The following is a 144,179-nucleotide window of genomic DNA, read 5'->3' on the forward strand; positions in this document are numbered from 1 at the left end:
ATGTAAATATAACATATAAATACCCAGCTGATGAGAACTCCCAAGCTGTCAGCTGAAGACTTCCTTTGCAGTTGGCCGGGGGTCTCTTTTGCCAAGCTTGGCGGGCAGCAGTAGCGTCCCTGAGTCACAGATGCTGGCACCTCAGTGGCTCATGGATGTTGCCAGCGACTGCTGTGCTTGGTGGAGAGGAGTTCTGGCCGTCTCTAGAGGAGGTCCTCTGCTGGTGGCGCTAGGGGATCCCCACCAGTCACAGCAAGGGTCAGGAAGTACTTCAATATGTAGAAATAAAACCAGAAATGCATTTCCTTTTCTTTTGAACACAATACAAAGACATCTGCTATATACATTTCCCAAAGCTAACATATTTTAGTCAATAAATTCCGTTTTTTATCTTTGTTGTCTGGAGATTTATTTTTCCATAAAGTTGGTCCCAGTTTCTTTTTTCCGCTTTCCCATCTTCTGTAAATTCTTCTGTTGCTGTCCATTGGTTCCTCCTACCATGGTCCAGCATTTATCCCTTTCTCATCTTTTGTGCCGGCCCACCAGCCCCATGCCCAACATTTCTCCTTCTATCACCCTTCTCCAGCACCATGCCACATCTCTCCCTCCATTCCCTTCACCACTATATCCAACATTCCTCCCTCCTGCATCCATTTCAATCTGTCCCACTGTTCTCTTTCCACCACAATATTTCTCCCTCTCATCTGTACCTCACTCCCTCCCTATGACCAAAAATTTTCCTTTCTTCCATTCCCGTGTACACAACCATCTCTTTCCCTCCCTTCCTCTCGCCCAAGTCCATGCCTTCTGTGTCCAAAAATGCATTCCTTCCCCCACTTCAGCATCTCTTTCCCTCCCTTCCTCTCTCCCAAGTTCATGCCTTCTGTGTCCAAAAACGCAGTCCCTTCCCCACCTCAACATCTCTTTCCCTCCCTTCCTCCATCCTCTTTCCCAAGTTCATGCCTTGTGTCCAAAACTAACTCCCTCCCCCACCTCTTTCCCTCCCATCCTCCATCCTCTCTCCCAAGTTCATACCTTGTGTCCAAAAACACACTCCCTCCCCCCTTTTGTGTTCCGCCTCCTAGCCCTCATCTTCAATCAAATTACCAGCAAAATGGAGCTCGAGCCGCGAGGCTCGTCTTCTATTTCCTGCCTACACTGCCCCAGCACACATAGCCGACCGGAAGTCTTCCCCGACGTCAGCGCTGACATCAGGGAAGACTTCCGGTCGGCTGTGTGCTGCGGCAGAGCAGGTAGGAAAAAGAAGACGAGCCTCGCGGCTCGACTTGCATCGAACCCCGCAGGATCCCCACGACCCTAGGGGGCATCCACACGGGATCCCCGTGACCCGAAGGGGAATCCGCGGGATTCCCGTCGTCCCTGTTCCTGTGCAGCTCTCTAGTCTATAATGACTTAAAAGCACCTAAGTGCCATTATAGAATTGGTGCCTAAAGTGAGGTGCCAATTTATAAGATTGCCCCTTCTGGTTTTTCCCCTGATGCTTCATTCGGTTTAGATTTTACAGTATTTAAAAAAAAAAAAAACTAAACACAGTCAGTTTGGCTGTTTGATTTACATAAAATATTGATCCAATTTGCAAAACACTACTATATACAGAATAAATTCCTGCATTTTAAAACATACTGAATGCTGAGGTCAGCATTATTCACTTATACGAGTATGTTGCCATTTATATAAAGAAAAGTTTGATTTCCCCATATCAAAAGTTTAATAACTAGTTGAATACTTCTTGTAACATATTTTTATAGGTATCTCCTCCTAAGAACATCCCTTGAAAATAAAGGAGCAGGTCCTCTGGACAGCACTGAAACCAAATGGTCAAAGCTGAGAGTGCTCTTGGAGAAAATGGGTAAGAGTTGGTAGACGTAGCCAGACCTTGTGTTTTAGGGGTCATGAGCACAAAATGAGGGGGGCACTAAATTTTGCTCCCTCCTGCCACTCTTCACCCCTACACAGTTGAGCTGGTGGAAGTCCCAAACCTCACCAGATATAGTGCTTCTCCACTCATAGCCTACATTTTTTCTGGGCCACTACCATCACGCTGGACCTTCCACCCCCCGCTCATGCTCAGTTTTGTGAAAACTGTGCATGCAGAGAGAGGCCCAGCATAGTAGCGGTTGCCCAGAAAAAGTGTAGACCATGAATGGAAGAGCTTAGGACTCTCGCCAGCCAGGGGCCTGAACCTAAATTGGAAAGGGGTGTTCTAGTCTCTCAAACCACCCTCACCTCTCCCCCAGTGGCTATATACCTGGGTACAACCTAGTGATTAGAGCAGCAGCCTCTGAACCCAGTAGCGTAGTAAGGGGGGGCGAGGGGGGAGGTCTATCCTGGGTGCCATGTTGGTGGGAGCGCCAGCACCCCTCCTCCTCTCCGCCTCTTCCCACTCCTCTCCTCACCACGCTCGCACCCCCTTCCCATCCCCCGTACCTCTAGTTGTTCACTGCCGCGAGTAACAACTTCAACGTGTTCCGCGTGACCACATCAGCTCTCCTGCTGACGTCTCCTCCTCCTCCGCCGTGCATAGGAAGTGACATCAGAGGGAGAGCAGCCGGGGTCGTGAGGAGCACGTTGAAGTTGTTACTCATGGCGGTGAATAACTAGAGTTATGAGGGAAGGGAAGGGGTCACACACGCAGCAGGGAGGAGTGGGGAAGGAGCAGGGGTGAAAATGAGGGCAGGGGAGTGTCGCCTCGCACCCTCACTACACCACTGTCTGAACCAGAAACGTTTGGTTTCAGATCCCAATGATGCCACTAGTCACTTCACCCTCTACTGCCTCTATTGCAAATAAAGGGGCCTACTTACTATGGGAGCAACTCTATACCATGGTGACTCAATCAGTGACATATTAAGGGAGGCGGAGGGTGGTCCGCCCCAGACGCCATTTTGGTGGAGACGCCAGCACCCCTCCTCCTCTCTGCCCCTATCTCTTCCCACTCCCTCCCTCACCATGCGTGCACCTCCATTCCCTTCCCCCGTTGCCAGAAGTTGTGGTAAGAGTGGTTAATGTAGCTGGTTTTAAAAAAGGTTTGGACAAGTTCCTGGAGGAAAAGTCCAGTAAATTGCTGTTGAGACAGATATGGGAGAAGCCACTGCTTACCCTGGATTGGTTGCATGGAATGCTGCTACTATTTGGGGGGGTTTCCAGATACTTGTGACTTGGACTGGCTTCTGTGAAGACAAGATACTGGGCTAGATGGACCATTGGTCTGACCCAGTAAAGCTATTCTTATGTTCTTATACTGGCAAATTACTGGTGCCACGACACACATATGTGACATTTAAGACTAGGTGCTATTTTCTCATATTGCTCTTCCCCCCCCACACACACACACACACACTCATTTATGTGTTTATATAAATGGGGACCCTGGATGAGAAGCTCAGGACAGGAAAATGCCTACTGCACTTAAAATATAACTCACCTTGAGCTCAAGTTTGGAAAGATGAGTAATCAAACCCAAATCTAAAGCACCTTGAACCGCAAGGTAATGGCGGAATAGAAATCCCTAATGTAATGTAATGTAATGTAATTTCTTACAGCGACAGATAGCAGCTGAACTTAAAGCAGCATCGAAAGTGACATTCCAAAAGAGATGCAACCTGTTGTCCATGCCACAAGAGGTAATCTGCAAAACTACTCGAAGTCACACATGAAAGGACCACAGTGAGAACTAAATGAAATCACAAGGAAGAATTCAAATCTTACTACTGTTGAGCTTGTTATATTACTGTATATACACTCTCACATAAGACCACTGCATTCACTTATCCAACATAAAGAGCTTTCTGTAAAGGTATTATCAGATTGTAATAACTGCAGGAACCTTTACCAGAGAAATTCTGTGAACCCTATCTTTACAGCTGTCAGTAAAGATCGTAGGCTTTGAAAATTAGCAGTGAGGCTAAATACTTTACAATGCCTCTACAGAGCTGATTACTCTTGCAGTAAAATAATTTCAGCATATAAATGAACCCTTTGAAAATGTGTTTACACCAAATAAAGAAAATGGAGATTATATAAGGAAGAGTTGGAACCACAGGGTGAAATTTAATTCAGTGTTTCATTGCTGGGGAGCCTGAAGTAAATTGGGAAAGAATGAAGTCATTATCAGGCGACATCCTGAGTCTAAGATATCCAGTTATAAAAGAGAAGTCCATAGGCCGTTATTGAGATGGCTTGGGGAAATCCAGTGCTTATTCCTAGGATAAGCAGTATGAAGTCAGTTTTATTACTTGGGACCTGGATTGGCCACTGTTGGAAACAGGATACTGGGTTTGATGGACCTTCGGTGTATCCCAGTATGGCAATTATGGGACTTAACCAGGACAGGATTAAGGTACAGGCAGACTCTGTCTTGTACCTAGTGCCTTTCATATGTGCTGACTCAACAGCTCAAAAAGGCATATTACCAAACAGAAAGAAGAGTAGGGGAGGTGAGACAGAGCCCCCACCCCCACCCCCACTGACCTCAGAGGTCTGTCTGTCCTCCCCAGCCTATGCATGGACTTATAGTCAACAGGAGGAGTTGGAGTAGCATTTCTTACTGCCAGTTTCCCTCTGTGTTCAAATTCTTGTTTGAGGATGTTTGAAGATATTTTTTCTATTATTATGGGGGGTCCAGTGCACTTGTTTGTCTAGGGGCCCACCGAAGGGTTAATTCTACTCTGTGCTTAACTAAAGGAAACATTATATAAAATTTGCACCTATCATGTTTAACCTACTAAATCTCATGCAGCCTCTGCACCACATTCCCCTGCTTATTTGCCTCTTTCCAATAGCCCATAGGATGCACTAATCCACAGGCTTTCCTACAGATCCATGGTCTCATGCATATGCAACTTTGTCACCTACGCAAAAGAGCTAGCTAGCAAACTTGTGCATATAGATTTGCTCTGAGATACTACAAAAACATAACTACACCTCACTGAGGGGTCCTTTAATTAAGCTGCAGTAAGCGCCTCTGCAGCTTAAAATAGTGCTCCACAGGCCACACTCAGGCATCTTATGGTAATTTTCAAATCTGCATGTGCTAATTGTGTGCAAAAAAAAAAAAATTGAGTGGTCATTTCTACACTAATCAGTTTGTACATCTACATTGTCACATACTAACTGATTAGCATAGATTATGTGCGAGCCCTTACCATCTACAAAATAAGTGGCAGTAAGTGCTCAAGTGGTAATATTTATTTTACTGGCCATGCACTAATGGCAACATTAGCACATGGCCATGAATTTAAAAAAAAATTTAAAATCAGCCTTTTATTTCTGCTGTTAAAAATGGCCCTAAGACCACTTTTTACCATAGCTTAGTAAAAGAACCCCTGAATTTGAAGACAATTTTGCATGTCGCTTTTTATGAAATGCAAAATGAATGAGCTACTTTTTGCATCATGGCAGCTTAATTTTTAGTTTAAACAAACTCTTACAGCAGCAAACCATGCTCAGAAGTTTACTAAAGCAAAGGAGCAAAATGTTTAAAATTGAACCTGCATCAAGTTTCACGTTTTATTAAAATTTGATATTCCACTTATCAAACTTCTAAGCGGTGTACATTTTAAAAATATAAAATCAGGTTACGTAAACTATGACACACCGATGTACTGTTACGAAAGGGATGAAGGGGGAGAACTACATGTCAAAATAGGACAGAGAACCATTGAAGGGTAGTACAAAACGGGGGGGGGGTTGGCATTTGGTGGATAAGGTATTGAAAGAGATTAGATTAGATGTCAAAAGACGCCTTTGAATAAACATGTTTTTAGTTTTATTTTAAAGCGCTCTAATATTGTTTCTTCTCATAGTTCTGTGGGCATTGAGTTCCAAAGCGTGGGGGCTTTGACTGAGAAGATCGTTGCTCAGGTCATGCTAATGAGACGTATCAATGGGATGGATGGAAGGTGTTGGGTGTTTGATCTTAGGGTTCTTAAAAGGGCATATGGGATTAAGAGTCTATCCAGAAATTCCATCAGATATGTGATGCATGTGTTGAATGTTAGAAGCAGAATTTTTTATGTGATTCTATAAGATACTGGGAACCAGTGGGCCTTTATTAAGAGTGGTGTAACATGGTTGAATTTTTTTATATTTTCTATAAACTTTATTGTGGTGTTTTGTATAATTTGCAGGCGCTTAAGCTCTTTTTGAGTAATTCCTTTGTAGAGAGGGTTGCAATATTCTAAACAGGAGATAAAAAAATGAACCAGAATATTCAATGAGGGAGGGTCAAGAACTTTGGAGAGGGAACGTATCATTCAGAGTCGGTAAAAGCACTTTTGTACAACGGAACTTATTTGTTACTAATATGTTAACTTGCTGTCCAATATGACACCTAGGAGCTTCATGGATGATGTTATCTGAAACGGTGAGGAGTTGAGAAAGATGGGGGGTTTTAGATGGATTTCGCTTTCACATGGAAATTACATTGTTGAGGATTTTGCGATGTTTAGTGCCAACATGTTATCTTGAAGCTATTTACCTATTTTTTCCATTTTTTGGTTGATGTTGTTAATCTCCCTTGGGTTGTTGGGGTCTAAAGGCTGAAGGAGCTGGATGTCATCGGCATACATGTATGGTGTGATGCCGATTGATTGTCCAAGTGTTAGCAGTGGAGCCAGAAAGATGTTGAATAAAAGTGGAGATAAGATAGAACCTTGAGGTATTCCATATTTAATAGTAAATCGATCTGACTTAGTGTTATTGCTAGTTTCCTCGAAAGAACAGTCAGTGAAATAAGATATGAATCTTTTGAGAACCTGATCAGAGACTCTGATGGATCAGAGTCTTTGGAGTACCAAGTTGTGATCAATTGTGTCAAATGCTTCCAAAAGATCCAGGGTTATGAGTAGGATAGATTTGGAATGATCTATATAGTAATGGATATTAGTGATTTTGCCTAAAACCTGTTTGGATGTAAAACCTTTGTTTTTTCCACGAATTTGGAGAGTCGATTTAAAAATATTTTTATGGCTATTTTTGCTAAGAATGGGATGTTTGCATTGGGCGGTAATTAGATGGCTCGGACGTTTTAGCCTTTTGGTATTTAATGATCGGATGAATTATGGATTCCTTCCAATGTTTAGGGAGTGTTCCTGAAGATAGACTGGTTGTAATTAGTTTATGAATATGTTTTTTGAGGAAAGGAGGAATTACATCTGAGCTGTTGCCTTTTATGTTTAAGGTGTAACAATTTTTTATTGAACAAGCCAGAAAAGGAACAATGAAGACAATTGCAGATAAAGTGGTACAAGAAACCATACAACAGAGATCCCTCGGTCCCAAGAACCCACCCTCACCCATTACCTAACCCCCCTCCCCCAAACTCCCGCCCCACATACCAAAAGACCAAAGCATACAAATACAGCAATGGCTGCCAGAAAAAGTCAACAAGAAAAAGGGGGCGTATCAAGCCCATTGCAGACACAAGAAGAGAAACCAGCAGCATATTATCATTGAAAGAGCAAGCATCCCAACTCACCGAACTGAGGTCTGACCGTGACCAAAGCGAAGCAAAACATTCAGGGCCCTGGACTCAGATGAGCCCCAAAAGACAATGCATAGGACCTCCCCCCAAACACTCCCACCCCCAAAACCAAAAACACTAAAGAAAGCACAAACCAAAAGAAACAAACAAAAAAAAAATTATCAAGCAGGGGAAAGGCCACCCTGAGGTTGCCACTCAAGACAAACTAAACCGGTAAGGTATTAAGAATCATGCTACAGGCTCTGTGTGACAAGGAGTATATATAAGGACCCCAGACCTGCAAAAAAAATTTAGATTGGCACAAGGAATGATCACCTGACCCCTCTCAAGCAACATCAAAGCATGCAAGGGGTTATGCCAAGCCCAATAAGAAGGGGCACGATCCGAAACCCACTTCCCCAAAAAGATTTTCTTAGCTACCAACCCAGCCTTGCATAAGAACAACTGGCTAACACCCAAGGGAAAGCGAAAAACTTAATATTTATCCAAGAGAAACTCCACCGGAATAAGAGGGATAGAATGAACCAGCAGAAGTTCCAAATAGCGAACCACTTGTCTCCAGAATGCCCGGACTGCCGTTAATGTGTAAAGATTGTATGACGCGATGGATTTCAGGTAATTTTGGGAGGATGAAATGAAAGCATTTGGAGATCAGCACCTCTGACTGGCTATTTGAGAAGAGCATATTGTTTGTGTACTGTATTGGCTGGTAATTGTAATCTGATTTTTTATATATATATTTTATCCACAAAGTAACTGTCTACTAACCTAAGGCCTGGAATGGTTAATTTTCAGCAGAGGCCCTTCTTACCTGCACGTGGTGACTGGCAATCGCTGCGGGGAGATTGCTGCTGGAAGCGGGACCAGTGGAGGCATGGTTGATTGCTGCTGGTTGTTGCCTAGGATGGGGCGGCATCTGCTCTCTCATTGGGGAGGGGCTGGTGGTGTCTCTGGATCCATGGAGTGGGGCCGTGCTGTGGACTCCTCATCCCGGTTGTCCGCTGATGGAGGCAGAGTGCTGTATTCTTTGGGAGCTGCCCAAGAGCATCCGCCGCCCACCGAGAGCAATGCGGCCTGGCGCTGGATTGTTCTATCTCTGTGCATCTTCTGCCTGGAAGCGATGAGTCAGGGCTGCAGCAGCTGGAAAGCCCGAGCTGATATCTGTCCCGTCTGGACTTTTGCTGTTGGGATTATTTAAAATATGCTGAGGCAACAGAACCGCTTCAGGAAATTGGACTTCTGTCAGACTTATTTGATTTTTATTTTTTTTTATTTTATTCCATTGATTTTACCCCTATTGTTTTTATTTTATTAATTGAATTTCCTTGAATTCTGTTGTTTAACAGTTCTTCCTTTCTATTCCTTTTTACATATTACTTTAATTTATTTAGATATCATTTACATAGATGCTGCTCCTATCTGTAAAGTTAGAAATTTCTATGAAATATTCTACACGCTTCTCTCCTCTCCACTCCTTCCTGCCCTCCATAGTCCTCCCTACCCTCTTCTAACCCCTTCCTCTGTAATGTTGCCTAGAGCTTGTATAGGTATGTGCGACACACAAATGGAAGAAATAGAAATAAATAAAAAATAAAAGTAGGTGGCAAGAGCTTGGGCAGAGGGCTGGTTATCTGTACCTTTTTTGTGTTTGTTGAAGTTGGTTAGTGATCTAACAATGGAATACAGTGTTGATGAGTTTTTGGTTTTGGTGATTCAATCAGAATAGTATTTTTTTTTTTTTTGTTAGGTTAATATTAACTTTGTATAGGTTTGCTTGCTCCTTGCATTTATTAAGTAAAGATGGGACAGATAGGGAAAATGCTTGAGTACCTGATTGTAAAACCGCTTAGATAACCTTGATAGGCGGTATATAAAATCCTAATAATAATAAACTTAAAAACTTAAACTTAAAACTTTTTATTGTTTCTCTATCTCCTTTCCAATGATCTTAGTTGCTTTTTAAGTAGGGAGAGTTCAGCTGTATACCAAGGATTGATGACATGAGTGGTGAGTGGTGCTAATTTATCGAGAAGCGTCTGGAGTGATCAGTTCCATGTCTCAATTTGGGTGTCCATGGAACAGTCGGTTTTATCCCTTTTATTGGTTAGAAAAATAGAGGAGATGGATGCAGCGTCTAATTTCCTATAATTGAGATATGTTATTGTTTTGGGTGTATGTTTCTAAAGGAGGGAGTAGGTGATCAAAGAGTGATCTGACCAGGGAACAAATGTATTTGCTGTAAGTGAGAAGTAGGTATAAGGAGATATGTTATTGTTTTCGGTGTATGTTTCTAAAGGAGGGAGTAGGTGATCAAAGAGTGATCTGACCAGGGAACAAATGTATTTGCTGTAAGTGAGAAGTAGGAGGCGTGGGAGTCAGGTGTAAGGACCTTATCCAGAGTGTGCCCTGATGGTTAACAAGACCAAGGGCCTCTTCTATTAAACTGCACTAGCAGTTTCTAGCACAAGGAGCCGTGCTGAATGGCCCGCGCTTCTCCCAACGCTCATAGAGTTCTTATGAGCGTCGGGAGCAGCGCAGGCCATTCAGCGTGGCTCTCTTTGCTACAAATTGCTAGCGCAGTTTAATAGATGAGGGGGTAAGAATGTTATAATGCCTCTGTATTTCTCCATGGTGCAACCTCACCTGGAGTATTGCGTTCAGTTCTGGTTTCTTTATCTTAAGAAAGATATAGCAGCACTAGAAAAGGTTCAAAGAAGAGCAAATAAGATGATAAAGGAAATGGAACTCCTCTCATATGAGGAAAGACTAAAAAGGTTAGGGTTCTTCTGCTTGGAAAAGAGACAGCTGAGGGGAGATATGATTGAAGACTACAAAATCCTGAGTGGAGTAGAACAGGTACTAGTGGATCGATTTTTCACTCCCTCAAAAATTACAAAGACTAGGGGGTACTCGATGAAGTTACAGGGAAATACTTTTAAAACCAATAGGAGAAAATATTTTTTTACTCAGAGAATAGTTAATCTCTAGAACGCGTTGCCAGATGTTGTAGTAAGAGCGGATGGCGTAGCTGGTTTTAAGAAAGGTTTGGACAATTTCCTGGAGGAAAAGTCCATAATCTATTATTGAGAAAGACATGAGGCAAGCCACTGCTTGCCCTGGATCGGTAGCATGGACTGTTGCTATTCTATGGGTTTTGGCCAGGTACTAGTGGCCTGGATTGGCCACCGTGAGAACAGACTTCTGGGCTTGATGGGCCATTGGTCTGACCCAGTAAGGTTATTCTTATTTTCTTATTTTTCAGGGCTCATAAATAGTATCATAGATAAAGTATTTTAATATAAACCGAGATAACACTAGCACTATTTATATGAATAGCCATCTAAGAGACAGAGCGGTGCACATATAGTACAAGTCCAAAAATCCAAATGCCAGAAATCCAGACTGCCTGAGAATCTGGCCTACAAATGCTGCACACCTTCTCATTCCCTCCTACCCTCCCCCTTCCCCCCAACACAGTCCGGCATCTATCCCTCCCCTCCCAGTCCTGTCTGAGACTCTTATGCCCTAGCCCAACCCCTGAAGTACCTTTTCAATAAGCAAGACTTCCAAGTGAGAGAATCAACAGCAAACGTATACACAGGCTGCCTCTGGCCTGCACCAGGCCTTTCCCTCTGACCTGTCCTTCCCCTTTTGAAAACAAGATGTTTCATTAGAAGAGGCAAGATGGGTCAGAGGGAAAGGTCCAACCAGCAGGTGTGACAGTGACAGAACTAAAACCATGAGCAAATGAAAGCATGGTTTGGATAAATGTGGAAGGTAGTGGTAAGGACAAAAAAGAGAAATGCAGTAGAGCCTGTGATTGGGACACATACACCACCTTTTTGCAGTTGTACAACCACAATCAAAGTGGTTTACATATATAGAGGTACTAATTTTGTACCCAGGGCAATGGAGGATTAAGTAACTTGCCCAGGACCACAAGGAACAGCCCTAGGATTTGATCCCACAACCTCTGGATGCAGAGGTAGCTGCTCTACCACTAGGCCACTCCTCACCTTTGCTTGTTAGATAAGTACAACTAGGTGGACTTCTCTAATCCCTCCTGGAACAAATGCACATACAGTACATTTTGCATTCTGCAACATAAAAGACATACCGTGTACCGTTTTAATAGGTGTTAAAGACAATTCTGAAGATTACTTGAAAGTGCTGGATTTCAAATGATAGAAGGTGGAAGATCTCTGGCAGAAGATCTGGTCAAAAGGAAAATAAGATCTGTTAGGCATGTACACTGATAACCTAATCTATTACTAGAGGACATGATAAAGGGAATAAGAGAGATGGGAACACAGACTACAATCCAAGCTGACTTTCAAAAATAAGAACATGAAAACAGCATACAGGGTCAGACAATTGGTCCATCTAGCCTAGTATTCTGTTTTCAAAAGTGGCCAATCCAGGTCACAAGTACCTGGCAGAAACCTAAATAGTAGCAACATTCCATGCTACTGAACCCAGGGCAAGCAATGGTTTCCCATAAGAACATAAGAATAACCTTAGAGAGTCAGACCAATGGTCAATCTAGCCCAGTATCCCATTTTCATGGTGGCCAATCCAGAACACAAGTACCTGGCAAAAACCCAAATAGTAGCAACATTCCAGGATACCGATCTAAGGTAAGAAGTGGTTTCATAAGAACATAAGAACATAAGAATTTGCCTCCACTGAGGCAGACCATAGGTCCATCCTGCCCAGCGGTCCGCTCCCGCGGCGGCCCATCAGGCCCATTGCCTGAGTAGTGGTCTATACCTTTCAATCCCTTTTTCTTCTAGGAATCTATCCAAACCTTCTTTGAAACCATTTAATGTTTTCTTGTCTACAACAGCCTCTGGAAGCGCGTTTCCCCCATGTCTATCTCAATAGCAGGCTATGGACTTTTCCTCCAGGAATTTGTCCAAATCTTTTTTTAAAACCAACTATGTTAACCACTCTTACCACATCCTCTAGCAATATGTTCCATAATTTAACCATTCTCTGAGTGAAAAAATATTTCCTCCTATTGGTTTTGAAAGTACAGTGGAACTTTGGTTTATGAGCATAATTTGTTCCAGAAGCATGCTCGTAAACCAAAGTACTTGTATATCAAAGTGAGTTTCCCCTTATGTTCCCACCCACCCCCACCCACCGAGGCTAGTGACACTGCTCCACATCCCCCCCCTGGGATCCGGCATCCCCCTGCGATCCGGCATTCCTGCTGCTCGCGTCCCCCGCCCACCCCGCCGCGATCTGGCATCCCCAATGCACCCACCTACCCACCCAAACACATCTGCTTACCCCCATCTGGCACCGGCACCGGCACCAACGCATAGGACATGCCGGTGCCCGAAGATCTGCTGTCTTCCTTTTGCTGGGCCTTGAACATCTGCGCATGCTCAAGGCCTTCTAGTTCTCGCTCTCTCCAAGCTGGGGGGGATGCCAGATCACAGTCGGGGGGGGGGGCGCTTGTAAATTGAGTCAAGCTTGGTTTCTGAGGCGACGATTTTGCGAATGTTTTGCTCGTCAGCAGAGAAATAAGCAGAGAGGGACAAAGATGCTAGATCTGGTGTTGGAGAGATAAAAATGAAGAGAGCAGTGAAGCTGGAATGAATCATGTAAGAAGGAGAGAGAGGGTGCAGGCTAGATGGAAAGGGGAGAGGGGCATAGAAAGAAGACAGATACCATATGGAAGGGGGAGAGGGCAGACAGTGGATGGAAGGGGCAGATACTGGAAGGAAGAGAATCAAAAGAAGATGAAAGCAGAAACCAGAGACAATAAAAGGTAGAAAAAAATAATTTTATTTCTATTTTTTGATTAGAATATATCAGATTTGAAATATGTATCCTGCTAGAGCTGGTGTTAGACATAACTGGGGACTGCAAAGCCCAGCCAGTGCTTCTTTAGCTTCTAGCTGGCTTAGGTTCTCTCTGACCAGGGGGCAGTTGCCCTAGTTGCACTCCTCTAACACTATTCCTGTCATGTGTGACTGCAGTATTCTGTTAGCATGATATTTCTGTGTAGCATTCTGTAATAATTTGGCTATTCAGTTTTCTTGATAGTAGAGGGGATATATGTGAAGGGGAGGGGAGACAGGGGTTTTGTTGATCCTTGCTCTGTATTACTTGTATTTATAAAATGACAATTGTACAGAATAGTGTTTCTTTTTATACTTTAATAAAATACGTTCAATATAAAATCATAACTGAGGCTTGTGTGGATGGGATCAGATGGTTTGCGGGGACCGGGTTTGCGGAGACAGGGTGGAAATGGGGTTTTTTAATTTCAGTCCTAGTAGTTTGCCGGTCCACAAAATAATTATTTTATTTCCGCCGGTCCATAGCTGTAAAAAGGTTGAAGAACACTGTACTATGCATTCCTATGCCGATGTTCTGGAGGCAGGTATGTATGTTTTTCTTCTGATTTTTATGTCAGTGGGGGGTGGGGTGGGTCTGTACCTTATGTCTGCAGGAGTCTCTCATGAGGAACTTTGCCAAAAGTTTTCTGAAAACCTAAATAAACTACATCAAATAGCTCACCTTTATCCACATGTTTATGTACGCTTTCAAAGAAATGAGGAGACTTCCCTTGGCTGAACCCATACTGATTCTGTCTCATTAAACCATGTTTGTCTACATGTTCTGTAATTTTATTCTTTATAATAGATTCCACTATTTTGCCTGGCACTGAACTCAGGCTTACCAGTCTGCGCCCCAGATTACCCCTGGAACCCTTTTAAAAAATTGGCATTACATTGTCTGCCCTCCAATCTTCAGGTACTATGGATGATTTTAGTGACAGGTTACAAGTCAAGATCTACAAATATGGGGAAAACACGGAGGAAAGTAGAGCACAGATAAAATGCATTCTAGCCGATGTCAGTGATGATGCTGTAAAGCTTTTTTCCATGTTTCTAGGATATCCTATGCATTTTGTGTCAGGCTCTTTCTGTAGTATGCACAACAATTTAGTTTGTTTCTGAGTACAGTGGTGCCTCACACAACGAACTTAATTCGTTCCAGGAGCAAGTTTGTTATGCGAAAAGTTCGTTATGTGAAACGCGTTTTCCCATAACAATACATGTTAAAAAAAATAATTCGTTCTGCAGCATAAAAAAAGATAAATTTGTCAAAATGGTGAAAATGGTGGTCTTGCTGAGGCCAAACTCTTTGACGAGGTCACACTGTTTTACCCCACATTCACTCCTTCTAATTATTTCCCGTTTCATTTCAACAGAAATCACCTTCCTGCTTTTTTTAGAAGCCATGATATATAAAAAATATTGAGTTTATCTTAAAAGGACGACTGTATACAGTGAGAGAGGGCAGTTAAGCGCAGTGACTAACGACTGCCTGCAGTGCCTGCGCGGAAGGATGCAATACATCGGCAGCTCGGGCGACTTCGTTGTGTGAAACGAAGTTCGTTGTGTGAAACGAAGTTCGTTGTGTGAAACGAAGTTCGTTGTGTGAAGTTCGTTGTGTGAAACGAAGTTCGTTGTGTGAATCAAGACATGAAGTTCGTTGTGCGAGGCGTTCGTTATGCGAGGCACCACTGTATATGCTTATTTCATGATTACGTATCTGAGTTATCACTGAATTAGCTCTTTCCTATAATAGAGAAGCCTTGGGCTCCTTTTACAAAGGCGTGCTAGCGGTTTAACGCGTGTAATACCACGTGCTAAACCGCCGGCCGTGCTAGCCGCTACCGCCTCCTCTTGAGCAGGCGGTAGTTTTTAGGCCAGCACGGGGGGGGGGGGGGGGGGGTTAGCGTGTGATGAAAAGTTACGCGCATTAACCCCGCTAGCGCGGCTTAATAAAAGGAGCCCCTAGTCGTTAGAGCTATGATGAGCTGAGAAGCAGGAAAGCTCAAGGTTCAACTTCCATTGCTGCTCCTTGTGATGTTGAGCAAACTAATTAACCCTCCACTGCATCAGGTACAAAAGATTGTAGGCTCTCTATAGACAGGGAAAACCTGTTACATCTGAATGTACTCGTAACTTTTCTTGAGCTACTACAGAAAAGTTAAGAGCCAAATCGTAACATGCCCCCCCCCCCACCCCCTCACACACACACACCATTTCGGGTCTTTGTTTACAGTACATCAGTATCTTTAAATTATAACCCTTGGCATGATGCAGATAGGATTAATCAATGTTATCAATGTTATCTCCAAAGGAAATTAAATGGTCAGTAAAAATAACAGCTATCTTCAAACTCACCTCATCCTTCTCCTGGCCAATAATTTTTATTGGGTGCCACTGAGTTGTGTATTTCTGTGAACATGCCTCTGGCTTGCAACCCTGCTACTGATGAAGAGTACATCTTTCTACTGACGGGTGAAAATACAGAAATGGGATAACACAAACAGAGAGACAGACTGAAAGGTAAACAGACTGCTGCAATAGAGTCTCCAGTAAGCCTGAGGTTTTGTTTTGAATTTAAATGTGGATCTAAGTTTTTAAACTATAACCATCCACGGACTACTCTCAAAGCACGTATAAAGTATAATCTGAAGAAATTTTGGGCCAGACTGTACTATTTATAATGTACATTTCCACTGTTTTTGACTTAAATGGGTGGAATCAGGAACAGGACATCTGGATTCAAATCCAGCTCCTGACACGTGTCAATGACCTTGTACAAATCACTATCTTGAAAGGCTTCAAGAGTCCACTTAAGTTGTAAGCCTCTTGTAAAGGGACCCGTGTCTGTATGTAATTTGTTATAAAATCTCCAGTATACATTGATGTAATAAATCAAAATCCATATTGAAAAATATATGTAGAAAGAGAACAGAATTTATTTCTTCCTCTATACTCTTTCCATCCACTTCTTTGTGTTGAGGCTAAGGCAATGACAAACCCACACCACTGTCTATATCCTTCTGTCCTGTAACCAGGGCTTAATTTCTAGACAAATAGGAAGTAGAATTGTGAAGTAGGGGAGGGGATGGCCAGAGGCAGAAGCAACAGGAAAGGGTCTGAATTAGGGAGTTCTCTAGTCCCAGCTTCCTCTTCCCTGCAAGCAACTGGGAGGGCGGGGCTAGAGAGAGTACTTCTGTGCTCTAGATTCTGAAAGAAGTAGCAGATCTATGTCCCCCGCTATTTCCTCAGAAATTAAGCCCTGGTTAAGCTTGCCATTAGTCTCCCAATGAAATACTAGCCAGGCCTGAACCTATTGAGAATCAGTGGCCTACAAAGGCAGATTATATAAGACCAGTGTCAGTAGGGAGGAATTGGGTAACTATATGAATGCAAAAAAGATGAAAACTATTTGATTCTTTCTTGGCATTAAACAAATATGGACAGTCTCCACAAGTTGCAGCTGGAATTTAATCAACCGCGATTCACCAGGCAGGTTCTCCAAGATTTATAACCAGCTGCTGTACAGTGGAAAACAAAGATGATAATGTTATAATACCTTTATATTGCTCAATGGTAGTGTTTCTCAACATGCGGTACATGTACCCTTAGGGGTACGTGGGCTGCTTGTTGGGGGTACACAGCCTGGCCACCACCATCCCTCCCTGCCCACCGCCCCCCTGCTGAAACCACTGCCGGGGATCCCTCCTAGCCTGCCTGTCTGCCCGTGTGCTGAATCCCCCACCCCCACCCCCGAAGCCAAACCTGTTACTTTGTTGGAGCCAGACTGGCTTCCTCCTCCCCCAGCTGCACTCCATGCTGGGATGCAGACAGTGACTAACACACGACGTAGCTGACCTGGAACCTTCTCTCCGACATCAGAATTGACATCAGAGGGAAGACTTTTGGGTCAGCCACATGCAGCGTGTGAATCGCTGCATGCGCCGTCCCTACATGGAGTTGCTGCTGAGGGAGGATGGAGCGAATCTGGCTCCAACAAAGTAACAAGGTCGGCTTCGGGGGTGATGTGGCAGGCAGGCAGGCAAGGAGGGATTCCTGGCAGTGGCTTCATCAGGGGGCGGGCAGGGATCCCCGGCATGCAACTTAATTTTGGGACAAAGCAGGAAGGCAGGGAGGGGCCACAAACTTGACACAGAAGGAAGGGAGTAGAAAGGGAGAATTGATGAGTATGTGAGTGAGAGATGATGCACTTGGGAAAAGGAAGAAAGGAAAATTGGACATAGAGAGAGAGGAGTGAGGTAGAGATGCATGGGGAATAGAAGGATGAGAGGGATAAATGGTAGTGGTGGAGAGGGCAGATTGAATGGGATGCAAGGGGGAGGAATGTTGGCCATAGTGATGGAGGGAAAAATGTGGCATTGTGCTAGAGAAGGGTGAAAAATGGGAATGGGGCTGGGGCTGGTGGGCAGTGGTTAAAAATGCTGCACATGTTCCGGGGGATGACAGAGGGAGAAATGTTGGATGTGGCAGTAGAGGGGGTGGAAGACATGCCTGGATCTCTCAAGACAGATGGACAGTTGAGAAAGAGAGAGGAAGACATATTGCCAATAGTGGTGGAGGAGAGAGGAAGAAAGTTGGACTCTTGGAGGGACAGAGAGAGAGATGTTGGTTGGGGAAGGGAATGGGGTCCGGAGGATAGGAAGCGTACAGGAGGCAGAAAGAAAAAATATTGGATGCACAGTCAGAAGGAAATGCAACCAGAGATTCATGAAATAACCAGACAGCAAAGGTAGGAAAAATAATTTTATTTTCAAATGTATCAGTTTTGTGAATTTATATCTGCTGTCTATATTTTGTTCTATATTTGTCTATTTTTCTATAGTTGTTACTGAATGCATATTTTAAAGTCATCTGCCTTGACCTCTTTGAAAACAAAACCGAATATAAATGATAATTAATATTTTCTCTGCGTACAGTGTGCTCACGGTATTGTATAGTATCGTATTGTATGTGGATCTATTGTTTTGTTTTGTATTGTTTTAAAACCTTTAATATTCGCTGAATGTCCAGCCTTCTTACTATGTAAACCGCCTAGAAGTCGTCTGACTGTGGCGGTATAGAAAAATAAAGTTATTATTATTATTATGCTTTGTGTTTTTTAATTTGGTGATTACCATCACGTATTAATAAGATTATATTGTATGTATATGAAAAATGGATAGAAGAAATTGCATTACAATTAGTACTATTATTATGGGGGTTGCCTTAGGCTTATTCTGATTGGCCCAGGCGCTTCAGGCCCCACCTGTGGGCAGGGTTTCTTCCGCCTGGGCCAATCCGACCCCATTCTGGACCCGGCTGGCATGCTGGATGGGTGGGCTTGGCACCCGTCCATCTGGCCAACTGAACAGGTACGGGGAAGGGGGGTGGTGGGGTCGGCCGGGGGGGTCACGGGTTGGTGGGGGGGGCAATCAGGGGTTCTGGGGGGGGCAGTCGTTGGGGGGAGGGGGGTTGTGTCAAGGGCAGGAAGGCCTGGGATCCCTCCTGCCCATATTGTAGTAAGGGGTGAGGGGTAGGGGGTCACCGGGGCCAGGAGGACTTGGGCTCCCTCCTGTCCTGCTCGTACTCGGCGGGGGGGCACGATCGCCGGGGCAAGAGGGTTTGAGTTCCCTCCTGCCCCGATGTTGTCGGGGGGAGGGGGCCGCGGTTCAACGGGGCAAGAGGGCTTGGGCTCCCTCTTGCCCCGATGTCGGGGGGCCGCGGTTTGACGGAGCAAGAGGGCTTGTGCTCCCTCTTGCTCCGATGTTGTCGGGGGGGGGTGATGTATTGCGGCAGGAGAGATTGGACATCTCTCCTGCAGCGATGGTAGTGGTGGGTAGGTTGCCGGGCCGCTGAACTGATCGTGCCAGCGGCCATCAGCTCAGCGGCCCCTTTTTCGACACTTAGACCTGGTTTGACTTCGTCTAAGTCAAAAAGGTCTAAGTGCTGACTAGGCAACGTGTGAAATGTTTTGGTTATACCTGTTGTACGCCTAGGTGTAGGTCGGCCCACCTCCCGCCCACTGCCCGCCCTTTCCCCTCCTCTAAACACACCTCTTTTCTCTCTGTGCATTTAGAGGCAGGGGAAAGGCCTAAGCTGTTTTTAGATACGTCTAAAAAACAGCTTTGGTTATGGGTACTTGGACGATCAGGCTTTTTGATCGTGCAAGTAGCCATTTAGGACACTTTTTAGACGTGTTTTTTTTATTATCAATTTATAGTCAATTTTGATCTTAAATTTCAATTTGGCACGTATCTTCTCAATATTTGAGAAGATATCTCCCCTGAGCCACCTCTTCTCTAAGCTGAAAAGCCTTAAACACTATGGGGTTCATACCCCATAGTGTTTAAGGCTTTTCAGCTTAGAGAAGAGGTGGCTCAGGGGAGATATCTTCTCAAATATTGAGAAGATACGTGCCAAATTGAAATTTAAGATCAAAATTGACTATGAAGTTGACTGAGGAAAGAAACCAGGATGTACATTACAAAAAAGCCAATATGGCACCTGTGTCTGAAGCAGGCCCAAGACTTTGGAATGCAATGAAAGGTACATTTAGACTATGTGCAGATTTTAAATCCTTCAAAAAAAATCATTAAAGACAAGCCTATTTGTGAGAGTTTTCTTTACCTGATTACTTTAAACTAATAGATGACAGAGTATTCCTATGTGAATTGGATATTAGATGATGAATTTTATGGTATGATTTTTTTGCTGATTTGTTAATTTTGTAGAGTTTGTTATCTTTTATGTATGTATCATTTGTTACCCACTTAAGATATAAGTGGGATAGAAATTTTTAAAATAAATAAATACATAAATGATAGAGGTCTATAAAATTCTGAGTGGGGTGGAAAGAGCAGACATAAATTACTTATTTATTCTTTTCAAAAATACTAGAACTAGGGGGCATGCAATGAAGCTACAAAACAGTAGATTTAAAACAAAGCAGAGAAACTATTTCATCACTCAACATGTAATTAAACTCTGGAATTTATTGCTGGAGAATGTAGTGAAAGCAGTTAGCTTAGCAGGGTTTAAAAAAAGTTTGGATAATTTAATAAAAGAAAAGTCTATAAGCCATTATTAAGATGGATATAGGTAAATCCACAACTTATTTCTTGGATAAGCAGCATAAAATCTGTTTTACTCCTTGGATTCTTACTTGTGACCTAGGTTGGTCACTATTGAAAACAGGATACTGGGCTTAATGGGCCTTTATTCTGTCTCGGTATGATAACTCTTTATGTTCACCAAAATATGGTATTTATTTATTTAGATTTTTATCCCGCCCTCCCAGTAGCTCAGAACGGTTTACAAGTAAACATTCACAATGGAGTGAATTGGACATACAAGATTATACAGTAGATTTAAATACTTGGACATACGAGACTGTGCAGCAGTGTAAATATAGGGACTAGACAGCAAATTAAGAACAGTAGTTTAAATATAAGTAGTTTAGTTTAGATACAAGTTATTTGAGTATAGGCTGAGAGTGGACTATTCAGAAATTTTTGGCAGAAGATTAGAATGGAGAAAGAAGGGTAGAGGCGGGGTTTAAGGGGTTGGGTGTAGACTAAGGGTGACCTTTAGTTAAAGAGGAGGGTCTCTACCATTTTCCGGAATGTCATTATGCATCAAATATGCATCAGTGCCTACAGGCCACACCTTCACCTTAAGGTTTTGATGATATGTCATCCCATTGCTATGAGCTGTTTAATATATATGCACTTGTACCCAGTGAAGCATTTCTGCTGTGTCCACCTACCAGCCTGGCAGGGCACAATGAGATGCCCATAATGCACTAAAACAGTCTTTGGGTGAAAATGGGGAAGCCTCTCATAAAATGGCATGGACTCAGAGGTCTAACTAGTGTTTTACATGCAGTTCTTGGCCTTGCATTTTCCATGCTCACCAAGGAAAAAAACTTTCATTTTATTTTCACTTTCTCCAGAAGATGATAGCATTATCTGTTATTATCATATGTCCTTCCCTCATACCACTCCAACCTTTCTAATGAATATCAAGGCATGGAAAGGGTTAATTAGAGAAGTTGTTCTAGCTGAATTCTCAGGCTTAGCACTGAATCTGGTGATTATGTCTACTGATTCCTGGATGGCCCTATTTAAATAAATTAGATAGATAGATAAGATAAGATAGATTTCAGGCCATGTCAAAAAAGGGCCATCCAAGAATCAGTAGAAGTAATCACCAGGCATGGGTGTCTCTGATGAGGATGGGGGGGTTCCCTTTCTCCAAGCTTTCCCCCACTAGTCAAGTACCACATGTGAGCAGCTCTTGTAAATAAGGTTTGTTTCCAAATAATACAATTCTTTATTATGAAACCAGGAGTCTCCTTCCGGGAATCTTAAGTATAGCTCAGTAAAAAAGGTCCCCCAATCAGGATTTCTGAAGGATTTAAATCTTATTAGTATTCCCAGGAACAAACGTAGTTTGAATTTAGGTGGTCCTATTCCCTCTGCACTCTTGCAGGCATCCTTAAATCTCTGTAAGGCATTGTTCGTTGTCCTCTTTCTCCCCAAGTAAACCCATCTTGAATCCCTTGGAAAAAGTGAAAGGTGTTTCCCCTTTTTCAGGCCCTTGTAAGGCAGGGGTTTGGAACACAAACACACACCCACACCCCAAGAGGGCCTTCAACTTCTCCTTTCTCTTTTATCCTTGAGTTCTATTTAACCAGTCTTTAACAACCTTGTTCTGTTAAAGTTCTTCTCAAACTCAACACATTTCAAAAACAAAAAGGAAACTACAACCTGGCTTCAGTCAATAGCAACAAAGGCAGGACAGCCGCCCCCTTGCAATGTTTTATTTTATCACACTAGCCCAATCATGGCTATCTCAGGCAAAATGAACTCTCAAGCCCAGATTCTGTATAGGACGCCCGTCCCGGGCGTCCTATACAGAATTGGGCCTACACACGATTCTGTAACCAGGTTACAGACGCCGGTTACAGAATTGAGTTTGTTTAGATGTGGTCAGTATACTTAATTGTGGCAAGGAATCTCCCTGCCGCGATTAATATAGCGGCCGCGGCTACGGCCGCCAGTCTCCCCTCTCCCCCCTGACGAACACGGCAGGAGGGTGCCCAACACCTCCTGCCCACAGAACCCATAATCACCAGCAGGAAGGTTCTCAACCCTTCCTGCCGGTAGCCCCCCCCACCCCACCCAATATAGCAGGAGGGGCCTTAGGCACCTGGGCCAATCTGGCCCTTGGATACTGTGGGTTGGGAAGGGGAGGGGCAAGCCTGCTGGCTGGACAATGCAAGGATCCATCCAGCCAACTTGCGGGTAAGCCCGAGGGGGGGGTTCCAGGGTGGGGGTTTTCATTGGGGGGGTCCGGGCAGGGGGGTTGGGGCATTTTGATGGGGAGTTGTAGGGGGGGGGGTCCGGCAGGAGGGGTTGGGCACCCTCCTGCCACGATCATCGGGAAGGGGAGAGAGGAGGGGAGAGAGGAGACTGGAGGCTGTAGCCGCGGCCACTATACTCTTTGTAAGATTCTATATACTGTATCTCGGACCTTTTGTAAGATTCTATGTGCTTTTTTGTAAGTTTTCTAAATACTGTATCCCGGATTTCTACATATTGTAACTCGCTGACTGTCCAGCTTTCTTCGGTGTGAAGTCTCACGACTATGGCAGCATAGAAGAATAAAGTTATTATTATTATCATGGCAGAGAGATCCCTTGCCGCAATTAAATATAGCGGCCGCGTCTACTTACCATGTAGGCCAGCATTTTGCTGGCCTACATGGTAAGCATCTCCCGCTCTACTAGGGAGACGCATAGGGCCACCTAGGTTTGCCTAAGGCTACCGCCTAGCATTAGGCGGGCTTGCGGGCCTCCCTAGGCTCCCGGAGGCACCTTCAATATAGGCGATCTGTCTGGGGAGCATTTTTTTTAGAAAACGTGCCTCCCGATTGGCTGATTGGCTGTAGGACGCCCATTGCAGAATCGGGGCCTCAATGCCTCCAGATCCTGGAAAGAAATGTAGTCAAAAGAAAATAATCAAAAACTTACATCCATATCTGAGTCTTCATCTGCTGCTTTGAGATTGTTCTCTGCCACACCTTCATCACGGGTTATGTTCATATTCTGAGGCTCTTTCTCAGCATTAGCGTTTTTAGTCTCTCTATCTCCAGGGTTGGGGCTCTTTCTCTAGCTCTGGGTTTCCTCTCCCTCCTCTCTAACTGCCGGTGTTTTAATCCCCGCCCTAAAGGCCAATCCTTCCAATCATTGACAGTTAAAGGCTTAGGAGATCTAGAAACCCCACCCCTCAGGTGTATTTCCAATAGTGTTACCATATGGCTCCAATGAAAATAAAACCCAGATGTTTCAATCTAACCTCCTTTTTCTGGAGCCTTAAGGTAACCCTAGTGATGGGGATACAGCCAGATACTGGAGTTGTGGAAAAAGAATAGAAACAGGATATAAGAGTAGGATTACCACATGACTCATAAAAAGAGGACAGATTGAGATGTCTGGGTTTTACTTCCACTGAAAGCAATAGAAGTAAAACCCGGGTGTCTCAATCCATCCTCCTTTTTCTGGAGCCATATGGTAACCCTAGTTTCCTGTTTCCTAGAGGGCTTATCCTTGACTTCCTCATTAGATAAATAGATTTGAGACTTCTTAACCACCTTTATGAAGAAATTCACCCAAGATAGTGTACAGCATGTGTAGCTTGATATAAAACTCACAATTTTAACCGCATAACAGTAGTAAATGACTCCCTACTGTACTTCTTTAAAACATTCCTCCCTCTTCCCTTCACAATTATGTCATATCTTTTTCTCAAAAATAGGAGAGGTGAGGATGATTGTACAAACAAAATTTTCAGGGCTGAGAAGTCAAAGCAAAATATATAACACAGAGAGAAGACTTCTCAGAAGAAAGTTTGAGATATCTTTTTCTCAAGCAAACACATCTAACTCTAAGGCCCTCTTTTACTAAGGTGTGCTAACTGATTAGCGCACGCTAAGTGCTAACACGTGCATGTTAATTTATGGATGCGTTAGCGTTTAGCACGTGCTATTCGGTTAGCGCATCTTAGTAAAAGGGGTGGTAAGTACAGGCAGTCTAGTATCAAAATACTAATTAAATGCATGAAAAACTCACCTTTAAACAACTAGTGATACAAATTTATTTCTGGGGTAAAAAAAAGTCTCAGATATGAAGCTAATACCCAACTGGGAGTCAAGTGTGGTAAACCACAAAATGCTCCTACTCATGTCATTGGCAAAAAAAAAACCAAACAACCCTCCCCATTTTCATATATCATTTGATTCTATATTTTTTCTTATTGTAATATGCTAGTGTCCTTTAATTCGCTCATTCTGTCTTTAAATTCTATATTCTCTCCAAAAACTGTGCAACATACCTCATCAAAATAGTTATTATATATTTTGTGCAGATTTCTCAGTTCATTATTATGAAGTGCCTCGTTATTATAATGTATGACATAGTCCTAGGGAGCCAGCAGTATATCAGATGATTATCACACTTTATATCACAATCCACTTATCTCATAGTTGATCCTTCTTCAGTCAGAATGCCAGGTGATTCCTTTTTCCAGTAGCACAGACTTATCTTTATGCCTTGCACTAAAGTTTCAACTCACATTGGCCCGCCTCATTCTCTGCTCAGTTGATCATGCCGCTACAATTCCACCGACGTGGCCAGCATTTCATGGTAGATATATTGATACCGCTGCTTCAGGCTGAATATCCAGCAACTCCATAATTTCTCATTCTGTTTGAATTTTAATTGTAAGCCGCCGCCTAGAAGGTTTCCCCAAATAGGCAGGATAGAAAATTCTAATAAACTTGGAAACATAAATACAATCTGTGAGATAAACATGGAAATGGGCTAATTTAATCCTAATAATAGGAATAATATGACACAGTGTCAGGAATATGTCCTTTAAAACAGCATAGCAGAATGATAATATAATTAACATTTGGAGCTGTGAGGTCCCCCGTCACCCACCCACCCCTTCCCCCCTCCCCCCGCTTTCATAAAATATTAGACACAATTTACTGGAAAATATAGGCCGCAGCCCTATTTATTGGAATAAACAACAATAACAATTAACAAAACATTATAACATACGAGCTACCATATTGACAGTCTTTTTACACTAAGGGCTCCTTTTACGAAGGTGCGTTGGGGCATTAACGCGCGGAATAGCATGCGCTAAAATGCCCCGCGCTATCCGCTACCACCTCCTCTTGAGCAGGCGGTAGTTTTTCAGCATGCGCTAATCCAGTGCATGCATTAAAAATACTAGCACATCTTCGTGAAAGGAGCCCTAAATTCCCAAATCCCCACCATTCTCAGCTAGGGCCTGGAGGTGGCATGACCTCCATGCCCCTTCAAATGCCAATCCCTGACACTCGCTCCCCCTGAGCTCATGTCCTCTTAGGGCTCATCACCGGATGAGCCCACCCCCCAAAACGCTTGGTAGCTTGGGACACCGCCGCTGCAACATCCCTAAACCCCAGCGCCAACCGAACTGCCCACGGAAGGGAGGGAGAGAGGGAAAAGCCGCCCTCCGGGAGCTTGGAACTTCCGGCCTTGGAAGCTCCCGACTTATATAACACCCCCCCTCCCCCCCCGCTCGAACCTTCCATGCCAGAAATTCCGACCGGTCAGGGCAGGAAGAAACCCCCCACCTCTATTTTCCTGCACTACCTGCCTAGTCCCGACGGGCGATGGACGGGCTCCACAGCCCCATATTAAATTCCACCTGTCGAGACAAGCTCTTGGGCTTACACATAAATACATATAATAAGTGTCAGCAGGGTACAAAAATACATCATAATAGGCAACATGGAAAAACATTCTTATAACACAGATATAATGCTTATGATGTCAGCATTTTATAAATGAAATCTCTTACTAGAAAGCATATTAGAACATTCATAGAAGTTATCCATTTGTGTTAAGGCCACATGCCCTGTTTTGAGCTGTTTGGTGTGGCATCCATTATGTGCAAGTCCCTGTAAGTGTTGGGGTCAGGGGAGAGAGCGTAGGAGCTTTCAAAAAATGTTTAATAGTACCTCAGGGTGAACTAAAACCTTGATTAAAGAAAGGGGGAAGATCTTAATAATCATGCCTGTTTTAGCTGCCAAATGAATTGTCTACAAAATATCTTTGCTGTTAAATACTCTTTTTGATTGGGCAGATTTGAGACTGAGGTTTTGCCTTCACATCCCTCAGCCATACCATTTTTTTATCTTTTCAGTATTAATAAACTGGTGTTCTATGTCTCAGGTATTTATTAATTATCTGCACCACCTACAGAAATAGGTTTCTATGTTTCTCTGACTCAATAAACAAAATCATGGAACTCCTTCTACCATAACCCCAATGCAAGAAGTGTCGCCCTAATCACTTTTGCTCTGAAATCACTTGATAACATTTGAACCTTTTCTCTCATCTTTAGTTCAGAAACTCTTCCCTTCTCTGTGTATTCTTTAAGGTAATGAGGTTTATTTGGTAAAGCTGCTGCTTGTGGGGTATATGGACAAGGTCGATGCATTTTATTTCAAAAGGCATGCATGATTGTTCACAAATGTATTTTGCAATATTGGTTACAGAAAGATCCTCCTAGTTTTGGGCATTGGAGGAACCAACTCCATCGTTTAATTTTATTTGAAGTTAGGGATGTTTGTAAGTTTCCAAAACGTACAAGTTTCTTTTTGAAAATTTGGGATCCATATATTCAAAATCTTTCCTCTAGAACAGGAAGTATGATTTACATTGAAGCTTTGGAAACATATATAACTTTGCAATACCTGGTAATATGTGTCATCTTCCATTCGGGGGGGGGGGGGGGTAGAATAGGGTGTATAGGATGAAATAGGTCATATAGAAATGTATATTGAAGGAATGATAAATTTCATATTTTATTATAATTTCATTAATTATTTCAATATAATGTGAATGCGAGGGGGAAGGGGGAAGGGGGAAGGGAGGTGGGGTAGTAAGGGAGTTGATATGGGTCTTATGGAAATATATTTTGGAGGAATGATAGAAATATGTATGAAAATATCATAATTGTGAATCTATTTGAAATGAAATCTATTTGTATAATATTATATTTAATTATTTCCTTCAATAAAATGTTATAAATTAAGGTAATGAGGTAAGGAATGGTCATGAGAGATGCACAAATGGGCAGTGGCCAGGGTTAAATGCTGATCACGCTGTTCAGGAAATCTCTAGATCAGCCAGCAGTTCACCCCTTAGAAATTCCCATGGATCCAGTTTTATCGTAGGGATTCCTGGCCCACAGCCATTACTTTCTGCTAAGCTTCATTTTGAAACATTTGGGAAACCGTACCACACCTATGATACAGCCCTGCTATGTGTGTGCCTTGCTGAAGTCACTGGTTCACTTATTCAATATTAGGTCGTGAAACAAGAACACAGCAAACTGTTGAAAACTAAGCCATTTCTCTCTTCTGCTGACCACTCTACCTTAGCATAAAAACAAATATCAGTCCTCTCGGTTCAAATCAAACGCAGAGATTTGATGGTTCAGACACGCAGGTGCTCTTGCTGTGTAATCTGTTACTTAGTTAAGCACCGATCTTTCTGATACTGCCTCATCAGAATTTATTTATAATGCATATAAAATGGAATTTACCAACCGATCTAAATTAACCGGGTCTGACTCGAGTTGTCGTAAATCCAGCCTTAAGTGTCAGGAGCTGAGCAGATGTTGCTACCGCTGCAGAAGGAGGGAAGAGTACTGTGTGCAGTTTTTTTCTGATTGCCCCCATTCCTTTCTGGAAGTTAGACAAGTCTTGCCTCTAACGTTTGTCCTCTAGGCTAAGGGCATCTATAACCGGGAGTGAGCCCTAAAGAAAACATTGCGATGGAAAATCTGCACGTACTTTTTTTTTTTTTTTACTTTAGTTTTTAATGCCAACAAAAAGTGCAATACAATTTATATACAAATAATGATAATCAACCAAGCATTTATAATCAATCAGTATCTATACAAAAGATAAAAATTCCTTCCCCCATCCATCATTACCATCAGGAATAATAACAAAAGATATACCCCCCTCCTGCTCCCACCCACCCCACCACCTTCCCCCCCACCCCCCACCCCAGATGTGTGGGTGAAAAATTAACAAGCATCGCTGATTTCAAGATGTTAAGATGCCTATATGCTGCAGGAAGGAAAAAATATATATGTGAGCTAGACATATGTATTTGTGACTTATCCAGCCCTAGAAAACTCTTCCTAACGAAAGAACTGCTCTGAAAGAAAAGACATTTCCTACTAGGGATTTTGGTACTGATACTGCTACCCTCCCCCCCCCCCTTTCAAATGAATTGCAAGTACATTTCAAATCCATTTTCACCAACGTTTCAGAAACTCAGATGCATTTCAGACACATTGGCGTGGAAAGTTACAGCAATGGGACCAGCCGCAATATTGTGGATAATTCGCTTGGTAGTTAAAACCAGTGCTTTACAAGTTCTAAACTGTATTGCTTTTCTGCGGGTACCCGTGCTTTTAAGTTCATCCTACTTAAGAGACAGTCCTGTCCCACTACAGCTCATAGTCTAGCCACAATAAACACATTGGACAAATAAGAGATTTTGCAAATTCATTCAGTATAGAAAGGCCATACCGATATGACAGCCAGGTGTTGTCAACAGGAATGCGGCACAAACAGCTGCAGTGCAGGCACTAAGGAGGAGGGACCTGGTTATATAAAAAGTAATAAACTGTATCTTTATGTGGATCAATTTTAAAAAGAAAATATATATTTGGAGAAAATATGTATGAAAAAGACTGAAAAACAACAGAATTTAAACACCCCCCCCCCCCACCAAAACTGGCAAGCTGATACTCTGAGACACCCGTCAGTACCACTGCTATAAATACGGACAGCCTGGATTCTCAATAACCACCCAGTGGGTAAGAAAGGAACCTGGAACCACTGAAAAGAAAATCAGCTAAAGCTCAGGAAATCATAGCATGCATACTAGAGACAAGAAGCTATCTATGTCCCTGTCGATTCTACCTTAAGTTTAGTTTGAAGCATAGGATGAGCCTTAAGTTTAGGTTGAAGTTTAGGATGACAATGTACCTGATACCTAGGCCTGGCTGCCACAGAAGACCTGAATGCATGGATCAGTACCAGAAAAACAGAGGCCACTGGCATTTCATCAGTTCTAATTAAATAGCCCCCATTTCATAGACCTCTTACACCCCAGCAGGTGAATCTTATGACATTTCAGGTTTTCTTCTACCAGTTAGGTCTTCATGGGGGGGTGGGGGGGGAGGGGAACGGGGGTAGAACAGTCACAAAATGTTCAACCCTTCAGTATTTCGAACTCAATCTGTGTTCTAAGAAATTTAAAATTAAAGACATACTGGGGGGGGGGAGAGAGAGAGACATATTCTGATATGTCTTCCAGCTCTGCAAAACGTATCAGAATATGTCACAGAGATGATGTCATTCTTGAACTTTCTTTTTAATTATTGATTCATCTAGTACTCTTAATAGTATCCAGAAGAAATGTCAATGAGTAATTCTTCACTGTGACTGAGGGGGGAGGGGTGCTCAGGGCTACTGTCAAAACGCAAAGCAGGGAGAAAAGTCACCAAGGCCCAGCCTAGGACAGAAAGATCCTCCTGCAATCAATGGAAGCTATTCGTTGGCAATCGGCTACTGAATCCGTCAAATCTCTAAAATTCAAAAGAACAAGGAACAGTGTGGATTTTGGGGCGGGGCGTGAGGGTAAATCCATTTAAAAAATCACTCTTCTGGAAAGCGGTCTCTCCTCTAGTGTCTGTGGACCTCTGGTGCTCTGAAAGGGCAGTCGCCTTCCTCTCGGGCCCAGGCTACTCCTGCTACTGGTTGAGGGAGCCCTAATGAGCTAAAGGTGTTGCGACTATGGATCCTCTCTGCACGCTGATTTGCAGAATTTCTGTTGTTGCTGTACCTGTACATAAATATACACACACACACACACACACACACACATACATAGGTACTGTGGCATACATCCATAGACACGCAGAGGGTTCAAGCAAGCAGTGGCAAATAGACACATTTATAGTACCCACATATTCAGCGCATACATAAAACACAAACATACCCATACACCAGGGGTGTCAAAGTCCCTCCTCGAGGGCCGCAATCCAGTGGGGTTTTCAGGATTTCCCCAATGAATATGCATGAGATCTTTTAGCGTACAACGAAAGCAGTGCATGCAAATAGATCTCATGCATTTCACTGGGGAAATCCTGAAAACCCCACTGGATTGCGGCCCTCGAGGAGGGACTTTGACACCCCTGCCATACAAGCACAAACATAAACACACACATTCATACAGAATGACACACGTACATACTCCGGAGGTGCAAGCATGTCACAGAGAGATGCACACAGAGCGAAAGAAAACACACACACACTTCTGCTTTTTTCCCTTGCCTTATCCATTCTTCTCTGACCTTTCTCCTCCCTCTGTCTTTTCTTCTCTTTTCTCTTGTCTTCTTCCCTTGCTCTCTGACTCGCTCACCTCAGCATCCACTTTCACCCATATAGGCAATATTATTTGTAAGTATTACCTTTGAAAGGAGACGAGTTTTAAAGTTTAAAACCGCCACTGCAGCTATTGGTCTTGCCTACACGATTAGCAAGATTTTTGCCTTTGCATTTATTTCATGCAGTTTTCTGGTGTGATTTATTTAGGTGACATATCACACAGATAGTTACATAACATTTTTTTAATTATTATTTATTCAATTTTCTATACCGTTCTCCCAGGAGAGCTCAGAACGGTTGACATTCAGGTACTCAAGCATTTTTTCCCTGTCTGTTCCAGTGGGCTCACAATCTATCTAATGTACCTGGGGCAATGGGGGGGGGGGATTAAGTGACTTGCCCAGGGTCACAAGGAGCAGTGTGGGTTTGAACCCACAACCTCAGGGTGCTGAGGCTGTAGCTTTAACCACTGCTAACATCATATATAGCCTACTATTTCATTAAAAAAAAAACACCTTGAACCCTTCCCACACGATACTTGTTCAGAGATCGATTTCGTTGCTCAAAGAACTTAGAAAAAAAAAAAGTCTGCACTTTCCCCTTAATGTTTTATAAGTATTTGTCCAGGCTCCGCACCAGATTGACTAAGAGAGGGTTTCTGAGGTAAAGAACACAAAAACATTCAGTGTTGGGGCGTGACCAGAAATGTTTTGTCTTCTATTTTGCTACCAGGACTCCAGGAGCGCAGCTAATTAAATAATAATAATAATATAATAATAAACCGCAACTCAAGAAGGATATCTATCGGTTTCCTTTCACTCTACTTTTTATACTCAGTTTTCATAATTTTGAGATACTTTAAGACAGCAAATATCTGCCAAGACACCTTATGGAGTGGATTGACAATTCATCTCAGGGTGCAGAGTTTTGAGCACTAAAGTGCTGGGTTTTTGGACCGGGGGGGGGGGGGAGGTATTTGTTTTAAGGCCTGTCATTTTTCTAAATAATAGACGATCCCGAAAAGACAAGCCCAGAAGTACCACCGATTTCTATCATCTATCTGATCCACATCAGATCCTTTCATAACTGGATGGAGGTGGGAAACGGAGGTCCTTTTTTTCCCCCCTGCTACCAAGAACCATTAAAAAAAAAAAAACCCAAAAACCTATAGGAATTGTCTAAGTACTAGTGCATAAAACTTACTGGTTCTCTTTCCCTTTTGCCCGTGCAAAAAGCACCGTTTGTTCAGTCCCTGCAGCATTAATGCAAGTCTAAGTAGCCCATTAAATATGACCAACATACCCGTTTGCATGGAAGGAAACCTTTCCCACTCCTGATTGCTCCAAAGGGGATTCACGTCTTACCTCCCACCATCCCCAATCTTCATTCTCCCAGTGTACACACTTGTAATTACTGGTGATTGTGCTAATGCAATCCCGAAGCTAAACCTTGCTGGCACGCTGAAGGGCGAGGCAGGAAACACCGTTAATTTAGCAAAATGCACAGAGGCATTATTCTCTCTTTCAGAGCCTTTTTGCCTTTGTCGGGGACATTAGGTTTAAACTGTTCTAATTTTTTTTTTTTTTTTTCTAACAGACAGTGATCTCATGTTCTGGCCCTGGAAACTTATGTTTTGAGTGGCTTAACCCACTGATCTTGAAAGAAATGACACGTCTCAAAAATAAATAATAATAATATAACATGAATGAATTCATTTAAGCCAGAGATTTCCGGCCGGGACTATCGGAACAGCAGGACCAGTCATGGGTCATTTGTGTTGTGTGCATTGCCCACCCTCACGGCCCACCCTCCCTCTTGCTCCCTAATGAGTGGTACAGGGCCTTCTGAAATCCTAACACCTATTCCTTCCAACCTGCATTTTGGGACATGATTCTAACTTTGATAAATCATTTCAATTTTTTTTTTTTAGAGAGAAAATTGTGTATTTTGTAGCCTAATATTTTTGTTTGTTGTTCAACTGGAAGCCTCCTCCCCTCCCCCCCCCCCCCAACACACACACAGTCTTTCTTTTCATCCTCAGCAAATAAAGATTAGGTGGGCAGATTATAGAAAGCGTTTTCAGTCCTCGGCTGATCTTTATTCCACAGCCTTTGTCATGATATCGATGATGATGACGGTCAAGCGGACAGTTTGATTTTTGTGTTTGGAGCTAGTTATAAAGAATCAATATTATATCAAGGGGTAAGTTTCGTGATAAAGGACTTTAACCACTCTGGCTATTCATCATAAGTCTGTAGCAAGCAGATAGGTCAAAAGAAATTATATTGCACTAAACAGTGTGTCTTCTTATCTCTCCTATACCAGGGGAATAAGGGACAAGCCGATCGATACAATAGCTGCTGTATACTTCTTGCAATTATCAATAGCTGATTTAGTCTTTTGAGGCCTGCATCTATTAATACAAGCTAATAATAATCTTCTGAGCTTCTGTAGCTAAAGGGGTAAAAATTTCTAGCCTGACAACATCATTTATGTATTCATAATTATAAATGTTATTTTGCTCTGAATATATATAAGGATGTATAGAATGTATGCAATCCTAGGTTATATATATATATCTACAAACACACACACATATATATTATATATGCATGCACATACATTGTCTTAGCCTGAGTCCTTCAAACAAAAGCAATTATTTATTTAAACCAATATTAAATATATACATAAAACTTCAACAAATCTTCAGCATTCTGGAGGCCAGTGCGATCAGGAAATTGCATGTAATGTACAGGAGGTTCAAGATGTACATAACAAGTACAAAAAAAACCGCACCTTAGAACTATAAAATAACATATTTGGGGGGAAAAAATGTACAGATTTCTCTGTGACCTGATTAGACCAGGGTTCTCTTCTTATCTGCATTTCCTTATGTGTGGCAGAAAGCCTGATTTAGCTGCCGAAAATCACAAAATGTATTAGTCATATTGAAAGTAGAAACTCATAGTATGCACTGACGTGCTTTTTTTCTTCTTCTAAGGATAGATATCCATCTATGGGCCATATCCTGAGGCTCACCTACTTCACATTCTGTCCCTAAAGTGAGACATTAAAGGGACAACTTTAAGAATTCCTGTAATCTAATATCAGTAATACAAATGAATTTGCTTTTTTTTTTTTTTTTACCCCGTGTGGATGAATAAATCTCTTTAATCCTGACTCCTACTACCGTCATGTGATGATTTTAATACAGTAACCTCCTGAAATAAAACCAAAGTACGAGACTCCTTTGCAATGAGCTGTTCCTTCTGCGCGCGTCACTTGCGTTTACCTTTAAGAGATCCTCGGCCATTGCGAAAGTTATTCCGCTGCCATTGGCTACTTCTTAACCAGATATGCAAATGACACCTTTCTATGAAAACTCCTACGACGCTGACCTGCTCCACAGAATACTGGTGGTGGAATGGTGAGGTTAACTCACACGTCCACATTTTTGCTCGTAGAGACACGACAGGTTTCTGAACATGCTCATTCGCTTTTGGACGTAGAGAGTAAAAAAATTATTACTATTCCACTGTTAGACTGAGGTGACCTTTAATTTATCGCATTCAAGTGTGTTTTGTTAAGATAGACAATATCTCTTGTCACTTAACTGGAAAGTAACTTGGGTTTTAAAACAGGGCGTTGAAGTCCAGTTATAGACCTGCACTATACATTTGAAGACTAGGTGCCTGCCACAAACAAAAAAAAAATACAATAATAAAAAAGAAACATCTTTATAATTGGTATTTTGACATGCAGTTTGGGTTAAGCTGTGGTGGACCGAGCACAGATTACCCTCTGATGGACACATTTATCATCGTCATTGCTGCAGAGTGGCAGGTGGTGTTATCAATTACCCCTTTCTTAACAATAATCATAACAGTATGGTAATATCTTCCCTCTTGTGAGAAAGAATTAGCAGTCAGTCGCATCGGCGCTAAATAGCCACTCAAGGGCTGGATCTAAGCCCAAGATGCCTAACCTACGAGGCTGGGGGGGGGGGGGGGGTCCCGATTTGGAGGAAAACCATGAAATAAAAATCACAATAATTCGACCTCGCTCTTCACCTACAAAGTTGCTGACGTTTGGAAAGATCAAGGCACGGATAGTGCGATTTCAAATTCTACTGTCACAAACCAAGTTGCTCTCGGGTTTCTAGGCAAACCTTACAATAACTATGTTATTTTTATTTATTTTATTATTATTATGTGCAGAGACAGAACTGTTAGTAACTTCCTGCTTCAATTTAACACAGCGGAGAAGTTTTCCTACGTATCTGAATAAATGGCACGAATTAATGAAAACGCTTAATTATACCCTCAATTACTGTAAAAAAAAATAAAAAAATACAGTAGCAAGACGGAATAATAACGTGTCGCTTCTGACAAGGCAAACATCATTGAGCGAGAAAGATAATTAACAAATTATATTTAATTACAGGGAAGAAAAATACAACTTTTGTTTTTCCTTCCGTATTTAAGTATTAAAATATTTTAACCGACTATTCACGTAATGTAACTAAGTATATAGGGAAGGCGTAGTGCACAGATTTACTGAGAACCCACTAATTCACCCGCATGTAGGCACGAATTTTTCTCCACGTCAGCTTCCACTCAGAAAATGCAAGATTTCTGCAAGCAAACACCAGACACTAAGCTAATTTAAATATGAAAGGGGGGGGGGGGGGGAAATAAGGCATACAAAGGCAAAGTTTCTATTTTGCACCTCCAATAGAGAAAGAAAGAATGAAAGCCACGTTTTGCTGACTAGACTTTTTCCCTTCTATTCCCCTTAATTTTTTTAGATTGATCTCCCTCATGTTAGTCAATTAAAAAACGTTCACCATATGACTTGCTTTAGCGATCCAAGCATTAATCTGTTTCTCTGCTGGGGAGGGGGGGGGGGAGTGGCTGGTAATTTAAACTTAGAGAAAGCAATTTAGTGCTATCAACGAAACCAAAAAGCAAAGGTATTTCAAGTTTAGCAAGCGCTGGAATCAGTTTTATTCCTTTAAACAATATAACATGTAAAATATATGACATGTAAAAAGCGAAGCTTCCCGATTGCTAACATTAGAATGTATAAAATAAATTTAAAAAGTGATCTAAATTGAGCAATTATGCCTTTCTGGGTGAGTGGTATCCTTTGCAACATTAGAAGATGGATACAGTTTATTTTCCACTATTTGAGAAACGAACCTATGTTATTCGGAAGATTTCTGTCTTTAATTGATTGGGGGGGATTCTAGATGGGATTTTTAAAAATATATAAATGGTCTCAAAAACGCTCCTATTATTTGGCAAAACATTGCAAAACACAGTAGGAATTGAAAGCGTGTCAGCACTTTGAAACTAGAAAGTAGAAGGGGAAAAAAAAAACCCCGGCAGATGGTTCAGACGCCGTTTGAAGGAAATAAAAGAGAAAAGTAGAGATGAAGTCCCGGCGCACTGCTTAACTTCAGGGGCTCAAACAATCGGGGCACATTTCTTTAAGTGGTGAAAGTGCAACCCCTGTGGTCTCCGCAAAATGTTTTCAAGGCAGACAAAGCCTTGCGGAATGGCCTCTTCTTCACCCAAAAGAAGGCTGGATAAATCTGCCTAAGTGCCACCCCAAAGAAAAGATGTTTCAAGAAAACGAGCCCACGCTTCCTGTTTGCAATTTCACACTTGAGAGTCACTTTCTCTCTCGGAGGAGATCACTTTTCACCTGTATTTTGACAGCGCAAAAACTCTGCTATAAAACCAGTGGTTTGGCAGTACTGGACCTTATTAATGCGAATTGAAATCGGCGATTTAGTACTCGATTTTCTTATGTGTTAGTGTATATATATATATATATATATATAATTACCGTGACTTTGGGCATAGGAAAAATTAAAAAAGTGATCCAGGTTAAAAAGCAACTAACTTAGATCTGACCCGAACGTGGGTAGAAACACAGCATTACTGCGATACATCGCATTTATTTTATAACTATGCATGTTCTCATTTGGTAAGCTTGGCAAAAGTTAAACATCTAATTTCCAAAACGCCATCTTTGACCCCCCCTCCCAAAATAATCAATTTGCTTATTCGAATTCAGTGAATAAATGGAGGAAATCACGTCGGAACATAATTCCGTGGGAAAATAAAAGGACTGAAAGAACAGCACCAAGATGACAGCAAAAATGCAAAAACTGCCTTGCGTTTTATTTATACGGGAACGAGAATAAATTTGTGTCCCCCCCCCCCCCTCCCAGTGTGAAGAAGAATTTGTAGGTTATCTGCACCAATGCTGACTCCTTCGTGCACATCCCCCAGAACTGGCAAAGGCCATCGCGCGCGGTAACGTGTACCTCCCGAGTAGATGTAGGAAAAGCTCAAAGGAGCCAAATGGCAGGGATACAAATGGTAACATCACGATTAAGAGAGAGAGAAAGAAAAGAACGAAAAAAAAGTGTGCATGCCGTTCATTTATTGGAGGGAATGAGAGAAAAGTGGCAACCGTCTGCAAGCAGTGCCGGAGAGGCAGGAACAGTTCAGTGGTACATCCTAGTGGTGGGTCCCTGCTATGTGTCTGTTTAAACTGTGTGGGTGTGAAGTTCCTCCCTCCTTGGCCAGCTGAGACTAAGCAAAAAAAAAAAAAAGGCAACTTGTAGCTGGAGTTCAGCACTCCTTCACTTCCACAGCGCTTTCTGCAGATAGAGAGGCAAGCGTGGAAAGCGCGAGGGGAGGGACCGTCCTGTAAACATCACAGCTCCAGCGCCTCTGCCAGAGGATTCAAACCCGCAGCGCACCGTCCACAAGTTAAAAAAAAAACAAAACCCAACACAAAAAGACCGGGGAGGAGGAAGTGGAAGCAGAGTCCAAAGGGCTGCCCTCGCTCCTCCCCCGCCTCCCGCACGCCCCGCCCCCTCCCCCCGCGCGCGCTGCCGAGGTTGGCCCAGGGGCAGGTTGCAGGGAGGGGAGCCTCGGCCCTAGCCCCGGAGCTCAGCCCGCCTGCAGACACCTTGCACTGGCCGCAGCTTTCCAGGGAGCATCCCGGCGCCTGCCCCTCCCTACACGAGCACCGGGGTTGGGAGAGGGAGAGCAAGAAATAGATGGGTGGGGGTGGGGGGGGGAAAGGAGGGAGGGGGCATATACATCAAACGCAACACGAGCAGCTTTTTCTTCCTGTTTGGAAAGCTGCGAGTTACATTCCGTGAAGCCGCTGCAAACAAATCCAATCCCCACTTGTTTGACTGTGTCATACATTTCAGGAAGGACGGGTGGGGTGGGGGGAATCGTAAATCACACCAAAAGCGCCCCCCCCCTCTCTTCCCTCCCCCCCCCAATAGTCCTAGTTGGATCGATTCACAGAGCTGAGAGATCAGGACTTATTCGTCACATGCAAAGCTATTATCAATAACCAACAGAGCACAGAGAGCTCTGCAGAAAGGAAGAAACAGCCTGACCAGTGTCACAAAAACTGATTACAACCTGCATTTAAAAAAAAAAGCAAGCAATTCTCTTCCTACCAAAGGAGAACAGGAAGTGACTACCAGCAGCCAGGAGAGCCTGCTAAGAAAGGAGCTGCAATAAGACAAAAGAGACAAGGGGGGGGGGGGGGAGAGGTGAAGGCAGACAAGTGCACAGGGTCGTGTGGTATTTCATAAGGAGGAAGAAGAAAATCCGTCGCAAGAAAGAGAAGAGCCGAAGGAAGTTGTCAAGCACACTACATGGAGATGAAAAGACATAAGGACAACTCGCAGACTGAACAGACCTAAAAAAAGACAAAAAAAAAAAAAAGTTTTTTTGTTGTTAACCGAAGCAAAAAAAAAAAAAGCCTGGAATGAGTGGGGAATATAAGAAAAAAAAAAACCGATCGGATGAGCTGCACCTTGAAATCCGGTAATGATACTAGGAAGAAGAAAACCAGGATTAAACATTAAAAAAACAAACAAACCCAAAACACCCCTAAAAAGATAACAGAAGCAAAGGAGAACATACAAGAAAGAGGAACATTTTATAAAAACCCCGAAGAGAAAAAGATAGCAGGTCAGAAAAAAAAGAAGAGAGGAGTGGGGGTGGGAGTGTGTGATCAGCGCACAGAAAACAAAAACATGACCTTTCCCAAAAAAAAGTGAAGCTGCCATCTGTTAAGAGAAGCCGTGTGTGCAGAGCGCGGTGTGTTTTGCAGCGGTGGCTCGGAGGGGAGACAGATAATTTGGCAGAGCGAAGCGGCTAATTGCTCGAGCCCGTCCCTGATTTCCATACCCAGCCTGTGTCCGCTGGCCCCGAGCCAATCCCCTCTCACCCCCCCTCACTCCCCCCCCCCCCTCCGCACCCTCCAGCCATTAATCGCAATGCATTATTCACAATCATAATTATACAGCGACATGCGCAATCCGCGCGCCGCCGCCGACACCAGCTAATTTCCGTAATTTTGCAACTCGACTATTTGTGAACAATTTTTTTTTTTTTTTTTTTTTCCTTTTTCCCATTTGCTGCTGATGTCTCTGCAAAAAAGCAGGATCGGCTCGCAGTTTTCAGCAGCATGTCTCGCCGAAAGCAAGCCAAACCGCAGCATCTCAAATCGGACGAGGAGCTGGCCCAGCCGCTTTGTGACAACGGTAAGGGTGCACTTTGGGAGGCTCCCGGGGTTTGTTTGGTTGTTTTTTTTTTTTTTTTTGGGGGGGGGGAGATTTCCCCCTCCCCTCCCCTCCCCTCCCCCCCTCCAGTTGTTGATGTTTGGTTGTGTTTGTGCCCTAGCCTGATGTGTGTGTACTGGGGCTGTTTGTGTGCTTGGGTCGGGAAGTGTTTGCTGCTGGACATTTTTTCTTCTCTCTTTTGTTTTGCTGTGGGCTGCCGAAATCTATCCCGGAAAGTTTTAGCAATTGCTTCTTTCTTAACTAACCCCCGAAGTTACTTAGAGCTTGCATTCTCTGCTAAAAAAAAAAACCACCACAAAAACCACCCCAAACAAAACAGGGTTTGAACATCCTCTGCAATCGGCGATAGATGGATTTTGGCTAGGAGGAGGATCAATAACCTTTCTTTTTTTTTTTTAATAACTTTTTTTTTCCCTGCCCTTGAAAGGAAAGAGGGATGGAGAGGTAGTGTGACAGAGGTAGGTGGAACCCCCCCCCCCCTTTTTTTTTACGGTTTCTGTGGTACTTTCCTGCTCTCGTTCAGAGAACCGAGGAGGAAGAAGTGGAGGAAGAGGCAGCAGCAACAACAGGGGGGGGGGGGGGGAAAGTTGCATGAAGAAGTTTCTTAGCCAGTAGCACCTCTCACAGGTTTGGCAGCAAACCCCGTGCTTGGAGGACTGAAGCCTCCGGAAACAAGTCTGCACCTTCCCCGAATCCGCCGGCACGGCCGAGCCACGACCCAGCCTCCGACTGAACCAGGGATTCGCTCACAAGTTCAAGCGGAGGTGACTAAACCCGCGAAGCCCGGGTGGGACGCGCTTTGGATTTCTTACTGGCGCTGTTTTGTTTTTGTTTGTTTTTTTTGGGGGGGAGGGGTGTGGGTAGGGGACTCGGGGTTGCTCTTGGCCGGGGTCACCGGTGCCTGGGGCTGTCTCGGCTTCCTCCTCCCCCCCCCCTGCTCCCGTGCCATCTTTGTTCCTCTGCCCTTTCCCCCCCTCCCTCCCTCCCTCCCCCGGTGCCCGGCTTTGCGCTCGGGGAGCTTCGCAGCTGCACGTCTCGCTTTCCGGGCCGCTCGCGCGCTCGTCTGCCACGCGGAAAAGTTGAGGCGAATCGAGTGGGGGCCTAGGAATGCGAGTGTCTGGCCGCGTTGTATTCTGTAAAAAAAAAAAAATCATACCGGGGGAGGCCGATTGCGAAGCAAACATTAGCCTGCCTGCCACAACTTCGGGGCTCTCTGCCAGCATGTGGGCAGCGCGCACGACTCGGGCACGAGTAAGGTTTTTTTTTTTGTTGTTGTTGTTCTTTAATTCGTTTTCTTTGCAAAGGTGTTTCTTCCTTAGCAGACAAATTAGGACCTCTGGCTTTTGCTTAGCCCAAGTGTTCCCACAGCAGATCCAAATGAAAGTTGGAGAGAGCAGCACGTGTGCAAGGCAATGCTCTGCTGTCTGCTTAGGGGCCCTGAACATTAGGACCGCAATAACAACCCCCACCCCACCCCCCCCAAACCTCCAACCGGTGCACGTTGAAAACGTCGGCCTGCTGGATTACAAAAACTTCTAGCCAGGGGATGGCTACTGAATAGAGTGAGGCAAAAAGATGAGCCGGAAAGCGACGTAAGAAAAGCCGCAGCTTGCCCGGGGCCTTTCTTTCTGCGAGGGGGGGGCGGGGGGAGAATGCTGAAAAGTTCTCAGCCCGGCCAAGAAGAGAACGACGTGGATATGGTTCAATGAAACCATGTCCCAAAAAAACAAAAACAACCCATAGAATTTCGTTTCAGCGATTCGGCACTTAACGAAATAAGACAACCTTCTTTTCAGCTGCTGGGGCAAAAAATAACGCTCAGAATTTAACAAGTTGGTTGGTGGGGCTGAGAACTTTTCAGCGCCTCTTCCTGTAGTTAATAATTATCCTCAGGCGTAGCCCTTCTGGTTTTGATAGGAAATCTATTGAAAATGAAGCGATCCGATTTTTTTTTTTTAATTATTATTTGGGCTGTGGAAAAATTACTGCCACAGAAAAAAAAAAATGACATGATGAGAAGCGCTTGGAAGTTGCAGACAGGGATAAGCTTAATCTGTATCACTGTTTAGGGTGTAAAATCACTCATTCGAAAAGTAGCCTGGACTTCCATTAGAGAAAATTGGTTAGAAAGAAAGTGGATTGGGAGAGGGGGGTGTTTAAAATAGTTTTCTGTGACTGTATGTTAGCTATGTAGCCATGTCACCCGAGATTAAGAAGTGGAGATATGCGAACAAAAAAGAAACCCTTTGCATATGGTGGGTAGATTAAGGGCAAAGAATCTTTTTGTCATGGAAATGATTTTTTGTTTACTTCATCACATAGAATTTCTCACACTTGGGTTGTTTTGTATTGCCCTCAATGACTACATGATCAAATGAATGGATTTATTTCTGCGGAATGAGAAAGACAGTCTTGCCATCAAAAGGGCTACATCGCATCCCAGTGAGGAATTTTAAAAGCGTTATTATTGTGGGCAATGAATAGCTCAAAAAAATCGGCTTTTTTTTTTACAGCAGCCCCTAAATGCAACAGTGTAAATACTGCTGAGCTTTGGGGGAACTATCTGCATTTTGATCTATATCCTTTTATGAAAAACATAGTTCAGCTGATAGTGTTGATAGAGTGAAAGTTGGGCCGTGCATTTTCACTTTCGTGCCAGAAATGTGGACAAAGCAAGATAGACGGGTTTAAAAAATGAACTAAAATATATATATATATATATTTTTTAAAAAGATATTTTAAGGACAGCTGGTGTACTAGGAGAAAGTTTATAAAATGTGAATCAATGAGCAGAATTTCTGGAAATGTGTATTCTTCACCCTGTGGTGTATTCTGAAATGTATATGTAAAGTACAGAAATCATTATGGGTCGGTGTATGTTTTTAATTACCCTTCTGAGCTGTAATCAAGAAGTTGCCTCATTTCCTTATTTTGTACCAAACTAGGAATAAATATCCCCTCCCCCTCAACCTGTCCCTACGACCGTAGTATTTTAAGGGCGGTTTAAGGCAAGAGAAATACCAAACGGTTGCAATCCATTCCTGTTGTTCCTATCTCATTCTAAAACTCGTTTCAAGCCTTAGGACTCTTGAATGTGATCAAAACTCTGTCAAACCAATTTAGATGGCCTGAAGCATTTGCATGGTTTATGTACATGGTAGGATAGAGAACGGAGGCTACAAGGAAGCAGTTTCTGGTGGAAGGAGTGATCCTCGTGCCATTTCACAAGCAAAGAAGGAAAAAAAAAAAAATGTACCCGGCTAATAGCAAAGCTTAAGAAGGAAAACTCGGTGGAAGGTGGTAGCGCATTCAGTGGCATGACCTTTTTTGTTGCACGTCACAGCTTCAGTCCTGAAAAGGCTTTTGAGGGGGGCTGCGTTTGGGGAGTTTTTCCAAATGTTACAACTGAACCTTTGAAGTCGCTTTGGGCCGTGATATCACGAAAAGGCTGCTCGATTCCCAGTCTCAGCCCGAGAGCCCGCGGAAAAGGGCGGGTTCCGCTAAATCACCACATTTGGAGCTATCCTTTATATCATTTCGAAATGCATTCGCAATTTATTCCGTGAAAAAAAAAAAAGTACAGTGACTATATTGTAAATCCGGGACAAATGCACAAGAAAAACCAAAATATGTGGGTTTGATCACTTTGATTTGATTTTGTTTTTGGTTCTATTCCAAAAGTTTACTTTAGGAGAAAGGCTTACAAGATGGTAATACTTCATTTTCTTTCTCTTTTTTTGTTCAGTAGCAGACTACTAATTAAACTCTATAGTGATTTCAAAATGATCGAAATAATTTAATAGACCATAGTTAGTCGTGGCAAGTGAGCGGTCTGTTTTGGAGAACCTTAAGTTCAGAGAGCTCTTTGGGTTCAGTCTTCAAGAGTACTATGGTGTTATTGGCCAGACTGTTACAAGCAGACCTGGCACGATTTTTGGGGGTGATTTAAATTCAAGGCTACATCCCACCCAGAAAAGCTTGCAACACGTTTGCTCTGTAGAAATCTCATACAAATGCTCTAAGCTCTGTTACTGATGCTGTAGTTTTAGATGTGCTACCCAGGATTTTCTTATCTGCTGGTAGGGATGTTCTGGTTGCAGTTCAATAAAAGTGGAAATTCATCGCGGTTCGTTTGAAGGGCGACTTATCTTTACTGAACTTAGACAACCTGTTTCCTGTAAGTGATTTTGCAACCCATCAATTTTGTTGCAAAATTGCAACAAACAGAAAGCAAACTGAAGTTCTACTTTTGGCGGCAGCAAACATTAACATATTCTTCTAGCTCAGACAGCTTTGCAGCGTAGTTCAAGTGGAATTAATGCGAGTATGTGTGTATACCCCCTTTAGCATTTAGAAATCACTGTGGATCTCTCAAGCTCCGAAATAATTAAAATACCAGTTCACGCTTTTTTTTTTTTTTTTTTTAATAGAGTGGGAAAAAAAGGTGACCTGATATACTGCGATGCAGAAGGGGTTCTTCTGAAATTTTAGCTCAGATTCTTGAAAAACAGCAACAGCTTAATTTCTCGGGAATTTTAAGAGGTGGCAATAAGCAGGAAAGGTAAAAGAGTTTGCAAATACACATTCAGGAGAAACTGTCACCAAGATCTCTTATTTTATAAGGCAAAATATATATATATATATTTTCACTGGCCGCACTAGTATTACCAATTATTTTTATATAAGGTTCTGTGGAGAAGATCTTCCTTAAGCCCAACAAAATTAAAGTTCTCTTGAATAAATCCACAGCTGCTAATTATTTTTTTTTTTAATTCCATTGTGACCTAAAATAGAATAAAAGTTAGGGATTAACAGCAGGAAATACTTAAAGCAAGTTGATTATTTGCTATGTGCAACTGTAGAGAGCTGGTGAAAAGTGGATCACATTTCAGCTGGTGCTGCTAATCTTGCCGAAGTCCTAAGAATGATCTTAAAGTGGCCATAAAGATAATTTCATCTGGGAAGCTTCTTTCTATATGTGAAGCAACAGATGGGTTTGACAGTGTAATTAATATATATATATATTTTTTTTCCTTTTAAGTTCATAATGAACAAAAAGTAAGTGATTTGATGTTTTCTTAGCATTTTCTTTGCCTCCCCAAAAGGTGAATTAACTACAGCATCAGAAACACGCAAGCAACCAGATGTGCATCAGTGAACCTTTTGAACAACGTATGAGGGGGGTGCTGGAAAGTTCTCAGCCCAACCAAGAAGAGAATGGCGTGGATATGGGTTCAGTCAGTGACCTGAAACAATGTCAAAAAAACATAGAATTTCCTTTCTACAAATAGGCCCTTAACTAAATATGATAACACTCTTTTTAGCTACAGTGGCAAAATAAAAAGAAGTTGCTTGGCTGGGCTAAGAACTTTTCAGCTTCCCCTCCTAGTATCTGTACTAGAAATCTTTTTTTTTTTTTTGGGGGGGGGGGCAACTATGCAAGGATAACTATAGATTTATCTCTTAGTCAGGACTGAGTCACTGCTGCTGATATAAAAAGTGCTTTGAAATAACAATAAATAGCTAGGTTCTGACACATTTCATGGAACATGAAATGTGTAAAAATCATTTTCACTAGGTGCCTTAATGCTTATTGTGGTAGCGGCTTATTTTCTTTTGAAATATTATTTAGCTTAGCTGCAACACTATGTATCTTTGGCAGTCACCTTTTTTTTAGCATGTTGAATAACCTTACTTACTTTTTTTAAGGCATTATAATTCTAGATGTTTCTATTTTAGATTGGTAATAGAGGGAGAAATTAAATACGAGGGGCCATTGAAAAGTTCTCAGCCCAACCAACAAAGTTGAGGCAGTCTCCATCGAGGGCTATACCGAGTCCAGTGATTTCCCACTTTTTTCATTCTGTATTTTTCCGACAGAATGAAAAAAAGTGGAAAATCACTAGAATAAGTGTATAGCCTTCGAAGGAGACTGTCCCAACTTTGTTGGTCAAGCTGAGAACTTTTCAGCGGCATCTCCTATATTGTGTAAGACCTAAAGATATCCTTCTGTATTGCCTGTGAGGGGGTGCCGAAAAGTTCTCAGCCCAGCAAAAAGAGAATAATGTGGATATGGTTCATTGCTGAAACATATCATTTTGTTTCTGCAAATCGGCAATTAACAAAATATGATAACACTCTTTGCAGTTACAAAGTGGCATTATAATGCTCAGAATTTAAGAAGTTGGTTGGTTGGGCTGAGAACTTTTCAGCAATCTAGGTGACAGATCAGATAAGGAGGAAAATGTAATGACATTTGGAAAATGCATTTACCTGAATAGACTAGTAGAGCACAGGTAATTCTGGTTTTTTTTTTATAATTGGATGTGGTTATATATGGATATGGGTGTTTTTATTTTTTTTTTAAATTTAACTTTTATAGAACTGATCACATGTAAATACAGTGTGATAATCACAATTACCAACAAACATAACAAAATATCATACACAAAATAATTATAATTGAATTTCATCCACAAGAAAAGGAAATTTTGAGTCCAAGAAAGGGAATAATGAAAATAAGTTAAGAAAAAGTGGAATTTGTGTTTGTTGATGTTGATTGTGTGTATCTGTGTCTAGGTATGTGCGTTTTCTTGCAGTGATTTTTATAGTATCAAAAACATGTCTGATGATAGAAAAAAAAAAAAAGTTATATGATATACAAATCTTTTTTGCAATGACCATTATGTTTGTATCTTTCAGTCAAAGCGCATACATGTTGCACATAGACACACACACAAGATCAGATTGGGAGGAAATCCTTTCTAATTTTGGCCTTCTATAGCATGCATGTGTGTGGGAGGGTTCGGTTTTGTTTTTTTGATTTGTTTGGGGTTGGGTGTTGTTGGTGTGCAGAGCCTTAGGGGTTGGGGTTGGCTGTGCCGAGCCTTAGGGAGTCTTTTTTTTTTTTTTTTTTTTTGCCTTGGTGTCAGTGAAAAGGTGGGAAGTGCACAGAGTGCCAACAAGCTTCCGATGGACTCTCCCCCAGGGTGGGTTGTTAGAAGTGCTTTGACAAGGCTTGCTGATTTAACCTTTGCCTATTTTGCCCTGCCAGGGGTGGCCACAAGATGTCAAGCTCATAATACAATTAGTACATCTGTGCAGTTGACCTTGGCAGCAGGGCTTACTGCTGTTCTATTAAGTGTTAACATGAGATCCAAGTGTTAAGTAGAGATCCCTGTGAGTTTGGTACATGCCCAGCTGCTTATCAAATGCCGGGCTAGATCAGCCCATGTTTACAGTTTTTAAGGAGGCCAGAGGATGTCTTTTTTGTTGTTGTTGTCATACATGGAATCTCAATTCAATTAATCCCAGTAGTGCAAAGATGCACTCTTACATGGCATCAAAGCAACCTTAATGGCACTCCTATTTTTCCAAGGCTACTTTCCAACAACAAATATTTATTTATTCATTTATTAGGATTTATTTACTGGCTTTTCAGCAAGTGACTTTTGGTAATTCTGTTTTATAAAATCTGTTGTAATTAACATGGACAGAGTTCCAAAATATAGGTTTCCCTGGTAGATGTCCACCACAGAGACAGCTATTACAGGTGCCCTGCAAACATTCAGCACCCAGGGCAGGATATTTACGCTGATAGAATTCCTATGAGTGAAAGAGCATTTACTTTGCCAGCCCACGGTAGAAAGCACTACTGCAGCTTTGTAAAAGGAGCCCTTCGTTAAAGCTTTTTTTTTTTTTTTGTTCCAGCTAAAGCTTTTGAATGCCTCACTTTGCTCTATTTTCCTGCCTATAGCAGTTGTTCTTAGTTGGGAAGGTTTTTGCTATAGTCATTTCCTCTGTAAAAGAAAATCTGGAGTGTGGCAGATACTATATCCAGTTTGTAGACATTTTGTTGCAGAAATATTTTGTCTTTTTGTAATGTCTGTACTCCATAGAGCAGCTTGCTTTGAGTCCAAAGGACACCAATTAGAAATTTTTGCTGGAGGTCAAACATCAATTACGAACTGAATCTTTTTTATTTTCAGGAGTTACTGGTGTGAATATAGTGAAAAAGGTATGTAAAGCTATGAAGTGCATTTTATTGTGAAATTGATGCGCAAGCTGGTGTAGGATGAAGTCCTTGCCCGCCTGATTCCCTATGCATTTGTTTCCCATAGACCAGGGGTGCACAACTTCGGCCCTCACTAGGCCAGGTTTTCAGGATTTCCCAAATGATTATGCATGAGATCAATATGCATACAGTGGAAGCAGAGAAATCCTGAAAACCCGACTGGATTCGGCCCTCAAGGGCCGTTGTTGTACACCCCTGCCATAGACACAGGATGGGAAGGAGAGCCTTTTTGAATCAGGCCCAAAATCTTAAAGGACCAGAGGCACTGAGGCTTTCATTTCCGGCTTTAAATGGAAACCTGCGCTGTTTTAAAAATCCGTATAGCGGTCACATGACGCTATAGCACTAAATGAGCACAGGCGAGCTTGGTTCTGGATTCTGCACCCTCCTTCAACTGTTTTATAAGTGACCCCCTCTTTATTTAAAAATCTGTGTAACAGAAAAGAGCCACATGGAAGGGAGAGCAGATCCAGGAATCTTCTCATGGCCCACACACCACAGCTCAGGTAGCTCCTTGCATTTCTAGTTCATTGATCCAAGATGATGCAAGTTTCCTTGGCATACTGTCTCCCGCTCTTTCCCCCTCTCTCTTCTCTTTGAGCATATCTATCTTGAATGTGACATATATGCACCTGGCAGTGAAATACACGTCACAAACATAGCCAGGCCTTGGTGAGTATGGGCGGATGCTGGGAAGAGGCATCCTCCCCTACTTCTGTGCGTCAGGCAGTCAAGACATGATGCTTGCAGTCCAGCTGGAGGTATCATTGTTAGGTGCAGTCAGCATCCCAGCCATGCTGTGCCAGGACAACAGAAAGATACCAGCCCTAGAAAGAGCATTTGCAAGGGTGCCACAGGTGGTTCCTACTTAACTAGTTCCATAGGCCTCTGAAAGAGATCACATTAAAGCATGCCAGATCCATGGCTGCTTCTACATAGCACGAGTGCCCTCCACTGCTCAGTCCTAGGTTGACAGCTTTTGTGGGCTAAGGGGGGAAAAGGAAGAATTGAAAAAAAAAGGACAATTTTTTTTTTTTTTTCCCCCATTGAGTCTGGAATTTCTTCTACATTGCTGAACCCAGTGGGGGACTCTATTTGTCTCCTCCTGTTTCACAGCGTGGGCTCCGTATGTGATAATTCATCTTCCTTTATGGGATTCAATGCTATCATAAAGAGTTAAAAAGAATTAATTTGCAAGGAAACAAATGTCTTCTAACAACTTAAGGAAACTTGCAAATGTAGGCGGGGTTTGGAGATTTAGCAGAACTGGAGTGAAACTTGTGCTGCAGCTGTGGCTCTGAGTCTTTCAAACCTTGCTTGCTCGAGTAAGAAAGCCTGGTATTCCTTCCGCTGGGCAGACACGGGCACTTTTCTGCTGCCTCTTTATTTTCAGTTACAGACTTTATGCCATTCGGAACCAGCAAAATTAAATATTAATCCATAGCAGATTATGAAATCCTCCAGTCCTGGCCCGTATGTCCCCTTGGGCTCAGTGAGACATTAACTTGACTGGCCACTTGAGCAGGGAAGAAATCAACATTCAGCAACAGGGTCAAAATTCCATCCATATTGGCAGGGGTAAATGCTGTGCAGAAACAGGGGGAGAGGGCACCCGTCAAATGCATGGGTCCACTGTGCACCTACCAACTTTACATTCATATTACCCTTGAAAAGCAGTATGTGCTCAACAGAAATTCTCTAGCTCAATGTTTCTCAACTCAGTCCTGGAGTATCCCCTTGTCAGTCAGGTTTTCAGGATATTCAAATGAATATGCATACACCTGATTTGCATGCACAGCTTCCACTGTATGCAGATTTCTTTCATGCATATTCATTGTGGATATCCTGAAAGCCTGACTGGCAAAGGGGTACTCCAGGACCGAGTTGAGAAACACTGCTCTAGCTCATGCCAAGTGACATTTATTTTAAAATATCTAGATTGCACAGCTCCATGGCATACAAGTAGAATAGCTTTAAGGAAGTTGCTCTGGTCTGGCCCTAGTCTTGTTAAAGCAATCATAAAAGAGGATTTATAACTTCCAGCTTGTCGCAGAAATGTGTAGAATCTGAATTCAAAAATTAAGGACATTGCCTCAAAAGATACAAGTATAAGCATTTTTACAGGCATAGATAGATAGGTTAACCTGAAGTATGCTTTTCTAAGAAAATGCTCTTTGCAAGATTAGTATATCACTGAAAAAGTCCCATGCTAGCAGCTAAGGCAGAGTCTAAAATTGTGGAGAAATGGGACAGAGTGCCACATAGGTCTTTCCTCCTTTTCAGTATCTGACACGGCATTTTCCTGACAAGTAATCTGGTTAATAAACAAAATGGCAGATTCAGCTCAGGACAAGAGTAGAAAAACATGAATTGGGGTTCATTGATCTGAAAGGTTTGCACCGCTTTGGCCCTGGTGCGCAGATGGCAGTGGCTTTAACAAGGAAACCCTCCCATTATGCTCAGTGTGGGAAAGACTGGCACAGTTTGTGCACTAGAGCAAAACTTCTCTAAAGGAATTATGCATCGCAAAGGGATGCATCTTTCATTCTTTCACTCCGTTGAATTTCTCCCACTTGAGATTAGAATGAAGAACAGTGACCCTGTTGCAAAATTTTACTTTCAAACCCTGGTGCAACCTTACCCATGGCTGACCCTGGCCCAGATCTGCAATCGCTTTGCACTAGAGAGTTGCGCAGGGACAGAAATCCCACCCGTCCCCGCCAAAATCCCACTCATCCCCACCTGTCCCTGTGAGGAATCCCACTCGTCCCCACCCGTCCCCGCAAGGAATCCCCTCCGTCCCCGCACATCCCTATAAACTTCAGAAATAGTTATTTCATTTAATTATGCTACTGAATTAAAGGCTCTGGTAGAGACCCATTTACAAATAAGCAAAGAGACTTTATTAATTTTGGAAATATTAATTGGGAAGAATACATACTTTGTAAATGGGTTTCTACCAGAGCCTCTAATATAAATATAAATACTCAGCAGATGAGAACCCCCAAGCTGTCAGCTGAGGACTTCCTTTGCAGTTGGCCGGGGGTCCCTTTTGCCAAGCTTGGCAGGCAGCAGTAGCGTCCCTGAGTCACAGATGCTGGCACCTTAGTGGCTCATGGATGTTGCCAGCGACTGCTGTGCTTGGTGGAGAGGAGTTCTGGCCGTCTCTAGAGGAGGTCCTCTGCTGGCAGTGCTTGGGGATCCTCACCAGTCACAGCAAGGGTCAGGAAGTACTTCAACACTGTAGAAATAAAACCAGAAATGCATTTCCTTTTCTTTTGAACACAATACAAAGATATCTGCTATATACATTTCCCAAAGCTAACATATTTTAGTCAATAAATTCCGTTTTTTATCTTTGTTGTCTGGAGACTTATTTTTCCATAAAGTTGGTCCCAGTTTCTTTTTTCCGCTTTCCCATCTTCTGTAAATTGTTCGGTGACAGGTCAAAAGCGCGCAGACAACTCAGCGCTAAGACAATGGCGCTCACAGACAATTGCGCTAAAGACAATTGCGCGCCACGATATCTCTGCGCAAGACAATCGATTGTCTTGCGCGCAATTGTCTATGAACCAAATTCTTCTGTTGCTGTCCATTGGTTCCTCCTACCATGGTCCAGCATTTATCCCTTTCTCATCTTTCATGCCTGCCCACCAGCCCCATGCCCAACATTTCTCCTTCTATCACCCCTCTCCAGCACCATGCCACATCTCTCCCTCCATTCCCTTCACCACTATGTCCAACATTCCTCCTTCTTGCATCCATTTCAATCTGTCCCACTGTTCCCTTTCCACCACAATATTTCTCCCTCTCATCTGTACCTCACTCCCTCCCTGTGACCAAAAATTCTTCTTTCTTCCATTCCATTCCCTCCCTTCCTTCCTCTCTCCCAAGTTCATGCCTTCTGTGTCCAAAAACGCATTCCCTCCCCCCTTTTGTGTTCCACGTTTGCCTCCCAGCCCTCATCTGCAAGCAAATTGCCAGCAACTTTCTCAGCCAAATGGAGCTCGAGCTGCAAGGCTCGTCTTCTATTTCCTGCCTCAGCACACATAGCCGACCGGAAGTCTTCCCCGATGTCAGCGCTGACGTCGGAGGGAGGGAGGGCTTTGCTTACAGCGCTGACATCAGGGAAGACTTCCGGTCGGCTATGTGTGCTGCAGCAGGGTAGGTAGGAAAAAGAAGACGAGCCTCGCGGCTCGAGTTGTATCGAACCCCACAGGATCCCCGCGATCCTAGGAGGCGTTCCCACGGGATTCCTGCAACTCTAGGGGGCATCCCCATGGATCCCCGCAACCCGAAGGGGGAACCCGCGGGTCCAGCGGGATTTCCGTCGTCCCCATTCCCCTGCAGCTCTCTACTTTGCACATCTGATTGTCAGAACCAGCACAGGACAGTGTGGAGCTGCAATGCAGTATCCCTGCAGTCAGCAAAGCCATTTGCACCACGTGCCACATAGTAGCTTGATGTGTGGCCCTTGGTGTGGCTCCAGAACGGGTCTGCTCTAAGGGTACTTGAGGACCTCCAATATTGAGAAAGCTCCTTTACTTTGTCCACTGGGTTGAGTCCAGCACTTCCAACCATTTTTATGGTAGTTCCTGTGGTTATAAACAGGACTGCAACCACTATCACCACCCAGCCACACCTGCCAGAAAGAAAATGTGAATGGATCGACATTACAACTACAAAATAATTTCCAAGCTAGTGGGCTTCTGTGTCTGGGTTCATCTGTTTTTGACACACACCCTTCTTTTTCTTCAGGATGTTACTTGATCCACGCTCACACAGTTTGATGGCCTATCAGTGCTTCTCAGTGGATCAACAGGCCCTGGAACCAAGCAATCTGGGAGGGTGGAGGCAAAGCCACTAAAGTCCCCGGGATGTAAATTTATTTATTTATTCAATTTTCTATACTAGACATGGGCAACTCCGGTCCTCAAGGACCGGAATCTAATCGGGTTTTCAGGATTTCCCCAATGAATATGCATGATATCTATTTGCATGCACTGCTTTCAATACATAATCATTGGGGAAATCCTGAAAACCCGATTGGATTCTGGCCCTCGAGGACCAGAGTTGCCCATGTACCATTCTCTCAGGGAAGCTCAAAACAGTTTAATTAATTTATTCAGGCTCAAGCATTTTTCCCTGTCTGTTGAGCTTACAATCTATTTAATATAATTGGGGTAATGGGGGGATAAAGTGACTTGCCCAGGGTCACAAGAAGCAGTGTGGGTTTGAACCCATAACCTTAGGGTTCTGCAGCTGGAGCTTTAACCGCTGTGCCACACTCTTCTCTTTACAGTAATTGACAGGAGTCTGTGAATGAGTTTCAAATGCCCTGTCCTGGCAAATGGGCAATGTTTGTGGATTGAAGTTGTGACAGAGCTTAAATGCAGTGAATTAACCTTGAGTTTTTTGTTGTTGTTGGTTTGTTGTTTTTTTTTTTTTGGGGGGGGGGGAGATTGAACTGAGTTCTCCATGGAAAAGGTTAGAATATATTTTCATCAGTAAGGAAAAAAAAATCTTGGTGTGTTATTTTGTAGTGAGTCACAGCAAAAACTGAAAATAGCCAAGGGAAAGGTTGCCAGCTGTACTGATTTTTTTTTTTATCACTTTGCAGAAAACTGCTGCATTGCTAAACTCAGTTTTTTATTCTCTGCTTGCAAGTTCTTGTTAGTTTTGAGGGTAAATAGATAAGAATAATTCCATTGCCAAACACAGCTGTCTCTCTTTCATTAATTAAGTTGTGTTTTTGTTTTTTAAAAAATCTGTATTTTGTAAAGATGGCATGACAGGGTTTCAGTGTTTTGTGGTGATTTTGTTTAGGAAAATGTTTGTAATCTTCAAAACTAAGTAATCTAGACACCATAAGGTGTGCATCCTGGCTTTAGAATAATTTTACTGATGGTGAAATTACTAAGGAAGACATTTCATTCTCTAAAAATTAAAAAATCTAATTCTTATTATACATGAACTATTCCACGAAATGTCATATGAGTATGGTGGCCTGCAAGGTTTGTTTTTGTTTTTTGCGAGGGTGGTAGATTTAGAATCTGAGTTTTGAAACATTTATGAAAACAAAACATAAAGAGTTAATTAGATTCATGTAGTATTGTATAATCACACTTGTTCTAGATACTGATATTCTGGCTATAGTAGAATTTTCCATATAAATTTGTAAAAAAAATAAAATATATATATATAAAATCATCCAGCTTGTACTGGAACAACCACAATGTGAATTCAGTGGCCTCATTCTGGTTCTTCACAAAGGTCTAGGTTAAGGCTATGTGTAGTGGGTGAATTTATTTCTGTAAGAACTCATGATTGCCTTTTCTAAATCCTTCAGTAAAAGGAAAAAAAGAAAGAAGCACTCAACTAGTCACTGCTGAGACAACTCCTAAAATAATACCCCACTTTCAGTGCTTAGTAGATGCTGAAATTGCCAAATTAAACCTGAGATTTGGAGGGCACTGGGTCTCCCCTGAAATACCTGGTTTATTCTCATCCTCAAGCAAAATTAATTCATAGAAGGTGTGCGTGCTGCTTTACATGTATATAGATTTCATTCTTATATATCATCTGGGTGCATTTGTACATAAGCATATGTGCCTGCATAACATATGATCTCACTCTTCCACATGCCTGGGTTTAGGTTCCCCCCCCCTCCTTTTTTTTTTTGTGGCTTTGCAGACTTTTGCCGTCTAGGCACTAAAAAGCTTTATTTGCAGAACAAACATTTGTCAGCATAGTTTGAAAGAGTATGGGCAATGGTTAAAGCTACAGCTTTAACACCCTGAGGTTGTGGGTTCAAACCCACACTGCTCCTTGTGACCCTGGGCAAGTCACTTAATCCCCCCGTTGCCCCAGGTACATTAGATAGATTGTAAGCCCACCAGGCTAAACAGGGAAAAATGCTTGAGTACCTGAATAAAGTCATGTAAACCGTTCTGAGCTCTCCTGGGAGAATGGTATAGAAAATTGAATAAATAAATAATAATGATTTCCTGTCATCTGACACCATTTTGCTTCACCAGTTCTGACTGGATTTGAATGTGCAGACCAACAATATCTGTTATCAAACTATGCTTTAAAATGTTCTCTTGACATAGGAGATGTATTTTTTACACGTGGGGCACAGAAATCCAGCTTGGGGAATGGAAATAGTGCACATTTTGCATTATCATCGAAAGTGAAGTGAAAATTGTATGTACAGGCCAGCAGCTCCACATTCTTGCAGTATTCAGCACTTTGGAAGTAATTTTGCAAATGGATAGTAAAGTGCAAAGTTCCATGGGTGTCTATTTTAAGCAACATAGGCACATACGAGTATGTACTGTTATATATACCCTATCAAAACCAGTCCCTAGAGCACATAAAAGCCCACATACAAATGTACACCTACTGTGAAAACAAAGTGCAGATGTACTTGTACTCTACAGGTGTGCACATGTGTTTTTATAAAATACGCATACATATTTTAACTCCGCCTCCATGCCACCTATATTGTGTCTTCTAGAACACCTGTGAGCAAATTACGTGACAATCAATTTACACTTTCTATGCATCTATTTTTAACTTGCATAAAAACCTTTTTGTCTGAGTGAAAATCAGGCTCTACATGTGGAAAGTTCTTTATAAAATGAACCCCTTCCTCACACTCAGAAAACAAGCTATTTGCAGTACAGAGCAAGCGTGTATTTTCACCATTATGCACAGTAAGATACGCAGACTCTGAGCTTCCGTATTATGGCGCTTGAAATCTACCCAGTACCTGATTGTAAAAACCGCTTAGATAACCTTGATAGGCGGTATATAAAATCCTAATAAACTTAACTAAAACTTGTTAGTGGCAATAAAGATACTTAAATATAACCTGTCAAAAGTGTGTGGGGTGTGGAAAGAAAAATAAATCTGTTGGTCACTCTTTAGCAAACTTGGGGCTCCTTTTACTAAGGTGTGCTATGCGTTTTAGTGCACGCTAAATATTAACGTGCACTAACCATGCGCTATGTGCTAACATGTGCATGTTAGTTTATGGACACGTTAGCGCACACTTAAACGCATAGCGCACCTTAGTAAAACAGGAGTTAAATCTTGTCAGAATGAATCACACACATGCACATAGGTTTTGACATTTTTGCTCAGTACTGTAATAATAAAAAGACTGTACATTTTTATTTAACACAGTGTTTTGCATAGCTTAATTAGGGGAGGGGTATTTGGTTAATATGGCTATCTCCAATGTCAATCAGTCATGGTTTTGCTTCCAGCCACACTCAACCTCATTACAGACCCAGAGAGCATTCCTTCTCTACTTCCTATGCTCAGGCTGCTTGAATCCCAGCTTCAGATCAGACTGTAGCTGCAAATCCCATAAAAGATTTTCATGCCTAAGAAAAATAATTTCCTCTTTCTTTTTCTTCCTTGTAAATTCTTTTTTTATCAATGTCAGAGATGGATACCTGCTAAAAATGTATAATAAAGATAATCTTAGGCACACCAAGCTATGTACATGGTGTCATGGCTTGCAGAAGACTCTTGCTTATCTTTTGGTGTTAGTTAAAGGGGAAGTAGCCACTAGAGATTGTTAAGCATTTATTAGCATGCCTGTTTCCAGCTTCTTGCCTCCTGCTTTGGCCACTTCTTAAGACTTCTGTGCTGGTTTGATGTATTGCGTTTCTTACATTTTTGGGGAATGCAAGTTGAGAGCCTGTTACTAAGGCCATGCCCCCCTGCTTTGCTCCTGAAAAATAATTCTCCCTTCTTGAGTGTGCAGTCATTTGTGCTGTCTTCCCACTTTGCAGGTCTGCATAGGGTTCCTCCGTTGCCCCCTATCCACCCCATAGCCCCAGCCTACTTTGATTTATGATGATTTTAGGATTGGCCATGGTGGGGTGGCTTTTAGAAAGTGTAAACAACAATGAAACAGAAATCAGAAAGAAGCAGGGAAGATCTTAATAATGTTGATTGTTTGAGTTTCAGCTGAATTTTGCTGAGATTGCACAGCTGTGCTCTTAATAAGTCTTCAAACCACTTTTATTGAAAATATTTCCAAAAATAAAGAAAACAAAATGCCATAAAAAGGACAATTTTTTTTTCCCATTTTGGGCCTTTGCAAATTAGCAAGTATAGCAGATCTTAACTGTGTTGCTGCTGCCATGTATTCCAGTGGGCCAAATAAAGATCAGCTTGGCTGTTGTTACCCTGTATAAGTGATTCTGCGGCTATCACTGAAGTCTAACCCCCCACCAAAAAACAAAACAAAACCTTGCATGTAAGTGTCTATTTCGTTCCACCCGTTTAGTAGAAGATGGCCTAACATGTTCTTATATGCCGATTTTCTCATTCCTGTGCAGTTATTTGATCAGGTGTGAATTAGAATTCTGTTCATTAAACGTGCTTGTTATTCGGCACAAGAGGGTAACAGGAATGAGAAGAAGTGGCTGCCTACAACAGTAATTAAACATGTGTAACCAATTAGTGGGTTTTCCACTATGGTACAAGCATATAATTTGCTGAGTTGTTCTACAAGAATAGATGAAGATAGGTGCTAAAAGTGTGTTCTGACTGCTACATTCTCATGTTTAAACATGTCAGCATAAATGATCTTTAAATATATAATTTCTAGTTTAGCAAGCCATTGAACTCTATTGGTTAATAACAGTAACATGCAATTTCAGTTCCGTTTTGCTATAGAAATATTACATTTGACAGTCAATTAATTGTATTAAGTATTGGCGATATCAGATTTTGGGCCAGAACATAGTGCCCTTGTTATTTCACAGATTTCAGAATGGCTAATTTAATCTCCGTTTTAGAGTGTTTAAGTACACGGGAATAAAAAGACCCTGCAATGCTTTGTCTATCTAGTTACTGAACAGGAAGGGCTATGTTTTCTTTTCTTTTTTTTTTATTTAATTGATATTTCTTTTTTTTTAACTTTTTTATAAATAGAGATGTGAAAAGTCTGTACTCTTTCGGCACTTCTCATGACATTTGTAAAATGAATGCACTTCAGTGAAATTTCTTCAGGAATTAAATAAAATGCTTATTTCTTTGCAAGGCTATATAGAATTACATTCAATTTTTGGTATCTGGATGCTTTATAAAGATAATAAATCTAGGTAGTCTTTGTCCACAGTTGAGGAACAGGGGCTCAGTTTGTCCTGTCAGGTGCTGATGTGAGTTTGAAAGGTTACAGATTAGTTAACAATGTTAAGTGAACTAGCAAAAGGCATCTCTAATGTTGCTGGAAATGAGGAAGCTGGATGGGAAAGGGAATCCTAATGAGCCCATCAAAAGCCTGATTTGTACCCAACAGACAAGGTAGCTGCAAATTATATGAAAATATTGGAAATCAATGGCTTCTATGGAATTTCATTAAGAAGCAGTATCCACAATTGATAGAGCCTCATAATTTGATGGATTGGGCTAAGAAAATGATTAGCTAGGTAGAAGAAGTCATTGAATACGCTCCCTGGGACCTATGAAGTGTTGAAGTGGGGTAATTTGTACAAAATAAAAACTATTGATTTCACTTATGTGCAAAATTTTCAAATGTGGGATGGGTTGTCTTGCAAGTCAGTGGCTGATGCAATTTTTTGATTTTCCAGCCATCCCAGGGGAAGGAGCAGATGACGGCGATAGTGGGAATGAAAGCAGAAGTGGAAGTGAAGAAACCAATGTCTGTGAAAAGTGCTGCGCAGAATTTTTTAAATGGACTGACTTCTTGGAGCACAAGAAAAATTGCACTAAAAATCCACTCGTGCTGATTGTGAATGACGACGAGACAGCAGCACCACCGCCACCGCCCCTGGAAGAATTTCCGGAACCTTCTCCCATCAGTTCTCCCAGTGACCAAGCAGACAGCGAGGCTGCTGAAGAAAGCATCCAGGCAGAGAACAATGACAGCTGTGAGCTGAAGAGCGTAGAAAAAGAAGAAGAGCCTATGGAGGTTGAGCCCTCTTCAGAGAAGAGTTACCAGAGTCCAGGCGTCACCTCAGACACACCTACTCCTCTACCTCAAGTTCCAGAACCATCTTCCATGACTAATTATAACATGCCAAACACTAATGTTACATTAGAGACTCTGCAGAGCACTAAAGTGGCAGTTGCACAATTTTCACAGAGCGCAAGGTATGCGGGTAGTGTCAATCTGCCCTCTGGTGCCACAGCGATGGCTATCCCAATGATCCTAGAGCAGTTAATGGCATTGCAGCAGCAACAAATTCACCAACTCCAGCTGATTGAACAGATTCGCAGTCAGGTAGCAATGATGAATCGACAGGCACTGCGTCCATCTCTGAACCCAGCGGCCCCTACCCAGAGTGCCCCTGTGCCCGCTTCAAGCCAGCTCCAGGGTTTTGCTACACATTCTGCCCTCCAGTTACCAACAAGTGTTCCACCCACTATTGCAGTGCAGGTCACCAGCAATCAGTCGCCTAGCTTTGAAACCCCTCAGCACATCCCGCAGCCTGCATCTGGAGCAAACACCCCAAGTGTACCTAGCAATGGATCTTCCGCCCCTACAGAGTCAAGTGTATCCTCATCCACTAATGCCAATTCGGCATCCGTGGCTTCTGCTTCTGTGTCAAACACCACTACCAGTTCTTCACACCCCCAGAGCGCATCAACTCCACCCTCAGGTGGACATGGGAATCTCCTCACCCCAGCTTCCAGCCTGCCAAACCCACTTCTACCTCAGACTTCATCCAGCAGTGTGATCTTTCCCAATCCCTTGGTTAGCATTGCTGCAACTGCTAATGCACTGGACCCTCTGTCTGCCCTCATGAAGCATCGGAAAGGGAAACCCCCCAATGTTTCAGTGTTTGAAACCAAGTCAGCCTCTGAAGATCCCTTTTTTAAACACAAATGTAGATTTTGTGCCAAGGTGTTTGGAAGCGACAGTGCTTTACAAATCCACCTGCGGTCACATACGGGAGAAAGACCTTTTAAATGCAACATATGTGGAAATCGTTTTTCCACCAAAGGAAATCTAAAGGTTCATTTTCAAAGGCACAAAGAGAAGTATCCCCATATCCAGATGAATCCCTATCCAGTTCCCGAGTACCTTGACAATGTTCCCACAAGCTCTGGAATCCCCTATGGAATGTCTTTGCCCCCTGAAAAGCCAGTTACAACATGGTTGGACAGCAAGCCTGTATTACCAACCATCTCAACCTCTATTGGGCTACAGCTTCCCCCCACCATACCCAGTGTTAACAATTTCAGTGATTCTCCAAGTATCACGCCAATGAGCAGGTCCCCCCAAAGACCATCTCCTGCTTCCAGTGAATGTAATTCTCTGTCTCCTAGCATAAATAATTCTGAATCATGCATTCCAGTGACTGCAGAATCACCGCAGCCTCTTCTCAGTGGTTCTTCCATACCTAACACTGAACCCATAACCTTACCCCCAACAAATGCAAGACCAGGGGAACTTTCTCTAAGTGCCCAGAATTCCTCAGCTTCCACAGCTTCAAATCCAACAGCAACCGATAGCAGTGTTTCAACAGCCCTCCCAAATGCTGTGCTTCCATCCATGTCTGACCAGTTCAAAGCAAAGTTTCCATTTGGTGGTCTGCTCGATTCTATGCAAACGTCAGAAACCTCAAAACTGCAACAGTTAGTGGAGAACATTGACAAGAAAATGACAGATCCAAATCAGTGTGTCATTTGTCACCGTGTGCTTAGCTGTCAGAGTGCCCTCAAGATGCATTATAGAACACATACAGGAGAAAGACCATTTAAATGCAAAATTTGTGGACGTGCCTTCACTACAAAAGGCAATCTGAAAACACATTTTGGTGTTCATCGAGCAAAGCCCCCACTTAGAGTGCAACATTCATGTCCCATTTGTCAGAAGAAATTTACAAACGCTGTTGTCCTTCAGCAGCATATTCGTATGCATATGGGTGGACAGATTCCAAACACACCGCTACCAGAGGGCTTCCAAGATACCATGGATTCAGACTTTTCCTATGACGAAAAGAATCTTGAAACAATGAGTAACTATGATGATGATATTGACGACAATTCCATGGAGGAGGATCTGGACTTAAAGGACACTGCTAGTGACTCATCTAAACCTCTAGTATCTTACCCTGGGTCATCTCCCACCTCACCACCCTCTGTAATCTCTAGCATTGCTGCTTTGGAGAATCAAATGAAAATGATTGACTCTGTCATGAACTCTCAACAGCTCTTGAGCTTAAAATCTATGGAAAATGGGTCAGGGGAAAGCGATCATTTAAGCAATGACTCTTCTTCAGCTGCTGGAGATCTCGAAAGTCAGAGTGCAGGCAGTCCCGCCATGTCAGAATCATCTTCATCTATGCAGGTTTTGTCTCCTGCGAACAGCAATAGCGAAAGTCTTAGGTCAAAATCCCCCGGTCTTAGCAACCAGGAAGAAGCGCAAGAAATCCAGTTAAAGGTAGAAAAGCCTGACACCCCGCCACCTACTCACGAAAACGGAGGCGCACTAGATCTGACGTCCGCCAACCCCGGCAGGCCAGTCATCAAAGAGGAGTCTCCTTTTACCCTGCTCTTCCTGAACAGAGAACGTGGTAAGTTTAAAAGTACTGTTTGTAATGTCTGTGGCAAGCCTTTTGCTTGTAAAAGTGCGTTGGAAATTCACTACCGCAGCCATACTAAAGAACGTCCTTTTGTTTGTACACTCTGCAGTCGTGGGTGTTCCACTATGGGTAATTTAAAACAGCACTTGCTGACACACAAATTAAAAGAGCTTCCTTCTCAGTTATTTGAACCCAACTTTACTCTAGGTCCCAGCCAAACTACTCCTACCCTGGTCACCAGCACTGCGCCTGCCATGGTCAAAATGGAAGTGAATGGTCACAGCAAGCCGATCTCATTGGGTGAGGGCCCCCACCTTCCAGCTGGAATCCAGGTTCCTGCTGCTCCACAGACAGCGATGAGTCCAGGCATCACCCCTATGCTGGCACCCCCGCCACGACGGACTCCCAAGCAGCACAACTGCCACTCGTGTGGGAAGACCTTCTCCTCAGCAAGTGCACTGCAGATACATGAGCGCACCCATACTGGTGAAAAGCCATTTGGTTGCACAATCTGTGGTAGAGCTTTTACAACAAAAGGGAATCTTAAGGTAAGGAGAAATCTCTCAAATCTTACACACACAGCACAAAACGAAAATACATAAGGAATTTAGAGTTTAAAATGTACAACCGTTGAAAGAGAACTGCATGCTTTGACCATGGTCATGTTGTCATGTGAAATAAGCCACAAGCATTTCCTCTTTGACAGGAGTGCCATTTCTGTACCTCCCCTCCCCCCCAAACAATGATGGTTAGCACAAAAGGAGAAAAAAAGATTAGAAGTACAAATGAAATATCTGCGAAACTTAAAAATAAGGTTCAGAAATCAAGAGGGAGGGGGCCTCTGTCATACTTTACTCTCCAGCCCACAACCATATTGTATCTACCCATTCTCATCAGCAAGGCACCTCAGCTGGGCTTGTATTCGTGGCGATTTGCTAAGCTAAAACTCTAAATAAGTAATAGAAGAGAAAAAAGAGAGAGAAGTAAGACATTATAACTTCTGAATTAGTAGAGAGAGAACAGGAGCTGTGTGTCTTTAGCACCATATTCAAGAACAAGAGTGTTTTGAATCTTTTCTTAAATGCTTTAAAAATGTTTCAGATCTTAAGTAGGAGGGTAAAGTGTTCCAGAGGGAAGGATCTACTTTGTATAATTAAGAGACCCAGGTCAGCCCAATGGAAAAGGTCCCCAACCACACCCCTTGTCAGTCGGTGCTAGGGATGCTTGTGGGAGGGTACAGTCATGGTCTTTGCTCAAGGGTGACACCTGCTGGCCAGATTTAGAGTCCATGATATCTGGTTTCGGATGCAACCCTGGCCTCAGGACCATTGCTGCAACCTTCAGACTAGGGAGGGTAAGTCTGATAAAATAGGATGGAAAATCCCAGGGTAACTATGAATGAAGGCTTGTGGAGTAAGAAATCCAGCAAGTGAACTGGTAGATAGCAGAGAAAGGAGACCATTGCTGACCTGCTAATTGGACAGTGATGACGTAAACTTCCCTAGAATACTGCTAAAGTACAAATAGTGCCTGGTGCTTTTTCTAGAGTAATAAATATACTGTCTTTGTTTTCATTTCAAGTACAGGAAGGAGCTAAAGGTAACTGTAAAAGAAAAAAAAATCTGGTATTCTAATGAAGTTTGAACTGCTTGTGAGTTTGGTGCAGTGAGAGAGATTCAAGATAGAGGATTATCTTGCAGTTTGATAGAAAAGTGCAAAACATACACCGGACACATTTCAAAGCCATTTATTCAGGTAAATCAGTCTTGACCCTGCTAACTCGACTTGGCTAAAAGTTGCCTTCTACTGCCTAGGTAAAAGTAGGTGGAGGCTTTTGCAGTCTGCCTCCTTTTAACCAGGTCAAAAATGGACATTACAAGGTTCAGGGGAGGAGAGGTTTGAGGGGCAGGTGAAAATGAATTGTATGTGCACTGATTGCCCCCCGATATAAATAGCAGGTATGGAGTGCCCAAACCTTTTATGGAAGCACATTTTTGCAGGGTATGGCTGTGCAAAAGTTGATGTTTACTTTGTGGCAAGGTGGCCCATTTCCAGTTGCTCCTGCGAAGCACAGAGCAATGGTTGGATTAGCGCAAGTTCAAACCAGTCATGACAGTACAGTCAAGGCCTTCATCTCCTTTTATGATGTTCAGTCCCCTCTCCAAGCATTCGGTCTCACGGGAAAACATAAAGCTTGGGTAAGAAGTGGTCAGCACAGTGAAATTTTAAAAAGTTTATTGCTTTCCTGCACAGAATTTGAATTGAACCAGACCTCTGTTATCTGTTGGACAAAGGAGAGGGCCGAGGAGAAAGGGAGTAGTGGTAAATTCTGGGTATAGGATAAAGAATGACTGAGGAAACAAAGGACTAAAACCTTGGTGAAATTAAACTAGAACGTGCTGAAGGACCTGCACATGACCAGAAATGCTGCTGTCCGTGTCCTCCACAGTTTGGCTAAGTCTGAACTTCTCTTTGGCCAGCGATCTTTAATAATATTGTATATTATGCTGGTAACAGAGTAAATTTAATGGCATAAGAAGGTCTTGGTAGTAAAAATATGATAATTCTCAGGTGTAAGTTGCATACAAAAGCCCACACCACATGCTAGATGCAGGGTATTTATTTTCTTTTAAAATTTTCTATTCCGCTCTGGGCAGATTACAGTAAATGTACATAAAATAAAAATCAAAAAACCATAAAATCATTAACAAAAAAAATAAGACATTTATTTTCAGTTCTTAGGGCCTCTTCTTTCAAACTGTGCTAGCAGTTTTTAGCGCAGAGAGCCGCGCTGAATGGCCCGCGCTGTTCCCGACACTCATAGGAACTCTATGAGCGTCAGGAGCAGCGCAGGCCATTCAGTGCGGCTCACCGCGCTACAAACAGTTTGATAGAAGAGGCCCTAAGTTCAGACAACTTCAGTAACTTTCAATTTTCCATCCTGAATAAAGGCTTTTCCAAATAAGAAAGTCTTAAGGCTCTTTTTAAAATCAGAAGGGTTGTTGGCTATGCAGAAGTAGGAAACCTGTGCTGCCAATCCTATTTTTGCAGACGGTTTGACACCGACCGCCAGATCAAGAAGATATCATCACAGAAGATAAAGTCATCTCTCCTTTTACAAATTTGCGTTAGTGGTTGCTGCACGGCAAAAGCACCGAAGCCCTTTAAATCTCTATGGGCGTGAGGCAGTTGCCGCTAGCGCAGCTTTGTAAAAGGGGGTGTAAATGAGCTCTTAGCCAGCGAAAATGACGATATTCAGTAAGGAAAACCTAGCAGTACAGTCCCTGGGATTTGGAACCAGAGTGCAGAGTATATTTTCATTGTGATTCAATAGTGTAACTTTTGCGTGCCGAAATAGCAATGGCATGGCTTGGAGTGTTTGGTTACTAATAATAGTTGTCATTTTATGGGTGGGCAGAAGAAGGCAAAAATGAAAATAAATAAAAGAAAAATAACTTTGCACAGCATGTTTCCCTGTGAATATCATCATATTTTCCATGTGCTGGTGATGTTAGACAAGGTGGACCAGAATTTGCAGGTGGACTATTCTGTTCACATGATTACAAAATGATAAAAAAAAATATAAATTGATGAGATTTCTTACCTAATGAGCCAGGTCTTGTTTCAGATGCTCAGGGACACATTCATTACAGTCATTGCAGGTTGCAAACTTTCAAAGAAGGTTGGTTCAGAGTCTTTCCTTTCTCCATTTTATAATTCATCTGACGGCTAATAAAACTTGGCTTTCAGGAGGCCCATGACCCTGGAACACTTTCCTAGCATAAGTTATGCATAAAAAGAATAGAGCACAGATTAATAAAAGAAGCTGGACATGGCATGCAGCTGAGAAATGAAGAGAAATTCTTAAATGTACAATTCAAATAATTACTTGTTAAAACTAATGCAATTGACAGTCGTTTGCCAAGTGTTTTTTTTTTTTACATTTCTGAAAGAAAAAAAATATTTGCATTTTGGAGGAATGTGTTTTGAATTGTTGACTTCTATTTACTGCCCTGGTACTTCTTTTCTGGATTTCTTTTACAAGTGCTGATGGGGGGGCTTGGCTTGTTTAGAAATAGAACTATGTAAATATGTGTGATGTATTACTAATGAGTTAAAGGGATTGGGCAGGGGCCAGTGCAAGGGCTCAGTGATGTGTGTTCTGTGATTCAAGGCAGCCAATCCTATTTAGATTCTTCACATCCTGGTGTAAAGCTCAGTCTCTCTTTGACTAAAGTTATCTCACTGCTTGAGTAGTCTGAAGTGTGCTAAAGATTTAAGTTAATTAATCTGATTGATTTAGAGCTTAAGCATCATCAAGTCTGATTTAGCAGCAAGGTATATTTCTCCTGGAATACAGCCCTTTGAAGTAACAACTTGGGGAGGGGTTAAGGCAAGGTCAGAGGTGGCTAAGAAGCATTTACTGTGTCTGCAGTTGGAGCTGTGTATTTACCTTACATCCACAGACCACACGATAGCATAGGGCCTGAATAATGCAAGGAAAACTGAGAGCCAAAACTCGGGGGTGGGGGGCATGTGTATGATGGGGGTACAAGTGCTTGGCTTGGGAGTTTTGCTTCAGAAACCTTTGTCACCCTTTCATGACTCTATCCCAGAATGGGAACTTTGGATCATTATACTAGAGTGCAAGCTCTCAAAAGCAAACTCCATGGAAAAGAGGGCCTAGCAGATAGAGATTAATAAGTGCACTGTTAACATCCTACGGTTCTCCATTTTTCTTTGTATATTGGTCTTTAGTAGTTGGGGAAGAATGATGACTTATGAGTAGTGAAATCACAGCTTAATTCTAAGCCCCATCTATTTCCACTTAGCAGGGAGACTGTAGCTGGTCTCTAATGGACTTGCACCGTGTACAGTGCACAAGCATGACCAACCAATTAGGCAGTATTACCTGACAGAGTGAGCATCTCTAAGTCAGTTAATTGGCTGGTGGGGCCCTTAGGCAAAACAGAGTGCCTTCCCTCTCGACTGGTCTATAGCTCTAGGAGAGACCCATTTTGTAAGGTAATACATTAATTCACCATCTTATTCAAAGTAAAAATAAGAGTTCTAGGGTATACTCAATAGCTTAGATCCCCTGCCATAAACCAGCTGTTTCCATGGAGATTGCCATTTGTTTGCAGCTCCAAGGCCATTAATTCTCAACCACTGGAGCCAATCAGGAAGCGTAGAGCTGGTCCATATGTTTTATGCAGTTTACTGCCATGATTTAAGTACACACATATGCTCTCACTATCAAAAGCCTAGGAAAAATTGCTGGCAAAATGAAGGCCACATGGGCAACTGAGAAATGCAGTGTGTTTTTTGTATATGGCTACGTGCGCATTCATAGAAATAGGATTTATGTATATTGCATCTGCAAAATTTTGTCTATCCAGAATGGTTCATTTTCAAACCTTATAGTCTGTGTATTATGTTGTGAATGATTTTCTTTCTGTAGAGGCGGAACCCTGAATTAGTGGTTTAATCATTTATAAAGAGAAAAATGTGTATGGAAATTTCTGGTAATCATGCTTATTTATATCATGATTTCTATGTATGTATGTAATTATATAGAGAGTGAGATCGACAGTTAAAGTATCTTGCTATGCAAAGACACAGATAAATACAGTGTTTGTAGATTTTAACAATATTCCAATCTTAAACATACTGCTAGTGCTCACCATAACCAATGGAAATATTTACCTGACAGCTTTCCTGGACACAAAATTAGGAATAATTTTATAAAGCATGTTTTGTATCTGTACACGTGTGGAAAGAGGTTTATATAATTACTAGTCTTTAAGACCGTTACATTAACGGGTGCTAGAATAGGTGCATGTGTATGTCTTTCTTTCTCTCTCTCTCTCCTTGGCCGCTGTCTGTCTTTCTATCTGTCTCTCTCTTTCCTCGGCTGTCCACCACCACCCTTTGCCTGCTCCCCCTGTCCAACAGTAGCCCTTCTCCTTTCGTTTTACCTCCCCCCTGTCCAGCAGCACCTCTTCCCTGCTTCCCCTGTCCAGCATTAGCCCTTCTCCCTTCATTTTACCTTTTACCCAGTTTTCGTGGTGGTCTGCAGTGGTTTCAGGAAATGGTGGAGGAAGCAATTCCGGAGTTCAATCAAGCTGGTGACAGCCAGTCAGTGAATCGCGCTTGTTCGTTTAGTAGGAGTCCAGGCCGTTTTATTTTCCCTAAGCAGGGTAGTTTCTTTTTATTTTAACTGTACCTCGACTTGGAGCTGCCAGATACTCTCCTTCTTCTGCCCCACGCGCCTCAAATGGAATTCAGCATGGAGGCACACATCACGGCGGCAGGGATCATGTCCTTCTAAGTGCGCATGCACGCTTAGGGTTTTATTATAGAGGATGTGAGGATATGTACATGCAAAAAGTAGACACATGGAATGATGGTTCTTACTCTGACACAATGATCACATATGGTTGGACAGAGTAGTGGTGGAGCAGCAGTGTACCTGTATATTTTATATAAATTGATGCTCATTTTCAAAGCAGATGAACGCCTCAGAATATTTTTAAAAAGTCTGTCTGCTTAAAATGTACAAATCCCAGTTTTGGAAAGTCAGAATTTGGATGTTTCAAACTGCAATTCATTCAAGTAGCAATGGGGGCATGTTTTGGGCGGCACTAAGGAGCAATGGCATAACAAGGATAGGAGGTGCCCCCCCCCCCCGTCCCCCGCATCCTCCTGTCACCCTGCTCCTTCCCCCCCCCCACTCACGCCCTCCCTTCCTCCCCACCATACCTCTTTAAATCTTTGCCAGCGTGAGCAGCTTCTCCAGCCTGCTGCTCGTGCCGGCGTTGGCTTGCCCTCTGGCATCACTTCCTGGATCCACGACCTGGAAGTGATTTCAGAGAGGAGCCAGGCCGGCATGAGCAGCAGGCCGAAGAAATTGTTCACGCTGGCGAAGATTTAAAGAGGTACTTGGAGGAGGGGATAGGAGGGAAGAAGTGTGGCATGAGGGGGATGGAGAGGTGCTGGCATCCCCACCAAGACAGCACCCGGGGTGGTCCACCTCCCCCTTACTACACCACTGCTAGGGAGGGCCCAAAAGTAGGATGTCCACCAACAATTTTCCAATGAGAAGAAATGTCTTTGTCTAAAGGAAAGGACATGTTTATCTACATCGTTTCAGTTATTTCTAGAATATGGTGCTCTGATTGAGCAGCTGACCACTGGGGGATTAAGGCAAGACTCTTTCTTAATCTTCCAGGAGTTGCTGTTCCCCTCCTTCTCCCCTGAAAATGAAACCAGAGAGGAAAACCAGGTTCTGTTGGCATCAGGTATTATGACAACTCTGGACAAATAAGCGAATGAGAGGAGTAGGCAGGTGGTCAGTGCGGTGGACTGTAAACCAAGGGACACAGATTCAAATCCTGCTATAAAGCTATTCATTTGTTTTTTTTCTTCGGCTGCCTTCAGGAACAGAAAAATACTTACTGTACCTAAGGATGTAAGATATCTGCAAGCTTGAAGGCTGTTAAAGTGTTGTACAGTTTAGGAAGTGAAAAATTTTGTGCACAAAAGAGGAGCGGGGCTTGGGTGTGATAGTATGTGATTACATTACATTACAGTTTGTATTCTGCCAAAGCCTTTATGAGTTCAAGGCAGTTAACAATAAGGGCTCCTTTTACTAAGGTGCGCTAGGGCTTTAACGCGCAGACTACCGCACGCTACATTGCCACACGCACTAGTCCTTAACGCCAGCATTAGTTCTAGAAGCGTAGTGCGCAGTAATTTCCTGTGTGCGCTAAAAACACTAGCGCACCTTAGTAAAAGGAGCCCTAAGTATTAAATTCTTGAAACAAAACAGTTAGAACATAATGACGGATGTGCATTACTATAAATTACTACTATAAATTACAAAGTATAACATCAGTATTCATGATAAAAATTTCTTTAAAATGTTTTAAAATATTGTCTAAAAACTATATAACAACTTTCTGATCTAACTAGAATGAGAAGTTCATTCCAAATTAAAGGAGCCTGATAAAATAAACATTTTATTGAGTAAATGACTTGATTGCCTTCAGAGGTGGAAACTGAAGACAAAATTGCTTACATAGAACATGACCTGACCTGTCCACTAAAAATGTAATTAATTCCACTAAATGCTGTGGCACTAGACCATACATAATCTTAAAAATCATAACACAAAGCTTAAAGTAAATCCTTGCATTTATTGGTAACCAATGTCATTTGATGCTATATGGAGTAACTCTATCATATTTAGAAATAGAAAAAAATTACTCGAACTGCAGTATTCTTGCACTGTTTACAATCTCTTCAATAACCATTAAGGTGGCCAAACAGGTTGAAAAGGTGACGGTGAAGGCTAGAAAGATGCTTGGGTGCATAAGGAGAGAAAGGGCCAGTAGGAAAAAGGAGATATTGAGGCCCTTGTATAACATTCTGGTGAGACCTCATTTAGAATATTGTGTACAATTCTGGATGTGCACCTTCAAAGAGATATAAACAGGACGAAGTCAGTCCAGAGGAAGGCTACTAAAATGGATGGTGGTTTTTGTCATAAGGCCAATAAGTATACTTTGGAGGAAAGGAAAGAAGGGGACATATGATAGAGACGTTTAAATACCTACATGGCATAAATGCGCATGATGTGAGTCTCTCTTTCAGTTGAAAGGAATATCTGGAATGAGGGGCCATAGGATGAAGGTGAAAGGGGATAGATTCAGAAATAACCTCAGAGAATACTTTTTCATGGAAAGAGTGGACAATTCTTGGAACAGCCTCCCAGTGGAGATGAATTATTATTTTTTTTGTATTTATAATTTTAATCATTTTTCAATAAGATACATATTGAACAAATGCAAGAGTCTTACACATTAAAATAAAAAGAAATTATAAACAAATAAATCAACAGTTCCTTTTACTATATCAGTACACTTGTGTAGTCCTCATTATGGAGAGAGACAATTTCACAATCAGAAAGAATGGTACTATAAGCAAAAAACTATTAGAAAAGGTAGTGACACATCCCCATTTATAATATGGACTTGCTTACTAAGGCACACTCTTGGGAATCTGCAATGTTACCCCTTTCCCCTCTAAAAAAAATTGTAATTGGGAGGGCTCATAAAATATATAGGAATTCTGATCCAAATAGATCATACATTTACAAGGATATCATAATTGAAATTTTGCTCCCAATGCTTGGGACAAGTACATTGGATCACTAAGGGGATAGTAAATGGTATGGTTAAGCAGGCTAGATCGGCCATAAGGCCTTTATCTGCCTTTATTTTTCTGTTTCTAAGTAGAAACATAGAAACATGATGCAGATAAAGCCAAATGGCCCATCCAGTCTGCCCATCTTCAGTAACCATTATCTCGTTCTCTCTCTAAGAGATCCCACGTGCCTATCCCAGGCTTTCTTGAATTCAGATACAGTCTCTGTCTCCACCATCTCTTCTGAGAGACTGTTCCACGCATCTATCACCCTTTCTGTAAAAAAAGTATTTCCTCAGATTACTCCTGAGCGTATCACCTCTTAACTTCATCCTATGCCCTCTCGTTCCAGAGGTTCCTTTTAAATGAAAGAGACTCGACTCATGCACACTTAAGCCACCTAGGTATTTAAACCAGGGCTGTGGAGTTGGAGTCGGAGGAAATTTCGGGTACCTGGAGTCGGAGTCAGAAGTACAAAAAACCAAGGAGTCGGAGTCGGATCATTTATCTACCGACTCCATTTTTGAACTTGGCATACCAATCTCGAGCGATTCTTTCAGCTATAGCACCCACTATATACACAGCACAAATGTTGCGAGCAGCTTCTGCGGCCTTAGAACCTTGATTAAAAGCAAAAAGAAGGTGGTGTCGAAAATGCTCATTTCTCTCAACTTGACATTCCAATTTAACGATCTGAAAATTAACCAGTGCTGTGGAGTCGGAGTCGAGTCGGAGTCGGAGGAAATTTCGGGTACCTGGAGTCGGAGTCGGAGTCAGAGTCTGATGTACAAAAAACTGAGGAGTCGGAGTCGGAACATTTATCTACCGACTCCACAGCCCTGATTGAAACATCTCTATCATATCTCCTCTCTTCCGTCTTTCCTCCAAAGTTTACAGATTGAGATCTTTAAGTCTGTCCCCATTCGCCTTATGACGAAGACCATGCACCATTTTAGTAGCCTTCCTCTGGACCAACTCCATCCTTTTTATATCTTTTTGACGGTGCGATCTCCAGAATCGCACATAATTTTCTAAATAAAGTCTCACCAGTCTTATACAGGGGTATCAATACCTCCTTTTTCCTACTGGCCAAATATTTCCCTATTCACCCTAGCATCCTTCTAGCTTTCGCCGTCACCTTTTTAACCTGTTTGGCCACCTTAAAATTAGGGCTACCAAATGTCCGGATTTACCGGGATATGTCCTCTTTTTAGAGGACATGTCCGGGCATCTGGACGGCTTTTCAAAACCCAGCACTTTGTCCAGGTTTTGAAAAGCTTTCAGCTGGGAGTGGCGTCGGGAGGGCATCTGCGCAAGCATGAATGCAGCATGGTGATGTCACACGCATGTGTGTGACATCATTGCATCACACCTGCGCAGATGCCCTCCCAATGCCACTCCAAACAAGTGTGCAGGTTGAGGGGGGCGGGGCTGGGGCATGACTCAGGCAGAATGAGGCAGGACTGGGGGTGGGGCCATGAGTCCGGATTTTACTTCCATAAAATCTGGTAACCCTTCTTAAGATCATCACATACAATCACACCCAAGTCCTGCTCTTCTGTCATGCACGTAAGATCTTCACCCCCTAAATTGTACCGTCCCCTCAGGTTTTTGTAGGCCAAATGCATGAGCTTGCATTTCTTAGCATTAAATTTAAGCTGCCAAATTTTAGACCAGGGGTGTCCAACCCATGGCCCATGGGCCACATATGGCCCCATGAAGTATTTTGTGCGACCCAGCTCGAGGGTCGAGGGCGATGCAGTGTTTTCCTCTGCCGCCCCCGGGTGTTTACCATCTTGCCAGCTCCCTCCTCCGTCTTGCTGCAGCGTTTGCTCAAAGCAGCAAGCAGCGGATCCTATGTGCCTCTTGCGGCTGACCCAGAAGTATTCTCTCTGACGTCACAATGTCAGAGGGAACACTTCCAGATCAACCGCAGGAGGCGCGTGGAAGCTGCTGCCTGCGGCTTTTAATGAATGCTGAAGCAAGATGGAGGAGAGAGCAGGCAAGACGGAAAACACCTGCAACACAGAAGGGAGGGAGAAGGGTGTGTTGGGACTTGAGAGGACTTGATAGGGAGGGAGCACAAACTTTGGAAAAATGATGGAAGGAAAGAGGGAGGGGCATGAACTTAGGACAAAGAATGAAGGGAAAGATAGAGGGGAACATGAGCCATAAGATGGAAGAATGGAGGGAGTGAGGGAGATAATAGGGAGAATTGGGTGACTGAGAGAGGGGAAGAGATGGTGCAATGGGGGAGATAAAGAAAGGAGAACTGTTGGGCAGAGAGAGGAGGGACAGAGATAATTATTGGACATGGTGGTGGGAGAGGAGTGAGGTAGAGATGCATGGGCGCAGATAGAAGGGGGAGAACATGCTGGGCCGAGGAAGCCTCCTGGAATTTTTTTTTTGGGGGGTAGGGTATTAAAAGAAGTTCCGGATTGGGCGTGGGGGGAGAGCTTATGGGACCAGAAACAGAGGACAGAGAGAGAGAGAGATGGTGGGCAATGGTCTGAGGGAGAGAAGTTGGACCTGGGGTGGTGTGGAGGAAGAAGGAAAGAGATACTTGAAGGGAGAACTGTTGGGAAGAGAAAGAAATAAATGGTGGACCTGGGGAAGGGAGGCAGGCAGGCAGGGGGAGAGATGTGATGGGGGCAGTTAGGAAGAGAAAGGGAGATAAGTTGGATCTGAGGATGGGAGGGAGGGAGAAATGTTAGGCCTGTGGATGGAAGGCAGAGAGATGCAGCATCTCTCTTTTTTTCTCCATTTCATTGTTCAGCATCAAGGGGGGAGGGAAAGAAGAAAAACAGAAAAGAGAGGGAGCAAAATGTTGGACCATGGAGCTAGAGGAGGAGAGATGGAACCATGGAAGAGCAGAAGGGAAGAGAGCTGGGATAAGATGATGCTAGGGGATGGAAAGAAAGGGACAGGGAGTTATAGCCTGACCAGTGGAGAGAGGGAGGAGGATTCTGAAAGTGGTGAGCCATGTGGATGAGGTCAAAAGGGAGATGACAAGATGAGTGAGAGAGCAGTGAGTACAGTGGTAGAAATGTGGTAATGGGGAGTAGATAGAAGGGAATAGGAAGCTGGGAAAGGATTGAGATGGGAAATGGGAGAGCTAGAGACTGAGAGAAGATGGAGAATTGAGAGGTAGCTGAACATTTAATAAGAAAAAGGGTGAGAAAGAAGGCTAGATTTGAGTGGCCAGAGGCAGAAAAGAAAAAGTTAAGAAAGCTGAAAGGGAAAAATCAATACGTTGGAGACATGCATAAGAAGGAAATGGAATGAGAGAAGAGGAGAAAAAATAGACAGCAGACACTGGAAAGAGAATTAGTTGAAGATAGAGAAAAAGCAGAAAGAGAAACTGGGACCAAGATGATGGAAAAACAAAACATCCAGACAACAAGGTAGAAAAAATTGTTTTATTTTGAATTTATTAACTGGAATATGTTAGATTTGGGATATCACAATTATTATTGTATTCAGTGGCGTAATCTTATACAGCTGATTTGGGGGAGGGACTGGAGCCCATAATTAGTAGATGGGCACCAAAGTTTCTCCCTGCCTGAGTGCAATTTATAAATACTTGAGCTAGTGCGGATTCCCAAGCCCTGCCAACTGAAGATATCTTCCTCCAGTCTGGCAACTCAAAATCTCCAAGCTTTGCAGCCAATGGCAATATCCTCAAGCTGCCCCTGCTTTCATGCATGCATGAAAGCCGAGGTGGGGGGGGGGGGCAGGGAGGAGGGAAGGCAGCAGCTCTGCAATATTGCTGCCAACTGCAGAGCTTGGGAAGTTGGAGGGGGAGGAGGTGGCTGTCAGTTGGTGAGACTTGGGGATCCCTTCTAGCTACAGCAGGGGAGATATTCATTTTGAGGGAGCCTAAGCTCAAAGTGGGAGGTCCAAAAAAGCAGTAATATTTACCCTGATTAAATGATTCTCTACGTGCCCTGCTGACAGCTGATTCAGCATCCCCACTCTGATGAGGCTCACCTCTGAAGAGGCTCACCGTAGCTGTAATAGAAGTGAATGGGAGAACCAGGAGCGTGCATTCCTGCTTATCAGAATGGGGATACGGAAGCCTGTGGCTGCTCTCACTGTCAGCGGTGTACGTGGAGGATCACTCAGTCAGGGTAAGTATTGCTGCTTTTTTGGGTTCCTTTCCACAGTGTCCCTTTAATGAAGGTTATTATTAGATATGTACATCTTCTATATTAGTGATTGCAAATTTAGGACCTGCTCAATCTTTTTTGGCTCATCAGCTAGTGTTAGTGATTGTGCGGCCCCAGAAAAAAATTTTTTGGCCAATGCGACCCAGGGAAGCCAAAGGGTTGGACACCCTTGTTTTAGACCATTCTTCAAGCTTCTTTCTTCATTTTGTTCACCATCCAGGGTGTCTACTCTATTGCAGATTTTGGTATTATCTGTAAAGAGGTAAATCTTATCCGACAGCCCTTCAGTAATATCGTTTATAAAAATGTTAAAAAGAACAGGCCCAAGAACGGAACCTTGAGGCACACTACTGGTAACATTCCTTTCCTCAGGGCAATCTCCATTGACCACTACCCTCTGTCACCTTTCACTCAACCAGTTCCTGACCAAGTCCATCACTTTGGGACCCAAACCAAGGGCACTCAGCTTATTTATCAGACGCCTGTGTGGAACACTGTCAAAGGCTTTGCTAAAATCTAAATACACCACATTTAGTGCACTCCCTCTATCCAATTCTCTGGTCACCCAGTCAAAGAAATTGATCAGATTTGTCTGACAAGACCTACTTCTAGTGATTCCATGATGCCTCTGGTCCTGTAATCCACCAGATGCCTGAAACTTCACCATTCTCTGTTTTAAAAGCATTTCCATTAATTTGCTTACTACAGAAGTCAGACTTACCGGCCTGTAATTCCCTATTTCTTTCTTACTTCCACTTTTGTGGGGAGGGACCACACCTTCCCTTCTGCAGTCCTCTGGTACCTTTCTTAAAAAGACCACTTTAAAAGACTGCTTAAACGACATCTTTTTTGCCAGATGAAATACAGGTTATGAGACTGTGTGGCTAATGAAGAAGATAAGTTGACAGTAAGGTGCTGGTCACCTATGTATTTTAATGTTTGTATTTTTGCTCTGTTTTGTGGGTGTATTTATTGTTGATCTTTTATGTATTTTTATATGTAATTTAGTATTTTTGTATGCAAGTTTGTAACCTGCCCTGCGTTATATAAATAAATAAACCAAACCACTCCTGACTCTAGAGAAGCATTGAAAAGGTCAGTCAATGGAGCCACCTGAACTTCCCTAAGTTCCTTCAGCATCCTCGGATGTACACCATCCGGCCCCATCGTTTTGTCTACCTTTATTTTAGCTAGCTCCTTTCGAACACAACCCTCTGAAAATTATTCCTCCATCCCTATTCATTTTTGTCTTCTGCGGGCATGTTCCCTGCACTTCAGCCATGAACACAGAACAGAAATATTTGATAAGCAATTCAGTCTTTTCTTTATCAGCCTCTACATATTTCTCCCCTTCACCTTTGGGTCTCACAATGCCACTTTTGCACTTCTTCCTATCACTGATATATCTAAAAAATATCTTATCTCCCCATTTTACCATGTTGGCTATTTTTTTCTTCTATTTGCATCTTTGCTTTCCTGACTACAAGACCATCCTCTCTTAAGTTTGCCAGATATTTTTGCCTGTCTTTCTCTTTCTGCGATCTTTTGTAGTTTATGAAAGCTTACCTCTTATTCCTTACCTTCTCAGCTATTACTTTTGAGAACCAAAACAGCCTTGTTTTCCTTTTCCTTTTACTTACTTGCCTCACAAAAAGGTCTGTCACCCTTACAATAACTCCTTTTAGTTTTGCTTATTGCATTTCTACTCCTTCCAGACAACAATTCCTTGATGTAATCCCCCATCCAAACAAAGTTAGTTTTTAAAAAAGTTTAGAACTTGTACTTTTGAATGAGCTTTCTCTATACCTGTCTTAATATTAAACCATACCATGCAGTGATCACTGGATGCCAGATGATCACCCACTGTAACATCAGAAACACTTTCCCCGTTTGTAAGCACTAACCCAATAGGTATTTTTCTGTTCTTGGAAGGTGTAGTTAGATTTATGGTTGACTAATCAGTTACATAAACAAATACGTGCCTGTTAGTTTTCTAGGGAAGACCATAATATCTCATCAGCAACCTTTGCCTACTTACACAACACAGAGACCCAGGCTATGAGAAATACTTTATTATGAAAATAGAAAAATATAATTCATAAGCCAGCAGCAATAACTAATTATTGTTCACATAATATCCGAATACATATATGAAACTCAGTACATAATTATCACACCACACTTGTTAGATAAATGAGTAAAACTAATTCTTACACTCTAAATAATTCCTTATAATAATAATTCCTGAATAGCAGCAACTAAAAATATAGCTTATCACCCCGAGTAACTTTACCTCTCCTTATCCCGAACCACAATAGAATTCTTTTATCTAACCCCAGCTGATAAGATAGATAAGTTCCTTATTCTCACCATCCAATTAGGTCAGGTGAAAGGGAAGACGTCTTCTACTCAGCACTGAAGATAAGAATTCTCTTGGTACAGGAACAAGAGTCCGTTAGTCACTGGAACAGCTGTAAATTAGGTTGGCAACAAACGTTTCCTTTATGTGACGGATTCCAGATCTGTTTAAAAGTCCGGTTTTCTCTCTCAAGCAAAGAGTCACAAAAGGTAACTTTCCAGGTCTTAATAGAAAATGTGCAGAAAACACCTATTATAAGATGCGAGCTCCCTCACATCCTTACACAGACTAAATTAATAATTAGGCACATTCCACTTGGTTCATCAGATGACCTCTCCGGACCAATCCAGAAACATAACTTAGATGAATAGCCTTTCTGTATAGAGTCTAGTACAGGCTGAAACAGAGGCACCTTTGTTAGATAAGACCAGCACATGAGCCATGACTCCCAAGATTCACACAGGCTGAGCATGTAGGCATAGCTGGATGTCCTTGACTAGAATACATTTCTGGTACATATCCAGAATGCATCAGGCATCATAACAGCAAAGATGTTTTCTTCTTTCTCTTCTTGCATTCATGGTTCATGCTGGAAAGATTGCTTGCAAACAATGGTTCAGGCTTGATGATGTCAGAGAGGCCTAACCTTCAGGTGCAAATAAGGAAACACCCCTACAAAGGATCACATTTACAAAAAAAAAAAAAAAAAAAAAAGCTACAGTGGGATTTGAACTGTGTATCTTTGGTTGACATGCCACTTCACTAACCACTAGGGTACTCCTCTGTTATGCAAAGATTTTCTGTGTGAGAATGCTCCTCCCCCTCTCCAGTTTATTGTTTAAATGTTTCAATTTTTAAATGGTTGTTCAGGACTAATGTCTCCAGTGTAAGGACATCCATTGCACGTATTTTCAAACAGTAAATTTGGACATCTTTTCTGTTCAAAAATTATTCTGAAATGCAGTGTTTTTGAACTCGGTCCTGGAGTACCCCCCTTGCCAGTCAGGTTTTGAGGATATCCTCAATGAATATGCATAAACTTGATTTGCATACACTGCCTTTATTATATGCAAATTTCTTTCATGCATATTCATTGTGGCTATCTTAAAAACCTGACTGGCAAGGGGGTACTTCAGAGCCAAGTTGAGAAATACCGATGAGATGGATTTTTTTTGGACTTTATGAGCAAGACAGCCTGATTCTGATATGGACATTCTTTCAAAAATGCCTCTCCACGTGTACACTCATAGAGTACATCACATATTTGCTCCTAAGGAGCAGCTATAAATTTGTGTGAGAACATTTACATAGCCCTGGTGGACAGTGTAAGAGCAGTGGACAATATATGAGCTTATTTGATAAATGCATATAGGTACCCATGTAACCTTTTTAAAATAGCATAAAATACTACTATATCCTGTAAATACCAAATCAGAACACCAAGTATCAAAAGAACTTTTTGTGTATACATGCAGTCCCCGGGTTAAGAATGAATTCCATTTTTAAAACCATTCTTAAGTTGACTTTGTATGTAACTTGGATCTTGTTTCTCTTCACAAAGCTGCAGGCAGTGTTTCTTACACGCTGCTCGCGGCTGAACCAGAAGAAGTACATAGAATAGTGGAAAACTTTCTTTATCCCAGGACAAGCAGGCAGCATATTCTTAACGCATGGGTGACGTCACCGACGGAGCCCCGGTACGGACACTTTTACTAGAAAGATCTAGTTGGCCGCACCGCGCATGCGCGAGTGCCTTCCCGCCCGACGGAGGAGTGCGTGGTCCCCAGTTTCTTCGTTTCCGCGGAGCGAAGAAGACGCATGTGTTTTCAACGGCCGTTGAAAAACTAATTTTTGCCTTCCCGCTCGCGTATTTTCTCACTTTTTTCTATTTTTCTTCTTCGGATTCCCTTTATTTTTGCTTTCAAAAAAAAAACTCCTCGAGTTTTCCTTATTTTTTCAGGCCGGCCCCGGCGGGGCCTGTTGCCACCATACAGGCCTCCGGATTCGATTTTGCGGAGGCCGTGTTTCCCTTCATGCCCCCTCAACCAGGCTTTAAGAAGTGCCAGCGGTGTGCACGCCCGATCTCTCTCACCGACCCGCACAATTGGTGCCTCCAGTGTTTGGGTCCAGAGCATCGGGCTGACACCTGCACCCGCTGTGCTATGCTTCAAAAGCGCACTTTAAAAAATAGGCAGATCCAACAAAATATTTTGTTCGGTACCGGATCTGCCATGGAATCTGCCACGACGTCGGCGGCACCGACTACGTCGACACCACCGGATCCTTCTTCGGGGTCGCTGGGCCCATGTAAGCCGGCTAAGAAGCCCTTCCACTTCTCTGGAACGCCCTCCTGCCACGGTCGCGACGCCGACCCTTCCGGCACCGCACCGACCCCGTAAACACTCCGCTCCGATATTGGTGAGTGCCTCGTCATCGGCCTCCTCATCGCCGGAGCGTAGAGCGGCACCTATGGTACCGAAGAAGAAAAAAGCGGTACCGGTGCCCCCCCTAGATGACCGCATCGCGGCCATACTCCAATCCCAATTACAGGAACAGCTGCAGCAACAACTACAACAACTGCTGCCGGCGTTGCTGGCCCCGCACCTTCCGGTACAGGACCGGTCCGAGCCTCGCACTGTCCCATCGGTGTCGAGTGCTCAGGGAGTTAGGTAATGTCCTGGCAGAACCGTTAGCCATGCTCTTCAATCTCTCACTGAGTACAAGGACAGTCCCCTTGGACTGGAAAACAGCTAACGTCGTTCCTCTACATAAAAAGGGATGCAGGACAGAGGCTGCAAATTACAGACCGGTGAGTCTGACATCGATAGTATGCAAACTCATGGAAACACTGATCAAACGCCAATTGGACACGGTCTTGGACGAAGGGAATCTACGGGACCCCAATCAACATGGATTCACCAAGGGTAGGTCCTGCCAATCAAACCTCATCAGCTTCTTTGACTGGGTAACAAAAAGACTGGACGAAGGAGAATCACTGGACATAGTGTACCTGGACTTCAGTAAAGCTTTTGACAGCGTCCCACACCGCAGACTGTTAAACAAGATGAAATCGATGGGGTTAGGAGAGACTCTGACGGCATGGGTCAATGATTGGCTGAGTGGCAGACTTCAGAGGGTGATGGTTAACGGTACTTTCTCTGAGACATCGGAAGTGACCAGCGGGGTGCCGCAGGGCTCGGTCTTGGGTCCACTCCTCTTCAACATATTCATAGGAGATCTGACTCAAGGGCTTCATGGTAAAGTAACATTATTCGCCGACGACGCCAAACTATGTAATATGGTAAGCGAGGGCAAGCTACAAGATAGTATGGCGCAGGACCTACGTACATTGGAAAGCTGGTCCTCAACCTGGCAGCTGGGCTTCAATGCTGGAAAGTGTAAAGTCATGCACCTGGGTAGCAGAAACCCGTGCAGAACTTATACCTTGAACGGGGAGACCTTGACCAGGACTTCAGCAGAACGAGATTTAGGAGTAATCATCAGCGCAGACATGAAATCTGCCAATCAGGTGGAGAAGGCTTCATCAAGGGCAAGACAGATGCTGGGTTGCATCCGTAGAAGTTTCGTCAGCAGAAAGCCTGCAGTCATAATGCCATTATACAGGACCATGGTGAGACCTCATCTGGAATACTGCGTGCAATTCTGGAATCCACATTATCGCAAGGACATGCAGAGGATCGAGTCGGTCCAAAGGATGGCCACCAGAATGGTCTCAGGGCTTAAAGGTCTCTCGTACGAAGCAAGACTAAACAGTTTGCAGCTCTACACTCTCGAGGAACGCAGGGAGAGGGGAGACATGATTGAGACGTTTAAATACATCACCGAACATATAGAAGTGGAAGATAACATTTTCCTTCTCAGAGGCCCCTCAACCACAAGGGGGCACCCGCTCAAACTCAAGGGCGGAAAATTTCACGGCGACACCAGGAAGTATTTCTTCACGGAGCGAGTGATTGATCAATGGAACAAGCTTCCAGTACAGGTAATCGAGGCCAGCAGCGTGCCAGATTTTAAGAATAAATGGGACGCCCATGTGGGATCCCTAAGTGGATCAGGGTAGAACATTGGCTAATATTAAGGGGAGGGTCTATGGGGTGGGCAGACTTGATGGGCCTTGGCCCTTTTCTGCCGTCATCTTTCTATGTTTCTATGACCCCCTCGGTACCGATTAATACCTCCATGCCGGTACTCTTGGCTGAACCGCCTACAGTGCATGCCCGTGCCGCTGCCGACCCTTCCCGGTCCCAGGAACGACATCGGTCTTCCTCACCCGGTACCGCCTCGGTACGCTCAGGCGAATCTCTCTCAAAGACCCGCCATACCGAGCCTTCCACACCGAAGTCCAGACGTGCACACCCCGACGTTAGGGACCCGGACTTATGGGAAGACTCCCCGCACGGTACTGAAGAGGACGCTTCGTCGACCGACGAAGAACCCTCCATGGCCGACACCGTTTCCAAACCGGAACAGTCCTCTTTCTCTAAATTCCTTAGGGAGATGTCAGCAGCTCTTTCTATCCCATTAGAGTCCGACTCTAAAAAGTCTCAGGCTTTCCTCGATGCCCTAGACTTTGAGCAACCTCCCAAGGAATTTTTGAAGTTGCCCGTCCACGACATCTTACGGGAAACTTTTTATAAAAACTGGGAGACTCCCCTCACTGTTCCCGGGACCCCTCGCATACTGGATAGCTTGTACCGGGTCATTCCAATCCCAGGGTTTGACAAGCCTCAGTTGCCCCACAAATCTCTCCTGGTGGAGTCCACCTTGAAAAAATCTCAGGGTTCCAGTGTATATGCTTCCACCACTCCTGGCAGAGAGGGAAAAACTATGGATAAATTTGGTAAGCACCTTTTCCAAAATTCAATGTTAGCAAATAGAGCAAACAATTACACCTTCCACTTCTCCTTCTACATGAAGCATCTGGTGCAACAACTCTCCTCCTTACAAAAATATCTTCCGGAACGTAAGGTCCCCCTCTTCCAGCAGCATATTTCCAGCCTCCTCCAACTCAGGAAGTTCATGGTTCGCTCCATTTATGACTCGTTTGAGCTGACCTATCGAGCATCTGCCATGGCTGTTGCTATGCGCCGTTTGGCCTGGCTGAGAGTCTCTGACCTTGACATTAATCACCAAGACCGCCTGGCTAACGCACCTTCTCTGGGTGATGAACTCTTCGGGGAGTCCCTAGACTCGACAACCCAGAAGCTCTCAGCACACGAGACCAGGTGGGACACTCTGGTCAAACCTAAAAAGAAGACTCCACCTGCTCGCCCCTACAGACAACGGTCTTCCTACCAGCGCAGGTTCTCGGCCAGACCTCTCAACCCGCCTCAGCAACAGTCTCGCCGTCCTCGTCACCAGCATCAACCTCAGGCTCGATCGCAGTCTCATCAGCCTGCCAAGCCTCTTTCTCCATCAAAACCATCTCAACCCTTTTGACTCTTTTCTCCAGGGCATAGCCAGTCTCCCACCGTCGCTACCTCTTCCTCAGCCTATCGGAAGACGTCTTCAGCTCTTCCTCAGCCGTTGGGAGGTCATCACTTCGGACCAGTGGGTCCTCAACATCATTCGCCACGGCTACTCTCTCAACTTCAAGACTCTTCCACCAGACAATCCTCCCATCGAGTCTGCTTCTCACTCCTCCCAATCCCTCCTCCTCCTGAGGGAGGTCCAATCCCTCCTTCTTCTCAATGCCATCGAAGAGGTGCCTTCGGACCAAAGGGGTCAGGGATTCTACTCCCGCTACTTCCTGGTTCCCAAGAAAACAGGAGATCTCCGTCCCATCCTCGATCTCAGGGACCTCAACAAGTGTCTGGTCAAGGAGAAGTTCAGAATGCTCTCCCTTGCCACGCTTTACCCTCTTCTCTCTCAACACGACTGGCTATGTTTCCTAGACCTCAAAGAGGCCTACACTCACATCCCAATCAATCTGACTTCATGTCGCTACCTCCGATTTCAGATACAACACCGTCACTATCAGTACAAAGTGCTCCCCTTTGGCCTCGCATCATCGCCCAGGGTGTTCACCAAGTGCTTTATTGTGGTGGCGGCCTTCCTCAGGTCTCACAACCTCCAGGTGTTCCCCTACTTGGACGATTGGTTGGTGAAAGCACCTACATCTCCACTTGTGCTACAAGCCACTCATCACACCATCTCTTTTCTCTATCTCCTGGGGTTCGAGATCAACTACCCCAAGTCGCATCTGCTTCCCTCACAGCGACTTCAGTTCATTGGAGCAGTTCTCGACACCACTCTGATGAAGGCGTTTCTCCCCTCCGACCGACAACGGACCCTGCTCCACCTCTGTCGTCAGGTGCTCCTTCATCACTCCATCCCAGCCCGGAAGATGATGGTCCTCCTGGGCCACATGGCCTCGACGATCCATGTGCTTCCTCTGGCGCGACTCCACCTCCGAACGCCTCAATGGACTCTTGCCAACCAATGGTCGCAAACCTCGGATCCTCTTTCTCATCCCATCTCTGTGACATCGTCTCTTCAGCAATCTCTTCAATGGTGGTTGAACTCCTCCAATCTTTCCAGGGGTCTACTCTTCCATCTACCCACTCACTCCATGACCATCACCACGGATGCCTCCCCCTATGCGTGGGGAGCTCACCTGGGAGATCTTCGCACCCAGGGACTCTAGACCCCTCAGGAGCGTCAACATCACATCAATTTCCTGGAACTCAGAGCCATGTCCTATGCTCTCAAGGCCTTCCAGCACCTTCTCTACCCTCAGGTTCTTCTCCTGTGCACAGACAACCAAGTCGCCATGTACTATATAAACAAGCAAGGCGGCACCGGATCTCCCCTCCTCTGTCAGGAGGCCATCCGCATCTGGACCTGGGCAACAGCCCACAGTCTCTTCCTCAAGGCTGTCTATATCCAGGGCGAACAGAACTCCCTGGCCGACAATCTCAGCCGCATTCTTCAACCTCACGAGTAGACTCTGGATCCTCCCACACTCCGCTCCATCTTTGCTCGGTGGGGCACTCCTCAGGTGGACCTCTTTGCAGCTCCTCACAACCATCAGCTGCCCCAGTTCTGTTCCAGACTCTTCTCTCCTCATCATCTGGCCCTGGATGCATTCCTGCTCGACTGGACGGATCGGTTCCTCTATGCCTTTCCTCCCCTGCCTCTGATGTTGCGGACGTTATCCAAACTACGCAGGGACAGAGCCACCATGATTCTCATCGCTCCTCGGTGGCCTCGCCAACACTGGTTCTCCCTCCTGCTCCAGCTCAGCTCCAGGGAGCCCATTCCTCTCCCTGTGTTTCCTACTCTACTTACGCAGCAGCATCAGTCTCTACTACATCCCAATCTGTCCTCGCTCCACCTGACAGCTTGGTTTCTCTCGGGCTGACCTCTCCAGAGAATCTGTCTCAGCCTGTCCGTCGTATTTTGGATGCCTCTTGGAAACCGGCCACCCTCCATTGTTACCATCAGAAGTGGACCCGGTTCTCCGCTTGGTGTCTACTACATCATCACGATCCCACCTCATTGGCGGTGGAAACTGTACTGGACTATTTGCTCTCTCTCTCCGACGCTGGCCTCAAGTCTACCTCAATTAGAGTCCACCTCAGTGCCATCACTGCGTTTCATGAGCCTATCCTCGGAAAACCTCTCACGGCTCATCCCCTGGTTTCCCGGTTCATGAGAGGCCTCTTCAATGTCAAACCACCTCTGAAGCCTCCTCCAGTCGTCTGGGACCTGAATGTGGTTTTATCTGCCCTCATGAAACCTCCGTTTGAGCCTCTTGCCACAACTTCATTCAAATTTCTTACATGGAAGGTGCTTTTCCTCATTGCCATCACCTCTGCCAGGAGGGTTAGTGAGCTGCATGTACTGGTTGCCGACCCACCTTTCACTGTTTTTCACCATGACAAGGTGGTTCTGCGTACCCATCCTAAATTCCTTCCCAAGGTGGTCTCGGAATTTCACCTCAACCAATCCATTGTGTTCCCTAAGCCCCATTCTCATCCTGGGGAACAGGCGTTGCACACGCTGGACTGTAAGCGTGCCCTTGCATACTACCTTGACCATACCAGGGCTCACCGCTCGTCCTCTCAGCTCTTTTTGTCCTTCGACCCTAACTGTCTAGGTCGTCCTGTCTCTAAACGGACGCTTTCCAACTGGCTTGCTGCCTGCATTGCGTTCTGTTATGCTCGGGCCGGTCTTTCACTGGAAGGTGCTATCACGGCCCACAGGGTCAGAACTATGGCTGCTTCTGTGGCTTTCCTCCGTTCCTCTCCCATCGAGGAAATCTGCAAGGCTGCCACTTGGTCCTCAGTTCACATGTTCACTACTCACTACTGTCTGGATACCTTCTCCAGACGGGATGGACACTTCAGCCAATCTGTGTTACATAATTTATTTTCCTAATGGCCAACCATCCCTCCTCCCTCTCTGTTAGCTTGGAGGTCACCCATGCGTTAAGAATATGCTGCCTGCTTGTCCTGGGATAAAGCACAATTACTTACCTTAACAGGTGTTATCCAGGGACAGCAGGCAGATATTCTTACGTCCCTCCCACCTCCCTGGGTTGGCTTCTCAGCTGGCTTAGCTTAACTGGGGACCACGCACTCCTCCGTCGGGCGGGAAGGCACTCGCGCATGCACGGTGCGGCCAACTAGAACTTTCTAGTAAAAGTGTCCGTACCGGGGCTCCGTCGGTGACGTCACCCATGCATTAAGAATATCTGCCTGCTGTCCCTGGATAACACCTGTTACGGTAAGTAACTGTGCTTTTTCCCTCCCAAAGTCTGATCCTAGTATTCATCCCATCTTCTCTACGTCCTTGAGGCCCCTCTTGTATCCCTTTCCATCCATTCCACTGTTCCCTCTCTACCATCATATACAACATTTCTCCCTCTCATCTCTCTCTTCCTCATACACCTCTACCTCACTCCTTTCCCAGAACCATGTCAAATAATTCTCTCTCCCTCCCTATGCCCAACAGTTCTCCTCTTTTTTCATTTTCCCATGTGCACCATCTCTTTTTCCCTCTCACTCAGACACCCATGCCCAACAATTCTCCCTTTCTATTCCCTCCCCCACCTCAACATCTTTCCCTTACTCCCTCCATTCTTCCATCCTATGTCCTAAGTTCATGCTCCCCCCCTCCATTCAGTGTCCCAAGTTTATGCCCCCTCCTTCCTTCCTTTCTTTGTCTGAAGTCTGTGCTCCCTCCCTTCCTTCTGTGTCCCAACACACCTTTTTTCTCTCATGTCCCAAAGTGCCCCTCTCCTCCCTCCTACCATTCTGTGTTCCAGATTCGTGCCTCCCTCCCGCGGGTATTTACCTTCTTCTGGCCAGTTCCCTCCTCCTCCTTCTAGCCGCATTCATTTCTCTTCACAAAGCTGCGGGCAGCAGCTCCTACACACAGCCCGTGGCTGACCCGGAAGCCTTCCCTCTGACAATTCTGTGGTCCTGTTTAACACAAGCCGGCAATGTCAGGGGGCACTGATCGGTGGGTCCTCATCTGTCACACATGGTTTCATTACTATAAGACCTGCCTTGGATCCCTAGCACTCAAGCCATAATAGAAGTGCTGTGAACAAGGCTGCCCTGTGAACTTCTAAAAGCTAAGTTACTCAGCATTTCATATTCTGCTCTTTTCACTGGTTTTCAGCATTATATCTGCTTAATTTCTCTTCTCATCCCTGTTTCTTACTAAAAAAAAAAAAAAAAAAAAAACCCACAAAAAATAAACCCTTCTCTTTCCTCTGTTAAATCTTATTTCCTCTTCCTCTTCATAGGAAAAAGGGTAAGACTTTGTTAAATCTAATTAAATCCTGGTGCCTGTGGCTCAGGGTGACTAAAGTAGGGAAAATCCTGTTATAAATCCTGTGTTTTAGGGTAACACTGATAGAACCTGCATTTTTGTTTAAAATACTGTGTTTTAGGTGGTATAGAGCCTATATTTCTGTCTTACTAGTATTCAGCCATTGTTTTCTGCTGATTAGGTGGAGAAGGGAGGGGCTCTGTTTTACTTCTAAGGTTAATTGCATTATCTTTGGGACATTGCTGTGAACAAGGCTGCCCTGTGAACTTCTAAAAGCTAAGTTACTCAGCATTTCATATTCTGCTCTTTTCATTGGTTTTCAGCATTATATCTGCTTAATTTCTCTTCTCATCCCTGTTTCTTACTAAAAAAAAAAAAAAAAAAAGCACAAAAAATAAACCCTTCTCTTTCCTCTGTTAAATCTTATTTCCTCTTCCTCTTCATAGGAAAAAGGGTAAGACTTTGTTAACTCTAATTAAATCCTGGTGCCTGTGGCTCAGGGTGACTAAAGTAATCCTGTTATAAATCCTGTGTTTTAGGGTAGCCACTGATTTGGTATAGAGCCTGCATTTCTGTTTAAAATCCTGTGTTTTAGGGTGGAATAGAGCCTGCATTTCTGACTTACTAGTTTTCCATCACTGTGTCTGCTGATTAGGAGAAGGGTGGGGCTCTGATTTTCTACTAAGGTTAACTGTATTATCATTGGGACAGTGCTGTGAACAAGTCTGCCCTGTTAACTTCTTAAAAGCTAAGTTACTCAGCATTTCATATTCTGCTCTTTTCACTGGTTTTCAGCATTATATCTGCTTAATTTCTCTTCTCATCCCTATTTCTTACTAAAAAAAAAAAAAAGCACAAAAAAATAAACCCTTCTCTTTCCTCTGTTAAATCTTATTTTCTCTTTCCCTTTCCCTTTATAGGACTAAGGGTAAGACTTATAGTCCCACCAACCCCAGGGACCACTATTCATATATAGAGACCCATATAATCAGGACTACTCAAATCATAGAAACATAGAAAAATGACGGCAGAAAAGGGCCAAAGCCCATCAAGTCTGCCCACTCTAGTGACCCTTCTCCTTGATTTTGCTCACCACCCCCTGCCCTTACCTCATTAGAGATCCCACATGAATATCCCATTTATTTTTGAAATCTGCCACGCTGTTGGCCTCAATCACCTGCCGTGGGAGTTCATTCCAATGATCGACCACCCTCTCAGTGAAGAAATACTTTCTGGAGTCACCATGAAATTTCCCTCCCCTGATTTTCAGCGGATGCCCTCTGGTGAAAGAAGGTCCCATAAGACGGAAGATATCCTCTTCCACCTCGATACGACCCTTGATATATTTAAATGTCTCGATCATGTCCCCTCTCTCTCTTCGTTCTTCAAGTGAGTACAGCTGCAATTTATTCAGCCTTACTTCATACGGAAGATCTTTGAGCTCCGAGACCATCCTGGTGGCCATCCGCTGAACTGACTCCATTCTCAGCACATCTTTCCGGTAATGTGGTCTCCAGAATTGAACACAATATTCCAAATGAGATCTCACCATGGACCTGTACAGTGGCATTATGACCTCTGGCATCCTGCTGATAAAACCTCTACGGATACAACCCATCATTTGCCTTGCCTTAGAGGAAGCCTTTTCCACTTGATTGGCAGTTTTCATGTCATCACTAATGATTACTCCTAAATCCCGTTCTTCCGTGGTCCTAACTAAGGTCTCACCATTTAACGTGTAAGTCCTGCACAGATTTCTTTTACCCAGGTGCATCACTTTGCATTTTTTAGCATTGAAGTTAAGCTGCCAAGTCGATGACCATTGTTCTAATAGTAGTAGGTCCTGTGTCATATTGTCAGGCATAGTGCTTTTACCTACTATGTTGCACAGTTTGGCGTCGTCGGCGAACAATGATATTTTTCCTCTGAGCCCTTGGGTCATATCACTTATGAATATATTGAATAGGATTGGACCCAAGACCGAGCCCTGCGGTCACATTCGATGTTTTGGATGGGGTACCATTTACCATCACTCTCTAAAGTCTACCGCTCAGCCAATCCTTAACCCATGCAGCTAGTGTTTCCCCTAATCCCAGCGATTTCAACTTGTTCAATAACCTGACCTTTATTCTATGCAATCACTGTGGTTCTTTAATTCCAAGACATACTATTTGGAGGCTTAAGGCTTGCCCCATCTGTCTTCAACTTGCCAGTATTAAGGAGGAGCTCTGCAAACTTAAACAGGAATTGAATACAATTAAAGCAGCTTCCATCACTCCACAAAATCATACCAACTTACCACCTCTGCCTCAAAGAATAAAACAGCCCAGGAATAAATGGGTCACAGTAGGCTCAGGAAGACTGCAACATGTAACACAGAAACATCCACCTTCACTAATATTACCTCTACAGAATTACTTCGCTCCACTAGTGTACTGCGATACTCAAGAAAACAGAAGGGAGGTGGGACTGGAACCAATGAAGGTAACTCAAGAGAACAAGCGCACCCTAAGTACAAATAAAAAAGCCAAAAACAGAAAACTATTACTGTTGGGGGATTCCATCATCAGAGGCATTAACCTTGGAACACAGGGCGAGGAGACCAAAATAGTGAAATGTCTTCCAGGATCCTCAGCTACCAGGAGTTCCAGGCAAATACTGACTATAATTAAGGAAGAAACTAAGGATTTTAACACTGATGATGTTATCCATCTGGGAACAAATGACCTGGCCAACAACTCCACACTTGCAGCACAGAAAGCTTTTCGGGAGCTTGGTGAGGGCGTGAAACCTTTTGTAAAGACTTTAGCTTTTTCTGAAATACTGCCTGCATATGGAAAGGGAGAGCAAAGAGTGAAAAACACAGAGGACTTTAATAGATGGCTCAGAGCCTGGAGTCATCAAGAAGGCTTCAGGTACATAGGAGGATGGGGAAATACATGGAAGGACAAGAAGCTATATTGCACTGATGGGCTACATATTACTACAGCAGGAAAAAGAAACCTTGCAGAGAAATTTAGACAATATTTTTCTAAGCATTTAAACTAGAAGGTGGGGGTGGTGTATATACGAAGGACAATTATAGAGACCACCCCCGGCAAAAGAAAAGATGTGATAGTAGTAAAGGCTGCAACATAAGCAATATCAGCAACTCATTTCTTAGTATTGCAACGGAAAGTGAAACGACACAAAAATCCATACAAAAAAGGAGATTATCGCTGAAAAATAGCTAGAAAGTGATGACCACAAATGCTTGCAGTCTAAGCAACAAAGTTCATGATCTGCAAGCCCTGATGTTAGAGGCAGATCTAGATATTGTTGCTATCACAGAGACATGGTTCAGTGAATCACATGGATGGGATGCAAACAAACCGGGATATAATCTTTTTAGGAAGGACAGAGAGGTCATAAAGGTGGAGGAGTAGCTCTCTATGTAAAGATCAATATCCAAGCGACCAAAATGCAAGGGACCTGGGGAGAGGAAGAAGCGATATGGATTGCTTTGAAAAGAGAAGATGGAACTACTATCTACGTGGGTGTAGTCTATAGACCTCCGACTCAATCGCAGCAAATTGATAAGGATCTGATTGTGGATATCCAAAAGTTTGGAAGGAAAGAGGAGGTTCTGCTGTTGGGAGATTTCAACCTGCCGGATGCGGACTGGAATGTTCCGTCTGCGGAATCGGAAAGAAGTTGGGAGATTGTGGATGCCTTTCAAGAGGCTCTGCTCAGACAAATGGTGACGGAACCCACAAGGGAAAAAGCGATATTGGATCTGGTCCTCACAAATGGAGAGAGTATCTCTAATGTTCGAGAGGGTGCTCACCTGAGTAGTAGCGATCATCAAACGGTTTGGTTTGATATAACGGCTAAAGTGGAGAGCGGCCGCACGATACTTAAAGTCCTAGATTTTAAACGTACGGACTTTAATGCAATGGGAAAGTACCTGAAGAAAGAGCTGTTAGGATGGGAGGACATAAGAGAAGTGGAAAGACAGTGGTCTAAGCTGAAAGGAGCGATAAAAATGGCTACGGACCTTTATGTGAAGAAAATCAATAAAAACAAGAGAAAAAGGAAGCCGATATGGTTCTCCAACCTAGTGGCTGAGAAAATAAAGGCGAAAGAGTTGGCGTTCATGAAATATAAAAAAACCCAAGAAGAGGAGAGCGGAAAGGACTACATGGTGAAACTGAAAGAAGCCAAGAGAGAGATACGTTTGGCGAAGGCACAGGCGGAAGAACAAATGGCTAAAAATGTAAAAAAGGGAGATAAAAATTTTTCCAGATATATTAGTGAAAGGAGGAAGATAAAAAATTGCTAGGCTAAAAGATGCTGGGAACAAATATGTGGAGAGTGATGAGGATAAAGCAAATGTGCTAAACAAATACTTCTGTTCTGTGTTCACAGAAGAAAATCCTGGAGAAGGACCGAGATTGGCTGGCAAAGTTACACGAGAAAATGGAGTAGATTCTGCGCCGTTCTCGGAGGAGGGTGTTTATGAGCAACTTGAAAAACTGAAGGTGGACAAAGCGATGGGACCAGACTGGATCCATCCCAGAATACTAAGGGAGCTCAGAGAGGTTCTGGCGAAACAAATCTCTGGAGACGGGAGTGATTCCTGGGGATTGGAGGAGAGCGGATGTGGTCCCTATTCATAAAAGTGGTCACAGGGATGAAGCAGGAAACTACAGGCCGGTGATTGGAAAAATAATGGAAGTGTTGCTGAAAGAAAGGATAGTGTACTTCCTTGAATCTAATGGGTTACAGGATCCGAAGCAACATGGCTTTACAAAACGTAAATCGTGCCAAACGAACCTGATAGAATTTTTTGATTGGGTGACCAGAGAGCTGGATCGAGGACATATGCTAGATGTAATTTACTTGGATTTCAGCAAAGCCTTTGATACAGTTCCTCATAGGAGGCTGTTGAACAAACTTGAAGGGCTGAAGTTAGGACCCAAAGTGGTGAACTGGGTCAGAAACTGGCTGTCGGACAGACGCCAGAGGGTGGTGGTTAATGGAAGTCGCTCGAAGGAAGGAAAGGTGACTAGTGGAGTCCCTCAGGGTTCGGTGCTGGGGCCAATCCTGTTCAATATGTATGTGAGTGACATTGCTGAAGGGTTAGAAGGAAAAGTGTGCCTTTTTGCAGATGATACCAAGATTTGTAACAGAGTAGACACCGAAGAGGGAGTGGAAAATATGAAAAAGGATGTGCAAAAGTTAGAGGAATGGTCTAATGCCTGGCAACTAAAATTCAATGCAAAGAAATGCAGAGTAATGCATTTGGGGATTAATAATAGGAAGGAACCGTATATGCTGGGAGGAGAGAAGCTGATATGCACGGACGTGGAGAGGGACCTTGGGGTGATAGTGTCCGAAGATCTAAAGGTGAAAAAACAGTGTGACAAGGCAGTGGCTGCTGCCAGAAGGATGCTGGGCTGTATAAAGAGAGGCGTGGTCAGTAGAAGGAAGAAAGTGTTGATGCCCCTGTACAGGTCATTGGTGAGGCCCCACTTGGAGTATTGTGTTCAGTTTTGGAGACCGTATCTGGCGAAAGACGTAAGAAGACTTGAGGCGGTCCAGAGGAGGGTGACGAAAATGATAGGAGGCTTGCGCCAGAAGACGTATGAGGAGAGACTGGAAGCCCTGAATATGTATACCCTAGAGGAAAGGAGAGACAGGGGAGATATGATTCAGACGTTCAAATACTTGAAGGGTATTAACGTAGAACAAAATCTTTAACAGAGAAAGGAAAATGGTAAAACCAGAGGACATAATTTGAGGTTGAGAGGTGGTAGATTCAGGGGCAATATTAGGAAATTCTACTTTACGGAGAGGGTAGTGGATGCCTGGAATGCGCTCCCGAGAGAGGTGGTAGAGAGTAAAACTGTGACTGAGTTCAAAGAAGCGTGGGATGAACACAGAAGATTTAGAATCAGAAAATAATATTAAATATTGAACTAGGCCAGTTACTGGGCAGACTTGCACGGTCTGTGTATGGCTGTTTGGTGGAGGATGGGCAGGGGAGGGCTTCAATGGCTGGGTGTAGATGGGCTGGAGTAAGTATTAACAGAGATTTTGGCAGTTGGAACCCAAGCACAGTACCGAGTAAAGCTTTGGATTCTTGCCCAGAAATAGCTAAGAAGAAAAATTTAAAAAAAAATAAAATAAAATAAAAAAATTTAAATTGAATCAGGTTGGGCAGACTGGATGGACCATTCGGGTCTTTATCTGCAGTCATCTACTATGTTACTATGTTACTGTCTTCATGCATCTCACTCCTCTGAGTACTATTTCATCCTCTACAGCACCACTATCATATTCAGTGGCATAGTGCCTTCTAGGTTAGGATATCTTGCACTTTTCATACTATAAGTGCTCTGAATGCGGGAAGGATGTACAGTATATCAACACTGAGATATGCCATGTATGCATATTTTTGGCCAGCTGAGACATACCTGGCTATGCTAATACATTACATTAGGGATTTCCATTCTGTCATTACCTTGCAGTTCAAGGCGGATTACAAATGGATTGTCTGGAAATTAGAAGTATTTAGGGAGTAGTTTGTACATTTCTTTGAGTTGCTAAGGATTACATTTGAGTTGTCATGATATTGGAGGTACATATGTAGTAGTTGCAGGTGATGCTTGGGACATTTCTGATTGTGTTAGTTCGGTTTTATGTGTTTTTCGAATAGAAGGGTTTTTATTTCTTTTTTGAAAGTTTTGTAGTCTGTGGTCGTGGTCAATAGGTTGTAGAATTGTGGGTCAAGTGTAGCTCGAGTGGCTAGGAGGTTGTCGTACTGTTTTATTCTTTTGACATTTTTGGTTGGAGGGTGTGTGAATGGTGCATGGGTTCTCCTATGTCTGGTTGAGGTGGATTGAACTAGTCGATTGTTCAAATAGGCTGGGCTGTCTCCGTTTATTGTTTTAAATAGTAGGCAGTAAAATTTGAAGTGTATTCTCGCATGTATTGGGAGCCAATGTGAATCGTGGTATGCCTCTGTGATATGATTGAATTTCTTCAGTGAGTAGATCAGTCTTAAGGTTATGTTTTGTATTGTTTGTAGTTGTTTTATCATGGTTGCTGTGCATGGGAGATATAGTACGTTTCAGTAGTTTATTAGATTTAGGATTAGGGATTGTACCAAGAGTTGGAATTGTTTTCTGTCAAAGAATTTTCTGACTTGCCTCAGGTTTCTCATGACTGCGATTTTTTTAATTGTTTTTATTGATTTGTGACTGCATTGTACAGCCTCTGTCTATTAGCACTCCCAGGAGTTTTAAAGTGCGTTGGAAGTGGTATGTTATAGAGTTTATGACAAGGTTTGTAACGGTTGGGGTTTTGTTATTTTCGAGTAAGATGAAGTTTGTTTTGTTCGGATTTAATTTTAGTTTGTGGTCTTTCATCCATGTTGCTATTGTTTCAAGTGTTCTGTGTATTGTGTCTGCCATGGATGGTGCTGGTTGATCGAAAGGAAGGAGAATGGTGATGTTGTCTGCATAACTGTAGGAAGTTAGACTTTGTTTGTCTAGGTAGGAGCCGAGGGAGGCAATGTATAGGTTGAAGAGTGTGGGAGAAAGAAGTATCCTTGTGGCACTCTGCAGGGGTTAGACCATGGCTCGGATTTTTCTTTGTTTGTTTTAACTCTGTATGTTCTGGATTGTAGGAATCCTTTAAACCATGAAAGTACCTTACCACTGATTCCTATTGAGTATAGTATTTGTAAAAGGATGTTATGGTCTACCAGGTCAAAGGCTGCGGAAAAATCTAGTTGGATAATTAGCATTTTTTTGCCTGTGCTGAGGTGTTGTCTGGCGGTGTTCATGAGTGAGCCTAGTAGGGTCTCAGTGCTGTGGTTGGTTCTGAAGCCTGATTGTGTTGGGTGGAGTAGGTTGTGGTTTTCTAGGTATGAGTTTAGGACTTTGGCTACCTTCCATTAACTTGACATAAAGTGGTATTGAGACTATGGGTCTGTAGTTGGATGGTTGGTCTATTTCTCCTTTGGGGTCTTTCAGGATTGGAGTGATGATGATTTCGCTGAGGTCTTTTTGGGAAAAGGCCGTCAGTTAGTAGGATTTGTATCCATTGCAAGAATAGGGTGTGAAATAGTGTACTGGAGACTTTCAGTAGGTATGGGGGGCAATGGTTGAGGTCGCAAGTTGCAAGGCTGTATTTGTTGTAGAGTTTGTTGAAGTCTGACCATAGTATTGGTGAGAAGTGGGACCATGTTCTGTCTGCTGCAACTGCTTCTTCTTCTGTGGAGGGTATTGTGAGCTCTTCTAGGTGCATAGGTGTTCCACTGAAAGTGGATCTTATGGTTCTGATTTTGTCTTTGAAGAATGTCGATAAGAGAGTGGGTGTGGGGGCGTTGTTGCTTGTCAGGTAGGGTTTAGTGTCTGTGAGTTCTTTTAGTAGTTGGAATAGTTTTTTTTTGTGTCTTGAGATTCTTCTCCTATTTGCTTTGTGTAGTATGTTTTTCGTTTAATTTTTGTTTGTATTTTTGGTTCAGTTTTCTCCATGTTGTTTTTGTGGAGCCTTGACTGTTTTTCCTCCATTTTCTTTCTAGTTGTCTGCATTGTCTTTTTAGTAGGAGTAGTTCATTGTCGAACCATTTGTCAGATTTTCTAAGAATTTTGGTTTTGATCTGTTCTGGAGCTAGCTCATCTAGGGTTGCTGCACTTAGCTGGCTCCATTGTGTGATGAAGTTTTTGGGGTTATAGTTTTGGATTATGGCGTCTGTTTTCATCCAGAATTTATTGGGGTAGATGTGCTTATGTGAGATGTCGGTTATTTTTTGTGTGTTTGGTTTGTTTTTGTTGTTGGTCCAGTTGATATTGAAGGAGTATGTATAGTGGTCTGACCAGAGGGAACGATACCAGTTTCCATTTGATGTGTGAATTTCTGGTTGTGTGGGTTGTTGGGTCATGTAGGCTGCAATGTCAAGTTGGTGGCCTTTTTCATGAGTTGTTTGAGGGTCTAATAACTTGTATGTTAAGGCCTCAAGGTAAGATAGTAAGATTTCTACTTGTTTGGAGGCTTGGTTTTCGAGGTGGAGGTTTAGGTCTGCTAGGATTACGTTGTAAATTGTCATTAATGAGTTTCGGTAGATAAAGTCTTCAAATTTTGGTTTTGCTGTGTTCCAGTTTCCTGGTGTTATGTAGCAAAGCATGCAGTTTAGGGTGCCTTTGAGTGAGGAGCCTGAGAGTTGACAGGCTAGTAAGTCCATGTATGGGGTAGTAATTTTATCTTGTATTTTTAGGTCTATGGTGTTTTTGGCTATGATGGCAATTCCTCCTCCTTTTTTGTTTTCTCTGCAGACCACTACCATTTTGTATCCTTTAGGGCAAACTTCTGTTATTCTGGGGTCTGTTTCAGAGCTAGCTAGCCAGCTAAATCTCATTGGCCAAAGTTATACCACCCTTTTAGGCAATTGTCTTTGGCCATTGAACTTAGCTGGCAAAGTTGAACATTGCCGGTGACCAGCTATGTCACACAACATAGCCAGTCACTGGCCAATCCGGAGAGTGGGATAGTCATAGCCAGCTATCCCCCACTGAATATTGGCGGATAGCTGTCTATGTGCTATTTAGTAGGCCAGGAGCCATTCCTTGTCAGCTAAATAGTGGATTTTTATTTAATACAACACAAATAGAACCAAGATCTCCTGCTGAAAATGGCCCTGGCATTACATGCTCATGCTTACTGACTGAGATGGGGAGATGTTAGTTAGGACCAAAGGTTGGAATGTGACCATCAGTCACTGCCACTCTTGTTCCTGTAGCAGGTCATTTGGGAGACAAAGAGCATCCCGTAGGAGTCCCACTAGTAGGGTTACCAGATTTTCCAAACAGAAAATCCAGACCCTAGACCCACCCCCAGGCCCGCCCAATTCCATCCATACCCACCCTGTTACACCCCAGTCCCGTCCTAGCCCTGCCCCAGCCCCACCCCCCACTGCCTGCCCTCCTGCCTGATGGCGATTTGTTGGAAGCTTTTCAAAACCTGAACAAAGTTCCGGGTTTTGAAAAGCCATCTGGGGAAATCCGGACGTCTGGTAACCCTACCCACTAGAAATGCAAGACCTTAATTTTCTCTTATCTTTCTGAAGGGCTGAGTCTTCACACTTTAGTGAGGGTCTAATATGTACTGTTAGAACAAATGTGAGTCTGTTGCTTTGCTCTTGTTAGATTCATATGACATCTTTTTTTGGTTTTGTTTTAAACATAGAAAAATAATAGCAGATAAAGGCCAATTGGCCCATCTAATATGCCCATCCACAGTAATCATTATCTCTTCCTCTCTCTTAAGAGATCCCACGTGCCTATCCCAAGCCTTCTTTAATTCAGACACAGTCTCTGTCTCCACCACCACTTCCGGGAGACTGTTCCATGCATCTACCAGCCTTTCTGTAAAAAAGTATTTCCTTAGATTACTCCTGAGCCTATCATCTCTTAACTTCATCCTTTGCCCTCTCGTTCCAGAGCTTCCTTTCAAATGAAAGAGACTCGACTAATGCACATTTACATCACATAGGTATTTAAACATCTCTATCATATCTCCCCTCTCCCACCGTTCCTCCAAAGTATACAGATTGAGATCTTTAAGTCTGTCCCCATACGCCTTATGATGAAGACCATGCACCATTTTAGTAGCCTTCCTCTGGACCAACTCCATTCTTTTTATATCTTTTTGAAGGTGCGACCTCCAGAATTGTACACAATATTCTAAATGAGGTTTCACTATAGTCTTATACAGGGACATCAATATCTCCTTTTTCCTAATGGCCATACCTCTCCCTATGCATTCTAGCACCCTTCTAGCTTTCGCTGTCACCTTTTCAATCTGTTTGGCCACCTTAAGATCATCACATGCAATCACACCCAAGTCCCACTCATCTGTCGTGCACATAAGTTCTTCACCCCCTAAACTGTAGTGTTCCTTTGGGTTTTTGCAGCCCAAATGCATAACTTTGCATTTCTTAGCATTAAATTTTAGCTGCCAAATTTCAGACCATTCTTCAAGCTTTGCCAGATCTTTCTTCGTGTTATTCATACCATCCTGGGTGTCTACTCTATTGCAGATTTTGGTATCATCCGTAAAGAGGCAAATCTTACCCGACAGCCCTTAAGCAATATTGTTTATAAAAATAACAGGCCCAAGAACAGAACCTTGAGGCACACACTGGTAACATCCCTTTCCTCAGAGTGAACTCCATTGATCGCTACCCTCTGTCACCTTTCATTCAACCAGTTCTTGACCATTCAACCAGCCTGTCACTTTGGGACCCATCCCGAGGGCATTCTATTTGATGTCTGTGTGGAACACTGTCAAAGGTTTTGCTAAAATCTAAATACACCACATGTAGCACTCTCCCTCTATCCATTTCTCTGGTTTTGATATATCATAGACCAGTCTAGGCCCTGCAAGGCCTTTGCTCCTGGTTAGAGTAGAGACCCTATATCTTAGGTCATAGAAGGCAGAATTAGAGGGGGCAGAGGCACTCTGGGGTTAATGCAGAAATATCAAGATTATCAGTTATGACTGCTGGAGGTCATCCTTAACGTGACCATTTATTTTTTTCCTCAAAATGGAGAGGGTGAACAATCTGTCTTTATCTGCTAAATCAGTATTTTGAATGTTTCGATCATGTCCCCTCTCAGTCTCCTCTTTTTAAGGGAGAAGAGACCCAGTTTCTCCAATCTCTCACTGTATGGCAACTCCTTCAGCCCCTCTTTGCTTTCACTGCAATCCTATCTGGTATGTAATGGAAAAGCATGTGCTGTTTCTGTCTTCCTTAGAGTAGTGTCGCCAAATGGGTTTGTTTTGTATGCACGAGGTAACATAGTAGATGACGGCAGATAAAGACCCAAATGGTCCATCTAGTCTGCTCAACCTGATTAATCTAAAAATTTGTTGGGGGGGGGAGGTTCTTCTTCTTCTTAGTTATTTCTGGGCAAGAATCCAAAACTCTGCCTGGTACTGTTCTTAGGTTCCAACTACTGAAGTTTCCGTCAAAGCTCACTTCAGTCCATCTACACCAGGGATCTCAAAGTCCCTCCTTGAGGGCTGCAATCCAGTCGGATTTTCAGGATTTCCCCAATGAATATGCATTGAATGCAGTGCATGCACATAGATCTCATACATATTCATTGGGGAAATCCTGAAAACCCAACTGGATTGCGGCCAAGGAGGGACTTTGATACCCCTGATCTACACCCTCCCAGCCATTGAAGCCCTCCCCAGCCCATCCTCCACCAAACAGCCATATACAGACACAGACCATGCAAGTTTGCCCAGTACTGGCCTTAGTTCTTCAATATTTACTTTTCTTTTCTGATTCTATTAGCACAGGCATGAGCCACATACCTTAGCAATGGTATTGTTAGGTATAGGGTATAAGGTTACCATATGGCTCCAAAAAAAAGAAGTAAAATCCAGATGTATCAATCCATCCTCCTTTTTCTGTAGCCATATGGTAACCCTAGTTAGGTATGATTTCAGTCTCTTAAATGTACTGCTCGATCTCTTCTTAATACTGCCATTAGGCCATGAGGGTCATTTCTGTTTGTCTGTGTCTTCATTACATGCTGAGGGCAGTTTTCAAATTTCCCCTCACTGAGGAAAGACTAAAAAGGTTAGGGCTCTTTAGCTTGGAAAAGAGACGGCTAAGGGGAGATATGACTGACGTCTACAAAATCTTGAGTGGTGTAGAACAGGTACAAGTGGTTCGATTTACAAGATTTACAAAGACTAGGGGACACTCAATGAAGTTACAGTGTAATATTTTTAAAACCAATAGAAGAAATATTTTTTCACTCAGAGAATAGTTAAACGCCTTGCCAGAGGATGTGGTAAGAGCGGTTAATGTAGCTGGTATAAAAAAAAGTTTGGACAAATTCCTGGAGGAAAAGTTCATAGTCTGCTGTTGAGACAGACATGGGATGGTAGCATGGAATGTTGCTACTATTTGGGTTTTTGCCAGGTATTTGTGACTTGAATTGACCTCCGTGAAGGGATTCTGGGCTAGATGGGCCATTGAATTTTGCCACAGGCTGTGCATCAGTTTACAAAGAGAAAGTCTGAGCATATTTACATTTTGAAAATGCATCCATAGACATTTGTATACTTGGTAGTTCTAGTGCAGAAACTACGTACAGTGCACAGTATTTTACCTGCACCAGGCTTTCATCAACCCATTTCTGCATATAAAACTTTTAAAAATTGCCCTGTCCACGGTGTCTCTCTTTTGTGTGTCATGTCTTTACATTGTTTCTTCATGCTTCTCAGTGAACCCTTTTAATTCTGTGCACTGCATAGAGATTATTGTGTTGGTGCAATGTTAAATATGAGAGGGCATAGGACGAAGTTAAGAGGTGATAGGCTCCGGAGTAATCTAAGGAAATACTTTTTTACAGAAAGGGTGGTAGATGCATGGAACAGTCTCCCAGAAGAGGTGGTGGAGACAGAGACTGTGTCTGAATTCATAAGGACCTGGGATAGGCACGTGGGATCTCTCGGAGAGAGGAAGAGATAATGGTTACTGCAGATGGGCACACTAGATGGACCATTTGGCCTTTATCTGCCATCATGTTTCTAAACACATACATTTTATTTTCAACCCACTAGAGGGTTGGAGTTCTCCAGACCAAACGTGCATGTATTCTCTGTGGTTTCCTTGGAAATGAACAGATGATTCTCAATGAAGGTGTAGTTCTCTGTGCACCTTCTTTCCTGTTTTCTAATTTGTGGGGTTTTCTAAGTGACTGGTGCATTTCATGTATTGGGGAGGCTCCACCCATCTGTCTGCTCGTCTCTCTACATATAGGCATAGGAACAAAGATGCACATACACACAAAGACCAAAACAGATAGGGAAAGTACTTAACGTAACTGCTTACTAGTGAATGTAGTGTAAACCGCTTTGATATGCGCAAAGGAAAGGTGGTATATGAAATAAAGATAGCCATAACCATGCCTCATAAAGCCCCTGTCACCCTACCAAAACACTTTACCATGTCTTTTTCACACCCAGTCTCTGAACAGAAATACACAAGTTTGTTAATGGAGGAAAGAGACACACACCATTTTGCCACTCCTTGGGGGCAATCAGTGAGGGTGAGAGGCACCAGGAGCAATGGTGCCCCATCCCTGCCCTCTTTGCTCCCCCACTCCTTCTCCGTCCCCCCTGCTGCATGCGCTACCCTTCCCTTCCTTTATACCTCATCAAATCCACCAGCATGAGCAGCATCACCAATTTGCTACCTGCATTGAGTTGTCTCTCCCTCTGATGCCACTTCCTAGGCGTGGGACCCAGAAGTGATGTCAGAGGGAAAACTGACACTGGCAAAAGCAGCAGGTTGGAGTTGCTGCTCGCATCGGCAAAGAGCTAGAGATATAGTGAGGGGAAAGGGAAGTGAAGGTGCGACCGTGGCGGGGGGGAGGAGTGGGGTCGAAGAGAAGGAGGGGTGCTGGCACTCTCACCAAGGCTGCACCTGGGGCGGACTGTACCCATGCCCCCCCCCCTCCCTTACTACACCACTGTGGGCAATTCTATATTTGGATACTTCCATTTAGGTTCCCTGAGGCTACAAGGTAAGTGCCTATTCTACATCTGAACCTAGAGGCCCAATATTAGCTGGTGGCAATCAGCTACTATTTGCTGACTACTGCTGGCTTTAAACCCAGAAATTCAATGTTGGACCATGTGTGTGCTTCAGTATTGCATTTCCAGCTTTCCAGAGCTAGCTAATGCATAGCCGGTTAAAGGCAATATTCAGCACTCAACCAGCTATGGTGAACCACTTAAAGATAGGACTAACTTCTGTGCAGTCCTATTTATGCACTTAACCTAACCAGTTAAATGCTGAATATTGAGTTAAATGCTGAATATCAGCACTCAACTGGCCAAGTGCTGCCAGCACCCCCACAATAGCCGGTTTTCAGTTTGGTGCTAACCAGTTATATTCAGTAGTACTAACCAAGTCAGCTGAAAATTAGCAGTCGGCTCCAAATAGGCAATTTAACCTGGTATTGGCCTTCCTGACATTGAGGTGCCTGCCATCATGCCAATCATAGAACTGTCATAGGTGTGGAAGTCTAAATGCAGCAAGGATGCAGGTGTGAAAGTGCTCTATAAGTTACATATAAGTGGAAGCCCCGCCCTTGCTCCGACGCCCATCTAGCAAATATGCACTATTTAAGTAAAATGAGTATTTGCAGAATAGATCTTAGAATATTGGTGTGTATATGCATATCAAGTGTGCGCTTTTCAACTTAACTTGCTAATATTCTGTAGCCAGGAACAGAGAATGTCCCTGTCAGTAACGTAGGGAGTAATTTATCCAAGGCTGGTGGGGGGAGTCATTTTTTACATTACCCATCAGAGCTTTCTATGGATTAGGTAGTAATAGGAAGGGTGTTGCAGCAAAAGACAGCAATGACTGGCTACGAAATCCATGGTGGGGGGACAGATGTCCCCTTGCCTCCCTTCTCTATACCCATGGTCCCTGTTGACAGAGGTAGGACCCTTACCCTACCCAAAGACTTCCTGACCATAGGAGCAGAACTTCTCTTTCCCCCCCCCCCCCCCCCCATTTTCTTCATTTTACTGATGTGTAAAGGGTAAATTAACAAGCAACTTCCTAGGCTGGAGTCTGTGAAGGCACCTATTTTGAGGCTTACCCCCAGATGCTATATATGGCATCTAAACTTGTGTGCCAAAATTTGGGTGTGTGCCCAAGTTGTGTGTGCAGTTTAATTAATTAATCAATTACTCAGTGGCATAGTGGGGGTACCAGCACCTCCCTTCCCCCACCCTGTACCTCTATAGATCTTCACTAGCACGAGCAACTTCTGCCTATTGCTCGTGCTAGCCTGGTTCCCCTCTGAATCACTTCTGGGTCACGAGGCCAGGAAGTGACATCAAAGGGAAATCCAACGCTGGTGCGAGGTGCATGCTGCGGAAGCCACTCATGCTGGTGAAGATTTAGAGGTGCGGGGGTGGGGCGAAGAGAGAGCGTGAGTGTGGATTTGAGGTGGAAAAAAGTGGGGGCGCAGAGAGGAGGGAGCGGGGGGGACCATCACCCCAGATGCCTCCTGCCCTTACTACACCACTGCAATTACTGAAGTTAATTGTCATCAATTAGGATTTGTGCATGCAACTAGCTTTGTGCTATTCTATAAGGCTCAGACCAGGATTTTCAAAAACCCGCTTTAAAAGTCGGGTCATGGAGTGTAGTTTAGTGCAGCAGGAGAGAGTGGGCATCTCTCCTGCTGCGGGGGGAGGGCGTGTTCGGGTCAGGTCTCGTCAGGATTTTTAAAATTTAGTGCAGCAGGAGACAGTGGGCATCTCTCCTGTTGCCGGGGTGGGGGCGGTCAGATCAGGTAAAGTGCAGCAGGAGAGAGCGGCCAGAATTTTAGGGAAGGGGTGTTGTGATGCAGCGGAGAGAATTAGCATCTCTTCCATTGCATCACAATACAGGGCTTTCTAGCAATCTCTGACACTGACCAGCACCCCTGGACCAGTCGCTTTTTTTTTGTTGCCAAAAGTCAATGCCACTTTTTGAAAATGGCTCAGCATTTTTTAAGAATTCACCGGAGGGCTCATTTCAATGTTGAAGAGCCCATTTGCATGTCAGTATCAGAGACTGCTAGAAACCTTGCTAAAGACAGAGATAATCCGTTTTGATAATCCACCGCTAAACTGCGTACAGGTTAAACTGCAGGAAAACAATTTAGCGAAGGTTATAAACTTTTGAGAATCTTGCCGTCAGTGCCTTACTTTCATAGCGCATATCTGAAAAGAGGGACATGGCCAGAAGAGGTTTTTTTTTTTTTTGGGGGGGGGGAAGATGAGCTATAATATTTATTATTGATTTTATAAAGCATATAAAAAGTGCAATTAGACATTCAAAATTTCAAAAGAAAAAACAGCACTTATATACTTGCATTAAACATGAATCAATTAACCATACCCTCCCTCCCCGTCCTGGATATATCTGCGAAAGAATAAAGATAACTAAATCTGGCAGGTAAATTATTAATCTTTAAGGTAATTAACAAATGTATCTAATTGACTTCAAATTTCTTTAAAATTTTTGATCATTCCTGATTGCTCTGCTAACATTCTTTCATATCGGTAATATAAACAGAGCGTTTCCCACCAAAAAGTTAAATTTAGACGATCCCAATTTTTCAAATTTTTAGTAATTAATTGTATGACCACACCTGTCATAATAAGAAGTTTTCTTTATTGCTATCAATTGGACTTTTAGGTATCAACAATGTCCAAAATAGAATCAGTAGAATAGGTGGCCAGAAGAGTTTTGAAAAGTTGTGCTCAGAATTACAGAATACTGCCTTACCGCACCTAACTTGGTTGCCAATATTTACACCAGATTTTAGCAGATGTTAAGTCTAGCGCCCAAAAGTTAGGCATGGGATCCATGCTAAATACTATTCTATATATGGCACACACCCTTTATAGAATAGCGTTTAAGGCCAGATTCTGTAATGGGTGCCTAAGAAAGTTAGGCACCTATTGCATGTCAGTCACACTTAGGTGCCCATTACAGAATTGCGCTTAGCAGCGCCTAGCTTAAAACTTAGGCCCCTGTAATATAGGCTAGGGTTTTAAAGGCCTATATTATAGACGCCTAAGTCCTTTAGAGAATCACGCCTAGGGGCACCTAAGCCTTTCTCCACCCCTAAACACTCCTACTTTGGTGTTAGACACCTATCATTTGTAGAATCACGCCTAAGAACATAGGCACCTATCTCCCAAATAAATTTTTTTTTTCAATTATGAGCTTGTTAAAGCTCATTATTGAAGCCAATTTACTAATTAAATTAGGCGCCTCTTATAGAATTTCCCCCTTAGTGCTGAATTTTTCCAGCATTATTTATAGAATTCCCTCTTTAGGTTCTTATGTGTTTTATAACCAGCACAAATCCTGCAGTCACAAAATGTACCCGCCTGCAGGAACACATGCACGAAGCACACACATAAGTGTGCATTTTTGAAAGAAGAAATGTGCTTTGTGACTCTACTAGCATTCCATTCAGAGTCATGTAACGGTGCATTCCTTCTTGTTGCTGTGCATACTTTTGTGCATGAAACTTATTGGGGTGGGGGGGAGGGGTTATCAGAGGCTTCTTATGCATCTAAAACAGGATTGACATGCAAAATTTCTTGACAGAATTACCCGCTTGGTATCCTTCGTGGCTTCAAGGTGCACATTCGTGAATGGGTGTGAATGCAGAGCTGTGAGCTTCTGTGCACCTAGTCGATTATGATAGTGCTTAGATGTGAGAAAGAGAAGTGCATAGGATAAGCATGTGGAGATGGTTGTGCAGTAGCTAGGAACTTTCAAAAGAGAAGAGCCACACTGTGCTGAGTTATAAAATTACTTTTATCAGATATTCTATCAATTTAGAGTAATTTTTTATAAATGGTCACCTAAGTGGGGAGGCAGGCATCTGTGTGCCTTTGTGAAATAACAATATAGCACCTACAGGAATCACCAGTATAATGAACTGGTGGACATTTACACCCGCTCAGAAGCAAATGTAAATGTATGCAGGTTAAAAATGATGAATTTTATAAACAATGCACATAAAGCAGGACCCTGGTCATCTTTGACCTTAAGTCCGCCCTATTATGCCTGCTTTTGTGTTGTGTAAAAGGACATGTGTTATTGTTATCCCGTGAACTTTTATACAGGGGGAAGTTTTATATGAGGCATTTTTGGCTAGATTCAGTAAACGGCGCTCAAAAATCAGCATCCCTCCAAAAATTGGGGCGCCAGGACTTATGCCTGCTGAAACTAGGTATAATTGTTTTGGCCAAACAGGGACTTCACAAGATTCCTTTCTAAGGAAGTCTCTGATTGACTGAGGTGCCCCAGGCCCCTTCAAAGGGAGGAGCCTGAGGCACCTCAGCCAATCAGGGCCTTAGGCCTCTCCCAATGTATCAGATGATGCGCTGGGCGAGGCCTAAGGCCGCTATTGGGTGGCAGCAGCCTGGGGAGCAGGAGCAGGAAGACTTTACTCCTGCTCCCGAAGATCATAGTAGGAGTAGGAGGATCCGGGCACCACTCCTGCTCCCGAAGATGGTGGTGATCCTTGACGGAAGGAGCAGGAGGGACTGGGCACCCCTCCTTCTCCTGAAGATGGCCATCATTGTCGTAAGAAGCAGAAGGGACCGGGCACCCCTCCTGCTCCCAACTATTTAAAAGGTACCGGGGTGGCTGGGCCGGGCCTGACCGCCTTGGCCGACCAGGGGTGGGCTGGAGGGTGGGAGGCCTAGGAGCAGGCAAGACTGAGAACTCCTCCTGCTCCCAACTTTTTGGTGCCAGGGGGGCCGTCCTGGGAGGGCCGTGCCGTGAGGGGGGCGGGGAGGGAGGGAGGAAGGGAAAGATTGGGGCCTGGGGGGGGCGATGTCGGGCAGATCTCTCTTGCCTGCTCATGGACTCTCCTGCTCTCTGCTCTCCTGCCATTCCCTGCCGTGCAAGCCCGTGGTTTTAAAGCAGGCCTGCACTGCGGGGAACAGCGGCAGAGAGGAGAGTCCGGGAGCTGGCAAGAGAGATCTGGGCAGAGCAGGCAGGAGAGATCAGGGCCTGCAGGGGGATGTCGGGCAGGGCCGGTTTGTCGGGCCAGTGCCCGATAGCTCTTCCCTGCTTGCTGGACTCTCCTGCTCTCTGCCGCCATTCCCCACAGTGCAGGCCTGCTTTAAAACCATGAGCTTGCACTGCAGGGAATGGTGGCAGAGAACATGAGAGTCCGGGAGCAGGCAAGAGAGATCTGGGCTGGGCTGGGTTGGGCTGAGCCCTGACAGGAGGCTGCTTCTCCTGTCACTATTTTGAGGGTGTGCGCATGAGTGAGGATCACTCTGGCTGTGGGTAGGGGGGCGTGTTAACGATCGTCCCCATTTGCATGCAGGCCTTTACTGAATTGGTCGTCCGGCATGCAAACAGAAACGGATCACACATGGTTTGGAGGTTTAGTGATTCTTGCCCATTGTTGGCCGCACATTGTGAATCAATGCTCGATTTGGGGTGCCATATCAAGAATCTGAGGATTTATGCTTGAAAAAGCATTTATAAAGTGACACCTATAAAATTCAAATAAATAATAACCCACCCACCCACCCCATCTGAAAAGTATTCAGAAATTATTCAAAGTGAGACTTTATACCAGCACTTCCTAGAAATGATGGTATGATTACTTTGCCAATGAAATCAGAGAAGGTAAAAAGAAACAGCATGAGAAATACAGTAGAAACATGATGGCAGATAAAGGCCAAATGGCCCATCCAGTCTGCCCATCTGCAGTAACCATTATCTCTTCCTCTTTCTAAGAGATTCCATGTGCCGATCCCACGCTTTCTTGAATTCAGACACAGTCTCTTTCTCCACCACCTCTTCCGGGAGACTGTTCCATGCATCTACCACCCTTTCTGTAAAAAAGTGTTTCCTTAGATTACTCCTGAGCCTATCACCATGATGGAAGCCACACGGGAGCTTCTTCCAATCTGAACTGGAGCAGATCTGCTCATTCCAGAAACCCTGGGAAGTAAGCACAGGCAGCAGATAGCATTAGGAAAATACTCATTTGTAGGCAGAAATCAAGGTAACAAAGCAATGGAATGGAGAGAATATGTGGACTCCTGTGCTTCTTGCCTGCTCCCAGTGATTTTTTATTGGGGCTCTCAGGATTAAAACATATGAAATATTAGCCAGATACTCCTTTTCACAAAAATTCCACAATTTTTTTTGCTATCTAGAGGAAAAAAGGCACCTTTTATAAAGCTATGGTAGCGTTTCCCCTGTGAAAAATGCATTGAAGCCCATTCAGTTCCTATGGGCTGTGTCGCTACCATGGCTTTGTAAAAATGGCCCAAAATAAGATGAATTAATAACTTAAAAAAAAAAAAATGGGGTAAATGTTCAGCTGGTAATTGTGAACATTTTTGTAGCTGCCACTGGCTTTATTCTCAGATATTCAATGCTTGGCCATGTCTGGGCACCGTGACCTTCTCTTATGTGGTTAAGTGGATATTCAGCCCTTAACCACCTAAGTGGCACTACATAAAGGGAGGACTGAGTTGTATACTCTTCAATATGGCTGCTTTACTTAGGCGGTTAAATGCTGAATATGTGCTCTTAACCACATAAATGCTGACAATGCCCCCAGACCACCCACAAAATAGCTTTCAGTTTAGCTGTCTCTGGTGATATCCAATGACACTAACTGGTTAAGTGCTACTGAATATCAGCGGATAGCCCTGCACAAGCGATTTACGCTGGGCTTTTCTAAACCGCGGAGGAGCTTCTTACTGCGGGCCGGCAAGGTAAATGATCCAAAGCTCATAGGAATTGAATGAGCGTTGGAGCATTTACTTCACTGGCCTGTGGTAAGAAGTTTAGTAAAAGGATCCCTCAACCAGCCAGAAGCTGTTTCTGCACAGTTGAATCATTTCAAATATCAACTCCAATACTTAAAAAAAAAAAAAAATTTGTTTGGTTTTTGTTTTGGTTTTTTTACATGTCTTTTCAATTTAGTGCTCCTTTTACAAAGGTGCGTTATGGCCTTAATGTGCAGAATAGCGCGCGCTAGCCGCTGCCACCTCCTCTTGAGCAGGCGGTAGTTTTTCAGAATAGCGTGCGCTAATCCGGTGCGTGTGCTAAAAACTCTAGCGCACCTTTGTAAAAGGAGCCCTTAGTGTTTTGAAAGTTTTTTTTTCCCCCCCTTAATGAAATGTGTACTGTGTATGTTTGGAAATTCATCTACCATCTCAGTTGAAATAATAGTAAGGGAACATTTTTCAGAGCAATTTCTGGAAATAAAGACATGTTTATCCACATGGCCTTCCTCCTCGAATACTATCCCAGACCCCGAGCAGAGGAAGAACTGGAAAAGAGGCTGTGGCAAACCTATAAGAAACAAGCATTTCATTTTCATATTTCTGTGCCTGCTTTCTAGGGATATACCCCTTATACTTTGCATCTGTAAATTTACATGGATTTAAAAAAGTGACAGCAGTGCGGCCTGCTGGATTTTTTGAGAAGCAACTTCTAGAGGGTAATTTTTACCGCAAATCACCTAGGTCGGGAGGCAAGGGAGTTGCTTATTTTGGAACCTTTTTAAGAAACGGGTGTTTCTATAAAATAGAACAGAACCTGCAGAAATTGGGCTATAATGAATCTGCTTCGTAATAGGTATAAATGTAGGCATATTTTAGAAAGAACACAAGTAATTTCTGACTCTACCCAAACTATACATCTGAACATGCCTGCACGCAGGTCATATATGAGAGCAATAATTTTATAATGGCACCTAGAAAGTGTTCAAAAAAGAACCTATAGGCAATCAGTGATATCGAACCTGCTAATTAACATGACCACAGTGCATGAAAGGAAGACATGCGATATAAAAACTGTTTGAAAAAAAAATGAATGTACCCTTCTCCCTCCTTATTCGCAGTTTCAGCAATCGCGGTTTCGATTATTCACGGTTTTAAGCTTGCTGGCTCCTCCCCCCCCCCCCAAATTACATCAGCTTGCATTGAAAAATCGCTGATTCCAAGTGTTTACAGAGAAAAATCGCTGATTCCCAGCACAGTCTTCACCATCTTTTGCCTCTCCTTCAGGAACAGGCCAGGTCTCCCACCATGTTATTCGCGGTTTCACCATATTCACGATGGTTTTTTAATAGAAAACCGTGAATAACATATGAAAAAGTGTTTTGTGGTTTTTCTGTATTCGCAGGTCTGTTAATCCCCTATCACAGTGAATACGGAGGGAGACGTGTAATTCAAAATATACAAAGGGAAGAGACAACACATAGGCAGCGCCAGGAGCATAGTAAGGGGGGGTGGGGGTGGGGAGGGCAGACCACCCTGGGGACCGTCTTAGTGGGGGGCGCTGGCACCTCTTTCCCTCGCAGGCCCCCATCCCCGCTCCTTTTCATCCCTCTCCCGTCACACGTGCGCCTTCACTCCCCCTCCCCCCTTCCCGGAACCTCTGGCTCTTCGCTGGTGTGAGCATTAGTTCCAACCTGAGCATGTGCCAGCCTCATCGCAATCCCTCCGATGTTTCTTCTGGGTCCCGTGACTAGGAGGTGATGTCAGAGCTAACACTGGCATGAGCAGCAAGTTGGAGATGCTGCTCACGCCAGGGAAGCTAAACAGGAGAAAGGGCATGCGCGCACTTGGCGGGGGTGGGTGGGATGGATAAGAGGGAAAGGGGGGGGGCGCACCACTGCCCCGGGTGTCTTCTACCCTCACTACGCCAGCGGTGAGAGCCTTTATGAAAAAAGGCTCTCAGAAGTATCTCCAGTAGTGCACAAACACTCTTGCGCAAATATTACACCCGCTTTTATTCTTTTTTTGTGTACGTGCATATTTGGTACACCAGTACAACTGTTTTATTGCTTAAATTGGATTTTGCTCACATGTTTTCAATAATAACTCAAGGCGAGATACATTCAACTACAGTAGATGGGAGAGGGTGCTGAAAAGTTCTCAGCCCAACCAGCCAACTTCATAAATTCTGAGCGTTATTTTGCCACTGTAGCTGAAAAGAGTGTCATCTTCATTTGTTAAGGGTTCATTTGCAGAAACAAAATTCTACATCTTCACATTGTTTCAGAGCATTGATTGAACCGAATATCCACGCCATTCTTTTCTTTTTGGGACTGAGAACTTTTTAGCACCCCCCTCGTGTTATTCTGTTCCTGAAGGGCTCACAATTTAAGTGGCAACGGAGGGTTAAGTGACGTGAAGCGGCAGAAGGATTTGAATGTGCCTCCCTGAGTCCCAGCCCAGTGTTCTAACCATTAGGTTAGCCCTCCACTATGTCCTTGCTCCATCCCCCCAAAAATGCCCTGTAGGGGTATAAGCCCTTGCCACGACATAACTAGTGTATTACAGAACTTGTGTATTCGAGACCTGTGGTATATCTCATATAGCTCATAGAATATGCAGTGCTTTATGCTCTAATACAGACATTTGCTCAGAATGTCCATGTGCAGTTGTCTGCTCTTGTCTGCACACACATATGGGGCAAATTCTATAAGCTCGTGCCTAGAGCTGCGCACCACTTACATAGATGAAATGCACCTTTAACTGGCAGTTTCCTGCACAAGGCGCTTTTTATAAAGTAGCACCGGAGTGCTACAGTGTATAACTCCAAGATGGACTTAAATGTGGGAGGAACATTGGCAGACCAGGGGCATGGTTCCAAATGATGCATATAACTTATAAAATATTATTAGTTACGCACATCGCTTGGCGCACTTAAGCATGCTGCATTGATAAGGCGTTAAGAGGTTGCGCCTAAGTTTTGCCATATCAGTGTGGATTTATGCTAGTCTTATATAATGACTTAGATTCACCTAAGTACCATTATCACATTGGCGCTAAGTGTGCCTCATTGTAGCTCCTAAATCAAGGTGCCAGGTTATAGAATTGCCTCCATACTCTATACAACCAATCAATTCCATTAGAGCCATTTGCTACATGCAAAACGTGCTGTACACACAGAAAATGCTTCATAGCATTACCTCCTAAATGTATTTACATGTGCTGCAATGAACGGTATTAGCTTAAAATTTGAATGTCTTAATTTAATCTAATCTAATCAGGATTTCTTAATCGCACCTATCCAATACAGGTTCAAGGCGATTTACAAGATAAGAGGCCCATGCAGTATCATGGGGAAATGGTTACATCACATAATTACCTATAACTTATTTTATCTTTCTACAGTGTACTGGTCAGATGGTTGATAGGTTGACTTTTAGGAGTTGCACAGACCAAAATTGATTTCATTTAGTTTCCTATGTGGTCTATGTGATTTTTGTTGCATATTTTTATTTTGTCATTTCAGGGTCGGTATCATGAATAGTATGTTCTATTGTGCAGGAGTGCATGCTATTCTCGTGGACTACTGATAATGCACACCGTTGTACAGTAGTGTGCGCAATTGACAGCATAAGAGAAAAGAACAATAGTTTGGTTTGGTTCCTGTCATTTGGGGTTAAAAATGATACAAAATCACATAGGAAATGTTGTCGGCATTTCCCATGTTGTTCCAAATAACCCGTGCATCCCTAATGACAGAACCAGGATGCATATTTGAAAATATATATGCCATGCATCATATACATGGACTTTTTTTGCTATTAGAAGTCATCTGTTAATTTTATGTAAACACAGGCTGCCAAATGAGGACAGTGTTGGAGAATGTGAGCTCTGAAGGAAGGAATAGAACAGATTTAGGATTATATTACATCAAAATATTATTACCTCTAGAGCAGGGGTTCTCAACCCAGTTAGACTGCATGAGATTGATTTGCATTCCCACCCACAATTCTATGCAAATGTATCTCATGCATATTTATTGTGGCTATCCTGAAAAACTCAACTGCCTAGGTGTGTCATGAGAACTGGGTTGAGAACTGCTGCTCTAGAGGTAACATTTCTCTTCCAGGAATCAAATTTGTGGTAGTTTATGTTTCTTTTACTATAATATTTTATAAAAGCAGGAAAAATAATCTCCATATCTTGAAATCAGCTATTACTTGCAATGTGAATTATGGAGTAGTCAGTAGATTGCTTTAGAGAATTAACTGCTCATTATCCCCCCCCCCCCAACACACCTTTTACTAAGCAACGGTAGAAGTTTCTACTGCGGCCTGGAGTGCTAAATGTTCCGACACTGCTCTGATGCTCATAGAATTCCTATGAGCATCAGAGCATTTAGCACCCCGGGCTGCGGTAGAAACTAGTGCTGCCCGATTCAGGGAAAAATAGTTCGATTCAATTTGCCCTGTTGAATCGATTTTTCGATTCGATTCGATTCAATTTCAATGACACAGCTTTTTAAGTTTAAACATTTTATTTAACCAAGGCAATATCATGTCAAAAATAAGAACATCCAATCTATAACATAGCTTTAAAATTAGTGAGAAACATGGGGTGGTGCCAGCAGGGAAGAGAGCTGGAGAGGAGAGGCGCTGGTGCCAGCTGATTGCCTACTGGACGTTCCTCTCACTGCAAGAGGCACTTCCTTTAGGCAGTTAACTGGTGCTGGTGCCTCTCCTCCTCCCCCGTGTGCTGCAGCACATCTGAAATCTCAGGAGGCACATAGATTGCGATATACTTCCCTAATCCCTTGAATTGCTAAATGATGTGGCTTGATATGAATTCAGGTGTCAGCTGACTGTTGGGTCCCTCTGCTATCTCACTTCTGCTTTCTCTGTGTTATTCATCTCTCCCTCTCCCCATTTGCCCCCTTCCCCAAGTTCATCTCTCCCTCTCTACCATGTCCATCTCCCCTCTCCATCATCTCTGCCAAGTCCATCTGTCCCTCTCCATCATCTCCCCCAAGTCCATCTCCCTCCAAGTCCCTTTACCTTCTCCATTTCCCCCAAGTTCATTTCCCCTCTCCATCATCTCCCCCAAGTCCATCTCTCCCTCTCCAACTCTCTCAAGTTGCCGGTAGTGGTAGCAAATCTAACGATCCACAGAGTTCTCCTGCTGCTGCTCCTGGGGTCTTCTCTCTACTTCAGCCTGCCTTCAGTGACAACTTCCTGTTTCCGCTGCAGTGGCCGCAATGGAGAGAAGACGCCCGGACTAGCGGCAGGGTAGCTCTGTGAATTACATTCGCTACTGCCGCTGGGAAGGAGTGCACTGAGAGAGCCAACCAGTAAAAAAATAAAAAGTCAAAACTCAATTTGGAATAAGAGAAGCCAGGGAGATGTGAGCTCACCTTTCTGCTGATCTGCGCACACAGGCCCGCTTAGGCGTTCCCTTTGCTGGATTCCTTTCTTTTGATGTAACTTCCTGTTTTGTGAAACAGGAAGTTACATTAGATGGAAGAACTCTGGCAGAGGGAACGCCTGAACAGGTCTTTGCAAAATAGATCAGTGGTAAGGGGGCTTGTGCCACTGCTCATGAATCGGTGAGTCCGTTTTTTTCTGGAAACGAATTGATTCGAATCAGGAATCGGGCACCTCTAATAGAAACCTCTACCAGGGCTTAGTAAAAGAGGAACTAGGTTTAGTCATGTGATTTATGTCTACATCAACCTTTTCCTGCAAAAAAGGTGTTATAAATATCTGTAATTGAAACATTTTAAACATCGATATATGTATTAAGGTCTGGACAAAATACTGCAAATGAGAATCAAAGTTAGAATATCTTTTTCTATACAGCTACAACCTGACATGAGGTTTTCTGGATTATAATCAGGCAAAAGGGAAAGTATCACATTAGAGGTCAACATGTATAAAAATTATTTCTACAAGTTTCAAGATCAGGATGCAGAAACTGTACTCATCCAAATGAATATTTAGGCCGGTCTCTAATTTATGTGTTAACATATGTATAATTCTTGAAAAATGTAGGATTTTGTTCATGGCTTTTGTGATGAAAATACATCTTGTTGGAAGAGATGAGTTGAAATCAACTGATTTGATCTGTGCCACTTCTCAAGGACCTTACTGGCGAGCAGTCTACCTCGGAATACTTATTTTGGATGTTTCTTCTCTGATGTTTTTATGCAGGTTCACATGGGGACTCATATGTGGAATAATGCCCCTGCAAGACGTGGTCGGCGCCTCTCAGTGGAAAATCCCATGGCACTGTTAGGAGGTGATGCATTGAAGTTTTCTGAAATGTTCCAAAAGGATTTGGCGGCTCGAGCAATGAACGTTGACCCAAATTTTTGGAACCAATATGCCGCTGCTATCACTAATGGACTTGCAATGAAAAACAATGAGATTTCTGTTATACAGAATGGAGGCATTCCCCAGCTCCCAGTCAGTTTAGGTGGAGGGGCAATTCCACCCTTAAGTAACATTTCAAGTGGAATGGACCGAGCTCGCACTGGCAGCAGCCCACCCATTGTTGGTTTGGACAAAGTATGTTCAGAATCTGGCACTAATCGACCATTCACAAGGTTCATTGAGGACAATAAGGAGATCGGTATAAACTAATTGCATTCAGATTCACAAACTGGCAGGCCATTCCTCAGTACCACGTTGTGTTTTGTTTCCTGTACAATTCTTTTGAAATTTAGCAAGAGTCTTCTGATCCAATGCGTCCATAGCAGAAATTCATAACTATGGGGCTATTGGAGAGATGTTGTACACGATCCGCATGGTACGTCTTTCAGCAGTTAAACTGACTCTTACCAAGAACTTTTGAAAGCTTTTTGGCATAAATACATGAAAACCAACTGGATAACGGGAAATAAAAAAAAATACACCACGTCCACAATTATGTCATACAGAACTGTCTGCAGAAAATAAGGGGCTTCACTCCGACATTCGTGTCAAAACTTATTTGCTGGTTCTGTTCAAATTAGAAATTTGAACTATCTTTTTAGGAATCTTAATATTCCATAAGTGATTTAGTATCCCCAATGCTGTGTCTTATTACAGTATCCTTTGTCTGTAGTATTTATAATGTTAAGATTATGCGGGTAACAGACAATATACTAGCCCCAACCTTAAATGAAGCTTTTTGTACTGCAAACTACATCTGGCTATGTGATCTTTTCTTAATGAGTTTTGTTTCCCTATGATTAAGTGGAGTTTCAAGCAGGCCGAATTGTGAAGTTTTATTGGGAAAGATAGCATGCTTTTCATGTGCAAGTACCTGTCAGTAACAACCCTTTTTTTTATTTAAATATATTCGTAGCTGCTATGTGGACAATTGTTCTATTAAATGAAAAAAAGAAAAACCCATGTGGTATGGACTGTAGCTCAATGATTGGAAAACAAGTTACAGACAAACCTTATCACTATGAATTATTCACAACATTATAAACCGTTGTGGGTAAATACATCATGTTATCAAGACTGTACAATAAAGGGTAATGTTTGTATAATGTGGTTTGCAAACTCTTAATTTATATTATTGCACTTTTAGTATTTTATATTAGGGAGGTTTGTCTATAATTTGAAAATGAACAAAGATGTAAAGTATTTTATAAATAGTGCTTTGGGTTTAAAGGCAAATGAACAAAAAAAAACAAACAAACCTGTTACAGTTTCCTGTTTTGTCTTACAGTCAGTGTCTGAGGGATCTATGCTACTGAACTTAGAAATGCCACCAAGAACCAACAAGGCTTAAGAAAACTTAGGGTATGCCTCATTTAGAATACTAAGAATTTGGCATAATTTTTCCAGAAAGTTCTATTCAAGCTGCTGGTCACTACAGCACAGCCTTGACAAGCAAATTTTAGATTATCATTTAAACGCAAGTCCAGCAAGTATAAAAGTGAACATTGTGTACATATGCTTTGTTTCGCTGGCTTTTTGAGCTCTTTTGCACACATACCCACCATTTTCACCAAAAAAAAACACACACACGCATAAATGTACACAAGATGCCGATTGCTTACAGCATTATGCACAGCCTCACTGAGAACAAACAATAAAGAGGTCAGATCAGTCATAACTTTCAAGCATTACAAATGGGTCTCTGATTCTTGCTGTGTCTGTTCTCAGATTACTGAAAAGCACAATGTCCTCTAGCCATTCTAATAAAACATTGTGGCACGTACTGTGTAAGAGTTGCATTCTGTAAAGAAAGGAAGAAGCTGTTTTCACTCTGAGCAAGGAGGCTGGGGCTCGATCGAAGCTTGCACAGCAAAATCTTTGTGTACTACCTCATTCTTGTGCATTGCAAGCATGGAGGGGAGTTTTGACGGTGAACTTCCAAGCAATGACATTGTTCAAGGACAATAGTGCAAGGGGGGAGGGGGGGCAATACCCAACAAGAAAGAAAGACCCTGAGGATTTCTAACATGAAAGTATAAACAGGAATTCTCTGTCCTATTCCGCAACACCCAGTAACGTTAGAAGATGAGCCCGTGTCTGCCATCACATAACCCAACAGAAAACTGTGAGAAATGTGTATTATCTGTTTGTATGTAATGCAACCAACCAAGTGTACTGCTCTGTTTTCTACATTGGTAGAAACTTAGCTCTCCCCCCCCCCCCCCCCCCATTTGTAATATAACAGGAAGCGAAGGAAGTGGAAATGCTTGAAGTACCAGTACAAAAAAAACAAAGCCAAGGTGGCTTAATATTGCTGTATTGCAGCAATTGAATGTTTTTATTTATCTGTATCATTGTTAGCGTGAATTCTTCTTTATTTTTTAGTATTTGGTACCATGTAGTGTTATCTCTTTCTCCCTAAAGGATGTGTATTTTAACTTTAAAAACAGATACAAAATGATGTAAAACTGCTGTAAATAAGATGGTCGATAAAGGTGCAGTAAGACTGAGCCCACTTTGTATTCAGGGTTAGGTCATTCCTCTCTGCATGGTGAAGAGAGACACTATTTTTATACTGTGATACCATGTAGGGCTAGGAAACTCCCTGAACCAGCTGGGAATTGTTACCTAGAATCCAATATTTTTTATTATTAAATCTTGTTGGCTTGACACATCTACTGATTGAAATGGATGTCTTAGTCTAGGTTACTATTTTTGTCATATGGAATTGAATAAAATGCAGGATATAATATCATTTCTGAATTGCGTTCCTTGATTGTTCTACGTGAGTATTGTCTGATCTTAAGGGTCTTTTATGGTGCATTGTTGTCCAAATAATTGCCTGTCTGCCCTTTTGGAGGTCTGCATGTGGGTTATTATACTTTACAACCAAGAAGCTAGGAAGCCAAACTATCAAAGCCCACCTTTAAAACAGAGAAGAGCCATCAAAGAAGATGGGTCTACATATAACACAGAAAGTCTGATAAAAGTAAGCACAGAGACATATCTTGCAGTTTAACCAATATTGCATTGCAGATCTTCGCTTGGCTCTCAATTATCTAAATTAAAGTGATTTTTCATCCCGTGGTTTCTAAAACGTTGCTCAGTTGTTTATCAGACTGAATTGTGTGATGGAGTTTATAAAAAATCAGTATGTAATCTTTCTTGGAAGCCACTCAGTCGGGCCAGATACAACATTATTGAAAATTCAACCTTCGGAGTAGACAACAACTCGTAATACTGCCAAGCCCAGCAGGAGGATCATAATAGAACTAAAATGAAAGCAGGTAGTCAGGTGGATATTTTAGCATTTGAAATTTAACAATTGCATTTGAGGAAAGGACTCCTTTCAGCAAAGCCTCAGATTTAACCATATCTTTGTTTCATCTCTTCACAACAGTTTTGTAGACTTTTTATTTCAATAAACTTTATTCATAAAACATCAACATCAGCCTAACTATCCAAACCTGTATACACTGTAAATTATGTTTCTCAAAAGGTACAAAATGTACAAAGGAAATAAAATATTAGTTCACAAGGTATGCATTATTTCCCTTTAAATACATTGCCATGCAATATTACTGCGAGGCCGAAGCTTTAACTCAAATTTAAAATAAAAAATGTGAACTTCGCTAGAAGCTTGATTTTATGAACGACAGCAGTTTACATTTTTAATGAAAATACAGCTCAATGCACACTGATTTATACCTGAACAAAAGCTTTATATGTTTTATTACTGACGGAATTGAAGCATTGCGGCAGATTCCAAGCCTCTATATATGACGCCTAAAAAAGTTGGCAATGAAGAGGACAATGCTTAGCACGATTCTACAAAATACCTCCAAAGTTAAGTGCAGTTTATAGAATCATGCATAGCGCAGTGCCTGTCTGTGAGGCTAACATTTAGACGCAACCATTTGTGCAAATAAAAGCCAGGTCTAAATACCTGCACTTAAGTTGTGCTTGACTTGGGCTTATTCTATAACAGTGCACCTACTTTTAGGAAGGACCACGACCTTCCCATGCTCCTTCCCTGGCCATGTTCCCTTTTGAGACTGAGCACTAGAATTTACGTGCACCGCTTTTTAGACTATGTTTAGAAAGTTGTGTGTGTGTCAATTCTAATTAGTGCCAATTATTACTTCTTAATTGCCAATTATCAGTGCTGATTGGCTTAAACAGGTTGTGTGTGCAAATTGGAAATGCGCACAGAATCGGGTGTGCAATTTTGGTCTCATTATACAGAATCTAGCCCTTAGTGTGCACACATGCTGGCAGGTTAGGTGAAGTTAATAGACAGTGTGGAGTTGTGCAGTACCCCTTAGATAATGGAGGCCTGATAGTCAAAGTTAGTTATGGGCTAGCAGCTTCTGCTTCCCAGATAACTAGCATCCACCAGGCCCAGACATTGATATTCGGCAACATTATCTGGATGATGCCACTGAAAATCATGTCTGACCTCCAGTGCCAGAGTGGACCAGGGATGGATCAGATAGTTTATCTGGTACCAGTACACTTCCCCCTCCCCATTCGCGGTTCCTGCACTTGCGGTTTCATATAATCGCGATTTTTTCTGGGGAGGGGGAAAATAAAAAACAAACAGTCTTAATGTAAAAAAAAAATCTATCTTTTTTTCCTCCCTGCCGCCTTTCCGGCCTTACCTGGTGGTCTAGAGGACTTTCGGGCAGGAGCGATCTTCCTACGCTCCTGCCTCGTGCAGATCGCCATGAGGAAATGGCTGTTGGGAGTTCCCGTAGTCTCTCGAGACTACGTTGGGAACTCCCTACAGCCATTTCCTGATGGCGATCTGCATGGGGCAAGAGCGTAGGAAGATCGCTCCTGCCCCGAAAGCCCTCTAGACCACCAGGTAAGGCCGGGAAGGCGGCAGGGAGGTGATGGTGGGTCATAGCCGGATAATCGCGGTTTTTCGGCATTTGCGGTCCGGCTCTGTCCGTATCCCCCGCGAATGATGAGGGAGAAGTGTACTGAATAGGGGTGGTACCCAGCTATCTTCTAGCTGCTTCCTAATTCCTGATATTCAGCACCAGTATCTGGGTGCAGCTCACTGCAAATATCCAGTTATAGGTTTAAACACTATGAGGCTATGAGTTTCTTGAATCAGAAGATCTCTGATTATTCAAAAATAGAGGAATCAAAGATGTAAATAACCCATGTATGATTTTACAATACTATAGAAGCACATTTAAACCGTACTCTAAGACAGACAGGGAGCCACTGAAGATTTCTCAAAAGAGGAGACAAATGATCAAATTTTCTCTTACCAAATATTAGCTTTGCTGCTGTATTTTGGATTAGTTGTAACGTTTTAGATTCCCCTTACTCAGGCCTATACAGTATAGATTGAATTACAGTAATCTAGGGCTCCTTTTACGAAGGTGCGCTAGCGTTTTTAGCGCATGCACCGGATTAGCGCGCACTATAGCGCACCCTATCTGAAAAACTACCGCCTGCTCAAGAGGCTAGCACACTTGGCATTTTAGCGCACGCTAAGGTCCTAACGCACCTTTGTAAAAGGAGCCCCTAATTGTGCTAGGATAATAGCTTGCACCAGGACCGCAAAATGTTGCTGGTGAAATAGATGACTATCTTTCCTTAACATTCATAAGCTGAAAAAACATTTCTTTGAAAGGTGATTAACCTGACATTGAAATAAGGAAGAGTCCAATATTATTCCCAGAACTGTACATGAAAATTCAATTTTCAAAGATTCTCCAGAATTCAAAGTTACAAAAATAGGTTATGGTTCAATTTTTGGGCCAAACCATAATAATTTTGTCATCATGGGGGGGAGGGGGGCATCACAACATTAGTTTAAAATACAGCTAGAAAAAGAAATAGTAGTTTAAAATACAGCTAGGAAAAAAGTAGCCCTACAGAACATAGTTTTTACAAAGGTCTTTCAGGTAGGCTGTTAGAAACTGCTCTTTTGTTTAGTTGTCCTTCTGTTAACAATAATGCCTGATTAAAGGATGACTCATCTGGGATATGTTGCTGACATCACTTTCACTTTAGAAGCACAGCTAACATATAAATAGGTAACCCAAACCTCAACTGCTCTTGTCCTAAAGAGGTACTGAAATAAGATCTTTTAAGGGGAAGAAAAACTCCATTGGAATATCTTACCTGCTAGCAGTCAAACTTGGGAAAAGGTAAAACTTGGGCTTCATTAGGTTATTTCATTGTCCTTCTATTTTTTAGTTCAGTACTCTGCTTTTACAGCAAAGTCAGTTTAGGCAATAGTGTAGCCTTAGTTTAGAGCAGGGGTAGGGAACTCCGGTCCTCGAGAGCCGTATTCCAGTCGGGTTTTCAGGATTTCCTCAATGAATATGTATGAGATCTATTTGCATGCACTGCTTTCAATGCATATTCATTGGAGAAATCCTGAAAACCCGACTGGAATACGGCTCTCAAGGTCCTGAGTTCCCTACCCCTGGTTTAGAGTCTTTGTTAGGGTTTTAGTCTAGATTTGTATTTTAGGTTGCATTTCAGAGTATAAAATCAGATTAGAGCACAGATAGCATTTGAGGAAAGTCTTGTTTAACTCCCACTCACCCTCCCCAGCTCCCACTCATCCCTGACCTGATCTCTGATTTATAGTTCCTTGAACCAATTAGAAGGTTACAAACATAATCAGCTGGTAATTAGCTCGTAATCTGAGAAGTCCTTGTTGGGTAACCTATCAATTACAACATTGCAAAATAATAATAAAAATTAAACATTACCATAACTTAACATATAATTAGCAATCTTAGGGGAACTTGGAGTACATATTCCACCTCCCATAGCAACTTATGAAAGAAATCACCAATATTAAGATACAGGCAGCAGTCTAGTAGCAAGATGGGGGCTATCCAGTCTTTTGCAGTGAGTGTCACATGTTTGATTTTCTCCCAGTTGATGAGAGGTCTTATGTGTGTGCTGGGTGCAAAGAGCTCTTAGCACTCAGGGAACAGATCCAATCTCTTGAAACTAGAGTAGCAAATTTGGAGGAGCTAATGGGAGACAGAGAAGTACATAGGGGAGACCTACATGGATATTGTAGAAAAGTTCCACCTCCAGTCTGGCAGCTTCTTTGCTGCCTCGGAGGAGGGAGGTCTTCTTAAAATACGGCATCACCCTGGTGAAGTAGGAGGCAATCCTGTAGCCAGGACCTACCCACAGGGGATGCAATGTCCTCTCGCACTAAGGATGTGTCTCCAGGGGCTTCTGTTCAAGAGGGAAGGGTTAGAACAGTTGTTATAGTGGGAGATTCAATCATTAGGTATGTAGATAGCTGGGTGGCTGGTGGACGTGAGGATTGCTTGGTCATTTGCCTGCCTGGTGTGAAGATGGCGGACATGCATCAACTAGATAAGATTTTAGACAGTGCTCGGGAGGAACCTGCTGTCTTGGTACATGTGGGTACCAATGACATAGGGAAATGCGGTAGGGAGGTTCTGAAAGCCAAATTTAGGCTCTTAGGTAGGAAGTTAAAATCTAGAACCTCCAGGGTAGTATTTTCAGAAGTGTTTCCTGTTCCACGACTTTCAGTGTGTGGATGAGGCGATGGTGCAGAGAGGAGGGTTTTAGATTTGTTAGGAACTGGGAGACATACTGGGGAAGGGGAATCTATTCTACATAGATGTGCTCCACTTTAACCAGGGTGGAACCAGGATGCTGGCGTCAACATTTAAAAAGGAGATAGAGCAGCTTTTAAACTAGATACTGGAGGAAGGCAAAAGTTGCTCAAAAAAGCATGGTTCAGGATAAGGTATCTTTAAAAGATATCATCATAAAAGGGAAGACAAAGCATCCTGATAGTGAGATTGCAATACAGGGCACAATAGACCAGGATTCCATAAATAAAGAGCAGGTTGATTTTAAAGATTGCAAATTATCTATGCCAACTGCTGACCAAATAGATATGACAAACATTGTTTGAAATGTCTGTATGCAAATGCCAGAAGCCTAAGAAACAAGATGGGAGAGTTAGAATATATTGCACTAAATGAAAAGAAAGATCTGTCATACTGGGGTATAAGTTATATTGTAGTGAAAGGGTGAATCAAATCAGAGGCGTAACATTATATGTTAAGAAGGGCCTTGAATCAAATAGACTGAAAATTCTACAGGAGCAGAAACATACCTTGGAATCCCTATCGGTAGAAATTCCATGTATAAGGGGAAAAAGGACAGCAATAGGCATGTGCTACTGTTCACCTGACCAAGATGAATGGACAGATGCTGAAATGTTATCAGAAATTAGGGAGGCTAGCAAACTGGGTAACATAGTAAATGGGCGATTTCAACTATCCGAATATTGACTGGGTAAATGTATCATCAGGGCATGCAAAGGAGATAAAATTCCTTGATGAAATCAAGAACTACTTTATGGAGCAGCTGGTCCAGAAACCAACAAGAGGTGAAGCAATTCTAGATCTAGTTCATAGTGAAGTGCATAAATTGGTGAGGGACGTAATGGTGCTGGAGCTTCTTGTTAACAGTGATAATAACATGATCAGATTTGATATAATCCCTGGAATACAGTAAGTTTACACAGGAAATCTAGTACAGCAGTACTTATATTTAAAAAAGGAGACTATGATAACATGAGGAGAATGGTAAAAAGAGGTGCAGCTATAAAGGTCAAAAATATACATCAGGTGTGGATGTTATTTAAAAATACCATCCTGGAAGCCCAGACTAGATATATTCCATGTATTAAAAAAGGAGGAAGGAAAACTAACCCCCTCTTCTACTAAACCACGCTAGTGGTTTTAGCGCTGGGAGCCGCAGTGAATGGCCTGCGCTGCTCCCAACACTCATAGAGCTCTTATGAGCGTTGGAAGCAACGCGGGTCATTCAGCGCGGCTTCCGGTACTAAAACCACTAGCGCAGTTTAGTAGAAGAGGCCCTAAATGACAGCCGGCATGGCTAACGAATAAGGTGTAGGAAACTATTAGAGCTAAAAGAGAATCCTTCAGAAAGTGGAAGATCTGACTGAAAATAATTGTAAACAGCACAAGGAATGTCAAGTCAAATGCAAGGCGCTAATGAGGAAGGCGAAGAGAGATCTTGAAAAGAAGATTGCACTGGAAGCAAAATCATACAGTAAAAACTTTTTAGGTATATTAAAAGCATGAAGCCGGGAAGAAAATTGGTTGGACGGCTAGATGACCGAGGGATAAAAGGGGATCTCAGAGAAGACAAGGCCATAGCAGAGAGATTCAATGAATTCTTTGATTCAGTCTTCACTGAAGAAGATGTGGGGGAGATACTGGTGCCAGAAATAGTATTCAATTCTAATGAATCGGAGAAACTCATACAAATCTCTATAACACTGGATGATGTAATAGGTTAGTTTGACAAATTGAACAGTAGCAAATTACCTGGACCGGATGGTGTACATCTCAAAGTGCTGATAGAATTGAAAAATGAACTTGCAGAGCTCTCTTGATAGTAATTTGTAATTTTTCTTTAAAATCCAGCATAGTATCAGACAACTAGAAGGTGGCCAACATGACATTAAGGGCCTGTTTTACAAAGCCGCACAGCAACAGCTCCGAAGCCCTTTAAATCTCTATGGACTTTGAGGCCGTTACCACGCAGCAGCCGCTAGCGCGGCTTTGTAAAACAGGCCCTAAGTTTTAAAAAAGGATTTAAGAGGTGATCCGGGAAATTGTAGATCGGTGAGTCTGACGTCAGTGCCAGGCAAAATGGTAGAGACTATTATAAAGAACAAAATGACAGAACATATACATACTGAAGCTAGAAAAACCCGAAAAGATGGGAGCTGCAACACTCAAAAAACAAAAAAAGACTCCCAAGCCCCTAGACGATAACTGAGATCAGGGGTAGAGACCACCCACCAAGAGAATAAAGGAACTGAACTGTTCCGCTAAAAATAACCTAAGAAAATATAACTTAGAATTGTGTAGAGAGCCCTCAGTCACACAGCCACCTCCTGACGGAGGCAACGGCTGTCACTGGCTTACACCAAAAGGTGTCAACTGTGAAACATCCTTGGGCTCTCAGTGAGTTTAGTGAAAAGTAACACAAAAAGTGCTTAAAGTGCTTACTTAATCTTCACTCGTGGTGAGTGGTCTCTATCCCTGATCCAGGGGGGCTAACAAAAAACAAGTGTCCAAATTCGACCAGCAAGTTCAAAAGAAGATACTTAGCTTCTTCAAAAAGGCAATCAGCGTATCACCACACGTCCTACGGGACTCCGTTTCGGGGGAGTACTCCCCCTTCCTCAGGAACAGCTGACGCTAGGCAGAAGCCGGTCAATCTTGCGGCTGCTGCGTGAAGGCAATAGAAGAAAATGGCGCTTGACCAGAACAGACGCCTCCGATTTAAACCAGCAGACTAAAAGGCGTGACCTAGGTAAATGGTCACATGATATTACCCAGGTGCAACGCCGTTGCAAGTTGATATCAAACAACCAGACGTATCCTTGACTCAATAAAAACAAAAACAAAAAAAGAGAACAAGAAGAAAGAGAAAAAAAGTTTGTATTGATTGATTGGCAAAAGAAGTTTGTAAAAAACCAGAGCAACTCAAAATGTATGATGCCACTCTATGTAATCATTATGTCCTGCAGGGGTAAGTGTTTGGAGCTCGTAAATCCAAAATTGTTCCCTTCTTTGTAACAACGCTAATTTATCCCCTTGATAGTCCGGGAAGATCTGCTCTATAACAGTCCATTTTAAGTCTTGAAACATATGGTTAAATTGTAAACAGTGAGGCACCATCGGGGAAGTCATGGATTGAGTATTGATCCGGCTGCGATGCTCTATGAGGCGAGTTCTGATGGTCCTTTGCGTGCGCCCCACATAGCCCATCCGACATGGACATATAATGATGTATATGACCCACTTAGATGTACAAGAAGTGTTCGATTTATGAACGTATTGTTTGTGTGTCACAGGATGTTCCCAATCCATGCCTTCGATTGTAAGGGCACATAAATCGCAGCTATTGCTGCATTTGGTATGATAACCTCCCTGATGGCTCTGCACGCGTGTTGAAGAATATTTTGATCGGACCACCCGGTCTGCAATGTTTTTAGGGCGTGCATAAGCGATGCACGGAAAATCCCGAAACTCAGGGTGTAGCTGTAAAACATGCCAATGAGTCCTAATGCTCCGGGCCACCTCAGAAGCTTGATCAGAGAATGTTAGTACACAGATCGTTTTAGTATCTTCGCTTGGAGGGGCTTGAGAGAGCAATAGGGCTCTATTGGCATACAAAGCCCTGTTATAAGCCTGGGAAAGAACTCTGTGAGGGTACCCCCGCTCTCTAAAGCGGGCGTACAGTACTCGTGCCTGCCTGCGGAACTCGTCCAAATCCGTACAGAGTCTGCGAATACGCAGAAATTGACTGATGGGTAAAGATTTCTTCAATTTGGTAGGATGACAACTCGTGAAGGCCAGATAGTTATTTACTTCAACCGGTTTTCTGTACAGAGTAGTGACGAGTATATTGTCATTTTTTTGGACCCAAACATCCAGGAAAGAAATTTTCTTGTAATCAAAACTCATGGTAAATCTGAGGTTAGGGTCTAAGGTGTTCAACCACTCCAAAAAATGACTTAATAATTCCTGGGGACCCGTCCAGACGCAAAACACGTCATCTATAAATCTAAGCCATGTTTTGATATACCGGTACCAGGGCGCTGGGTACAAAAATTGTTCCTCAAAGGCGGTAACATACAGGTTCGCGATGCTCGGGGCCGCTGCGGTGCCCATGGCAACTCCATGGGTCTGGAGAAAAAATGTGTTGTCAAATTGAAAGTAATTATGGTAGAGAACCAATTCAGCCAACTGTATGAGTAAATCAGCTCTAATGCGTTCGTGTTGGACCTCCTGCATGAACAGTCTCGATATCAATTCAAAGGCGGCAGATTGGGGGATGTTTGAGTATAAGGCTTCCAGATCCAAAGTCACTAAGACGTCTGAGTCTTTGATGTCAGTGAAATCTGTAATTACTGAAAGAAAGTGAGTAGTGTCTTTGAGATACGATCTGGCCTTGCTATCAAAAGGTTTTAAGAACCAGTCGATAAATTTAGAGAGCGGTTCCAAGACCGTACCCCTCAAAGAAACAATTGGTCTGCCAGGAGGGGGAGAAATGTTCTTATGAACTTTTGGAACGATGTAAAAGGTCGGACGGCGAGGAAAAGGGAGTTTCAGGTATTTGGTCTCGGCCTTAGTGAGTTGACCCTCACCAAAGGCCGTATCGATTATGGTGGCTATAGTGCTAACTAGAGCATCAGTGGGGTCCCCTGTAAGGATAGTATAAAACCGGGAATCCCCGAGCTGTTTGTTAATTTCCTGAGTGTATTGATGATTGCTCAAAACCACTATAGAGCCTCCCTTGTCAGCCGGTTTAAAAACCCGTTGAGTGTCGTTTGCTAATTCCGCCAGAGCTCTAAATTCAGAGGAAGACATATTGGAGTATCTACGAGATGTAGTAGAATTCGATGATTCCAATGTGTTCAAATCCCTTAGAACAAGCTCCCGGAAAGTATGGAGAGCGGGATCGAGTGGACCAGGAGGTTGCCACTTCGATGGGACTCTGAATATAGAAGAATCCCCCGTATCAGGTTGGTTGTGAAAAAATAATTTGATTTGAAGAGATCTGATGAAACGTTCTATATTACAACGGGTAATGAAAGGGTCATGTCGAGAGGAGGGAACGAACGAGAGCCCTCTACTGAGGACCCTTAATTGATCAGAAGTGAGGGGAATACCAGATAAATTGTTTACTATGGATTGCCCTGCACAGATGACCTGGTCAATGGGCGCAACTGTGGGTCCATGTTGGTATAATGTCCCCTGTTGTTTCCCCTTTGTCTTCCTCCCCTGCGCCGTCGGTTTCCCCGTCCCCCTCGAGGCAGAAAAACCGGAGACCTTGATCTAGCACTGGAACCATCCGAGCCGCTGCTGGAGGCTGTATCTAAGTCAGTGTATGTTTGTGTAGTTAAAGGTTTTGATCCTGTTTCTTTGAAGGCTAGCCAAGAATAGATGTTGCCCTTGGCATAATCATCGGAATCTCGATGAAATTTCTTTATTTTAGATGCACGAGTTTTGGTTCTAAATAAATCTAAAGATTGTTGAGTGATTGGTAACGACTCTTGGAAAGACTGGAATGCCTCAGGCTCCTTACGCAAATCCTCCAAGGTCTGATCTGCCTGTGTAGAAACCTCTTGAGATACCTCTTTGATGGTATCCACAATGAGCATCATTAAGTCCAAAGAACACTTGTTCAAAATGGATGCCCATTTACACAAAAAAGGTTCTCTATCAGTGAATAACCCCGGGACTTTTTGAATCCGCAAGCCCCTGGGGATGAATTGATGTTTCAAATATTCAACCATAGACATACTGTGTAACTCCAGGCGAATGAGGCTGCGTTGCAGATTAATCCAGGTTTGTTTATTCTGGGACAAGCCCAGAGATGAAGTAGTCTGGTCATTATCTAATAAAGAACTAAGTTTAGAATATGAAGATAATTGGTCTGCGGTGTAGCACAGAGTACGTTGCCATTCTGGTAGATCCATGGGTACGTAATTCAACTGAAGCTAGAAAAACCCGAAAAGATGGGAGCTGCAACACTCAAAAAACAAAAAAAGACTCCCAAGGACATAATGATTACATAGAGTGGCATCATACATTTTGAGTTGCTCTGGTTTTTTACAAACTTCTTTTGCCAATCAATCAATACAAACTTTTTTTCTCTTTCTTCTTGTTCTCTTTTTTTGTTTTTGTTTTTATTGAGTCAAGGATACGTCTGGTTGTTTGATATCAACTTGCAACGGCGTTGCACCTGGGTAAAATCATGTGACCATTTACCTAGGTCACGCCTTTTAGTCTGCTGGTTTAAATCGGAGGCGTCTGTTCTGGTCGAGCGCCATTTTCTTCTATTGCCTTCACGCAGCAGCCGCAAGATTGACCGGCTTCTGCCTAGCGTCAGCTGTTCCTGAGGAAGGGGGAGTACTCCCCCAAAACGGAGTCCCGTAGGACGTGTGGTGATACGCTGATTGCCTTTTTGAAGAAGCTAAGTATCTTCTTTTGAACTTGCTGGTCGAATTTGGACACTTGTTTTTTGTTAGCCCCCCTGGATCAGGGATAGAGACCACTCACCACGAGTGAAGATTAAGTAAGCACTTTAAGCACTTTTTGTGTTACTTTTCACTAAACTCACTGAGAGCCCAAGGATGTTTCACAGTTGACACCTTTTGGTGTAAGCCAGTGACAGCCGTTGCCTCCGTCAGGAGGTGGCTGTGTGACTGAGGGCTCTCTACACAATTCTAAGTTATATTTTCTTAGGTTATTTTTAGCGGAACAGTTCAGTTCCTTTATTCTCTTGGTGGGTGGTCTCTACCCCTGATCTCAGTTATCGTCTAGGGGCTTGGGAGTCTTTTTTTGTTTTTTTAGAACATATACATAAGCATGGATTAATGAGGGAAAGCAATCATGGATTTAGTCAAAGGGAAATCTTACCTCACCAATTTGCTGCATTTTTTTGAAGGGGTGAATGAACATGTGGATAAAGGTAAACTGGTTAATATTATGTATTTGGATTTTCAAAAGGCATTTGACAAAGTACCTCATGAAAGACTTCTGAGGAAATTAGAAAATCATGGGATAGGAGTTAATACTCTATGCAAGATGGAGAAGAAACTCAAATATAACCAAAGGTTAAATAGATAACAGCTTCTAATATAGGAGGTAATGTCCTATTATGGATTAAGAACTGGTTGAAAGACAGAAAACAGAGAGGTTTAAATGGTCAATATTCTCAATGGAGATGGGTAAAAACAGTGGGGTTCCTTCGGGGTCTGTGTTGAGATCACTGCTTTTTAATATTTTTATCAATGATCTAGAGGTGGGAATAATTAGTGAGATAATTAAAGTTGCTGATGAAGCTAAAGCAAATGGAAAAAGGAAATGCTCAAATGATCTCGACCAGAGACTACCAAACTTTCAAAAAAGAAATAAAATCCCTTCTATTCAAAAAACACATAAAACCGAACTAACACAGTCAGAACTGTCCCAAGCATCACCTGCAACTACTCCTTATGTACTTCTAATGTCATGACAATTCATTTGTAATCCGCCTTGAACTGCAAGGTAATGGCGGAATAGAAATCACTAATGTAATGCAATGTAATTTTTTTGCTTTCATATCTCTTTTACTGATGTGTGGTCCCTTGTTTTAGATTGAGGGTCTGTCATGTTTTGTGCATATGGCCAAGGTACAATATTCTGTTAGCATATATTTTTTGTGAGGTATTCTGCTAGTATTTAACTTTTAGGTTGGAATCTGTAACAATTTGGTTTTCCAGTAGGGACTATATTGGTATTCTAGGGTGCTGCCTTTTCATAGGTGGGATTGTTGCTGTTTTAATCCTAGACATAAGTGCTGCTTTATTATGCCAGGTTTTCTATAGTGGAATATGTTTGTTTTATGCAGAATTTGGGTTACTGGTGCTCTGTTTCTCTTGTCAAGTTTGTGAAATAATCATAGAATGTACATACACCTGGCAGCTTTTTCTTTTGAGATGGCAACCCTACTGTGGACAGTTGCTGAGGAATGGGGTTGAGAAGGGTACAACAGTGGGTGGGGCAAGGGACTAGGGGTGGGGCAGAGCAAGCTAGGGGCATGGGACAGGGCAGGTATCAGGTTTTTCTTTGTCAAAAAGTTGAGAATCCTAATATTAGTGCATGCTAAATACTGTGCATCCTCTTATATACCTATGGGCCACATGCCACTTGGCACACGCTAATGTCTGTTAGTGTGTGCTAAGCTTCATTTAGGGATGCTCAAGTGTGATTTGCTTTTATAGTAGAAACATAAGGTAGTCCATTATTATTGGACCTTTTCTACCAGAATATAAAATTCTTTATTAGACAAAGTTAGAAAAAAGATGGGGGTTATAGCTGTGGAGGGGTATAATCGAAAGGAACGTCTAAGTCCGTTTTCGTCCAAGTCACAAGTCGTCCAAAGTAAAAAAGAGCTTAGGACACATTTTCGAAAAATACGTTTCGAAAATCGTCTAACTATATGTCCTGCTGATCTGATTGTCCAAGCCGCTAAATCGTCCATCTTTATACCACTTTTCGTCCAAGCCCCTGAGGAAGATATGGCACCAGTTGAAAACAGGATAAGATTGAGACTCATGTATCAACAGAAAGGCCACCTCTTCAGGGAACCAGACAGATCATTACTTCACATCTCTTGCTGGTCAGTGGGGAACACAGAACCTGACCAGAGGAAAAAATGATTTGCACAAGCTCTAGAGATATCATGAGAGCAGATCCCCCCCTGCACATACTATATGACTGCAATCTGTTCTAGGGATATGGAAAGTCCATAGTGGTACAGCTAAATAAGGAGGATGTGTTTTCGATAGAGAACAAGGAAGAGTATGAGATAAGGGCATTAGGGCAGAGGTGTGTAAATATAGCTTACTTTTTATTTCTGTAGAATGTGTCCTGTTCGCTCCCCACCACCACCATCACAAGGTGTTATCATCCAGTCTGTAGCATCTGATGCTCTTCCTCAGTTAGTAACTCCACCTGACCAAGCTGGGAGCTGCCACCAGCCCTGCCCTTCACAGTGCGCCTGTTTCCCCCACTTTTTCTTGAGATTTTTAGTATCTTGATTATTATGAAAGATACCATTCACTTTGTGTAGATCCCCAAAGAAGATTTTTTGCTAAGCATATGCACTGAATTTCCAGGGCCACACATGATGTTCTGTCCCCATATTCATATGAGCAGAGAGCTGTTTAAGATGTAAATAACTGCTGTGAGCTTAGTGAGTGGAGCCTCCAGCTCTCAGTGTGAATGGCTGTAGCACAGAGGACTTATCTTAGACATGTAAACGGTGAGAGTGTGTGTCTTTAAGCCAGACACCCAGAGTGCATTGGGAAAGCATGTGACTGTAGTCTCTATCTTCTTTTCTGTCAAGAAATAGGCTCCATCTTTAGCAATCACATGCTGTAGAGAAAGCATAAACAGGCATTGTTTCCCCAATCTGTTTCTACACTTTGGATTTGCTAGCCTCCTAACTTGAGTCTGTTAGTAGAAATAGCTTGTAAGAGAAGCTAAACTACGTATTACTTCTAGCGCAGGGTCTGTGCTAAACATTCCTGGCTTTTCCTATATCTAGGATGTGCCAGTAGAAATGTAGATTCTGCGAGAGATGAAGCTCCCTTGAGATCTGCAGAACAGTGAGTGTATTTATTCTTTGTATTAAGTTTGATATTAAAGAAATCTGTTCAAGAATCAGAGTCCAGCCTGGTGATATTTAAGCTATAAATTCAAGAGTAAACTGGCTGACAATCAATCAGAGTATTGAGAAGTCCAGCACACATGATCCTTTGATGTTTCAGGGTCCCCCCTCCAAATTATAATCACATCAGCTGATGAGATCTTGAAGTTGGCATTTCTTATCAAGGAATTCTTTTGGGAAGCCATAGTACTAAGGTCAGCTTAGCGTAGACCTTCTAAAACTGAGTTCTATATGTAGAAAAGGCAGCTCATTGGATGCCAGATTTTACACATTTTCTTATAAAATTAATGGTGGTGGTGCACATGTAGCTCATTTAGTCGTGGATGGGGCCCATTTTAAAAGTTACATACGTGTTGATTTCCTTTATTGGATGTCACATGGTGAATGGCTTCAGCTCAGCTGTCAGCTCCAAGGAGCCTTTACTGAATGTTATGTCAGCCATTTTACCATGTCACTTGTTCTAGTAAAGGCTCACATCCTTAAATATTTCAGTATGTTGAGTACTGCAAACAGGTAGCACAGGAGGGTTGGAGGCCTGGCCAACTGGTAAGAAAATTGTTTCAACGACATGTGTACCATTTATCTGCAACATAACATGGGCCGTTTTCTATTTCTGTAGATGGTGCGATGAGAGAATGGGTAGGGCACAATATAGTGTTTCCAACTGTGAAGAGGTCAGGTCCTCAGCATATTCAGATATGGCTTTCCTGGATGATTTGCGGTTTTAAGGGCATGAACCTGTACATAAAAAGGAGTAGACGGGTCATCTTTGGGGTTTGTGTATACAAACAGTGTCAATGGGATTGTATGTAGGATGCATAGGTATGTCAGTATGTATAAATGTATATATTAGGGGTAGGATTACCATATGGCTCCAGAAAAAGGAGGACGGATTGAGACGTCCAGGTTTTACTTCCATTGTTTTCAATGGAAGTAAAACCCAGATGTCTCAACCCTAATTAGGGGTATACTGCTTTTATTAGCTCTTATAATCTTTATGTATATACCTTGTTGGTTGGTGCTGTTCGTGTTATCACATGAGGCTATATAAAGAGATTATACACCTGTATTTAGCACTCCTTTTTATGTTACTGCCCTACTTAGTGGAACTCTTACAAGTATAGGGATAAAGAAAGGTATGAGCAACCATAGACTTTATGATCCATATGACTAGCAAATTACTTCTTTATTTTACACAATTTAGAATTATACAGATTATGTAGCATTTTTATTTGCGTGCTTTATAATGACATGAAGGAGATACTAGTACAGAACATTGAGTGGACCAACTTCCTTGATGAAGCAGGTCCAATTTGCTAAGTTAAGTGTCCCACCCAATTAATATTTACTCTAACCTCCTCCCTTTTAATAAATCGGAGCATTTAGAAACCTCTACCGCAGCTTAGTAAAAGAGGGCCTAAATGGCTTTAAAGTTTGCATTAGTTCAGAATATGAATTTGGCATTGCATCACTCTTTTAATAAAAATTGTATTGGAATCAATGATGATTCAGAGTGAGCAGTGAGTGACCGAATTAATGCACTCACATACAGTATGTCTCTTCTGATAGTCCTATAAAAATTTGTTAACAAAAATATTGGAAAAGATTGCACAGGCAATGATATGATTGAAGATTGGTTAGTATGCTGGGAGTATTTTCTTACTCCCAGCATACTAACTAATCTTCAATCATATCATTGCCTGTGCAATCTTTTCCAATATATTTTTTTGTAAAAAATGCACTGTATGTTGATGATTATGGCATGTGGCATGTTGGGGGGGGGAGGGGAAGAGAGGATTCTGCCTGCTTGCCTTGCCTCCTTTAGTGGCTATGCCAGATGGCAGATTCAGCAGGAAGAATTAGAGGTGGGTACTTAATGCATTAATAACATAATTAACGTTAACATTATAACAAAAATAGAATTTTTAAAAATGCAGACATATGTTTTAATACTCTCCCCCTCGACTGTGCATCTGCCTTAACAGGCTTCACTCTTCATAGGTCATTGGTAGCAGCAGCAATTCCCACACACTGCCGTGGCTGACCCCAAATCATTCCCTCTTCTGCATCCCACTCCCTCTCTGATGCATCTTCCTATTATGGAAGAGGAAAGGCATTGGGCTCAGTTGCAAGTAGCATCACTGCCAGTGACCCTATGAAGGGAGAAGTCTGTTAAGATAGACTGGGGAGAGGGAGGGCGATGCCAGACCTGGAATTGGCAGGAGGAGAAAGTGATGACCAATGGGAAGGAATGAAGACATAATGGAGGGGGAGCAATTCTGGGCACAGGGTAGGGTGTGAAAGGGATGGTAGATGGGAGGGAAGAAAGAGAAATGTTGGACATGGAGTGCAATAGGAGAGAGTGATGATGATCAATGAGAGAGTACCAATAGGAAAGAGAATTTCTCTCAGAAAAATGCTTAGTATTATGGAGCAGTTTAAACAACATTGGGCTCAGTCCAACAGCAGATTGGGGTCCCCATGTACATAACCCTAAAAGGTTTAAAACTTTATTCTTTTATTGCCATAAATACATGCCAAAATTAAGTGCAATTAAATGTTTTACTACCATGATTAATTTTAATTAAAAGTTTTAATCATTGCTCATCCCTACCCAGTGGCATAGTAAAAAGGGGGTGGGGTGGCAGTCCATCCCAGACGCTGTCTTGGTGGGGACACAAGCACCAGTCCTCCTCTCTGCTCCCCCAGCTACTTCCCCGCCCCCCAATTACCGCGTGTGCACCCCTTCCCTTCCTCCATACCTCTTTAACATTCCTGGCATGAGCAACAACCCCAAACTGATGCTCATGTGTTGTGCTAACATCTGCTCTTCCTCTGACATCACTTCCTGGACCCGCACCTAGGAAATGACATGAGAGGAAGAGCCGACACTGGAGCGAGCAGCAGATTGGGAAACGTTAAAGAGGTACGGGGAAGGGAAAGGGGGCGCGTGTGAACACGGCAGGAGGGAGCAGGGAAAGAGCAGCTGGGGGAGGCGTGCCACCGCCCCAGGTGCCTCTCACCCTTGCTACGCCACTGTCCCTACCTAGAATATATTGTCTTCTGACCATATGATTTTTCATGTGCAGTGTAGCTGTACTCTAAAGTGTTCAATACCCAGTGACACTATGACACTGTAATTAGGGTGGGTGGGGGAGGGGATCTCATGCACGATGACAGAGCATTTCTGGCTGTTAGATACTTAAGTGCTTACTTTCAAAGGTGGTTTCTAGCAGGTCTTGGATTAGGTGCAAAGGCACACAATTTCTGCTTTCCTAGCTAAGGTCATCTAGATAGATTCCCAGACCATTCATACTGCAATACAGTCTAGACTCTGTCCATAAGAACATAAGAATTGCCGCTGCTGGATCAGACCGGTGGTCCATTGTGCCCAGCAGTCAGCTCATGTGGCGGCCCTCTGGTCAAAAAACAACGCCCTAACTGAGACTAGCCCTACCTGCGTACGTTCTGGTTCAGCAGGAACTTGTCTAACTTTGTCTTGAATCCCTGGAGGGTGTTCTCCCCTATGACAGACTCCGGAAGAGTGTACCAGTTTTCTACCACTCTCTGGGTGAAGAAGAACTTCCTTATGTTCGTACGGAATCTATCCCCTTTCAATTTTAGAGAGTGCCCTCTCATTCTCCATACCTTGGAGAGGGTGAACATCCTGTCCTTATCTACCAAGTCTATTCCCTTCAGTACCTTGAATGTTTTGATCATGTCCTCTCTCAATCTCCACTGTTCGAGGGAGAAGAGGCCCAGTTTCTCTAATCTCCTCCAGCCCCTTAACTATCTTAGTTGCTCTTCTCTTGATCCTTTCGAGTAGTACCATGTCCTTCTTCATGTACGGCGACCAGTGCTGGACGCAGTACTCCAGGTGAGGGTGCACCATAGCCTGGTACAATGGCATGATAACCTTCTCCGATCTGTTCGTGATCCCCTTCTTTATCATTCCTAGCATTCTGTTCACCCTTTTCGCTGCCGCCGCATATTGCATGGACGGCTTCATAGACTTGTCGATCAGAACTCCCAAATCTCTTTCCTGGGAGGTCTCTCAAAGTACCTGTATTCGTGCATGAGATTTTTGTTACCTACATGCATCACTTTACACTTATCCACGTTGAACCTCATCTGCCATGTCGATGCCCATTCCTCGAGCCTGATTATGTCACGTTGCAGATTTTCACAATCCCCCTGTATCTTCACTACTCTGTCTATCTGATCTGCCCTCATTAGAGAGTAACAAGCATACCAAGAGGTCACACTCAGCCTCTGAGAAGTTTATCCTTCTCCTGGATGCCATGATGGTGCTTTCTAATGAAGGTCCACTACAGAGACTGTTGAATAATGTGGTATTGAAAACATGTTGTCATGGCTCAACAAGGCAAGCTGTGCTATGCGCATGGAATTTCATTACATTTCATTTGTAGACTGCAAAACTTCTCGGATCGATGCGTTTCACAAAAATAAGAGTCTGGACAACCCCAGTGACCTACAGAATAATCATTAGCCCTATTTAATTTTCTAGAAATCTCACAAATAAAGTCGATTTTAATAGCTTTCTGAAATGTATGTATTAGCGTGACCTTGCAAACTCCCTATCCCAACTAGCTGCCTGATAGGCGGACAAATGTTGTAGAAACTTATAAATGCAACCTTGAACAGGTAGGAAAATGAACAGAGATGTGATACGTAATGGGCGATCCACTTTAAAAAAGGTAAATAATTCCGATAAATACTAGGTACCTGCCCATATAAGACTTTATGACAGAGGGTCCCAAATTTAAATAATACCTGAGCCTCAAATGAAAGCCACTGAAGTTCCCTGTAGTAGTTTGTATTATGATCCGATTTCTTCAAATTGAAAATCAAGCGCACTGCCACGTTCTGGATTTTTTGTAATCTCACAAAATTTGTATGATGTCCGGCAAGATGCACTGAATTACAATAGTCCAAAGTACTAAGGCCCTATTTTACAAAGGTTCGCTAAGCGTTGTAGCGCGGATTTAGCGTGCGCTAAATCAACGCATGCGCTAACCGCTTAAATATCCATAGAATAACATGCACATGTTAGCACTTAGCGTGTGTTTAGCACGCGCCAAAAAGCATAGCACACCTTAATAAAAGAGGGAGAAAGTATCAAGGATTGAACCAAAGTCCTAAATGCCACAGGGTCAAAATATGATTTAATAGTACACAATTTCAACAAAATGAAAAAACATTTTTTGACCAATACTGAAGTCAAAGTCTTCATAGACAGATTTCGATCTAAGTACATGCCCAAAATTATAATTTCTGATTTGATAGGGTAGGTAATTCCACCTAGTGTTAAATCTGTCTGTCATGTGATTTGAAGAAGCAAAAAAGAACTTACCCCTCCTTTACTTACGCGAAGGGCGGGTTTTAGCGCCAGCAGCAGCAATAACTGCTTTGACGCTCATTAGGAGCGTCAGAGCAGTTACCATTGCTAAAACCTGTGCTATGTGTTAGTAAAGGAGGGGGGTTAGTTTTATCTGAATTAAGTTTTAGTTTATAATCTCTCATCCAATTATTCATACTGCACATAATCTCTTGAATGACATTAAGAGAAGCACTAAGATTTCCAGAAATAGGAATAACAATTGTGATGTCATCTGCATAACTAAAGATCTTCAAATTGAAAGCTTCTAATTTCTCAGGTTCATAGACAACTCGGCGAAAGACAAAGGTGCGCGCCAACAACTGAGCGCAAGATGGAGGAGCGCGCCGAAGAAAATTACAGTTTTTAGGGGCTCCGACGGGGGTTTTTGTTGGGGAGCCCCCCCAGTTTACTTAATAGAGATCGCGCCGGCGTTGTGGGGGGTTTGGGGGGTTGTAACCCTCCACATTTTACTGTAAACTTAACTTTTTCCCTAAAAACAGGGAAAAAGTGAAATTTTCAGTAAAATGTGGGGGGTTACAACCCCCCACACCCCCCCACAACGCAGCGCGATCTGTATTAAGTAAAGTGTGTGGGGGATCCCCCCCACGCCCCCCCGTCGGAGCTGTAAAAACAGTAATTTTCTTCAGCACGCGCCTCCGCGCTGCGCTCAATTGTCTGTGCGCGCCTTTGTCCCGGCGCGCTTTTGACCTGACACCAATTTCTTATCCAAATTTGCCAAATAGATATTTAAAAGCACTAGGGACAGCAGGGAACTCCAGATTTAAAAAAAAAAAAAAAACACCCTAGAAATACACTTGGTATGTGTGGTTTTAAAAAATCCCGAAACCATTGTAGTACCTTACCTGAGATGCCCATGGCACCCAGACAGGAAAATATGTGCAAGTAATTGGCATCATATTGCTTTGAACCTGCATGGGGAACTGCTGCAAAATACTGGAACTTACATATGGATGTGACCTTATGGCACTCAGTTATTTTCCAAGTTGAGGTCACTGTGGAGGAAAGGCGGAATAAACATGGAACCCAATGCTCCAATGCCTATATGTTCTGACGTCCTCTATGGGCACAGATATTATATATGTATATGGTGGCATTTCAAGGCACTTTTATACATAGATGTTCCTGCTCCAAGTTTCTTTTTCACATCATTCTCAAGGTGCAGAAATAAACTTAGGGCTCCTTTTACTAAAGTGCGCTAGCGTTTTTAGTGCACACACAAGATGAGCGCGCGCTAGCTGAAAAATTACCGCCTGCTTAAAAGGAAACCGCTAGTGCGCCTTTGTAAAAGGAGCCCTTATTTTAGACTGGCCTTCACGATTACCGCTGCTTTTCTAAAATATTGCCCTGAACCTCCACATGCATACCTAGACATCCCACCTCTTTCCATCTGTTTCCCATGCAGGAGCTTTTCATCTTCAGGCACTGGCAGCATCAGTCAGCTTAAAAGCACTACCTTTTGGCGGCCTGGAAGCTTCCCCTCTACTGCAGTCCCATCTGTGTGGGACAGAAAGTTAAAGCAGAGGGAAAGCTTCTGGGCTGCCTCCCATCAAAATGCACACCATCATGTCATAGAAGATGACGGCAGAAAAGGGCTACAGCCCATCAAGTCTGCCCACTCTGCTTACCCACCCCCTGTCTATGCCCTAATGACCCAATTTCCTTATCTTGACCTTCGTAGGGATCCCACATGGGTATCCCATTTATTCTTAAAGTCTGGCACCCTGTCTGCCTCGATCACCTGCACTGGAAGCTTGTTCCAATGAGCAACCACTCTCTCTGTGAAGAAATACTTTCTGGTGTCTGCAGCAGCCACTTTCTCCTCCTCTCCCTATTGGCTAAGGCTCTTAACATTTGCATCTCCTCTTCCTATAGGCTAAGGCTCTTTACACCTGCATTGTGATGTCATAGAACTTTCTGATTATAGAAACATAGAAACATGATGGCAGATGAAGGCCAAATGACCCATCATAGAAACATAGAAGATGACGGCAGAAAAGGGCTACAGCCCATCAAGTCTGCCCACTCTGCTTACCCACCCCCTGTCTATGCCCTAATGACCCAATTTCCTTATCTTGACCCTCGTAGGGATCCCACATGGGTATCCCATTTATTCTTAAAGTCCGGCACCCTGTCTGCCTCGATCACCTGCACTGGAAGCTTGTTCCAATGATCAACCACTCTCTCTGTGAAGAAATACTTTCTGGTGTCGCCATGAAATTTTCCGCCCCTGAGTTTGAAGGGGTGCCCTCTTGTGGCCGAGGGTCCCTTGAGAAAGAAAATATCATCTTCCACTTCGTATATGCTTTTACTCCAGTGGGAATTTTATAACAGGCCATTCACATACATGTAAAAATGATGTCATAAAACAACTCCCAGAAGGGCACAAAAGTGGAATTCTAAAGGCTTTGCTGGTTTCAACAGATAGTTGAATTATCTAAAAATGCCGTTGCTTTAACATTGCAAATTGGGTGAACAAAGAACCGACAGTAAAGGAACATAATAGTGTGTTTTTCTGAGCAGGCTTTGTAGATCTTAGTAATTCTGTAAGGAAGGCAGGTATAAAAGATAAGAAGATTGCAAGTCCAAGTTCCTGAATAATTAATTTGGAAATTTTGTAGTTATACTTAATGATAGACATGGCAATTTTATCTTCTTCTCATGTAACAACTTCATATTTTCTAAAGTGTGACTCATGTCTATATGTGCCTAGATTTTTGCCCCTGTCAATGATCCATATGGAATAAAGTGCATAATAGCAGTCATCAGCCTGCTAGGGTCAGGTTGCCTCTAGTTTCCATTCTTACAGAAATTGAAATCTCTCATCACCAAAACAAACATGACCTGGACACAGCCCACGGATCTATCACCTGCAAAGCATGTTAAATAATGTAAGCGTGTGGGAGAAAGAAAGAGATGGGAGACTTTAAAAAGTAATTTTCTCTGTTTGCTTGAAAGCAGGCTGCAAAACATCCTCCATTGGTGAGAACTGCAACTTGTGAGAAATTCAAGCACTTTTGCCAATATTTTATTTTTCATCACAGGTTGTACAGTATAGATCAAACATTCATTTTCACAAATCCCCTCCCTTTCAGAGTCCTCCTTTTAGTCCCAAGATAAAGCAGTGGTGCTCGTTAAATTAATTATAAGGAAAGAATCATTGTTGAGTTCTAGTGAGGTGTGAATTACAGAAAGGTAAGTGTTTGCTGACGTACTTTGACAGGAATCTAGATAGCATGGTTGGGGTTGCATCTGTTGTGTCTGTGTGTAATTACAGTGGCTGGACATATAAATGTTTTTTTTGTTGTTGTTTTTGCCTCACTGAGGTCACCACAGCTTTGATAGTCTTTCATTCTGCTAAATAAACTCCATTTCTGCTTCCTATAAAGCTTTTACTTCCAATGATGAACAAATATTGATCTTTAGGGGCAGAAACTCCTCAATATGTCTTGGTCAGAGTCATGAGAAATTGTACAATCTGTTGCCAAACATGGTCAGAATTTAGATTTTACTTTGCTTCTTGAGGAATTTACAGGTGCATCTCATGCCTTATCATTTACTTTAGGAGATTAGCTGCACAATGCCAGTGATCATGTAACGATTATGCTACTGTACAGATTTGTACTACCATATGTACAAAGGTATAATACTGTATTCTCTCTAATAATTACCAACTGTTATTAAAACATTCACTTTTTTTTTTAAGCTATTATTGGAGGCATCATTTCTCTCCTCTGGGTTTCCTTCTCATGATGACCATTTCTGTCCTCCAGCTCAACCCATGATGACCATTTCTCTTCTCTGACTCTCCTCCCCACAATCACCATTTCTCTGCTCCAGCTGTTCTCCCCACAATCACAATTCCTCTCTTCCACCCTGCCACCCGTGATAACTACCATTTCTGTCCTCCATCCTGCCTCCTGCAATAACTGGTATTGCTCATCTCCCCCCTCCTCTCTCTTCCCCCCCCATGATGATCAGATCTCTCTTACCTTGAGATTATAGTGCTGGGTTGGTGTGAGGTCTTGAGCATCTACATATGTTCAAGACCCTGAGCAAGGACAAGAAAAGAACTGCAGACAGATGCAGGCAAAATTTGTTTGTTGGTTTCTAATAAGCTTTGCCTGCATCTTGTACATCTGTCTGCAGTTCTTTTCTTGTCCTTGTTCTATTGCATTTTTAATGCAGATTTGTTGGATTTGTTCTTTGTCCGATAAGTCCCTGAGCATGCATGCCTGAGGATTTTCAAGGCCCTGCACCAGCCCAGTACCATAACCGTGAGATGAGGTAAGAGATCTGGTTATCTGGAGGGGGGGGGGGGGGAGAGAGAGAGAGTAACATAACATAGTAACATAACATAGTAGATGACGGCAGATAAAGACCCGAATGGTCCATCCAGTCAATGCTGGGGGGATAATTGGGGGAATTGTTTTTGTTTTAAAACTAAACTGTCTGGGGGTTTTGGGTCCTGAAGCAGGGGTTGGGCAATTATTAGAGAGAATACAGTAAAGTTTCCTCTCATTCTGTTTTTGCATGTGGGGCTACAGAAATCTACTGGAACTAAGACAGGATGGGCATCAGCAAATAGGACAGAAGCATAGGAGATCTCTCTTTCTTTTTATGTTTTTGTACATGGGGCTGCCACTGGAAAAAAATAAACCATGCACCAGCAACTAAAGTGACAACTGGCAAAACCAGTGCAAGTCACTAAGGACAAAGAGCGTGGATGTGCTTGCTTTAGTGGCGTTGTACACTCAATCCTTCTTCCAGTCACACAGAAACTGACAGAAACCAAGCAACACAGAAATTCTGGGCGACCTTGGCCAGGTGCGCACTTGTGGGCCCAGTATGCCAATGAGTTTCTGTCCATGGCCTTAGTAAGGTACCATGTCACAAAAATATGTTCAGGTGTCTCATTTAGAATGGATTGATGCTGGTCTCTATTTTTATTTTTTATTGAAGTGTTTTTTTAAATCATTATAACAAATAAGCATAAGCAATTTAGTAATACATTTCACAAAACTGGCCCACTGTCAAACAAATGAGACATTAATAGATCACAATATGGCCCACATCATGGAGAGTAAGAAATACTAGGAGACTTATTACAAAATATATACTGTACATCCCAAAAAACAATATTGGAACTCTTATGCCCGCCGTACAAAGAAAGAACTCAAATCTACACATTCTTTCAATCCATTTTCCAAATGCGACACATCCCAAACTGAAAAGCTCACACTGTGAAGGATTATTAAATATTTACTTGGAAATCTTAAAAAAGAAAGTGGCTTCTGCAACTACAACCTGAGGCCTCAGCTGCACAAAAGCCTTCTGCCAAATCTGGATAACTTTAGCTACATCTGGAAATAAATTTTCTGACCACAAAAGTTATTTCCTATGAAAATACAGTAAGTTTATGAAAATACAGAAAGTTTTAAGTGCATTAAACATATCAGATAATCTAAGAAAAACCACAAGAACTGTTGATCTATTAGAAATATTATTTGAAGATGATTCCAGAAGGACTGAAACATCAAGAGTGTCAGAAAACGCCATAACATCCTAACCGTCCTCCACTAGATTTTCTGGAATGTCTGCATTTGGCTAAGTTAGAAATGCTAATACTGTCCACAGTAGTAATGTTCAAAATTTCAGTCACTTATTTATTAAGTAATTCTATGGGAGATAAAAGATGTGTTTTAGGAAAAGTACTGAATCAAAGATTCCTAGATTTTTCGATATTACTGATTGGCAATGTAACAACAAATTGTCTTTAATATGAGCAATCCCAGAGCCTTATTGAGCCATCAACTAGGATTACTAGATTAGGCACAGCCATTACCATCTGTCCAATTCTAAATTCACCAAATAAAAAATCACTAGGATTCTATGTCACATAGTTATTTTATTCTTGGTGGCTGCAGCAACTGGTATGTTTGAATATAATTTTTATTTTGTTTGTGAGAAATGTATGTTCTTCTGGATAATTCAAATTGGAATATACAGTGGAACCTTGGTTTACGAGCATAATTTGTTCCAGAAGCATGCTCGTAAACCAAATTGCTCGTATATCAAAGCGAGTTTCACCATAGAAATGAATGGAAACTCGCTTGATTCTTCCCCCCCCTCCGAGGCCACTGGTCTGCTTCACCTTATCCCCACCCTCGAGGCCAAAGGCGCTGCTCCACACCCCCCTGAGAACCAACGTGCCCCCCCCCCCCCGCCAGCGAATGTCCCTCCTGCGATCCGGCATCCCTCCGCTCGCGTCACACTCCCCCCGTGATCTGGTATCCCCCGCTGAGTGCCCAAACACCATCCCTTACCCCAATTTGGCACCGGCAGCAGCAATGTACAGGATGTGCCGGTGCCCAAAGATCCTCCCTCTTGGCTGGGCTGGGCCTTGAGCATCTGCGCATGCTCAAGGCCTTCTGGTTCTCTCTCTCTGAGATTCTCGGAGAGAGCGAGAACCAGAAGGCCTTGAGCATACGCAGATGCTCAAGGCCCAGCCCAGCCAAAAGGGAGGATCTTCCGGCACTGGCACCAGCATGTCCTGTAAGTTGGTGCTGGTGCCAGTGCCAAATTGGGGTAAGGGATGGTGTTTGGGTGCTCGGCGGGGAATGCCAGATCGCGGGGGAGGAGTGCGATGCAAGCGGGGAGGGGGGCCGGCAGCCGGATCGCTGGGGGGATGCCGGATTGCCGGGAGACGACGACTCACAAATTGAGTCAACGCTCGGTTTGCGAGGCACGATTTGCGGGAATGTTTTGCTCGTCTTGCAAATCACTCGCAAACCAAGGTTTGACTGTATAGTACATTGTTTCTTGCCCCTTGTGAAGATTATTTAAAATATAGCCATGCTGAGTGCTTATTTTATCTAATGTACCCCCCCCCCTTTTTACTAAGCCATGGTGAGGTAGAAATTCCATGTGTAAGGGGGAACAGGATAGTGAT

The 144,179-nt window shown here is 43.0% G+C and overlaps 1 protein-coding gene across 4 annotated transcripts; it reads left to right on the forward strand.

The window, feature by feature from the left end:
- The first annotated feature begins 38,064 nt into the window (after nucleotides 1-38,064).
- SALL3 (spalt like transcription factor 3) lies at nucleotides 38,065-117,262 on the forward strand. 4 transcript variants are annotated; one of them, XM_033934417.1, is made up of 5 exons: nucleotides 38,065-39,484; nucleotides 58,214-61,165; nucleotides 61,382-61,722; nucleotides 68,406-68,475; nucleotides 114,286-114,450. In XM_033934417.1, exons 1-5 carry the CDS (start codon nucleotides 39,409-39,411, stop codon nucleotides 114,312-114,314), a joined length of 3,468 nt encoding a protein of 1,155 aa, XP_033790308.1. In that variant the 5' UTR covers nucleotides 38,065-39,408; the 3' UTR covers nucleotides 114,315-114,450. The 4 variants fall into 4 exon arrangements, with proteins under 4 accessions (XP_033790308.1, XP_033790309.1, XP_033790306.1 ...); XM_033934416.1 differs by lacking the exons at nucleotides 38,065-39,484; nucleotides 68,406-68,475 and adding exons at nucleotides 40,841-41,115; nucleotides 47,512-47,540 and having other exon boundaries at nucleotides 114,286-117,262; XM_033934415.1 differs by lacking the exon at nucleotides 68,406-68,475 and having other exon boundaries at nucleotides 38,068-39,484; nucleotides 114,286-117,262.
- Nucleotides 117,263-144,179: the final 26,917 nt, after the last annotated feature.

Source organism: Geotrypetes seraphini, chromosome 2, assembly GCF_902459505.1.
Source record: "Geotrypetes seraphini chromosome 2, aGeoSer1.1, whole genome shotgun sequence".
In the NCBI taxonomy this organism is placed as follows: Eukaryota; Metazoa; Chordata; class Amphibia; order Gymnophiona; family Dermophiidae; genus Geotrypetes; species Geotrypetes seraphini.

Bases quoted from the DNA above. Each gene is read 5' to 3' on its own strand.
- SALL3 (XM_033934415.1), top strand. From the start codon at position 39,409: ATGTCTCGCCGAAAGCAAGCCAAACCGCAGCATCTCAAATCGGACGAG. The intron at 39,485-58,213 runs GTAAGGGTGCAC...TTGATTTTCCAG, and splicing joins CCAGCCGCTTTGTGACAACG to CCATCCCAGGGGAAGGAGCA. The intron at 61,723-114,285 runs GTAAGGAGAAAT...GTTTTTATGCAG, and splicing joins CAACAAAAGGGAATCTTAAG to GTTCACATGGGGACTCATAT.